The sequence below is a fragment of the Anolis carolinensis genome, chromosome 4 (assembly GCF_035594765.1).
Source record: "Anolis carolinensis isolate JA03-04 chromosome 4, rAnoCar3.1.pri, whole genome shotgun sequence".
NCBI lineage: Eukaryota > Metazoa > Chordata > Lepidosauria > Squamata > Dactyloidae > Anolis > Anolis carolinensis.
In genome coordinates, this window is record NC_085844.1 from 242,844,075 (window position 1) to 242,988,253 (window position 144,179).

At 41.1% G+C, this 144,179-nt stretch overlaps 1 long non-coding RNA gene across 1 annotated transcript; it reads right to left on the reverse strand.

Moving 5' to 3' along the window:
- Positions 1-35,024: 35,024 nt before the first annotated feature.
- On the reverse strand, positions 35,025-117,125 carry LOC134298537 (uncharacterized). Its single transcript, XR_010005651.1, has 2 exons — positions 116,228-117,125; positions 35,025-37,197 (listed from the first exon to the last, which is right to left on the reverse strand). It is a non-coding gene; the product is annotated as an uncharacterized LOC134298537 (long non-coding RNA).
- Positions 117,126-144,179: the final 27,054 nt, after the last annotated feature.

Here is a 144,179-nt window from a genome sequence, read left to right on the forward strand (position 1 = left end):
CTTCTGGTGTGAGAGAACTGACCGTCTTCAAGGACGTTGCCCAGGGGACACCTGGATGTTTTTGATGTTTTTATCATCCTTGTGGGAGGCTTCTCTCATGTCTCTGCATGGAGCTGGAGCTGATAGAGGGAGCTCATCTGTGCTCTCTACATATAACCCGGTGGTGCTGGAAAAGTAAAATGAACCCACAGAATACTAGCTGGTACTGGGCATTTGCTATCAACCAGAATCCTTTGGCTTCCTTACACCAACATAATAATCAATTGCACTGGCAAACATAACTTTCTGGTATATCGCAACAGTGGTGGGATATGGGGTATAAGTCATTACAGAAAGTTCCTAAGAAGTCTGGACCCAGTAGAACAACTTTCTCAACCAAATTTCACTCCTGTCCCACTCTGGTCCCCATTGTTTCAGTGCCAATAGATATTTTATCCCTGCTGCCACTACCCATGTTGAAAATGCCATTTACACTAATATAATTATGCCAGTTATGGGATCATAGCCTCAATGGAATGCCACCTCTGCATATATTTTTTTGGTTATAGCAGACACATTCCCTTTTCGCCTCTACAAGAGCCATCAAATCAGCTTCAACTTATGGGGTCGCGCTGTGGCGCAGGCTGGTGAGCAGCCTGCTGCAATAAATCACTCTGACCATGAGGTCATGAGTTCAAGGCCAGCCCGTGGTGTGGTGAGCACCCGTCAATTAAAAAAATAAAAAATAGCCCCTGCTCGTTGCTGACCTAGCAACCCAAAAAATACTTGCATCTATCAAGTAGGAAATAAGGTACCACTTATAAAGTGGAGAGGCAAATTTAACTAATTTACAACATTGGAATGAGGAAGTGCCATCACAGTGGATGATGAAGCAGCTGCTCCCCCCTGTGGCCAGAATCGAACATCCCCTCAGGAGAAGGTTAAATTGCCTCTGCTTCTGTCTCTGTCTCAGTTCTATGTGTATATGGGCATTGAATGTTTGCCCTATATGTATATAATGTGATCCACCCTGAGTCCCCTTTAGGGTGAGAAGGGCAGAATATAAATACTGTAAATAAATAAATAAATTATGGTAATCCTATGAATGAGAGACCCCTAAGTCCCCCTATTATCAAGCATCCTGCTCAGGTCCTGAAGTCTCAGAGCAGTGGCTTCCTTGATTGAGTAGCAGTTCGAAAACATGAAATGTGAGTAGATCAATAAGTCCGGCGGGAAGGTAACGGCACTCCATGAAGTCATGCCGGCCACATGGCCTTGGAGGTGTCTACGGATAATGCCGGCTCTTCGGCTTAGAAATGGAGATGAGCACCAACCCCCAGAGTCAGACATGACTGGACTTAATGTCAGGGGAAACCTTTACCTTTTTTTTAACCATCTATTTGGAATTCAGTCTCTTTTCCTAATGCTTTCCACCTTACCAAATATTATTGTCTTTTCTAGTGAGTCCTGTCTTCCCATGATACAACCTCAGTTCGGTCATCTTGGTTTCTAGAGAGAAAGTCGACCTTAACCAATGCTCTCCCTTCCCCTAAACAAGGCACGAGAAGCTACTTTTCTGACTTTCTTGGGGAGTTGTGTAGCTGTTAGGAATGGCTATTGCAATGACATGGTGATTCTTGGGAGAATTTTGGTACTTATTTAACAATAACAAGAAAATAGTATTGTGATGACTCATGGGCCATGTAGTCCCGTTCCCAGCACTGTTGAGACAGATGAAGAGGAAAACTTAGGTTTCCCACCGTTTCAGCCAGAATTGGAGCTTTTTCAGCCAGAATTGGAGCCCTTGCACCTGCAGGAGATTTGCCTTCCAGAAGTCTGCCAAACAAGCCTTGAGCCGAAATCTCCCCCATTTTCTCGCCGCGATTATTATAAACAACAGAAAGGCGCTCAAGAGGCGTCTCGCAGGAGCGCTAGGATTGCTGCCAGGCATTCAGCTGATTAAGCCTGCTTCCCATGGGAAACTTTAGGGAGTCGTGCATCTGGACACAGAGAATGGCTTTCGGTTCTGGTTCCCCAGAGAATTGTTCTTTGGCGGGAAAACGAGACCCTATTTAGGTGTTTTGCCCACGTAGGAATCTTGCGGAGTCAATTCGTCAGCTTCGGGAGTAGGTTGTGTGTGGACTACGCTACTCCCGCGTCCTCTGCTCCCGTTTCCAGCCTTGCCTTGCTTCCCAGGACCTTGCCTTGCTCCACGGACCTTGCCTTGCCTTGCCTTCCGGACCTCGCCATGAATTTACCACGGATCCTGTTCTTGCTCCTCGTTTCTTGTTGCCTTGAATTAAGCCTAGTGTTCCAAGAATCACGTTTACTTCCTAGCCTTGCTTAAGTTTCATGGACTAAAGGACCTTGTCATCTCCCCTCACTTTGCTTGGCAAAGTGAGTGTTTCGGTTACTGGATTACAACTTTGGACCTTAATATTTCATATTGGACATTGTTTCTTTGGACTAATTTTGACCTTTCCTGAAAGGTCTACTTCTGGACTATTTTCTACACTTGTTTTTATTAACTTTATATACTCCTACAATAAAGATATTAGATAGATTCTGGCCTCTGTGTATGGTTATTGGTGCTCTGCAGCCTGGGTCCTGACAAGTATCCAGAACCATGGCTCTCTTCCAAGCCCCATGCTCCCCACCTCAGCCTTGGCACTGACTTTGCCAAGCAATCTCACTCACAGGCAATAATACTTCCATCGGTCTCCTTCTCTCTCTCTTTTTTAAAAAGACGGTGACACTCAGTGAGGATTTCAAGGCAGGTAGTGATTGGTTTTTACATTGCAGCAGTAACCCTGCCATGCAACATACGATTAAAAATGTGACAGGCGCATGATATACAGGCCCATTAGCGAGGGCATGAAAGGCACCGGGTGAAGGCTGAAGGCACTTGAACCACCTGAGAAATGCATTTATAGCCCAGTTAAACACACCCCGGAGTGTCATAATGCTGTAGTAATATGGAAGGTTCCCCTTCCATTTTAATTAGATTTTGGGATCGGTTGCAGGGATGGGGATATGATAGGGTAAATGCATCTTTCTAGTGTAATTAGAGTTTGTTGAAGAGGTGTTTTTTTATATATTTTTAATCTATTTTGGGCACTTATTAGTCCCATTTTTGAACGTAGGGTAACTTGCATGTATTTTGTGTTCTTAATAGATTTGTATTTGGATGAAGGTCCTAAGAAATCCTTATAAATTGCTGATGATGCTCCAGAGTTCAGCATCTTTATAAGTGCAGGTTCAAAAAATACAAATGGATTCCACAGAAATATTTGGGGAGGGCATTTTTTACAATGTCAGATCCAAGTTCTTCCTCAAAGTTCATCAAAGTTACTTTTGATGACCTATGTTTAATTGCTAGCCACATCAAGAGTAGACATATTGTCTCTACTGACTATATATGTGTTGTCTTACAGGTCAGTAGTTGATTTTGTGGACCCACTCCAGTTCTGATTGAGCAATAAGGTTTAGGTCTAGAGCCTAAATCCAATAGTTAATCTTAACCAGAGAAGGCCTATTGAGTCAATGAAATTTACATAAGCATTGATCCATTATCATTGAACAATTGATTCACTGTGCCTAACTGATGAAGATATTGGATTTAGTCCTTGGACTCAAACTCCTAGATTTCCCCTGCCACCATGGTGAGATGAATTTGGGGAAATTGCCCAAAATAGTAACTTTTTTCCAATTGTATCCCTCATTCATCATCCTGCTTCCAAGCAAAGCTAGACAGATGCCTCTGGGAAGCTCAAAAGTAGACCGTGAGAGCAAGAAATCATGTTCCATTGATCTTTTTAAAAAGAGTAATCTGATTCTGCTCCTCACAGATTAAAAGAAACATAGAAAAAGGCACAACCTGTGATCAGATATTTGTACAATTCTGGGCTTGTGATAAATCATGTGAAAGAAACAAAAGTGTTCTGCCAAATCTACACACTGCAAAAATGCTAATGTTTGTAAACATTTATAAAACACACACAAATATGCTCTATCCAATGAATTGTATCCCCCACAGAGGTATCAATTCGAAGATGATCATATCAAATATATATTTAGATTTCCCCCCTGAACAAATAATTTCACAGAGGAGGGAAAAGGAAGAAATTGATAGATATGTTCAGTTCTGAAGCCCCAAAGCTACCTCAGTTCATTGTATTTTATATTTTATCATTTTAAAACTTCACTTATTAAGTGCCTTGAGGAAATGTTGCTTCTGAATAAGATATAATGTACTTTGAATGCTTATGTGAATGAATGAACACGGGGCTGAAAGCCTTCAAACCAGACTTCCTACATCTAGTGCCCTCGAGATAGCTTGGTTTCCAATGTTCAATGTCATTGTTAAGAACAGGCTTAAAATGCCTGCAGTGTTCAAGAACGAAGTGGGGATTCTTGCACATTCATGTGCATTCATGGTTTGGATATTTCAGACTGTTTTTTCACTCTCTTTTGCTCTATGGTCCACCTTATCCTTTGTGTCAAATGGCCTGCATTTCCATTCACTCTGCTCTTTCTGTCTTTGGCCTGGCATCTTCCTTTAAGTTCACTAATCTCCTGTTTCTTTGTTGGTGGGGGGTGATTCCCATGGCAGTTTGGCTGGTAGGCATACCCAGTCAATTTTAAACTGTGAATTTTCAAGTTAAATTCTGTGTCTGCTGAATCTTAATCTTTGTTCAGTGCATTTTAATATGAGCAGAAATGTGTTTCAATATATGCATTTTACTGAATGTTCTTATGATGATGTGTTTTAATTATTTTGCGCCCTGCCTCAGGGCATGAAGCTAAGCAGGGAAGAAATAAAAATTATTGTTGTTATCATCATCATCATCATCATCATCATCATCATCATCATCATCATCATCATCGTTGTCATCACTACACCGACTCATGAAGCTGGAAGAAACCCAAGGCCATCTAGTCCAATGTTTTGGTGTGCCAATAGACACAACAAATGCACTCCTGGGTTGCTTTGAGTTTTTCAGGCTATATGGCCATGTTCTAGAAGCATTCTCTCCTGATGTTTCACCCACATCTATGGCAGGCATCCTCAGAGATTGTGAGGTCTGTTGGAAATTAGGCAAGTGGGGTTTATATATCTGTGAAAAGTCCAGGTTGAGAGAAAGAACTCTTGTCTATTTGAAGCAAGTGTGAATGTTGCAATTGGCCACCTTGAATAGCATTTAATGGACTTACAGATTCAATGCATTCCTGTTTTCCAAGCCCTGTTTAAAAACCTTTAATGATTTTAGACAACTTCTTCTGGACATATTCTATCTTCTCAATATCCTTCTTGAACCTTAGTATGCAGAATTATGTGCTGTATTCCCATTGAGATCAACCTGGTAAACCCGATTTAACGTTTAGTTTAAATGTTAAAGGGACATGTCAAGGTGATCCTCTTATGGAGTTCAGCACTTTGGACAGCATCTTGAAAGTTAATATTAAAACCTGTTAAGAGCTTCACCAACACTCTGATCAGCAGAAAAGCGCTTTCCATTGGATATTTTTTAAAATAAAATAAAAAAACAGAACATCCAGCAGGAATTTCACTCAGCTTTGGACCTGTGTACATGAATCAAATAATGTTCTGCAACTATAAAAGTCAGATGCAGCATCACATACACAGGAAATGACAGCCAAGCCGTTCTATTTATCTTATTTAATGAGCACATATGCCCTCAACAGGACTCTTTCCAGAACTCCTGGGTGAAAGGGACAGTTGTTCAGGGGAGGTCATTGTGTTCATTTCCATAAATAGCTCTTTCCTCTGATGGAGGGGGGAGACCCAAAAGTCAAGTGATATTGTGAACAATTGGAGGACAAAGTGTGCATCTGTGTCCTCTACCCTTAATGATCCATCCAAGGATGACAGCCAGCAAGGGCATTCCGTGCAAGCGTTCGCAATGCCAACACTCTCCAGTGCGGAGGGGTCACTTGGTTCCATCAGACAACAAAGAGCCTGACTAATTTTTCATGTCATTGTTCACGTTGGGATTTTAATGTCTTTCAGAACTTTAGGGGGAAATTCCTAGAGCTATAAGGCCTACAAATTGACCAGAATTCACTTAGGGACATGAGCATACTTGAGTCATGGCACACATATGGGGCCAAAAAGTCACCACTGTGCAAGAAATTGAGTTGCACAGAGCGCTTGCTCACCTGGACTTTGTCTTTGCAAGTTGTGCATGTGCTTTGTGGTTACCCTCCCTAAAGAAATAAAGCTGGCCCCCTACCTCCTCTCTTTCAAAAAACAACTGAAGACCTATTTATGCTCACTAGCATATGAAGAGGAGGAGGATTAGATAAAGAGAGATCACTACCGGGCCCTTGGCTGAGAACTATATCGTATTTGGACCTTCCTAGTCCATGCCAGCCCAATGGTCATCCTTTGACCACATAACCAACCCACACCGTAAACTCTAGTTGGCTGTTGTAAATTAATGTGGATGTTTGTTTGGAATTGATGTTTTTATATAATTGTTTGACTACATGTAGTTTAATTTATTGATGTTAGGTTTAATTTACTGATGTTAGACTTTAAATTGAGGTTAGGTTTTAATGTTTATTTTTGTATGCGGGGTTTCTCTGGGATTTTTATGTCAGTATTTGTTTGTTTACGGAGGCATTGAATGTTTGCCATTGTATGTTGGAATACACCCTGAGTCCCCTTGGAGAGATAGGACGAAATACAAATAAAGTTATTATTATTTTATTGTATGACACAGCAAACAAGATAGATATGCTGGATTTCATATCACAAAATCACAAGTCGAACACTTCCCAAGTGTCTAGGACTGTGTGATGTATTTTCGGATGATGCGTGCAGATCCCAGTAGGGTGGCCCGTTGAAGTTGGCAGATCGTAATTTTGTCAATGCCTATTGTTTCCAAATGCCGGCTGAGATCTTTTGGCACGGCACCCAGTGTGCCCATCACCTGCACTGGCTTCTGCCAGAGTCTTTGAAGTTCCATCTTGAGGTCCTGATAGCGGCTGAGTTTTTCCTGTTGTTTTTCGTCAATGCGACTGTCACCTGGGATGGCAACATCAATGATCCAAACCTTTTTCTTTTCCACAACTGTGATGTCTGGTGTGTTGTGTTCCAGAACTTTGTCAGTCTGGATTCGGAAGTCCCACAGTATCTTTGCATGCTCATTTTCCAGTACTTTTGCAGGTTTGTGATCCCACCAGTTCTTTCCTGCTGGGAGGTGGTACTTGAGGCATAAGTTCCAATGAATCATTTGGGCCACATAGTTGTGCCTCTGTTTGTAGTCTGTCTGTGCGATTTTCTTACAGCAGCTGAGGATATGATCAATGGTTTCGTCAGCTTCCTTGCACAGTCTGCATTTTGGGTCATCAGCTGATTTTTCGATCTTGGCCTGAATTGCATTTGTTCTGATGGCTTGCTCCTGGGCTGCAAGGATCAGGCCTTCTGTCTCCTTCTTCAGTGTCCCATTTGTGAGCCATAGCCAGGTCTTCTCCTTATCAGCTTTTCCTTCAATTTTGTCAAGGAACTTTCCATGCAATGTTTTGCTGTGCCAGCTGTCAGCTCTAGTTTGTAGTGCGGTTTTCTTGTACTGTTTTTTGTCTGCTGTGCTTTGAGGAGTTTCTGATTTTTGACAGCTTCTTCACTTTGCTTTACATATTCTGCCAGGGCATGTTCTTCTTCTTTGACTGCTTGTATTATTATTTTTATTATTGTTATTATTATTATTATTATTATTATTATTATTATTATTATATGCATCTTAAGCTTTGCATTATTGTTCTTTATCTTATACATTGTGGTTGTGCATCATGCATTTTATGTTGTGTTTGCCCATTGCGTTTTGCTTTGCATTTGTGCATATATTGCGCATTGCAGAATGGCACCCAGCCTTTAGAGAGCCAGTATGGTGTAGTAGTTTGAGCACTGGATTATCGCACTCAAGACCAGGGTTCAAATACCAATTTAGCCATAGAAACTCACTGGGTGGTCTTGGGCAAGTCATGGTCTTTCAACCACAGAGAAAGGCAAAGGAAAAACCCCTCTGAAGCAATCTTGCTGGGAAAACCCTATAATAGATTCATCTTCGTCACCATTCATTCAAAATGACTAGAAGGCACACAACAGCACACTACACACAATCCAGCCAATGTGGCTTTTCTTCATCAGAGTTGTATTGTACTACCAAGGCATATTTCCACATGTGGGTATTTATGATACACTACAGAGAACTTAGATTCAGGCCATTGTTTCTACAGTAGCTTTTCGTATATACAATAGAGTGGCTGAGCCTAATCTAGCCTGTTCTAATCCCAGCTGGTACAAATTTCTTGAATCAGTGGGGCTTCAATGTGTAGGCTCACCAAGGATGCATCTACAGTGCACTGCAGAATTAATGCAGTTTTACTTCACTTTAACTTGCATGGGTCAATATAATGGAATCATGGGAGTTGTAGTTTTGCAATATTTTGTATTTCTTCAGGGTTGGCATGTCAGGCCCTGAGATTTTAGGAAAAGCAAAAATCTTCAGGGGAAAAAAGAGAGATTCATTTCAAGTGCTCAATTGTAAATGAAAGTTAAAAGTGATTCTTTTTTTACATCAGCAGATGGCCGGGGAAAAAAGGTTGTTAGATAACATTCAAGGATGCTTGGGTATATAACTGGGATGCAGGAAATGGTGCTGTCAGAAAACTCTTAGGAAATCCACATAAACGGGAGGAGGTCAAGATCCTTATTTGAGCCCCAAGGGACTAACATTTCAATTTCAAAATCTTTTTAACACTATTATCCCATCAATAATTTCCAGAATCCAAAATGTAAGGTCTGTTGCTGAAGGATGTTGTTCAAAGAAATGACTCACTAAGGGAGAGCCTGATTTGTTGTTTCTTACATTGCAATGGTATTCCCTTACGTGTTTCTTGAGAAGTCTTTTTTTTTCCAGTGGTTATCTAACAGCCCCTTTTCCTCTGACCATTCTCTGACATCAAATAACTGTTAGCCTTTGTTCACTTTGTTTCTTTTTGTACAGCAAATGGTCTGTAGTTTCTGAAGTTACATTTCAAAGACATGGAGATACAGGCCATAGGCAGTGTACAAAATGTAATGAACTGTAATAAGGATTTCAGATAATGTTGCATTATATATTGTTTTCTTATGTACTTACATGTTCTCTCTTTCTATGATGTTATACAGCTCTTGAGAACTTACACAGCCCAAAACCTATTGGGCTTTTATACCAGTATAATCATGTATCAATTGAGCATCCTGAGACTCATTTCTGGTTTCATCTTCCTGAGATTTTAGGGGCCAAACCTGAGACCTTGGGTTGATCCCCTATTGTTATCACTGCTTGTGCTGGGAGGATCTTTATAATGCAATTAAGCATTAAACAATTTATTGTCATTTCCAACTTATGACAAGCTTAAAGTGGTTTCTTTTTGTTTTTAGCCAAGAGTATGCAACTTACCCAAAATGACCCAGTTGATTTCCCTGGCCATAATGGAAATCAACCCCAGCTCTCAAAACTCCTAGTTCACTCAGATCACTATACCATGCTGGCTCTCTCGTGATACATTAAGTATTAGGTTTTTAAAATTTCTTTTAAATTATAAAGTCATACAGTTAACAATGTGTTACAATACAAAGCTTCTCTAAAACAATGTAGATGACTATTTACAGTTTTTGTAACTATGTCACAAAATCAGTTTGTACTTCCCTTTACATTATAGATCATTAGTTTCCACTTGAATCAACCCCTCCAACCCTAACCTTAGCCCTAACCCCCACCTGGGTCAGCTTATATCAATATACTGATATAATTGTTTGGATGGCCTGGTTCAAAATACTGTACCTATGATTTCCTTCTGTTTTGTTGATTAAATAATACCATTTCATATTCCAGTCTTGTTTTAAATAATTATTTCAATATGTATTTTTCCTTTAATTGATAAAGTCATTAATTAAATATTTGGAGAGGTAAGACCACCAGGTTTCCAGATCCCACCTTGTTTCGTCTTTCCAACCTCAAGTGATTGCGGTGTGTATGACAGATATCATAAATTTTAGTATTTCTGTCCATTCTTTATTCCTCTTCTTTACCTCTATTGTGAAGAACAGAAATCCAGTGTAATTTTTGCCCTATTATTTCCTCTATTACTTCTCTGATTGTGTTGTAATATTTTTGGATTTCAATACAATCCCATCACATATGTGAAAATGTACCAATCTCCCCTATTAAGGGCCCATGATGGTGCAGTGGGTTAAACCGCTAGAACTTGCTGACCACAAGATCGGCAGTTCAAAATAATGGAACGGGATGAGCTCCCATTGTTAACCCCAGCTTTGCCAACCTAAAAGCTTGAGAACATGCAAATGTGAGTAGATCAATAGCGGGAAGGTAATGGTGCTCCATGCAGTTATGCCAGCCACAAGACCTTGGAGGTGTCTACGATCAATGCCCACTCTTTGACTTAGAAATGGAGATGAGCACTTACCTCTAGAGTTGGACTCAACTAGACTTAATATCAAGGGAAACCTTTACCTTTACTTTACCAATCTCCCCACACTTATGCCAACATTTACTAGAGATGTTTCTCATAATGCGTGCCAATTGTAAGGGGGTTCTATACCATTTTGTAATCATTTTCCATTGTGTTTCTTTGATCCTTAGGTGTTCAATTTTTTGGGTTTTGTCAATCCAAAGCCTGACTAAGTTCTTGTTAAAGTTTATGTCTTGTTTCCAAGCCTCTACTAAGGTGTGTCTCCAAAGTCCTAGTCCACTCTGACCACTATACCATGTTGGCTCTCTCGTGATACATTAAGTATTAGTTAAGCATCAACCACACTTATTTAGAGCATGCCATTCAAATAATGGATATCCGTGGAACAAATGAGAAAATATTGCTCTGGTAAAAATTAAGATTCCCAAGATCAATACTGACAGGAAAAAAAAACCCCACACATTTCCTAGATCTGTCCTGAACATATTTACAAGAATTCTTCCAAACCACATGGGAATTTCAAAGAGCATTCTGCCTTGAATAAAAATCAGACTAGTAGTAATAGCAGGATTTGCCTGTAGCAAAGGGACAGGAGGGACGAATGTCTATCTATCTGTCTGTCTGTTTGTCTGTCTGCCTGTTTATTATCTTTCTGTCTAGAGCTGACCTTCCACATTTGTGGATTTAACTCTTGAAGATTTTATTTTCTGTGGATTTACTTAATACATTCTCCCTAGGAGTCTATGGTCAATGTCTGCCAGAGTTGACTTAAACTGAAGGACCTAGAGATTTCTTTGGGGTAGGAGACTACCCTAGACATCTATAAGTCCTTTGGTATGATTCTATGGTCAACTTCCAGTTGAATGTTAACCCTAATTTTGGACTGGGGGACCTAGAGATTCCTAGAGAATTGTTCCCTCAGGTTAAAAAAGATACTTTTTAAAATTCATGCATTTCTACTCTCATGGTGGGTCCTGTGCCTTTAACCATTGTGAAAGTGGGTGTCTCTCTCTCTCTCTCTTTATCATCCACCCAGATATATACAGATACACATGGACACAGGGAGAAAGCCAATATGGCATAATGTTCTCGGACTGGACTAGGATCCAAGGTTCAAATACACACTCAGCCATGAAGACCCACTAAGTGATCTGAGGCAAGTCATAGGTAAAGATAAAGGTTTCCCCTGGCGTTAAGTCCAGTCGTGTCCGACTCTGGGGGTTGGTGCTCGGCTCAGTTTCTAAGCCGAAGAGCCAGCGTTGTCCGTAGACACCTCCAAGCTCATGTGGCCGGCATGACTGCATGGATCGCTGTTACCTTCCCGTCTGAGCGGTACCTATTGATTTACTCACATTTGCATGTTTTTGAAATGCTAGGTTGGCAGAAGCTGGAGCTAACAGTGGGTGCTCACTCCGCTCCCCAGATTTGAACCTGGGACCCTTCGGTCTGCAAGTTCAGCAGCTCAACGCTTTAACACACTGAGCCACTGGAGGCAAGTCATATGCTTTGCCTAAATCTTTCCAAGAAAACGCTGTGATAGGTTTGCATTAGTCAAAAATAACTTGAATGCACACAATAATACAGTAGAGTCTCACTTATCCAACACTCACTTATCCAACGTTCTGGATTATCCAAGGCATTTTTGTAGTCAATGTTCTCAATACATGGGTGCTAAATTCGTAAATACAGTAATTACTACATAGCATTACTGCGTATTGAACTACTTTTTCTGTCAAATTTGTTGTATAACATGATCTTTTGCTGCTTAATTTGTAAAATCATGACGTAATTTGATGTTTAATAGGCTTTTCCTTAATCCCTCCTTATTATCCAACATATTCTCTTATCCAACATTCTGCCGGCCCATTTATGTTGGATAAGTGAGACTCTATTGTATAGACATATAGATTTAGATATTGTCAATGACACTGCGTGGATACTGGGGCCAATTTTATCCTTACCTAGATTATCATCCATGTCAAAGGAATAGCATACCTTCCAACTGTCCAGATTTAGCAGGGACTGTCCCACTTAAAGATCTGCAGTCCCACTTCTTCACTTGCTGAAAACAGAGTCCAAAGTGCATAAAGAGTTCTCACTCGGTTAGCTCAACGATGGGGAGAGGAGGAGTTTTTTCTCTTCCCAGGGTAGACTAAGGCAAAAGCAAACAGATGCAGTCTTTTGTAGTTCTTCTTCACTAATACCCTTTGCTATTGTGACCACACACTGATGTTGTTTGGTTTTCATCTCTTGGAGGCCATGGGATAAAACTTGGAGCCATGGGACTGTTTAGGCTTGTCTCCACTGGATGGTTCTACTTCAGGCCAGAGAAGAGAGTGCTTTAATCTGCAAAGCATTTAACAAGCAAGGTTAACCTGCGACAGAACTGTGTTGGGCATTGGAGGAGACTGCATCCTGGGGTTAGCAAGCATCCTGAAGTGCTGAAATGGACTCCCAGCTATTTAATGCAAAAGATGCACCCACCCCTCGGAAATCTAGCCCTGATAACTCTGGTCTTTTCTTCCCTCTTTTCTCTGCTCAACTGTGTCTTCAGGGAACGGAGGGGTCGGGAGAATGCGTCTTTCAAGGCTACTGAGCCTCTGATGTTTATTGACTAAGATCTTGTCACAAGAGCACATTCCCTGACGGAAAGAACGGAAAGAGAACTGTGAGTGAAACAGAAATGCACATTCTGGGGAAGAGAAAGTAATGTCATTCCATCTCATTATTCAATAAATAGCCTTCTTTTTCCCCACCTTCCCAAAAAGGGGCTTGCAAGTATAAAATACTGTATAACTGAAAACAAATGCAATTAAAAAGAAATTTAAAATACATCAGTTAAAAGAAAAAAACTCCACTTCCTCAGCAGTGATGACTTAAATGCAAAATGTTTGTCTGAATAAAAAGTTGTATTTCCCATGCATTTATAAAACACTCAGCCCTCCACATTTGCAGGTATAACATTGTGAATTTGATTATTTACAGACTTGAATAATATAGTCTCTCTCGAGATCTCTAGGTTCTGTGGAACAATTCTGATCACCTTCCAGCTGAAATTGACTCTAGAGGCAAATTGGTGGACATAGAGACAGAGAGACCACGTAGAATCAAATCCATAAAGCAGATTTTGTCTACTATTGCAAGGGTCCAGTGCCTCATGAAACAGAGAACACATTGTATTATAAATATATGTCATTGATGAGAGTCCCTTATCTATTGGAGACCACATGTTTATTTTAGTGGCCCATGCGGTGCTGTTGTTACATTGTTGTTCGGATGTCTCATCTGTCCATCATAATGTATTAAATGTGCAAATCTACTCACAATACGAAATATAATATCAATTAAAATATATATTAAAAAATCTGTCCATCATACCCTCCAGAACTTTACAGATGAAAATCAGGAAATATGTGACCAAGTAATATCACAAGGAAGTGATTGGGCAGTGCTCAGTTGCAGTTCTACAGCCTAGGAATGTAACTCTTCACTAAAGTGTGTCTACACTGCAGAAGTAGTGCATTTTGACACCACTTTAAATGCCATGGGTCAATGCTAATGAATTGTGGGAATTATTGCCTTCTCTGCCAAAGTGTGCTAGTGCTTCACCAAACCACAAACCCACAGAATCCATAGCACTGAGCCAAAGCAGTTCAAGTGGTGTTAAACTGCTTTACTTTACAGTGTAGGTGCAGCCCAGGTTTTTCCTGAAAGTTAATTGAATAATTTGAATAATTTCAGCAATTTTGTTTCCACTGCAAGAAAGTCTTAAAAAATCATGTGAATTTTTTGAAGGCTATTTGCAATTTTAGATTATTTTTTTTGTGAAATTTTGTTTGTGGTTGTTTTGCATTTACTGTGCAGAAAGCAGCATCTTCTACTTAGAAAACAGTATTTCAGTCAACAAATATTAATTTCTGAACAGAACATGCTGTTTTGTGCAAATCTACCTTTTGTGATAGAATAAATCCCCAATTATAGCATTTTCTACACAGGAAATTGTATTTTCTGTGCAGTAATGGATATTTCTACATGGAAATATTGTTTCTTATATAGAATATTAATTTTCCCGTGTACAAAATGCTGTTTTCTGTACAAAGCAACCACAGGTGAAATTTGTACACAATGAGTCCCAGACTGTGAAAATTCTCATCAGACCAGGATTCTTCTTTTCAGCATATTTTGGAGAAATATTTCTGAGTATTATGCTGTAGCAACACAAAAAACAAATAAAACATAGCTTGCTTAGATTCAAGGCGCAACACACCTTCCAACATTTTACAGACAAAACCAGGGCACATGTGACTGACTGACAATTGAATGTGGTCAAGTTATAACGGTTATTAGTGAGGAAGAATACACCAGCTAGGAAAGGCTGCAGCAGTTTGTTTTTATGACTAGGCAAGGTTTCTCTCCCTCTTCTTCAGTATACTTAGGCAAGCAAAATGAAATGCAGAGATATAGGATGGGTGAAACCTGGCTTGAAAACAGTTCATGTGAAAGGGATCTAGGAGTCTTTGTAGATCACAAGCAACATGAGTCAATGGTGTTATGTGTCAATTTAAAAAGCCAATGTGGCTCTAAGCTGCACCAATAGGAGTATAGTGTCAAGATCGAGGGCAGTCATAGTCCCACTCTATTTTGTTTTTGATAGGCTTCATCTGGAATACTGTCTCCAGTTCTGGACACCACAATTCAAGAAGGATATTGACAAGGTGGAATGGGTCCACAGGAAGTTTGGAAACCAAGTTCTATGAGAAACAGCTTAGGGAGTTGGATATTATGTTTAACTTGGAGAAGAGAAGGCTGAGACGGGACATAATGACAATGTTGTAGTATCTAAAAGGATGTCACATTGAGGAGCTCGCAAACTTGTTTTCTGCTGCTCTGGAGACCAGCACATGGAGCAATGTATTCAAATTGCAGAGTTGGGGGAAAACATTCCACCTAAACATTATGAAGAACTTCCTGACAATAAGGGCTGTTTGGCAGTTGAATATGTTGCTTCGGAGCATGATGGAGACTCTCTCTCTGGAAGGTTTTAATTAGAGACTGGATGGCCATCTGTTGGGTGTGCTTTGATTCTGTGTTTCTAAATGGCAGGGGTTGGAGTGGATGGCCCTTGTGGTCTCTCCAACTCTATGATTTTATTATTCTCTTCTCCATATTGAATTAATTGAATGTAGACCTATTTTGCACTTTGAATGGTTTGCAACTGAGGACAAAGAGTCAAAGTAGATAGAAACTGGGATGTTTTCAAAGTGCCTAAAATGTGGAATTGATGAGGATTAATCAGGATTGTCCATGCCAAATTGGGACAGTTTGGGAATTTGGCCAATTTTGAATTTCTCCCAAATCACCTATCAGATGTGGTGTCTTCTAAAAATGACGGTGATGGCTCTGCTTATTATTCTGTAAAGATGTTCCTGCTCCAAGCTGCAGAAAGAAAAATATTTTAAAGCAGTTGGGAGCAGCCATGGAAGGAGGAAGGTATATTCTTCACCATTTTAATGTTTCATGCGGGGAAAAAGATGCTCCATCAGGGAGTGTTTGAGGATACATTTGGATTCTGTTAAGATTTATTCAGAGCAGCCACAGAGAGTGTAAACTGTATCAAAGAGCTATTGTACGTTGAGATGAAAAACTGTGCCATGTTAGCAACTCTGGGAATAGATTTATTCTCTGAAAGAAAGAAATGTTTCCATACACAGAAGATCAGGATGAGTCTCGCAATCCTCTATGTCTCTATTGGGCTGCAATGTGATGATTGCATTGCATTATTGGAGGATTTGTAAGATTCTACACCAATGCATAGACTACATCTTCTTTTCTTCAGGAGTATATGATATATCCAGATTGGCTCTCAAGGGTGAGTGAAGTGGCTACTTTGGTGGGCATTGAGTATTTGTTATAATTGATTACTTTTGAAAGTAACTTCCCAATCCCTGCTATTCAAAAGTAATATTAGTTATAGAATGCAGCTCTTTTGTCTCTCTCAATCTCCCTCTCTCAAACACTGTGTTAAAATTGGGATATACTTTGCCGTACACAAAAGAGAAAGGAGCAGGAAGGAGGAGAAGCACCAGAAAGTGGAAAAAAGATGAAAGAGAGATATAATTCTTCAAACTGTACTCAGAAATAATTATTTATTGATCGATGTGAATTGCCTGACATGGTTTGATTTTTTTGAAAAATATCTTCAGCAGCAAAGAACATTGCCTGCTATCTCTTTCCATATAGCAGCCCAAACGGCTTATGCAAGATTATTTCTCTAAAGAATATTCTTGTTCTCTAGCTGGTTTACTAGGCCAAGACATAGCGCAAAGGACGTATTTTATCACAGCCCATTGGATTATTTGCATAGGTCAATATCTCATTATTTTAAAACATCAGTCTGAGGTTTTGGGTGCTCCAACATAAAAATGAGGATATGGAAAGTTCTCCTGATAAATTTAGTGCCTTACAAACGTATCAGATACATTACATGAATGGGGAACCTCTATGGGTACATTTATAATGTAGAATCAATGCAGCTTGGCCTCACTTTAAATGTCATGGCCCAATGCTATGGAATCATGAAAGTTGTAGTTTTGTAAGGTGTTTTGCTTTCTCTGCCAAAGAGTGCAGTAGTGCCTCACCGAACAACAAATCCTAGGATTCATTGGCAGTCATGGCCGCTAAAATGCTGTCAAACTGCATTACTTTGGTAGTGTAGATAGATGCAGCCAAAATTAGGTTTAATGTGACAACTTTAAGATGTAAAAACATAACAAAACCTCATGAATTTTTCAAAACTCTGTTGTTAGTTTAATAATATCAGCAGGAATTCAGCCCCCGGTGGCGTAGTGGGCTAAACCTTTGTGAAGGTAGTACTGATGACTTGAAAGTTGGGTTGCTGACTTGAAGGTTGCTGGTTTGAATCCAACCTGGGGATAGCTCAGATGAGCTCCCTCTATCAGCTCCAGCTCCATGCAGGGATATGAGAGAAGGATGATAAAAACATCAAAACTTCTGGGCATCCCTTGGCAACGTCCTTGCAGATGGCCAATTCTTTCACACCAAAAGCAACTTGCAGTTTCTCAAGTTGCTCCTGATATGAAAAAAGCAGGAATTCAGCTGATGTTATGCTAAGCAAAATAAGATAGCCAGTAACTCCCCAAACACACAAAGATACAGTCTCAGCTTGAGGAACTGGGTATTCAGTCATGTTCAGCTCATGGCCAGAAAGAGATGGAGCTTCTGGGTTGGAAGGGGGAAGACGAGGAAGAGTTGTTGACATCTCAGACTCCAGTGTCCTGGTTATGAACATGGCAAGGAAGTGACTCTTTTTCTTTTCTATGAGTCTCTCAACTCCCAGGTACTGATTCATGTCCCTAGCAAGGAGAGTCTCAATTATCTATTGTCTGGCTTTTTAACTGTTTTTAAAATGTCCTAGTTTCCCTCTTCTTTGTCTCCCATTTTTCCCTTTTGTCCTTAGCTGACTTTAGTTTTTGCAAACTGAATTCGAAGTGCAAAACAATTTGCAGTCAGCTACCTCAGCAGTGGGGAGAGGAGAGGAGGACTATAGAACCAATATGGTGCATTGGTTTGAATTTTGGACTAGGAATGTGGGAGAGTAGGGTTCAAATTCCTTCTCAGCCATGGAGAGCCATTGAGTGACCTATGGCAAGACACGTTCTCACAGTTGAAGGGAATGACAAATGTTATCTTAATATATCTTGTAAATAAACCTAGTAGGTGGTCACTATAAGTTGGAGTCCACTTAAAGGTACATAAGAACAAAAGATAGGCAATTACAATATCAGGTGCTGGACATAATGAAACTGCATTATACAGGGTGTTTGAAAAAGAACTCCCTAGTTTTAATGTATTTTTACTTAAAACTAGGAAGTTCTTTTTCAAACACCCTGTATGAGTCTACGCTGAACATACAATGCTGTTCCAACTTGCATTATATGGCAGTGTAGATCCAGCCTTTGTCGAGAGCAAATAATTGCATTCTTTTCTGTTCTACCCCACTTGTTATTGTTGTTTTCAATATGTGTGTGTTGGAGGGGAGTTGGTTGGAGACATTCAACATCTCTTGTAAGCAGTACAGTATGCCTTGTGCTGGGACATCTATTAAGCTTTCCTGAAAGGTTTCATGTTGTTTCCATTTCTTCTCAAGTACGTCAGGTCAAATGGAAAACAAGAGACACCCAATGTCTGTGCTGTTCCCCGCTTAATGAAGTTTTTCTTCTCTCTTCCCCCAGACTTGCTTGGTTGGCAACAAGTCAGGGCAAGACAACAAACGTAGACATTCAATGTTGTTCAAACTGTGTCAATTTTTTTTCATGGGGTTTCTCCTTGCTGGCCTGTGCTTGTGTGTTTGGAGGAGGCGGAGGAGACCAAATGATGAAGGCGGAGAACTTGCAGAAAACCTTTCATGGCGATGTGCCCATGGAGCCCTGGCATGCTTCCAAATCAATCTCCTCCTCTATCCATTCCTTTCTTCGCTCTCCCTACTTTCCATGGGCATAAGACCCTGCCAATCCCTTGTACACACATACATGTGTATACACACATACACACACACACACGGCCTTCCCATTGCAATGCAAGTGTTGGAGCTAGTGCACGTGGAGGCCATGCGGACGGCTCTCCAACAACTTTGCTCACAAGTGGCCCTCTCTACTCAATGCTTGTCACCTCCAGTCTTCCTTTCTGCTTCTCAGAGATCTGGACAGGTTCCAGCACTTTTAATAGCTAATTCAATCACCCCCTGCACTTTCCCTCCCCTTCCTCCCCTTTTGTTGAGGATTGCTAAGCCTTGAACTGATTTTATTGACTTCGTCCTGCCAAAAGGAAGAAGTGGTGCCAAGGGGTCGCCAGAACGCCTGCCGAACTCCACCAGCCGCATATAGAGATGCCGTTGTGCAGTTTTACGAGGGACTTTTCCCAGTGGCCTAGCCACAATAGAGGAAGTGTGTGCTCTCTGCACCAGACAGTTGTGTGTGCCTCCACTTTCCTCCCTTTCCTTCCCCACTCCCCTCCCGCCACCTTGGCTTGGGCTCTCTTTTATCTTGTTGGCTTCCGTGTCATACTTTTCTCTTTATAAATTGCACAGGGAAGGATTTGAAGGTCAAGTGAGGTAACCTCTTTACCCCCCACCCCCTGGCGTTTGCTGGCTAAGCCATGCGTGCAGTGGAAGGCCATAGCCAGCAGGAGCAGCAGAGACACAGCAGAGATGGATGGCTCTGAGAGGCAGCCGTACCAGATCACGTGGTAATAATAATAAACTTTATTTACACCCCGCCACCATCTCCCCAACAGAGACTCGGGGCGGCTTACATGGGGCCATGCCCAGAATGATACAATATAACAGAATATAAGTAGAACAACAAATCATAACACATTAAACAATACAATAAATGATAATATACACTACATTAAGCAAAATCAAAAGAACAATAAAACAAGGGCGGGCCACATGAACACTAAGATTAAAACTCGGGTGAGAAAGGAAATAAGAGTAACAACCAGGGTCAGAGAACCAGAGAACAGGGTCATAAAGTAGTGGTGCAGTCTGTTTTAGCTGAATTCTGACATTGGCAGATATACTGTGGCTGGCACATGTTTCCCAGGTTATGAGACTGATTCTCCCATATGAATCAGACCATGTTTTGAGCTTTTCTAGAGCGGCTGTTGCCTCTGTTCTATCACTCTCAGAGGCATATTTAGAGAGAACACAGGAAAGGGCCTTCTCTGTGGCTGCTCCCAAAATCTGCCATTCCTTTCTCAGGGAGACTAGACAAGCACGCTCTTACCATGTTTCCCCAAAAATAAGACAGTGCTTATATTAATTTTTGCTCCCAAAGATGCACTAGGTCTTATTTTCAGGGGATGTCTTATTTTTCCATAAAGAATTCACATTTATTGTTGAACAAAAAAATGAACATTTATTATATACTGTACAGTAGTTGTCATCACAAACCAGCATAACCAGACAAACTGAATCCTATCAATTTATATATTTATTTATTTACAGTATTTATATTCCGCCCTTCTCACCCCGAAGGGGACTCAGGGCGGATCAGATTACACATATAGACAAACATTCAATGCCTTTCAACATAGAACAAAGACAAACAAACATAGGCTCCAAGCGGCCTTGAACTCATGACCTCCTGGTCAGAGTGATTCATTGCAGTTAATTGCAGCTGGCTTGCTCTCCTGCCTGGGCCACAGCCCGGGCCTATCAAGAATTTCTTGTTACTACCATTATTTCCATGTACAACACTCTATGGTACGGACATTTACTGATCCTGCATGCTCTGGTGTTCTGTTTGGCGGGCATGCTTCCAAACAAAAACTTCACTAGGTCTTACTTTCGGGGGAGGCCTTATATTTAGCAATTCAGCAAAACCTCTACTAGGTCTTATTTTTGGGGGATGTCTTATTTTAGGGGAGACAGGATACTATTTTTCCACAGACAAATAAAAACTTTTTTCTGCAGGTCTTTGAGAACTGATATTTTAGGGTAAATAGATCTTCTATAACTGTTTCTTAAACTGTGAGTTCCAACCCCAAATGGGATCCACTTAGCTCAATGTTGGGGTCCCAAAAATTGATAACAGTAAAAGTTTTCTGAATGTCACCTAGTGGTTTTTTTTAGACATGTACATGAATCTGAGGTGCCGTGTTTACAGTGGATTTTGGAGACAATGCTTCAGTTGTGCTTCATAAAAAAGAAAGCCAGCCTGTTTAGCAAGCCTTGCAAATCTGATTTGTTATCAGTAAATGTTTGATTTTTATACCTGTATTTTATATACCTGGGTTCACATACACATTTCTCAGGCCAAAAGGGGTCCTGAGTGAAAAGGTTTAAGAAGCTCTGCTCTGTAATGTGCTGGACTTTATTTGCCCCTTTTCTTGTTGCTGTTTTATAGTTTATAGCTACAATTCTGTATTGCAGTTATGGCTATGTAACTTAAAGTAATGGGTGTGTAACTGCCCTGTATTCCGTATATGTTCATGGTCGTGGCACACATATTGCCAAAATCTAAAGTGACTTTCTAAACCTAACACCCAGCAGCCACATCAAGCAATGGTAGTCTGTTCAGCTGGAGATTGTATCACAGGAAGTCAACATTTCCAGCCGCTACCCTCCAATGAGATCCTGCTTCTGATTGTCACAATCTTGTTCATTGGCAGGATATCTATTCTGATTATGAAGAAGGCAGCAGTGTTATGGCAGGAAGTGTTAGGGCTTTCTGTTTTCTATTTCTTAATATTTCTGTCTTCTATGTTTACATACTGCTTTTATATTCCTTTGTTTTAGACTAGAAATGATTTCTTTCTTCTTCTTTTTTTAACATAATTGTAGCTTTTTTTGTATTAGCTAACATTGGAAGAAGTCAATAACAAAAGGTATGTTTTTAAAAGGTCCCTACTCTATATTTATTCTCCCTCCCTATTTCTTAGGTCTTATCAATAAAAATTATATTAAAAATATTGTGTATAAAATTACCTTTAGCTTATAAAGTGTACATGAAACATAAATGAATTTCATGCTTAGATATGGGTCCCATCTAAAAGACATCTCATTATGTATATGCAAATATTCCAAAATATGAAAAGAAGCTGAAATTCAAAATACTTCAGGCCCAAGCATTTCAGATAGGTGATACCCAACCTGTATGTTAAGAAAGATTTGGTTGGAAGACAAAAAAGTGAGACTTTTAATAAGTACCTATCATTCTGTTTCAAGGTTGAATGTTAGCAAAGAGACTTGGAACGGTGTTGTTCACTATACAACAAATTCTGCAAAATGATTCACCCTGAAGGTTCATTTCCTTCATGTCTGAGTAATTGGATACTTTGGACATCCTGCTGCCGCCGCAGGTGAGATAATAGCCAGTTATCGCAAAGTACCAAAGCTCGTGTTAGTGCTTGTGGACTATTCTGGTCTTGCTAAATAGAGCACAATGGATTAAAGCTCCCTCCCATACTTACTGCTTTGAATTTGTACTCCTTCCAGCGAGGCTGGGAGCCTGACAAAGGGACATCTGAGGCAACTGACGACTGTGAGGTGTTCACACTCTTCCGTTGCTGGACTGAGGCAGCAAAGGATACCAAACATCCTCAGAAGGAATGCAGATCTATTTTCACGTATTAAGTCCACCAGGAAAGCATTTTGCAAAGCTTTATACCTGTACAATCAATTCCAGGTGCAAATATAATTCACTGTTTAAACTGGAATATTTTCAGCTCAGTGGAGCATGAGTTGAAATACATGTGTGTGCGCATAGCGTACACATACACAAATTTGCTGTAATCCTCTTGATTCTTATGCACATGTAATTTCTCTTCAGGAGGCAGTTTGCCATTTCTGTCTGATGTGGAACCTCCATATTCAATTCAAGATTGCAGGCGCAAAATTATACATATGGGGTCACTGTGCATTGCATGTTGTTTGGCATTGCTCTGAATGTACACAATCATGCATTACTACTGACGTGCAGAGCCACACATTGCTATGCATACCCATGGCCTTACATTGCTACACTCATATATTGTGCATAGTTACACCTTGGGGATTGGAGTGCATGTTTGTTTGCATAATGTCACAATTCACAAGCAGTGTTGCAGATGTGATGCCTAACTCAATGAGTGTAAAATTACACTCCATTTTGTAAATGTAGTATCTTAACTACTATCTCTAATATAATACATTCTACTCAAGGTAGTGGTCCCTATAAAAGCCCCTTATAGCTAGCTACAAGAGAGTCCCTTTGTTCAGACTTGTTTTCTGAGAACAAGGGAGAGGGCCTTTTCAGTGGCTGCTCTTGGACTTTGGACCTCCCTCCTTGAAAGTCTAGACTAGCTCCTTCCTTGCTGTTCTTCTGCCAACAGAAATAAAATCAACCCTATTCCATTAGGCCAGTAGTTCTCAGCCTGTGGATCATCAGATGTTTTGTCCTTCACCTCACAGAAATCCTAACGGTTGGTAAACTGGCTGGGAATTCTGGGAGTTGTAGGCCAAAACACCTGGGGACCCACAGGTTGAGAACCACTGCATTAGGCTGTTTGTCATGGGCTTTTACTGTTATGTAGTACTGTTCTGTTGTTTTTTAAATGAATTGTAAATAGTTTTAACTCTATAGATTGCTCAATTGCTTTTAATTAACTTGGATATTTATATTTGTACTGATGTTTCCTATGTATTTAAAATTTGTGCTGTTTTTAATAAGTTTGTAAGCCACCTTGAATCCCATTTTTGGGAAAAATGAGATATAACTTAATGATGGTGGTGGTGATTATGATGATGGTTTTGAAATCTAGAGTAACAGATCCATAACTGCTCCATAATCAACAACGCTACATAGTCACGATTGTGGTACTATTGCCACAAATGAAAGTGTCCTCCCCAGCCCACCTTAATAGCCATCAGGTGCATTGATTGTCAGAGGTTTCTTTCACTGTCAATCAGGACATAAGGAGGATGAACAAGGCAATCTGAAGTAGTACGCCATCATAATTCCTCATAATAGTGTTAGTCTTTCGAATGGCATGAGGATGCTGGAAGTATCATCTTCTTTGCACCGCAATCAGCAGCTGATCAAACCTTCTTTGCTCAATGTGACTGCTGGCTATCAAGGTGGACTTGGGGAGAGGAGTCAGGAGATTTTACTTAACTTAGTAGCCAGTGAAGGATAACAGCAAAAAATCTTAACAGCAGTAGTTATATGTTACCTCTTATCAGTATGCCTTATGATACCAGTTGTTGGGAAATGTGAGCAAGAAGATGTTATCATACTCAGGTACTGCTTAAGAGCTTTCCAGAGGCAATTGAGTGGCCATTGCTGGAATAGAAAGCTGGACCCAGCTGGCCTTTGTCCTTGGCCAACATGGCTCTTCCTGTGCTTGATGTAAACAGTCAAAGTGTCCCATCGACCTGATCGCAGAATGTTTGTGATCCATTCTAATCTCATTAGACTTGTTAATGATTGAAGCATCTTATTTGCATGCTGCATGCCTAATGGAAATAAGAACACGAGGATAATGCTGCAGTGGCCCTAATAATTGATTGCTACAAAACGTGTTTGTGCTGTCTTTGTTCTGCTCAAAGCCTGGTGTCATAAGCCTGGTAGGATAACACTGGAAGGTAAATGTAACACAGCTGAAGTACTGCATGTAAATCTCCACACACAGTGGACAATGACAACATTATGCAAGCCTTCTGGTGAATGGAAATATCACAAAGCTAAATCACAATTGAAGGAGTTCCACCATCAATTTCATTACTGAGAAATAGCTATGCATTGGTCAAGAATGCGCCTATGCAACAACACTGACTACACAACTCTACTACATGAACTGAATGCATGCATTGTGCACTTTTACAGGGGATTATATGCATGTTTAAGATGCCAATAAGAAGAGAAGGTGAATAATTTATTTTTGGGGGTTTGGCTTCTTAGGATTTTCCAGCCAGAATGGTTGGTCAATGCCCAAGGAAAAGGATGGTGCAAAAGCAAATCTGGAAGTTCTAGAGAACAATAGCTTTTGATGGAAACATGCCAAGGTGTATGTTGTATCTGAGGACCTTATGTAAACCCTTGACATTCTGACCTTTGTTATTCTCATTGCTGTCATTGCTTTTTCACATAATAAAGTAACATCATTTTATTGTCTTCTGTCCTTTGGGGTAGTTCCATGGGTCAGGTCTAGAGGAAGTTTATTGCATATGGAAAAATAAAAGCAGAACACAAGATGTGCTTTCTTGTCATATTTGGAGACTTTTCGCTTTTGTACACACAGTCATCCCAGCTACCGTGTTTCCCCGAAAATAAGACCTCCCCAAAGAATAAGACCTAGCAGGGGTTTGGGGGGATTGCCAAATATAAGGCCTCCCCTGAAAGTAAGACCTAGCAACTAAGGCTGCAGCAGAGTTCCATTGGGAAGCATGGCTGCAGGGCTAAAGCAGCACTCATACACACACCGGAGGGAGGGAGGGAGAGAAAGTGCTTGCTTTTTGTGCCTCCCTCCCTGCCTTGCCTCGCCTTGCCTGTCCCCCAGCCGCAGCTTGAAAAACCTTCCGTGGCTGCTGCTGCGCTGCCATTTCTTCCTTCGGAGACAAGGCCATGCTGGCCATGCTCCCTTGCTTCCCAGAGGCTTCTGATTGGCTCCTGGAGCCAGGGCAAGGGAGGGTGGGAGGGAAGGAAGAGGGCTTTCGTCCTGCTGCTTCTGCTCCTTAAAGGTACAGGACGCATTGGGATTCTCCTCTCATCCTTATTCCTATCCTATGCCATGAAACTGATTATTTTATACTATTATTCTATTACCATATTATTATCATCATATTCTGTTACTATTATTATATCCCATTATTATATTATCCTATTAATATATTTTAAATCATTATATTATATTTTTCTATTATTATTATTATTATATCATTATATTATTATTCTATTATTATTCTATTATATTTTCATATTATTATATTATTATTCTGTTATTATTAAATTCCATTTTATATTACCCTATTAATATATTTTATATCATTATATTCTATACTATTATTCTATTATATTATCATATTATTATTTTATTATTATTAGCATATTCTGTTATTATTATTATATTCCATTTTATATTATCCTATTAATATATTTTATATCATTCTATTCCATTCTATTATTCTATTATATTATCTTATTATTATTATATTATTATTATGCTATTCTGTTATTATATCCCATTATTATATTATCCGATTAATACCATATTATTATCATATTCTGTTATTATTATATCCTATATTATATTATCTCATTAATATATTGTATATCATTATATTATTATTATATTATCATATTATTATTATAGTATATTATATTATTCATCATTCATGACTACATTGAAACTAGAATAGAGAGAAATCAGCGTGGAAACCTTGTGAAACCTAAATTGCAAGAGGTACCATAGATTGTTGTACATGTAAATAATGGTAGTAACAAGAAATTCTTGATAGGATTCATAGTTTGTCTGGTTATGCTGATTTGTGATGACAACTACTTTACAGTATATAATAAATGTTCATTTTGTTGTTCAACAATAAATGTGAGCTCTTCTTCATGGAAAAATAAGACATCCCCTGAAAATAAGACCTAGTGCATCTTTGGGAGCAAAAATTAATATAAGACCCTGTCTTATTTTCGGGGAAACAGGGTAGTAGCCATTGATCTATCTTCCATTAACTACTACAGTTCTTTTAAAATATGTTGGACCTTGCGGCTGTGGATTCTGTCAGTTGGCCAGTCATGTGTGGAGAATAGGAAAGAAATGTGTTAGGTTTGCATTTTAAAATGAACCAAGCTAATTCACACTTTGAAAGCTAATATGTAAAGCAGGCCCCAAGTATCCTTCAGTTTTTGAACGTTGAATTATAAAGCTATTTCTGGTACTTAAAAATGGATGCAAAAGTATATGCATACATCAGGGAAAATTGCTTACCAGTCCATAAATTGGAGGAAATGTAATACAAAAAAAGGCGTGCTTTGGAGAAGGTTATATTTTGCAAGAATGTGTTGGGGAAAGAGAGATATAAATAAAGATGATTTGTTGTTGCTTTTATTGTTATTTTCAGTAACTTTTCAGCTTTATTGCTTTCACACAAAGTCATAGTAAAAAATAACAAAAATCACAGTGCAATAAAATATTACATACAATACAATAAAACACGATAACATTTCCGTAATAAGTTAGAGCACATCATATCCTTACACAGAATGCTAAAACAATATATTAAAATAATAAAGGAATAACGTCATCATATAGACTTAACTAAAAGTTACAAATGCAAACTCTGGCTTGAGGAGGGTATTAAATAATGTTTAAATCATTAAGTGTATTTCATTCATATCCTACCTTTCTCCCAAGCAATGAGGTTTACAGCCGTTTAACAATGCAATACAATTAAGAAAATATCAAGTATCAATTTGAAAGGTTTTTTTAAAAAAAATCTACACAAATTCTATTGTTATTAAGAAAATTCATGCAAAAATGTGTACAAATGTTTATGTGTATGAAAATGTACATGCAAACTAATAGCAAGATATAGAATGGAAGAAACGTGTACAGTCAGTCCTCTATATCCATGGATTCTGCATCAATAGACTCATCCAGCCATGAATTGAAAATATTGTTTAAAAACACAAAAAGCAAACATTGTTTTTGCCATTTTATATAAGGGACACCATTTTACAATGCCATTATGTATAATGGGACATGAATGGTCATGGATTTTGATATCCATAGAGGGTTCTGGAGCCAAGCCCCAAAAGATACTGAGGGCTCACTATTTTGAGAGAAGGAGGAAGTTGCAAATATAATGAAAAATGAAATAGATTTTTCTGTTGCTGGTAGACCAGGCCCTCCTTTTTCCTCTGTCCTTAGCCAACAACATATCAAACCAGGCTTTGTATCTTTTCTTAAGAAGACCTGAACACCAGGACCCGCTGTCTACAATGATTTTACAAGTAACCTCCTCTCTCAGCAATCTCTCTGATGGATTGACAAAGCCTCGGACATATGCAAGGTCAACAGATTGTCTGATTATCCTTAGTGGTGCCCTCAACTGATCCTGACTAATAGCATGAAGCAAATACCAGATACATGAAATGCCCAGTATATGTGCCACCGGTGTAGTAATGCAAGAATGAACACACACAAAAAGTCCCTGCGTTCTGCAAGATATGCAATCCGCTCCATTTTTACCCCGAATGCTTTCTGTGGACAGTTACTTATATGAGCAATTCTATGGACTCCAGTGAGTGAGGCTACAACTGATGTTTCTTGGTGGTCTTTTTTAAAGCCACTTTTCTAATTTTCTTTTCGGAATGGTGTGTTTACTCCTGGTTTTACTGAAGATACCATAGCATTGCTGCCAAAATAGACCCAACTTTTGCAGGTCGTTGATGTAAAATTAATATGAAAACCTGGACCAAATTCAGTGACCTGCTGATTTTGGAGTCACTGGCTGATACTGCTCTTCTCCAAACCCAGAGCATAAGGTGGCTAGTGGCAATTCTAAATAATTATAAATGAATAAACCAAACCCATTACTGTATGTGTTATAATGACTTCCAGGCATCCACTGTCTTTGTAATACGAGGATTATCCAGAAAGTAGATTACATTTTGAAATTAAAAATGAACAAAGTATAGGAGAAAACATTTACCATATGCAGTTGAAACCCACACCCAAATACCACTTCTCAACATAGTCGCTATTCAAATCTAGACACTTATTATAGCGATGAATGAGCTTGGCAACTCCTTCACCACAAAACTCTGCCGCATGCATCCTCAACCAGCCGGTCACCCCTCCCACAGCTGCGCATGAAGATTTTTTGGATCTTTTGTCCAAAAAGGTAAAAACTTCCAAGCTTCATGCATGACAGATTCAATTGTGCAGCTTCCTCATCATGAGCAATTAAATATAAAAAGGTAAAGGTTTCCCCTGACGTTAAGTCCAGTTGTGACTGACTCTGGGGGTTGGTGCTCATCTCCATTTCTAAGCCGAAGAGCTCCAGGTCATGTGGCTGGCATGACTGCATGGAGTGCCGTTACCTTCCCGCCCGGAGTGGTACCTATTGATCTACTCACATTTGCATGTTTTCGAACTGCTAGGTTGGCAGGAGCTGGGACTAGCAGCGGGTGCTCATTCCGCTCCCGGGATTTGAACCTGGGACCTTTTGGTCCGCAAGTTCAGCAGCTCAGCACTTTAACACACTGTGCCACCAGGGGTCCCCAATTAAATATATAAGGCAATATTCTCCCCAGAACTTGGTAAAATTGCTTGATGGCTTAAAAATATTTTAAAATGTAAATCTTGATTTTGCCAATTTATATGATTGACACCATATTACTGTGCAATTGTATATAATGGGACTTGAACATCCATGGATTTTGGTATCCACAGAGGGTCCAAGGACCAAACCCCAACAAATACTACAGGCCCACTGGATATATTAAGAGTGCAGAATGGAGGAAAGTAAATTTCCTAAAAATGCAGGTAGACATCTTTGGAGAGATTGGCCAGAACCTGGGAACATTTGTCTTCATAAATGGATTTATGCCTGCAGGAATTAGGATTGGGTAGTTTATATCCAGTTAATGGCTGCTGTTAGGTTATTACATAGAGAAACCGGAAAAATGACTGATGCACATTTTGATTGATACACATTTGGTCCCACTGTGCATCGGGACATGGGCTAAGGAGTTGACATCTTTAAAATTCAGTAATAGGATTTCTTAGCACCTCTTCTACATAAGTGAGTATACATAAAGTTACATAATGTACACATGATAGAGAATTCTGTCCATTGTCATTCAAATAGTCTGAAGTCATGTCATATAGGATTATATTGCTCATAACCGACACTTTGAGTTAACTAGTTAATCTAGTAAATCTTCAATGCCCGTGAACCATGACCAGAAATGCTGATTGGAATGTATTTTCTTTCTCTTCTCCAAGAAATAGGCTGCTTTTGTTCTTCTTTTGATGTTTAACTGGATTTGCTGTGCTGCAGAAATAAACCCTGAGACAGCAGCCATGATTTGAAAAACAAACAGCCTCACACAAAGATTCTCAGTCCAGGAGAAACCCATTTCCCAAGGCCTCCGTTGAGTTTGCCTTTGCACTGCAGGATGGAAAGTGTGCCTGTAGGTATAATGTGTGCGTGAGTGTGTAAGAAAATATTGTCCCTCCCCATGTTCCTCCTTTGTTAGCTGCCTTGTATATACGTTGGACTTTGCGAATCATATCATGCGGAGGAATGCATTGCCTTGCAAAACCAAAGCTGATGTGTCAAAACCGAAATCCTTTGAGATCTCAGCTCCTTGCCAAATTCATTAAGATTATTATAGGAAGCCACCTTCTGCAAGGTCAGATTATTTGTCTGATTTAGTACTACCTAATTTGACAGACAATGGCTTTTCAGTCACCGGTAGAATGTGAAGGTTTGCAACTCCAGAGGATAGGATTGAGTCTAATGGTTTTAAGCTACAGGAAGATAGATTTAAGTTGAATATTGAGGGCATTGGTTATGGAGGACCCTGGGTTTAATGAGAATTTTGAGAAGGACTTTCTTTTGAACTCTATGCAAATAAATCTGGGATCCACTGAGATGTATGGTCAAAATTCTCAATAAATCTGACATTTCTATGCAGTTTTGTTGTTGTTCTGTGTCTTCACATCATTTCTAACATATAATGATCCTAAGGTCATTGTGGTTTCCTTGGCAAGATTTTATCAGAAGGGGGATGCCACTGGCTTTTTCTGTGGCTTTTACCCAGGTTTCCATAGCTGAGTGAAGATTTGAACTGTGATCTCATAGAGTCTTAGGTCTCATCCACACTGCCAAATAAACTCTAGATTATTTGCTTTGAACTGGATTATATTAGTCTACACTGCCATATGATACAGTTCAAAGCAGATAATCTGGAGCTTATAAGAGGTGTATATGGATCCTTCCAGAGTGTAAAATGTTTTTTAAATATCATATTAGGATCAATTTAAATATCAATAAATGATGTTTTCCCCTTGAGGTCGAATAGAAATTGACTTCCTGCATTCAACCTAATCTGACCTGCAGCAGACAAGCTGGAAAGTTTCCAGAGGAGGGCGACTAAAATGATTAATGGTCTGGAGAACAAGCCCTATGAGGAGCGGCTTAAAGAGCTGGGCATGTTTAGCCTGCAAAAGAGAAGGCTGAGAGGAGACATGATAGCCATGTACAAATATGTGAGGGGAAGTCATAGGGAGGAGGGAGCAAGCTTGTTTTTTGCTGCCATGCAGACTAGTACGCAATGGGACAATGGCTTCAAACTCCAGGAAAGGGGATTCCAACTGAACATCAGGAAGAACTTCCTCACTGTGAGGGCTGTTCGGCAGTGGAACTCTCTCCCCCGGACTGTGGTGGAGGCTCCTTCCTTGGAGGTTTTTAAGCAGAGGCTGGATGGCCCTCTGTTGGGGGTGCTTTGAATGAGATTTCCTGCTTCTTGCAGGGGGTTGGACTAGATGGCCCATGAGGTCTCTTCCAACTCTACTATTCTATGATTCTATGAGCAGGGAGTTCCACAGATCCAGAAAGAAGCCCTGCTGAACCAATCAATAAATGAAATGTGTGTTCCAACAGGAGCTTATAACATGTTTCCTTTTTGCCTCCCTCCCTATCCCAACAATGTAACTAATCTATATATATAAAAGAGTGATGGCATCACGGCGACCCACAAAACAACAAAACTACAGGCCCCCCAACCTCGAAATTTGACAACACAACCCATCATCCACGCCTCTAGGTTGATACAACAAAAAGAAAAGAAAAATAAAGTCCTAATTAGAGAGAGAGGAATAATTGCTTTTATCCAATTGCTGCCAGTTAGAAGGCTAAGCTCGTCCAACTTGGTCTCCTAGCAACCCAATAAAAAATAATAAAAAACACTAAAAAATTGATACAATAAAATACTATAATAACAGAAAATAACTAAAAATAATACAAGAAAATAATAAAATATAATAAATAAAAATATAACTTACAATAAAATTAATTAAAAAATGCAAATAACGTCAAATAAAAATCACACAACAATTTTTAACCAATACCACCACCATTTTGCCACAGCAACGCGTGGCTGGGCACAGCTAGTCTCTAATAAAAGTAGCATTTTATTTTTTTTAAAAAGATTGTTCTAGTTAGAGTCCATTCATTGAGCAAGGGCTGGACCCAATGGCTTCTGGGGCCTCATCCATCTCCAAGACTGAATCCATGCATGCTGAATCCATGGATATGAAGGGCCAGCTACACAGAAAGTGGTGGTGGGGTCTATTTCTCCAGACATTTCTGAAAAGAGGCTAGACTGGAGATCATAGACTGAGCAGGGGTTGAACTCAATGGTCTACAAGGCCCCATCAATCTCCAAGAGTGAATTCTTCGATGCAGGATCCATGGATAGGGAGGACCAACTATATCCAGAGTGGTGATAAGATCTGTTTCTCTGAACGTCTCCAAAAGGAGTCTAGGCGGGTTTGCTCTAGGAGTTCATGCTTTGAACAGAGTTTGAACCCGATGGCTTACACGGACCTTTCCATCTTTATCATTTACGGTTCAATGACTCTATGAATAAACTCTTAAAGACAGAAGAGAGCGGATTCTCTACCCCAGTAACTTCAATGGTTGACTGTCCCTATAGAATCAGCACACAGAGAGGTGCAAACGCAAAGCCATGGGCAAGCCATGCCTTCAATAACATATTTCCTACGATTCTCTAAGCCTATGGATTACTGGCTTGGGCCTTTGCAAAAAAAAAAAAAAAAGTTGCTAGGCAACCAGCCAGGGGTTGCTATGGCATTTTTGAGTAGAGCAGCTGGGCCAATCGCAGCTAACGGTGAGCTAGTGGAGGCATAAAACCTCTAAATTTAATGTCAGTGCAGACAGGAAGGGAAGCTGTTGAGGCATGTACTGATGCTGATGGTGCACTTGCTAAATGCGGACAACGTGGCCCCCGTGATTAGGACCAGCACACTAATGAATATTCATTGGGCTGATTAAAGCAAAGTCAATTAGCTACTTGACTGCTTGGGGTTTTATTTATTTATTTATTACTTTATTTTTTTTTCTTGCATCCCAAACTCGATTATATTCTTCTTTGCATTTAACTATTTGGGGACCAAGGAAGCTCTGTGCTTTACCTTCCTCGCCTTTGCTGGTGATGATGGGCAATTCCTCTTTTATGATTTTTTTTTACACATTCGATTCCAGCTTTTATAGCTTTCTTTTTATTCCATTAGTAAATACAGCTCTTATATAGGGTTACTGTCTTCTGTATCAGTTAATAGCAAGCTGAAAAGATTGTGGTTTTCTGTTTCAACAAGAACAAGGAGGTTCACATTCCTGATTATTGCATATTTATTGAGCAAACATATAAACAAACAAAAAGCTTCCTGATAATGTATAACAGAAGCTGTATCTCTTTTAAATTCCACATCATCTTTGAATTCCTTAAAATATAAAGGTAAAACAGAGCTTTCTTTTTAAGGCAAACCAACCATATTTTAAAAGTATTTTTTTGTAACCATGTGGTATAGTTCTATTGCACCCACAAAAATGATATTACATTTAGGTTAAATAATAAAATTGCCCTGCTAAAAAAGTGTAATTCCTGACATTTAAAGCAATATATATACATTGATAAACACACCTATACGCACACACACATATGTATATGTCTGAGCTTGTATATATATTGTACCCCAGTGCCAGCCTTGGGGAGATGCGGACAAGAAAGAAACAAAAATATTATTTTTATTATTGCTATCAAACAGATGTTCTATTCAGCCATGTGTTTTCCTCAATCTTTTTCATGGCTTAATCTGCAAATTCTTATAATTTAATCTAAATCAAGGATTCTTTTTTTAAATGACATCACTATCCAAATGCAAAGACACAGACAAGAGACAATGCTATCAGTATTTTTTTTCCCTTGGGTGAGGGATATTAATAGCTGTTATTAATATAAACAAGAGAGTATGTTGGATTTTTTAAAACACCCTTTTGTATAACAATTAGCTCTTTGTCTTTAAACAGCTTGTGGATGAAAACACGACATAAAATTGCTAAATGTCACAACAAAAATTGTGTGTGCACGCCTGTCTATGTGTGCATACGGCTCATAATGCTAATGTTCCATTAGTACATTGGTAAATACAGTCACGATGGAAAAAAATAGTAAACAAATACTTGTTTACTTTCTTTATTCCCTGCCTCCTGCCTCCTGGTTGGCTGAAACCACAGATAAAGGTGAATTACAGCTGAAGGTGAATAAGAAATTTAACCCATTTAGAGGGGAAATGTGCATAGGAGAAGAAGGGAGGGGGAAAAAAAAAAAAAGAGAGAGAGAGAGAGAGAGAGAGAGAGAGAGAGAGAAGGAAAATTGGGAAGCGTAGGAAAGAGAGAGGGAGGGAGAACCGGGGACGAGATAAATGTGACAGCAGAGAGAGCGTGAACGCACATAGTGTTAACCTCTTTTTCGTATGTTAAAAATATGGAGGTGTTAGGTGTTAAAATTATATCCCTCGCCCCTCTCTGCATAAAAGTAAATGTTGACATTCACGGATTGAAGGATGACAACCAGAGAGGAATGTTGCAAACGCCTGAAAATAGCTATATTCCCCAGTTTGGGTACCACACGCCTGTAATTGCTGACAATCATGTTTAAATGCTTTATCAACCCAAAGTTTTCCGTCACTGCATTTTGGGGCCTTTTAAGAAATCTGTCTGGGTATTGTCAACATTTATATGTGAACGTCAACGTTTACCAAATGTTGGACATTAAGTATAATACACACATATACACAATATATTTCGCATTCGAAAATGCAGAAGCCTCCTATTTATTTCCCTCCAGGACGGCTTCTTGCGTTTAGATAGAACTGCTCGACAATAAAAAAGGACGAAAGGCTGAAATAAGTGACATTTTGTTACAAAACATGGATAGAGAGGGCGGAGGTTTTTTATATATATATAACACATCCATATATATTCACACACATAAAAAAGAACACTAAACAAAAAAATGAGAGTTAATCTTAATTCTCATGAATGTTATACTCCAGAAGAATTTACAGTCTCTTTCTTGAAAACAGCACCATAGGATTATCTTTGTTCTTTTCCATTGGATTTAAAAGAATCTCACGATAGGTTTTAAAATGGCTGATGTTGTGCCCACCATGATAATGTTGAGGCAAATGGAGGAAAAGGGAAGAAGAAAAGAAGGACACTGCAGTTATCAGCCAAGCCTGTTTCCGATCAGCGCACATTATTTCACATTTTGGATATTCAACCTATTTTAATCATTGTCAGCTGCCCTAGCACATTCCAGTTTGAGGGAAAGGCAGACTATAAGTGAAGCATTCATAATAAGAGCAAGAATAAGAAAAACAACAAAAAAAGTCACAAAAGCAATGACTCCAGATAGGTGTTCTATAGAAGAAGGATCTGACCAACAGATTTACTGACAAACAGATTGAATATCCCTTATTCACAATTATTGGATCAGAAGTGTTTCAGGTTTTGGATATTTTCCTTGTTTGGGGGGTATCTGTATTTGCATATACATATCTAATAAGATATCTTGGAGATGGGACCCAAATCGTAACACAGAATTCATTTATATTTCATATACACCTTATTCACATAGCCTGAAGGTAATTTTATACAATATTTTAAATAGTGTTGTGCATGGAACAAAGCATGTGTTCAGTGAACCAGCAGAAAGGAAAGGTGTGACTATCTCAGACACTGTTTATGGAATTTCCCCCCGGTTTTGGGGATATCTGTATTTGCACCTACATACATAAGGAATGATCTTAGAGATGGAACCCTAGTCTAAATATGGAATTCAGTCAGTCAGTAGCCTTTATTTCAGTCAACAAACCATTGGCTAGAGTGATGTGACAGTACAATGATGAAATACAACATTTGAGTAGTTTATAACATTGCATTTAGCTTATGGTTAATCACAAGAATCTCCATTCTCTATTGGTTATTTGACTATCGTTATAATTTAAAGCAAAAACTGATTACAGATTAGTAAAACATCACCTAGATCAGTGATGGCCAACTTATGACATGCGTGTCAGCACTGACATGCCTAGCCATTTTTGCTGACACACTGCTGCCTGCAGATTGATTGGATGACTATGTCTTTTGTGGCCAAATTTGGTGTGATTTGGTCCAGTGGTTTTGTTGTTTACTCCATGGGAATTATGCACATTACATATAATTTCTATTATTATTCTATTATTATTGTAGTATATTATCATCTTATTATTATTATATTATTATTATATTATTCATTGCTCATGACTACATTGAAACTAGAATAGAGAGAAATCAGCATGGAAACTGCAAGAGGTACCATAGATTGTTGTACATGGAAATAATGGTAGTAAATAGTTTTTGATTTATTGAATACAGTTATATATTACAATTATATATTTTTGTTATTTAAACTATACATATTGCAAAATTATGGTTTTTTTCTCAAAGTGACACACTACCCAAGTCATGCTAGGTTTTTTGGTGAATTTTGACACACCAAGCACAAAAGGTTGCCCATCATTGACCTAGATACTCTTTGTTACATTCTCAACACTTACAGATTTTTCTGTAAGTGGAATTCATTTATGTTTCAAATACAACTTGTGCATTTAGCCTGAAAATAATTTTCTACAATATTTTAAATACTTTTTTGAATGAAACAAGGTTTGTGTACATTAAACTATCAGAAAAGGAAAGGTGTCACTATCTCAGCCGTCCATGTCTTTGATTTTGGAGTATTTTAGATTTCAGAATTCTGGACGAAGGATGCTCAGCTTGTACGAAGGTATCTCACAAGCTTTGTATATTCTAAAATAGAGAATAAACAAACAAGCCACACGTTTTATTGGAAACAGCCGTTATCTATGACCAAATCATGGATTTTCCCCAGCTTTGCGGGGAACATGATGTCACGGCATTGCGCTTGGTGGGGAAAACTGACAACGTCAAATCGAGCGTGTCTTGATCTTGCATCGAACCTTTTCCTCCAGGCCAAGGGTGCAAGCCGAATCTAGGTCATGGATGCAGACGGCGCTTGGCTGGAGATCTTCCGATTGCAGCGAAGGCTGTTAAAGGGGAAAAGCCCAGTCAGACAAAGAGGGAGGCTTCGGAGTCACTTGGACATGGGAGGCCACGGCATTAACATGGAGGGGTGGCGCAGGGTCAGGATTAAGACGCATTAACGATTTCATGCAAAAGAAGCTCTCCTCAGCACCTGCCGGCTTTCTCAGCCCCTTTGCTGCATGAGCATCAAACAGTCCTATAGCAGGCAAGGTTGGATTTATCTTTGGTACATATATATTTCCAAATATTCATCTTCCTGGGAAGGCCATTTTTCTCCATGATGTCACTCTCAAATTATTCCTTCGCCCCATGAACACCTTCTCTTAATATTCCAATAACTACCAAGCTTAAAGAGAATTGTTCCAAAGATAATAATAATAACAATAATAATAATAAAATACAGCATATCTATTTTGTTTGCTGTGTCATAAAATAATAATAATAATAATAATAAAAATAATAATAATAATAATAATAATAATAATTATTATTATTATTATTATTATTATTATTATTATTTTTGTATGCCACCTCCATCTCTCCAACGGGGACTCGGAGCAGCTCACACGGGGACAAGCCCAATACAAATCACATAACATCATAAAATCAAATAGTTTCAAAATGAGGGCAATAGCGTTCTCCCCCCTCCCCCCAGTGACATCAAAAATCACCTCTATTCGTAAAATACACCTTCTTTCCACCTTTGCCTCTAATAAACATGTCTAGCAGGCCTTGTTTGTGTATTTTGTTTTAATTGCATTTCAAGCATTTAATATTTTTTTGCAAATTTTATAAGAAATTAAAAATGGAAGCATAGAATTTGTTTCCTCCTAAGAAGGAATAAATTATTCCTGCCTTTTATATCATTGATATCCTGCCTTTCTCTGATGATACTTCATAATATGCTTAAAGAACAGCTACAGATAAAACTACAATGAGTTATATTATGACATAGTTATAAATGGATTATCATATTAAAACAATCTCAGCAATAAAACCATTTAAACTATATAAAATTGAATTGAAAGATGTGAGAAAAAAGAAAAAAATCTTATCAAAAAAAACTTCTAGGCAAAGAGGAGAACATTAATTTCCAAAGGTTCAGCATTGATTTCTGATCTCAAATACCCACCTTATTCAATGTATTGAATTACAGCTCTTTATCTATCTACATGGCAGAAAAACCTGCTGAACAATGTGAAGCTGACTTCTGAGTAGACATTTACAGGATCTCCCTTTTAGATTCAGTTCTGAATTCCCTTCCTTCTGGTTGCTTAATTTGATGTCTTGAGTTGTTATTGAAAGTGACTCTCAGTTGAATATCTCCAATATATTTTATATTCCCACAGTTTTCAGTAAGGGGGTTTAAGGTTCCAGAGTCATCTCACACATAAGTACACAAATAAAAAATAAAACCCCAGTTCTTAGCAAGGACTGAATCTCATCTTCCTTCTCTCAGTACAGAGGTGCAAACATATCACGAAAAAGTGATGCAATCTACAATGTGATAATCACCTTGCTCTAGAGGTATGTGGAAGCCCAAACACAGCCATGTCTTGTTTTTTGTTTGTTTGTTTGTTTTATGGTAAAAGAGGGAAAACGTTTCAGTCTGACCAGAGCTTGAAAACAAAACAGTCTTTTTATAACCTACTTTTTTAAAAATGTGATATTCCACTTTTCTCCATATAGAACCAAAGCGGCTCACATTACATCACAAACACACTTAAAAAGCATTAAACACAATCCACAAACATTAATGACCTTATCACACACACCCATGCCATTTTGCCTACAAGCGGGGTGAAACTGCAGGTGCACGGGGAGACTCTATTGCCCTCCATACTGCCCAGACCACACCTGGAATACTGTGTCCAATTCTGAGCACCGCAATTGAAGGGAGATGTTGACAAGCGGGAATGTGTCCAGAGGAGGGCAACTAAAATGATCAAGGGTCTGGAGAACAAGCCCTATGAGGAGCGGCTTAAAGAACTAGGCATGTTTAGCCTGCAGAAGAGAAGGCTGAGAGGAGACATGATAGCCATGTACAAATATGTGAGGGGAAGTCATAGGGAGGAGGGAGCAAGCTTGTTTTCTGCTGCCCTGGAGACTAGGATGCAGAACAATAGCTTCAAATTACAGGAAAGGAGATTTCACCTGAACATCAGGAAGAACTTCATGACTGTGAGAGCTATTCAGCAGTGGAACTCTCTGCCCCGGACTGTGGTGGAGGCTCCTTCTTTGGAGGCTTTTAAGCAGAGGCTGGATGGCCATCTGTTGGGGGTGCTTTGAATGCGATTTCCTGCTTCTTGGCAGGGGGTTGGACTGGATGGCCCATGAGGTCTCTTCCAACTCTACTATGATTCTATGACTGGCAAGGATCTTAGGACGCTTAAATTGGTAAGTATGACAAGGTCCTATTAAAACCTATTTGTTGCATTGCCCTAAACCAGCTAAAAGGCTGTTGAAATAGAATCATAGAATTGTAGAATCATGGACCTGGAAGAGACCAAGAGGGCCATTCAGTCCAACCCCTTTTCATGCAGGAACACATAATCAAAAACACACAACAGATGACTATCCAGCCTCTGCCTAAAAAACTCCAGAGAAGGAGAGTCCACCAGACTCCCAAGCAGTGGACTTTTCCCATGAAATCTGAATCCATTGATCTGTGTCCTAGGACCTCTTGACATAGGGGCTTTTTGGACCCTTTTCCCATTTCTGGACAGGGCCTGTTGAGCATCATCAGAGGACTCTGGCTTGGCTCCATCCACATGTCTCCCAAAGTGGAGCCTTGCAAGATGCTTCCTCTACCACCACACAGAGAAAAGGCCACCTGCATTTTCCTCTCCTTTTCCCATATGATGGGGGAAATGGGGAATGGGGCACCACGCCTTGTCCCGTTCCCACCATATGATAGGGAAGTAGGGAGGGAGGGAGGGTGCATAGGGTGCCATGAGGAACCCTGAATGCTTGCCATTTTGCCAACAACTGCTGGCAAAACAGCATGAAGTGTGAAGATTTATTATTTTATTTATTTATTTACAACATTTATACCCCGCCCTTCTCACCCGAGGGGACTCAGAGTGAAGAGGTCCAGAGTCTCTAGAGCAGCAAAAAAACAAGCTCAACACTTCTTCAATATGACATCCTTTCAAACATTTAAACATGGCTATCAAGTCCCTTCTCAGCCTTCTTTTATCCACACTTAACATACCCAGCTCCCTCAGTCATTCAGTCATAGGGCTTGGTTTCCAAACCTTTGATAGATAAAAAGAAAGTCTTGCCAGCAAACAGAGAGCAGAGAGGGGCCAACTGAATATATATTGGCAGAGAGTTTCATAGTCTAGAATTAGCCCTTTCTGGTCCTCACCAGAAAGCATAAGCCACATTAAGCTATGTACTGTATATGCTCGAGTATAAGCCTACCGGTAGTTTTTCAGCCCTTTTTAGAGCTGAAAAAGCTCCCCTCAGCTTATACTCGAGTGAGGGTCCTGGCCAGCTTCTATTCAGGTCAGCTTATACTTCAGTATATAGGTATTCAGGGTTGGACAGTCTTATCTTATTAAAGTCTTATTATTATCTTAAATTAAAGTTTTATATAAATATTCAAAAACATTTAACCTACTGATGCCTCAAATAATGCAATTTTATTAATATCTATTTTATTTTTGAAATTGACCCATAACTGCTGCATTTCCCACCCTTGTCTTATACTCGAGTCAATAGGTTTTCCCAGTTTTTGTGGTAAAATTAGGTGCCTCAGCTTATATTCGGGTTGGCTTATACTTGAGTATATACGGTAATTCAGAATACTGAATTTTGCCTGGAAATTGACAAGTATCCAGTGTAACTGAACCAGTGCTAAAATTATATGCTCCCCATACCAGCCCTAGATTGCAATCTAGCCTTAATGTTTGGAAGTTTCCAAACAATTTCTAGGATAAGTCCTACTCAGGGTGCATTTACACTGCAAAATTGATGCAATTTCATACCACTTTCACAGCCATAACTCAATGCTTCCATAGCAATCTGCATTAATTCCACAGGATAGATATACCCTTAGAATGCATTATCAAAATGGGATATAATCAAGGCATGTGTTCCTACAACTCCCAGAATGCACCAGCCAATATTAGCATTGGCCATGCTGGCTAGGATCGTCTAATAATTGCTTGCTAAAAAGGTAGCTTTTTCAGGGTTTGCCTTTCTGCATGGATTGAGATAAAATCCACTTGGAATTTCTCCCATGCAATATTCACTCAAAGGAAAAGGTCATGCAAAATAACAGGGAAATGTGCATAAAGAACATTCATGTCAAGAAAAAACACTTTTAGAGGAATCTTTTTTCTTCGTAAGATTATCCCTTGTGTGTACAAAAATGTTTGCCTTTTCTGTGACAAGATGATGTCAAATGAAACTTAACACAATGGTTGGAATAGGAAAGGCCATAATAATATAGCTTACAACTGACTATCCAGGCGCCAGTGAACCTGACTGTTGGTCAGAGGATCTCAGTTCCCCTGGCCCACTTTCTGGATATACTGGATATACAGATATGGGATTCCCAAGGAGTGAAAGCCACTGTATGTTTGCCCTGCCACTTAGGAGTGACTGTCCCTTGGTTTTGACATGAACCCTTAAGAGGACTTCCAATCTGGGTACAATTACCTCAAAGACCCCATCTCTCTCCAAAGTGGGTGGATGTCCATGCCAAAAGCACTGAGGTCATAATGAAATCAAGATACAGTACGTATGATGCAAAAGCCACCAAATCAAATTATCACCTTGAATAATTGCTAATTGCCAAAGAGCTAAACTGAAGAAGGGTTTGTGAGAAGAAGCTCAGAATCTGGTTGACTGCTAGCATGCTTGAGGAGTTTTTTCAATATTACCAGTAGAAGTGAATCTTCCCTGGAACCCTGTTAGTCTACCTGCATCTCTCTGAAAGATAGCAGGTTTGTGAGGGCTTCTGCTAGAAAGAAAGTTGGCAAATTAAGTGAATGATATCTAGCACATAGGTACCACTGTGGATGACAGATGGGTTTGCAAGCTAGAAAAGATTGGATCTTAATGTGTTTATAATATTCAGTTACAGTTGACTCCATAGAATCCAGAAAGAGGCACATTAACATTTGAGTGATGTGGTCCAGGTGAGGGGAATGTGTGGCTCTCCAGAGATTGTTGAACTGCAGTTCCCATCAACTCTAGTCTGCGTAGGTAGTGGGAAGGAGTGATGGGGGGCCAGTCTCAAGTGACAACATGTCCAACCCTGATGTAGACATAAGAATCCTTTGAAGAGGCTGTTCATGACATTTACTTTGTCTGCTAAAGCTTCTAATTCCTTTACATGCCCACACAAAGCAACAAAAATGTCAACAACAGCACTGAAAACATGCTCAAAGGGGCTAATCACCATGCAAAGGCAGAAGGCTTGGAGCGGAGAAGGAGGAGGGAAATGAAGGAAAGAGGAGGAGGAGAAAGAAGAGAAGATGGAAAAGAGAAGGAACAAGCAGAAGAAGAATTGAGGTCATGTAAGACACACTTTGGTTTCTAGATGTCGAATGTCCGAGGATGGTAAATCTGCTCTAGGATTTAATCAGTTCAGACCGAAAATCAGAGTAAATCCATTGTCTCATTGAACGCCACCAACTGCTCCTGGATCCCAGCTATTTGAAAAAGTACATTGAACATTGTGGGATCAAACAATGTCAGAACTGAAAAAATGACTCAATACCAGAGGAAAAAATAGCCAGAGAAGGAGGCAGTAAGTGTGTTATCAAAATATACAAACTATATTCTAACAGAAAGATCTCCTTAAGGCATGCCTTCCCCAAAGAGAATTAGTATCAGTGATCTCCGCTGGCTGTTCATTGCAGAAAGAGAGGGAGCAATAACAGGAAAAGAGCAGAGAATATGAAAGAGAAAATGGAACAGTACACCATTGCAAGAGAAAAGAACACAACAGAGATACAGTAAAGCTGAGATACTGGGGAAGATGCTTCAAGAATGGATTCATCAAAATGTTAGCAACAACATTGCGATCTAACTGCAACGTAGTTTTCAATGTAAGGAAGCTCTCCATAAGAGTAAACTGACGGATATGAAGAACAGTGAAAATAAGAGTGGCTGAAGGTTGACTGAGGTAGAAATGGTCAATATTGGTGGATCTCGAGGCCAGGTTCACCCTACTCAAGAAGGCACAAGAGGAAACAGTAGTGGTAATAAATTCTAGTTGTAGAAACTGCATTTTAAATGAAAATATATGAAAATAAGATGGGGACATGTCTTGTTTTAGAGGACCGTTGTGCTTCCTCTAAAACAAGACATGTCCTCATCTTATGTTCATATATTTTCATTTAAAATGCAGTTTCTACAACGAGATAAGGACCAGGCCTTAAATCCAATAAGCTTGAAGGATCAGCTAAGAGTGGAAAGTATATTTGAAAGTATTTGTCAATTTGTTGGAAAACAGATTTCACAAATATCAGGAAAGCATGGCAAGGAGAATCTTCACAGTGTGTGCAAATAAATGCACATGGGTTAGTTGTGCAGAAAACAGTATTTTCTGCACATTAAACAGTATTACCTGTGCAGAAAAATGGGATTTCTCTGCACAGAAAAGTGGTTTCCTGCTTTAAAAATGCAGGTTTCTATTCAGAAAGCTACAAAACCTGAGACCAGGAGTTATGATGTCACAAGGACAGATGCCACATTGGTTGTGCATTCACTTTAGTGTTCAATTATACACTGCCTTTCAAGACAAAGAGATGTGTAGCAGAATCAAGGCAGAACTCTGCATGGGGAGTTTAAACCTATGCAGCTTATGTTAAATTTGTGGTATGTAGTTTCAGATTCCAGTCATTTTTTACATGACAGTAGGTACACCCAGATAAGACTACACTGAATGGTCTTCCCTTGGTTCTCCTCCTTTGTATGCCATGGAGGAACACTTTTAATTAAAAATAATGAGACCAGAGAGAGTTTAAACCTCCACCACTCACATCCATGAACCCAATATAGGCCAGGGCTATCTATGTTTTTTATTATTGCTGTTATTTGTTGTGTGTCTTCAAGTCATTTCCATCAAAGATGAATCTATTGCAAAGTTTTCTGAGGCTGAGAATGAGTGAGTTGCCCAAAGTCACACAGTGAGCTTTCGTGGCTGAACAGGGAATTGACCCCTGGTTTCTAGAGTCATAGGGGGCATCTACACTGTAGAGTTAATGTCACTTGATATCATTTTAACCACCATGACTCAGTGCTATGGAATCATGGGAGTTTGGTTTTGCAAGGTCTTTAGCCTTCTCTGGCAAAGGATGCTGGTCTTCTACCAAACTACAGCTCCCAAGATTCGATAGCATTCGGCCATGCCAATTAAAATGGTGTCAAGCTGCATTAATTCTGCAGTGTAGATATATGTTTGTAGTCCAATATTCAAACCACTACAATATGCTGGTTTACTACACTGTAAACAGAAGCCGATAGGATCTTAAACAGTATGCTCTATATTTAAGATAATGCATGGTTTGCTGTTTGCAGTAGGTCTGCTGTGCTGCAAATTTCAAAGATGCTACTAACCATTCTAACAAGATAAACATTCCCAGACCTTAATTTAACATAGTTTATAGTCTGCTTCTCAACAAAATTATTTATCCATTGCAAACACATAAAGTGGCTAATGCATAATGCTTTTTAAAAATAATAATTTTTTTTTTTGCTTTATTACTTTGTATCTGAAAGACCCAAAGGCACCAGATCTTTTCTGTTCTTGGAAACTAATCAGAGTCAGTCCTGGTTAGTACTAAGATGGGAGAGTGCCAATGAAGACCAAGTGCTGTAGGCTCTATTTTACAAGAAGGAGCTGGCAAAATCAAATCTGAGTATTCCTTGCCTTAGAAAACCCTTTGAAATTCATGAGGTCACCATAAGTCAAGAGGCAACTTGAAGGCACACACACAGAGAGACACACAAGCATTTTGTGCCCCCCCCCCCCGCCGCCATATCCATTCCTCCAAAGAAAACGAATAATTTATTTTTAAACCACCTGCAGAATGAGCAGAGGGAGTGTGCAGCCTTCAACGACAAAAATTATATTTACCTCTGAGCGGGTTTTTGATTGCCAATTGTTATTATACTGCAGCTTTAGTTTGTTTTGTGTTTCTTTTCACAAACCACTTAAACAGTCAGAAGAGAAATAGGAAAGCGCTCCACTTACTGTTTCATCTGGCGGTGTACCTTGAATGTGTTTATATTCCTAAAGCGAGTTTGTCAGCACCTGCTGCCTGCCGCTATGAAAATTTGGGAGATGCATCATGTCTAAAATAAGATAAATCATCTTGGTGGGTTTTTTTAAGCAGCACAGAAAGGGCTACCCAATTTGCTTTGAATTGCAGTACTGAAGAGATCGCAAGAGTCCTAGTGTAGTCTGTTGGTACGGGAAATGTTACAGCTAAAGGTTGGAAGTAATTCAATAGAAATAACAAGTTACAGTAGAGTCTCACTTATCCAATGTTCTGGATTATCCAACACATTTTTGTAGTCAATGTTTTCAATACATCGTGATATTTTGGTGCTAAATTCGTAAATACAGTAATTGCTACATAGCATTACTACGTATTGAACTACTTTTTCTGTCAAACATGATGTTTTGGTGCTTAATTTGTAAAATCATAATGTAATTTGATGTTTAAAAGGCTTTTCCTTAATCCCTCCTTATTATCCAACATATTCGCTTATCCAACGTTCTGCCGGCCCGTTTATGTTGGATAAGCGAGACTCTACTGTATTTGTAAATAATTGCTCTCCCCAGCAACAAAGATGTATTTTAATTGCATTACTATTGGAACATCATGCGGGATAATATCACTCCATTTGCAGTGTGATAGTAACTTTTATTTATTTATTTGCCCCCGCCTTTCTCATTCTGAAGGGGACTCAGGACGGCCTTACAACAGGCAACAATTCGATGCCATACACATATACATCCAGAAAATAAACAAATATAATTAAAATCCAGCAGTTAAATGTCAATTATTAAAACATCAATTAAAATCATACAATCCAAATCATAATCCAGGGCCATTCCATTTGACAATCACATTAATTCATGGTCATTTATTGCACTGATCCCATTACTGATCAAATGTTTGGCCCCAAAGCCATGTCTTAAGTTTTTTCCTAAAGGTCAGAAGAGAAGGGGCTGATCTAATTTTGCTGGGAAGAGAGTTCCATAGATGAGGAGCCACTACTGAGAAGGCCCTGTCTCTCGTCCCCACCAGTCACGTCTGGGAAGGAGGTGGGACTGAGAGCAGGGCCACCCTGGAAAATCTTAACCTCAGAGGTGGATTATAGTTTTGAGGTGCGATCTTACTCAAGCCCCTTCTACGCTGCCATATCTGCTTTGAACTGTATTATATGGCAGTGTAGACTCATATAATCCAGTTCAAAGCAGATGATCTAGGATCAAATAGTGGATAACATGGCAGTGTAGATCCAGTCTCAATGACACGGGGGGCACATTCCACATTTCCAGGGCTACCTAATGCTCAGTTATGAGAGCTGTAGTTCCAACAAGGTAGATAGGAAGAGATCAGTGGCCTGCAGCATTAATTCAGAATTTTACGAAACAACTAATACAGTAATTGGAGTTATTATTATTTATTTATTTCGTGTCAGGAGCAACCGGAGTTGCTTCTGGAGTGAGAGAATTGGCCTTCTGCAAGGACGTTGCCCAGGGGACGCCCGGATGTTTTGTGGGAGGCTTCTCTCATGTCCCCGCATGGAGCTGGAGCTGATAGAGGGAGCTCATCCATGCTCTCCCCGGGTGGGATTTGAACCTGGCAGCTTTCAGGTCAGCAACCCAACCTTCAAGTCACAAGGCTTTTATCCCCTAGACCATTGAGAAATGAGTATGAAAAGATCTATTTTTTTTAAAAAAAATCAGTTAATAACTTTGATTATGGCTGCAACTAGTCACTTCTAGAAAAACTGGCTACATCATCTCTTACAGCAGAAGAATACACACACACACACACTGCCCTCCTCCCTGCTTTCCTTTCTTTCTCTCTCTCCCTCCCCTCATACCTTTTCCCCTTTCCTTTCTCTTCCTTCCTTTCTTTTTCCTTCTTTCCCCTCCCTTTCCTTTCTATCCTTTCTTTTCCGTCCTTTCTCCTTTCCTCTCATATATGTGACCATTCTTTCCCAATGACATCACAGAGGGCCACTTCACCTAGCAACAGTTTTTGTGATACAGACAGACAAGCAGACAGACATACTTTGACTTTTATATAGTTTGAGTTTGTTTCCAAAAGGTACCAAATCCAAAAGAATTGTTGAGTAGAATATTATATAGAGACCAAAATTATCAAAATACAGTGTTCCCTCACTACTTCGCGGTTCACTTTTCACGGATTTGCTGTTTCGTGGTTTGTCAATAAACTCTAAAAGACTATTATAAATCATAAAAAATTACAATTTACAGTCTAAGGAAGGGAGGAAGGAGAAGCCAAAGGGAGAGAAAAAGAGCCCAAGCGGCAACGGGAGGAGAAGGAGGCGATTTATCAACATACGATTGGTTGATAAAGACTTAAAATAGTGTATAACTACTAAAATAATGTATAAATATTAAAATAAATATAGTGTCTCTATGCGGATTTTCACTTATTGCAGGTGGTCCTGGAACCTAACCCCGGCGATAAGTGAGGGAACACTGTATACCCGATTATTTTGACACAGGGCTTGGAAAATGTATTTTATGGCAAAAGAATGCATAGCACTTTTTTATTCCTGTGAAATTTGATGAGATGGATTTGATACCTAATGGAAACAAACTACACACACACAAATATGAACAAACCCACACACATATACTCAGCCCTCCACATTTGTGGGTTAGAGTTTTGTATCAGTTCCTAAGATAACAGTAGGGTATATATAGGGCCGGGCTGTGGCGCAGCTGGCTAGTAACCAGCTGCAATAAATCACTACTGACCGAGAGGTCATGAATTCGGAGCCCGGGTCGGGTTAAGCCCCTGAACATTAAATAGCCCGGCTTGCTGTTGACCTATGCAGCCCCGAAAGACAGTTGCATCTGTCAATTAGGGAAATTTAGGTACGCTTTATGCGGGAGGCTAATTTAACTAATTTACAACATCATAAAACTGCCAGCAATACACGTAGAAAGGAATGAGGAAGTACAGACACTAGTGGACAGTGAAGCAACAGCTCCCCCTGTTTGCTGGAATCGTGAAGCTGGAAAAAAAATGTTAAATGCCTCTATGTCTGTCTTTATATGTTGTTTGTCTGTTGGCATTGAATGTTTGCCATATATGTGTTCATTGTAATCCGCCCTGAGTCCCCTTCGGGGTGAGAAGGGCGGAATATAAATACTGTAAATAAATAAATAAATAATATGTAAATGTAATTAATGTTGTTGACATCATCATCATCATCATCATCATCATCATCATGCTGCTGAACTGCGGAGACCATGGAAGAAGAGAGGTTGGGGAGGAAACAGAGAGCAGAAGACACTGGAGAAAGAAATAAAGATGTGATCAGCCAGCTGATGGATGTGACCTTCAGTGATTTCATTAGAGACGGAAGAAAGGTAGGAAAACATTAATGAAAAGGCATAAGCCAACTCCTTACATCTTTTAATTCTTTCCAAATCAGTCTCCTCTTAACATTCAAAAACACCAGCTAAAGAGTCTCTCATCAAGGTAAGAGGGACCGGCTTCCTGTCTTGCAGAGCCCTGTAATCTGAGCACTGATTTCCAAAAGGAAACATCCAGTACCAAAGGAGGGGCATGAGTTGTACCCTGAGACTGTTTACGCAATCAGTTATCCTGGGATAACCAATCAGGAACCCATATGCAGTGGAAGCACATCATGCAGGTTATTCATGGAAGGATTTCTTACTCTCTGGCATCTCATGTTTCCTGGTAGAGCAGCAGGGATAATGAGTACATAGGGAGACAGCATGATTTGACTGCAATAAGCCAACTCAGTTTTATGTTCAACCGTCTGGACAGGAAATCAGAGTTGGGAGGAAAGGAAAGAGAAAGTTAAAGAGAAGGAACGGGGATTTTTAAAACCAGTGATCAGGCTCTTCAATATTGCACAGATCAATAAAAGATTTTATTGATGGAGAACACTCAGGATAGGAGATGCTCAAGAAGTTTAATTTTTTTCCTCAGTTACTGGGAAGTGTGATATATATATATATGTCTCCTGCCAACCTAGCAGTTCAAAAACATGCCAATGTGAGTAGATCAATAGGCACCGCTCCGTCGGGAAGGTAACAGCGCTCCATGCAGTCATGCCGGCCACATGACCTTGGAGGTGTCTACGGACAATGCTAGCTCTTCGTCTTAGAAATGGAGATGAGCACCAAGCCCCAGAGTCAGACATGACTGGACTTAATGTCAGGGGAAATCCTTTACCATATATATATATATATATATATATATATATATATATATAGAGAGAGAGAGAGAGAGAGAGAGAGAGAGAGAGAGACAGACAGACAGACAGACAGACAGACAGACAGACTGACATATAGACATATAGACATACATCATGCTGTATATATACATGTTCAACTACATAAATAATTTTAGGACTACAACTTCCAAAATCTGGACTCTGGCTATAAATCAGTATCGAGATTCCATTACATTCAGAAGAGAGTGTGTGATTCCCATTCATTATTTTCCTTTTGAAATGTAACTCAGTTGTGCACTTATTGCTCAACAAAAGTAACTCATTGTAGACAGCCTTGATTCATTATTTCCCATCTCTGGTTTCTTACAGCACTGAGAAAACGGAATGCCAATGCTAGGTGCTGCATTGCTTTTTAAAGGCAGTCCAGGCAGTAATATAATGACCAAAACGTAATGCACAGCAGTGAGTGGCATTGCGTATAGTATGTTACATCCAAGCCTTGGTATGCTGCTAAATAGGTCAATGGTCTCATTTGGTATATGGCAAATTCCTATGTTTCCGGCTTGTTCTTCCTGATGACGTGGAGGGGATTCTTGGGTCTGTGAGGGCGACCACTTGTGCTCTGGATCCTTGTCCCTCTTGGCTGGTTAAGCAGGCCAAAGAGGGGTTGTTGGATTGGTTTGTGGCTGTTATAAATGCCTCCTTGGGTCAGGGGTCAGTTCCATCCTGCTTTAAGCAGGCGTAGTAAAACCATTACTAAAAAAGACCTCTTTAGACCCATCTGTATGTAACAACTACAGACCAATTTCCAACCTCCCATTTTTGGGCAAGGTTCTGGAGCGGGTGGTTGCCACGCAGCTCCAGGAGTTCCTCGATGACACTGATTTTCTGGACCGCTCACAGTCTGGCTTCAGGCCTGGGCACAGTACTGAGACGGCTTTGGTCGCCTTAGTGGATGACCTCCGCAGGGAACTGGACAGGGGGAGTGTGACCCTGCTGGTTCTCTTGGACATCTCAGCGGCTTTCGATACCATCGACCATGGTATCCTTCTGGGGAGGCTCTCTGGGATGGGGCCCGGTGGCACGGTTCTGCTGTGGCTCCAGTCCTTCCTGGAGGGCCGTTCCTAGTTGGTGAAGCTGGGGGACACCTGCTCGGACCCCTGGCCTTTGACCTGTGGGGTCCCGCAAGGGTCTATTCTATCCCCCATGCTATTCAACATCTACATGAAACCGCTGGGAGAGGTCATCCGGAGTTTTGGAGGGCGTTGCCATCTCTACGCAGATGACACGCAAATCCACTACTCGTTCCCATCTGACTCCAAGGAAGCCCCTCGGATGCTGAACCAGTGCCTGGCCGCTGTGGCGGACTGGATGAGGAGGAACAAGCTGAGGATCAATCCTGACAAGACAGAGGCCCTCCTGGTCAGTCGCGCGTCGGATCGGGGTATTGGGTGGCAACCTGTGCTGGACGGGGTCGCACTCCCCCTGAAATCACAGGTCCGCAGTTTGGGGGTCCTCCTGGACTCAGCGCTGACGCTTGAGGCGCAGGTGTCAGCGGTGGCCGGGAGGGCCTTCTCACAACTCAAGCTTGTGCGCCAACTGCGACCATACCTCGTGAAGTCTGACTTGACTATGGTGGTGCATGCCTTAGTTACCTCTAGACTGGATTACTGTAATGCGCTCTATGTGGGGCTTCCCTTGAAGACGGCCCGGAAACTACAATTGGTCCAGCGCTCGGCTGCCAGGTTAATTACGGGGGCGAGTTACAGGGAGAGATCCACTCCCCTGTTCAAGGAGCTCCACTGGCTGCCTTTTATTTTCCGGTCCCAATTCAAGGTGTATACTATCACATATAAAGCCCTAAACGGTTTGGGACCCACCTACCTTCGTGACCGTATCTCCTATCACAAGCCTACACGATCCCTTCGTTCATCAGGGGAAGCTCTCCTGTCCCCACTCCCGATATCCCAGACCCACCTTGTGGGAACAAGGGGGAGGGCCTTTTCTGCTGTGGCCCCCCGATTGTGGAATTCTCTGCCCGCGGAGATTAGGCAAGCCCCCACACTAGCAGCCTTCAAGAAAGACTTGAAAACATGGCTCTTTCGCTGCGCTTTTGGAGAGTAACCATTTTATATTTCTTTTCCGTTGCTCCCCCTAATATCTATCCTCCAGAATACCCCACTCCCTTATGACCCTGTTCGCTGTGGTTTTTATTTTTATGTCTTTCTCACCCCGAGTTTTAACTTAATGTTCATGTGGTCTGCCCTTGTTTTTATTGTCTCCTTGTTTTATTTTGTAATGGATATTATTTACTGTATTGCTTATTGTATTGTGTTGTGCTGTTCTTTTATATGCTGTTTACATTGTATTGTTTTGGGCCGTTGGGGAGATGGTGGCGGGGTATAAATAAAGTATTATTATTATTATTATTATTATTATTATTATTATTATTATTATTATTATTTCCAGTCAAATGATTTGTCCACTGTGGATTTCAGACAAAATTTTCTCTCTAGGTATCCTCTGCTATTGTGTGCTTTAAATTAGAGATACCAAGGAAGAACAAACCAATGTGAAGAGGAACACTGTATGGAAAGCAATGAATATGTCTACCCTATTGCCATCTACACTAAGCTATGGCTCATTTCTTAAAGATGCTACTGCGGTGTTCCAAGGAACGCAATCTGGATAATGCCACCAAAGGAAAGATGTTCCCTTCTAGAAATCCTCATTTTCAAGCTGCTAAGGAGAGAACAATTCCACCAGAAGCCATGTCTTAGCCAGAAAACATAACATCACTGTGAGTGAGTGAGTGTGTGTGCATACGTGTATCTATATCCTCTGTGTTTGCTCAGTGAGACAGAAACAATGCTGGGCTGCAGCACAATGCACCATATAAAGGAAGCATCAATTAACAAGAACACATGGATATAGTATTTAATTAACTGATGGGATCCAAAGCTACTGTATGATGTCATGGAAACCTTGGAATGTTGCAATGCAACCCTGCAAGCGCCAGCTGGAAATGTCGTCAGGCATCTTGTTGGTGAATTTACGATGGTGTAAGCAATCACAAATCACTCTGCTACTTTTTCCATGCTTCTGGAACATGGCCATACAGCCTGGAAAACTCACAGAAACCCACTCTGTTACTTTGTTTTTGTATCTCTATGCCCCCGCCGCACACCAAAAAAAAAGTTTAAGCAGCATAGCCCTTCCTAACATGACCATTTCCATGGGATTGGCAAGTGTTGAGAGCAATAGGGATATGTTCTGCTATTTTTCTGTAGCTGGATGGACTACAAGGATGCCCTCTACTATGACCTCTTAAGGACTTTGCAGGTCCCTGCAGATGCCTCTTGGAGCATGTCCAGAAACAGGACAAGAATTGGTGGCACCACAACTGATCCTTCCTCCTCTATACACAAACTAACAACATAGAGCTACTTGTGATAAACATATTGTACTGCTATAAATGTCATTTTTGGTGTGTAACCCTGAAATAACGTAATTCTGAAGATGTCACTATATATAAATGTGTCTCCTAACGCAGCATTTCAACCCATCATTGTTGCCACTGTTAAGATGATGCGCTTCCACACAAGACTAAAATCAGTGCCAATGTGGCGCAAAATTAGGTGCAGGTTTCAGTCCCCACTGCCCAACAAAAACCCGGGCTTTCCGGGGTGGGTGGGTAGCTAGCTACATGCCATCCCGATTAAAATCGGGAGGCATTAAGCCACCCCGAAGCCCTCCAATTTCCCCTTAAAAGTTAATTAAAAGGTACCTGGCTGCCATAACTTTCCTCTTCAGGTTCTGCTGGAGCAAGCAAATGATGCCTGAGGAGGTGAGAGGGGCAAGGAGGAAAATTTCTCCTCCACCCTTCTTCTCGCGTGTCATTTTCCCGTGCCAGGAGGATGTGAGGAAGGAAGTTATGTTCCTCAAGTACCTTTCCATTAACTTTTAGGGGCTAAATTGGGGACTTGGGAGAGAGGTGGACACCACCCTACATCTTTGGGCTCCAGGAGGCCAAAAGGCATGGGATGACAGTGGAGACTCACCATTGGGTAGTCCTAGGACTACCTGGAAGTAAGTCTCCACAAGCCCATACCCTATTATATGTGAGCCTTTCAGGAAGGCTCGGATCTAATGGGGCTCCAAATTAATTCATTTTTACCAGTGATGTCCAAAAAGTTTTTAGGCCTGTCTAGGTGGGCCCTAAAATATCAGATTCCACTGGTACAGAATGGGGAATATATGGCTCAGCACTACATACATGGGGTTATTTTTTTAAACATAGGTTGAACATGTTGCACCAAAGAAAGCAAATGCTATCTTAGCCTGCATTAAGATAAGCATAGTTTCCAAGACAAAGAAGTAATGGCCCGAATTGGTTAGAATTCAGCTAAAGTACTGCATTCAGTTTTGAGTGCCTCGTTTTAAGAAGAATCTAGACAGGTTGGCACAGGTTCCAAGGAAGGCAATAAGAATGATAAGAGGTATGGATAACAAAAGGTTGAAGATGTTGGGCATGGTCAGCTTGGTGAAGAGAAGACATGATTACAGAGTAGAGGTGACAGGCTTATTCTCTGCTGCTCCAGGGAGTAGGATTCATTTGTTTGTACAATATTCCCACTGCATGCAAAAATTAATGCTATGTAACCCAGAACCAGCATTGTGTAGTGGTTTGGATAGTTTTGAGCTCGAGATCATGGCTTTGAAGACTATCACTAGAGCTCCCCGGCAGAGCATTCTTTGGGTGCATCTACCATGTAGAATTAATGCAGTTTGGTACCACTATTACTGCCATGGTTCACTGCTATGGAAAAATGGAAGTTGTGGTCTGGTAATGCACCAGCACTCCTTGGCAGATAAGGCTAAAAATTGGAAAAACCACAACTCCCGGGATTCCACAGCATTGAGTCATGCCAATTAAAGTGGCATCTAACTACATTCATTCTACACTTTGAGTCATGCATCAAAAATAGAAATACCAGGATTCCATCAGAAAGAGTCACAGAATGAGGTGAAACTGTTATATAACTGTGCAGTGCAGACACTCTGTGGACATTTTCTGACAGGATAATGTTTTCATACAAAGTTACTGTACCGAGGCAGATAGCATATCATTCTCCAAAGAACGGGGGGCCAAAATGTATTGATGCCAGCAAACTGCAAGAATGAGCAGCTGTAAATGCTGGGGCCCTGTGCTAAGAGCTTCTTGTCTCTGTTTATACATAAATTAATTTATGGATTTTTCCTGACAAGACTACAGCTCCCTCCCTGAGGGACCTCTGCTGATACATTACCTGTGAAAGAGGATCACAATTTATTAGGCGACACACAGAACCAGGGATAGTTGTGGATTGGAATATTATTTTCTTTTTTTAAAAAAATGCATTACATTACAGAGGGAATGACATATGGGGAGAGTTAAATTACACAGTTATAATTATTTTGAGTTCAGGTGGCATCATAAACGATCCATTCTGGATTCATTCTTAGTGTTTATGATGTCGCAGGAGCAATGCAATTAACACTATAGGTGTCTGGGGTCAGGCCGGGCCATCCTTCCTCCACTTTAATTCTTCCTGGCATGACCCCAGGTGGAGAAATGTCAGAGAACTGCCATCAAATTAAGAAGGCCCTTGTCTCCAATGGGATGAGGGACCAAAGGGTTAGTGACACAGCTTGGGAAAGTCACTTTTTTGGACTACAGCTCCCATGATCCCCTTTGGAAAGCTGGCTGGGAATCCGGCTGACCAGCAGCCAGACTTGGGTGGCAATGTTTCACTTTATCTGCTACTGCTTTTAATATATATTAAAGGAGACTTTAAATATGCAATTGTCTGTGCTGTATTATCAGTGGCTATTCTATATTCTGCATAACAATCTCGCAATTCCTGTTGCTATAACCAAGACCCTAAGTTAGGTCCAGTTCATTAAACATCTGCTTCTACCTAATCATGGCTTTTAACAAGGAGATCTCTCCTTGCTCCTTTACTTAATGGGGCATCTGCTTCTTGGCTCTGTTTTGTTTAATGAGTCTCTTCCTCTTTACTCAGTCATCCCATTCCTGGATGAACCTTTTAATTATTTAGTCCCCTGCTAAGAGGGGGAAGGGTTTGGCCTTATTTATTTACCTCTTTATTTAGTGTTTGGCTTCCCCTAAGCAGTATTTTCAACCATCAAAACAGTACCATTGCAATATTGTATCTGAATGATTACAAGAGTGAAATCAGCAAGGAAGGGATTGTGTTGTCAAAGGCTTTTATGGGTGGAATCACTGGTTTGCTGTGGGTTTTCTGGGCTATATGGCTATGTTCCAGAAGCATTATCTCCGGACCTTACACCCACATCTATAATAATAATATAATAATACTTTATTTATATACCGCCCTATCACCCGGATGGGACTCAGAGCGGTTTACAGTCATAAAAACAACACAAACATTACATAACAACATAATAACACATTATTAAACAAAGTAAAATGATACAATTATAACAATAAATAACACTTACATGACCATATCAAAAGGACGGGAACCATAAACCCAATATATTAAAATGTATCATTTTAGGCTAGGGAAATCTTGTGCAATATATTCAGGCCCAGAAATCGGAAGTATTCCAGTGTAATTACTCAACAACCTGCCAACACCACCAGGTCTTCAGTTCCTTACAGAAATTGGACAATGTAGGGGCCGGGCTGTGGCACAGGCTGTTGAGCAACCAGCTGCAGCCAGCTGCAATGAATCATTCTGACCAGAAGGTCATGAGTTCGAGGCCAGCTCGGAGCCCCGTGTTTGTCTTGTCTTTGTTCTATGTTAAGGCATTGAATGTTTGCCTTATATGTGTAATGTGATCCGCCCTGAGTGATCCTGAGGCCACCTTCAGGGTGAGAAGGATGGAATATAAATACTGTAAAATAATAAATAAATAAATAAATAAATAAATAAATAAATAAATAGGGGATTGCCTGATCTCTTTTGGCAGTGCATTCCAGAGCCGGGGGGGCCACTGCCAAGAAGGCTCATTCCCTCGTCCCCACCAGCCACACTTGAGACGGTGGTGGGAGTGCGAGAAGAGCCTCCCCGGATGATCTCAAGGTCCGCACTGGCTCATAGGAGGAGATGCAATCACGGAGATAGGTAGGGCCCGAGCCGTATAGGGCTTTATAGGTCAAAACCTGCACCTTGAATTGGGCCCGGCAGTTTATCGGCAGCCAGTGGAGCTGCTTTAATAGGGGCATTGTGTGCTCCCTATAGCCAGTAGGCATTCTCAGAGGTTGTAAGATCTGTTGGAAACTAGAAAAGTGAGGTTTATATATCTGTGAAAAGAAAGATCTCTTGTCTGTTGGAGGCAGGTGCGAATGTTGCAATTGGCCACCTTGGCTAGCATTAAATAGCTTTGCAGCTTCAAAGCCTGGCTGCTTCCTGCCTGGACAAATCCTTTGTTGGGGTGGGGCGGGGGGGGGGGGAGAGAGAAACAAAGCAAAGCAAGCAAAAATGCTGCTACCAAGTGACAGAACAGGAAGCTGCTAAATAAAGAGGTAGAAAGCACATTAAAAAGAAAAGGCTGAGAAACCTTTCTCCATAGAAAGTCCAGAAATACAGGCAGTTGTGTTGCTTTCAAACAAGCAGAGGCAGGTTCTTTTTTTGGGGGGGGGGAAAGGTATAGGGTTTCATCAGCTCAAGACCAAGCAACTTCCAAATACTTTCAATTACAACAGAGTTAGCTCGTAATAGTGCAGTGTTGCTGGGAAAATTGGTTTCCTCTCTGGATGCTGGAAGGATTGTAACTAAACTCAGAAGCAAATGGGGAGTCAAAGTGTGGTTGTGACAGATGATATACTGCTACCTTTCACGACACATGAGCCCTATCTCAGAAAGGCTAAACTGGCACTTCCCGCACTATCATTCCAGAAGGAGGCAACAGCATTTTATTTTTCCCAGCAGACTTTCAAGAATTGCTTCCAGGAGAAGCAGATCTTTTATAATATGTTAGACTTTCATTTGTTGTTGTTGTTTTTAATAGTTTATGTTTTAAACTGGTTCTAATTGCGTAATAAGTTAATTGCCTTTGTAAGCCACGAATTGCAACTATGTTAGTTTTAACTGTTGCAAGTTGCCTTGAATTCCAAACAGGAAAAGATAAATATAACTAAATTGTGTAAAAATAACATTGACCAGAATTCTATATCACCTGTTTCTGTTTGTATATGCCTTCAAGTCACCTGTTGACGTATCGTGATCCCATGAATTTCATTGGGTTTTATTAGACAAGGAAATACTCAGAGATGGTTTTGCTAGTTTCTTCTTCTGAAATGTAGTCTACATTACCAGGTATTCATTGGTGGTCTTTTATCTTAGCTTCCAAGATCAGATGGGAACTGGTGTCTTTAGGCCCTGCTGTATCACCTAATTTGCTACATAACCACCACTTAGTTACATAGTTAATAGCATCGCCCAGCTGAACCTTCCTTAACTACCAGGTAGCAGCTGCTGTGATCAATGGGGGTCTGTTGCCCTTTCTATTGGGAAACTGCTGACTGATGTTCACATTCCCCCCCCCCACAAACACAAATGGGTGATCTCTCATGTGACAAGCAGAAAGAGAGTCCCTGTCACAATTTCTCCTTCCAACAAATTGCTCATGCAAGAGAAGATGGGAACATCACCAGCTGCTTTCAGATTGATAGAGGAAGAGACCCTGTGGCTTGCAGTGGCTGCAGCCCCATAGGTGAGGATTAAGGACTTTTGTGATCTTAGGTATTTCCCAAACAAGTGGAAATCCCGTCGCTAGGTTACACATTCATAACTACCTTAGAAAATCCCTTCAAGTCATCCTATCATCAGTAGACCTGCTCAAATCTTGCAAATTCAGGATAATGGCTTCCCTGATTAGTCAATCCATCTAGAATGCAGTTTTCCATCTTTCCTGCTGCCGTCCACTTAACCAGGCATTATCTTCTTTCCTCGTGAGTCATCTCTTCTCATGATATGATGTGATATACAGTGTGTGTGAATGATATAATGGCCTTGCATGCATAAACTAAATTACATAGTTTCACATTGTAATTTCATGACATAATATTTCTATTTCCAGGCCTCTGTTGCTCACTGGTGGAGTGACTAATTCACTGTAGCCCCAAGAGCTGTGGGCACTGATGCACATCAGGACACTCCCCAATCCAGACACTTGCTAAGAAAGACTGGAACACAAAGGAGTGTTCTATGTGCTTGATATATTTTGGAGCACTCTTGTTTCGGCCTGGATATTCATTATAACAATTAATTAACATCAGTTTGTTGCACTTCTGCCACACAGCTGCAGGTTTGTAAGGCTATGAAACATAAACCAGGATGCAGAATCTCAAGCAATAAGTTTTAAAATTTTTAAGCTTGCCTTGAGTCCCAAACTGGTGAAAAGGTGGGATGGTGATGATGATGATGATGATGATGATGATGATGACAATGCCCAGTCTGCTGTCCAAAAGCATTAGCTTGGTAGTCATTATTTGATTTTATTGTATAACTGAACATGATTTGATTCTCTTCCAAATCCTATGATTCGGGGAAGGGGAGATTCAAGATAACTAGAAGCAAATGTTACATTATTTTACAATCAGCACATGTCCTTACTTGGGACAAATTATTTGGCGCCAAATGCTGTGGACAGGCTTGTGGTATATGTGTGTTTCCCAAGTTCAGAATATTTAACGTCACATAAAGAGAAAATACAATTCCTTAAATTAATTGTGGCACGTCCTCTCTGCTATCAGCAACAAAGCTCATTCGCTCAATATACCCAAGCAAAGTAAGGGAGCAATGAAATGGAGAACGATTTTTGGTGTTTCAAGAGAAAGCAGTAAGTTAACCAATGAAAATTTTAAAAACTTCAGTTTTCAATGAAGAAGATAGTTTTTGGTATTCATAAACAAAACTTGAAAAAGTTACTTTTTGACTTGCAGTTCCCCACAAAACCAACATGGCCCTAGGGAACTGGCCTGTGGGAGTTATAGTACAAACATTTAACTTCTCCAAGGTCTAGTGCTATGCCAACAAGCTCATTTCATTACAACTTTTCTGTCATTCCAATCACAAGAAGATGTAAAATCTTAATGGAGTAATAGGTGCCACAATTCTACACCATACTCTGCATTCAATTACTTTACAAATCCATGGCTACATTGCAGAAAGACAACAAAACCCTGTTAATGAATTGTGAAGATGTGCTTAGGGCATTTTGCGATGAGCCTTGGGCACTTCGGATTCACACTGGATCCTCCCATTGGATGCTGGTATTGCCTAGCAATTTCTAGGTGAATACAAATGTTACAAAACTTTTCAATTCATAGTATGGGGCCATCTTGCATTTTGCTTGAATCAACCCTGTCATTTGGACGTCAAAATGAATCTAGATGACTAGTTTCTGACATCTACACAACAAGAACAGTGTCCATATAGCAATTTTTAAATATCTGGAGGGATGTCATACAAAATATGTTTGTTTGTTTGTTTGCTGTTCCAGAAATTAGAACATGAACCAATGGATTCAAGTTATAAGAAAAGGGATTCCACCTAAACATTAGGGTGAAAAACTCCTTTTTGATGGCAAGAATTGTTCAATACTGGAATGAACTGCTCAGAGAGTAATGGACTCTCTTCCTTTTAAGGTTCTTAAACAGAGGTAAGATCAGGGATGAGCAAACTTCAGCTCTCCAGGTGTTTTGGACTTCAACTCCCATAATTCCTAGCAGCCTACTGGCTGGGTCGAGGTTTGCCCATGCCTGAGTTAGATGGACATCCTTCAAGAGTGGTTTGGGAGTATATTCCTGCTTGTCAGAAGATTGAATTTGATCAGGCCTGCACAACCTGTGGTCCTCCAGACGTTTGGGACTCCAGCTGCCAGAAGCCCTAACCAGCTTGTCTAATGTTAGGAATTCTGGCAGTGGGAGTCCCAAACACCAAAAGGACCATAGGTTGTTCAGGCCCAAATTAGAGGTTCATGTAATCTCTTCTAGTTTTCTAGGATTGTATGATTCTCTATTCACTCACAGCATTTGCCTCCTTGAGTCATTCAACTGAATTCCAGACTTGTAAAAGCCGTGGGTGGGAGAGAAGTTCACCAAGCAGCATCTGAGGAAGCAGAAAAGGGGTCTTTTTTCATCACCTGACAGCTGCCTACTTCAGAAGCAATTTCCCATGGTATAATTTCACTCCAGAAACCCCAGGGATCCATTACCGCAGTTTGAAGATGTCCCTCTACCTCTGTTTAAAGTTGACACCAGGGCTGGTTGCTCTGCTCATCTTTGGCTATGGCTGCCTTGTACTCCTTTGAGGAAATGCTTTGGACTGACAAAGTAACTGCTGACAGCGTGGATACTGACTTCATTTTAGTTTTGTTTTACATTTTCTGTGCATACGTTTTGATCCCAAAATCTTTTCGAGGGACTTTAAAAAATTACTCTTTATATAGCAATGCATAATTTTTCTGGATTTATTTTTGTCCATAATTCTTTCCGCTCCACAAATATGAATTCCTTTGTAATGGGTCCCCTATCTAGGTCAGCCTTGCAGTTCTGACCACTCACTTTGCCCTTTTGTCCTTAAGATCCCTCCATGGATTTGGTAATCAGTATTCAAGGTGAACATGTCACTGTTCAGAGCTGCATAAATTACATCCAACACCAACCACATTGGCATCCCATGCAGCTGCCTTTGATCAATGTGGTGAGCTCCAAAGTCAAAGTTCCCAAGCCAAGAGGTGAAGATCTCCTGTTTAAAGTACTATTCAAGACTGGCACTTTCTCTTCAACTTCATTCTTTGGCCATGCAGAATGAAAATATCAAATTGTTGTGTCCGTGGTGTGTTTGCCTGCACTATGCCCAACTGTTCTACTAATGATGCAGTACCAGAATATATTTCTAATTTGAACAGAGGACATTGCATTTTTGATGAGCTGAACAGGGTTTAAAGGGGTTTGAATGTTCAAGGTTTGCAGTTAAACATCAAGAAACCCAAGATCATGGCAACTACACCCATTGATAACTGGCAAATAGAGGGAGAAAACGTGGAGGCAGTGGCAGACTTTGTATTTCTAGGTGCAAAGATCACTGCAGATGCAGACTGCAGCCATGAAATCAGAAGACATTTACTTCTTGGGAGGAGAGCAATGGCCAACCTTGACAAAATAGTGAAGAGCAGAGACATCACACTGGCAATGAAGGTCCACATAGTCAAAGCAATGGTATTCCCCATAGTAACCTATGGATGCGAGAGCTGGACCATAAGGAAGGCTGAGCGAAGGAAGAGAGATGTTTTTGAACTGTGGTGCTGGAGGAAAATCCTGAGAGTGCCTTGGACCACAAGAAGATCCAACCAGTCCATCCTCCAGGAAATAATGCTCACTGGAGGGAAGGATATTAGAGGCAAAGCTGAAGTATTTTGGCCACATCATGAGGAGACAGGAAAGCTTGGAAAAGATCATGATGCTGGGGAAAATGGAAGGAAAAAGGAAGAGAGGCCGACCAAGGGTAAGATGGAGGGACGGTATCCTTGAAGTGACTGGGTTGACCTTGAAGGAACTGGGGGCGGTGACGGCCGACAGGGAGCTCTGATGTGGACTGGTCCATGAGGTCACGAAGAGTCAGAGACAACTAAACGACTGAGCAGCAGCAATGTTCAAGGTGATGTACACCAGCCCTTTCCAGCAGGGCACCCTCTAGATGGGTTTGGATTACAGCTACCATAATCCTCCGTCAGTATGATGACTCTGGGATCATGGGAGTCCATTGATTGTAAAGGATACCACATTTGGGGAAAGAAGTGTACAGTATGACCTCGATATCCACTGAGGACGTGCTCTAAGAGCTCCCATTGATACCTGACACAGCAGGTAATAATGAATGCTACATTGTGACAGTTCTTGGGCTCACAGCACATCATAAAATCTCACTATAGAGAATCTGGAGATGCTCACAAACATATTCATTTGTGGGTCTCTTTAGGTCCTCCACTGCTCTTTTATGGAATGCTTGGGCTGGAAGCATACAATAGAATTGCACTGGAGGACCTAAAGTGGCCCACAAAAACTTCTCCAGTGAAGATTTTTGTAGCATGAGTAAATGAATCTTTGGTATTGGGTCCATGGATAAGAAGGCCATAATGTATACATTCATCCCACAGTCACCTCTGGTCAAAAAGTTGTGAAATGTTTTCTGAATTGTTGGGGAAACTGGCAAACCCTGTTTATCCAAAGTTAATGGTGGTAGGAGAAGGACACTGGCCTATATCAACCAAAGTTCTGCCAGAAAACAGTTGACCTTTTTTGGTCATGTACATCTGGGCAACCCTTACTCTTGGAGAAAAGTGGGTGCTGCCCACCTAATCTTCAACATTCTCTCTCCTAACAGAACTCCAAAGTTAAGGTGACTCCATCTCATGGTTTTCTTTTATTGGCAAGAATTAGTTCAAGCTTTTCCTTTGGCATTCTCTAAAGTTGAGAGAGAATAACAATTTCAGAGAGATACAAGGAACAAAATGGATGGGCGTCATGTGGCTTTGTGATGTTGTTAGACTACAACTCCCAGCATTCTTTGCCGTTGGTTATACTGTTTATGACTGCTAGAACTGCAGTCATATTACATTCAGAGCCCCCCCCCCCCAATTATGATTTCTGGACTAATGCCAGTTTCTGGTCACAGCAAACCTGATCTGCTGAACAATTTGCTGAGTGTTTCAGGACCTCATCACATTGATGAAGTTCCCCATGCTGATTCGTCAGCCTCCCTGGCAAATCAGCAGGGCAGTTGAGCAATCCCAGGGTCCCACACCCTAGCTGGTCCGCAACAATGCTTCCCCATCCCATGTGGGGAAGCATTGCTGCAAAGCTTTACCCCACGGTAACCCCATCTTTCTTAATGGAACATGTGGAAGCTATTGTATTGCCAGCACATCCTCCTAAAACGCTGCTGCCCAAGTTGAACAACAGAGCCCCATCAGAAGTGAGACTATGTCATGTGATGGGCAGCTTGGGGATCTGTCACTCAACTGGGGCAGGAGCATCCTGAGATGCTAAAAGTGCCACATGTGATGAGATCCTAAGTCAATGCTCATGAAAATTCCATTGATTCAATGGGTCTGCTTTTAGTATACTTAGGGCTCACAAGTATACTTAGGCTTTACAATGTCAGATGATAACAAAATCAATAAAATGGACCTTATCTAATGAACCCTTGGCTTCACTTTTTATGCCCCACCTTGTGCACCCCCACTCCTGGTGAGCCTCCATCACTGCTATCGTCTTCTTTCCTGAAAACTGGCAGCTTTCATTTTTACAGTTACAAAAATAGGGTCAGAGAACCTAAACTTCCTGAAACAACCAGATTCCATATGAACTTGGTAGTTGAGCATACCCTCTAACTGTTCCCAACTTGCTATAAAACATCCTGGGTTAACCACTTTTTAAAGCTGCTTTAGATTCATAACAGAGGGAGAGAATAGAAAGAGGTGGCATCTCACTATTTCCAATACATTCAGGCAAAAGCAAACTGCTGCTGCTTCTCCTAGCTTACCTGTTCTTCTCCATTAATAACTTTTGCCATCTTGGCCATACTCTAATGTTGTTTGGACACATATGCCCTGGTGTTCATCTATGAAATGTTTGAGGTTGGCCAAGCAGAGCCAGGTCTGGTTAGCAGTGTTAATGTGGGATTTGTGTATTGGTCGTGTTTAAATGAAATTTGTGTCTTTCCTGTATTGCATACTGATTGCATCATCCAGAGTGTGACATAGTCTAGAAAGAGTTAAGTACTGAGAAGCTTTGATGACCTTGATGTGTGACTGGGAGTGTCCAGACACAAGTGTATATGCATTACTGATTGCATCAGTTCTTTTCAGTTCTGTGTTGAGTCGAGTGCTGTCTGCTCAGAGTGAGAGACAAGTCCTTTGTTCATCTGCAAGTCTGTTTGTCTTGATTATTACTGCTTACAGTAAAACTTTGTATATAGTTTTACTAACGTCTCTGGGTGTCACTTCGTTCTGCGTTCCACTGACTCCATCCAACTGCTGCTGCTCTGCGTAATTACTCTGACAAGCAGTTGGATGGAAAACTACCAAAAATACAAAATGCTATACTAAGCTATGTTTCAGAGGAAGATAATGGCATAGGAAACCCCTGTGAAGTTCATGAAGTCTCCATTGCTTGACTTTGTATGTGTGCATATGCAACCTGAAGACGCATATGAACACATACAAAAAGTAATGTTCTGAAATCTCTCCGCTTCCGGCACCAATATAAAAAAAGGAATTCCCCAAAGCTCCTGCAACTATGGGAGAGATGATTCACCGATACCCTTCCGAATACAATGAGCAAGATCCAGTCTTCGTCAGCATTGTCGGTGCCACTGTTCAACAAAGTAACATCCCTCTCTGGATAAAGCCGGAAAATGTTATCCTTCGGCGATAGGAATCCTTCGGGGAAGCCCTATTCACATTCTTTCTAAAGCTCTCTTAATTGTTCCAGTTGCTGGAAAATTTTAAACAGGTTCCCCCCTCCTCCCTAGTTGCTTTGCCAAGTTGCACTAAGCCCCCTTTGTCAAGCAAATGTGCCAACCAAAGGCACAGCAAGATAAGAGCAGCTGAGGGAATTGCTTGAACTCATTTGCCTGGAGATGGTTCCACTTGCGAGGCTCATGCGCTTGCTGGCATTCCATGCGACTGCTGCGAGCGGGTTTTTTGGCACAAGGCTCCGTGGGTTCAACAAGCCCTTCTTTCACCCATCTCTCAGCAGCCACTTGCAAGTACAAAACACAGGGCTCCGGGAATCAGGAACACCCCCAACAAAACATCTTAAGAGCTTTCCTGCTCTCCAGATTGCTGCTTTTTGGCAGGAAAAGACCTGCTGGTACTGTAACTATTGCCACCTCTATTCCAGTTTAAGGGGAAGCAGCTATAATTAATATTAATTATTCATTTAAAATCGTTGCATTTTTCATTACTGTTATTTAATTTATATCTCGCCTTTCTCTTTGCATGGTATTCAAGGCAGCTTGCAGCTAATCAAAATAAGAGTACAATAGGCCCAACACTTCCATGGGGCTTAGGAGTACGGGGTCCTTGCAAAAGTGGGGAAATGTGAACTTTCCAAACTGGAAGAACATGAGTCTAGGGCAGGTATGGGCAAACTTGGGCCCTCCAGGTGTTTTGGACTTCAACTCCCACAATTCCTAACAGCCTCAGGCCCAGGTGGGATTCGAACCTGGCAACCTTCAGGTCAGCAACGCAACCTTCAAGTCACAAGGCTTTTATCCCCTAGGCCACCGGAAGCTCCTTAGTAATTGTGTGTATGAAATAAATTTGTGTATATTCAGCCACAGAAGCAAAAGTATCACTACCTCAGCAGCCCATGTGAACATGTTGGATTTTGGAGAATCTCATATTTTAGAATTCCAGGTAAGAGATGCTCAATCTGTAATGATGATACAGATGCAACACACCCCAAATTAAAAAAAAAAATCCTCTGTGATGGACTGTTATCCCTCATGTCTGTAAACAGGACACTTGCTGGTAGAAATAAAGTAGAGAGGGGGCGAAACTCATTTCCAGTTTGGAATTCCTTAGTCTGGGAGCTGCCACGAAAAAAGCTCCATTCATTCCTCACCAAACATGCCTGTGATGGTGGCTGGATAGAGAGAAAGCCCTTTCCTGAAGATCTTAAAAATCAAGCAGGCTCCTATTGGGAGGTATGATCTTTCTGGAAGTCTGAGCTCAGCCATACACAATTATAATTAATACAATTGGCCAACATCTTACAAATGTTTTAAATTGTCATAGGTCCAGCCTACATCTGTATATGTGTAAGCTGAGGTTGTCGTACTTTGGACATATCGTGAGAAAAAAACACATGATTTGAAGCATCATTGTAATTAGACAATAATGACAGCTCTGGCTATTTTGTGCACATTAAGTGCATTGTAGGTATATCAATACAGTATCTGTGAGCTGGGCTTACAAAATATTTTTGTGGTTATCTCCTACATCATTTTTGTTTTAAAATAATATATATCTGGTGAAACACTGCACAAAAATTGTAAAGGCATACTGATGCCACAGATTGCATGTTCATGTGAGAGAAGAGGCTATGAAGATTGTAAGCACTACTATTGGTAGGGTCTGCTATACCAGACAGAGATCATGGTGTTTCTGATGTTTCTGTTTTTGTTGTTGTTGTTGTTGTTGTTGTTGTTGTTGTTTTTTCATGTCAGGAGCAACTTGAGAAACTGTAAGTCGCTTCTGGTATGACAGAATTGGCTGTCTGCAAGAATGTTGCCCAGGAGACTCCTGGATGTTTTGATGTTTTACCTTCCTTGTGGGAGGCTTCTCTCATGTCCCCACATGGAGCTAGAGCTGATAGAGGGAGCTCATCTGTGCTCTCCCTTGAACCAGCAACCTTCAGATCAGCAACCTAACCTTCAAGTCATCAGTCCTGCCAGCACAAGGGTTTAACCACTGCGCCACCTGTATGGTTGAGAAAGTTGGGCACTGAAGAAAGATGATAGGTAGAAAATCAGTTCATCTGAAATGAGGTGCTGAAGAAATTATTTATATTTACAGATACCATGGATTGCTGAAAAAAAGGGTCTCAGAGCAAATCAAGCCCAAATACAATAATAAGGATGACTAAATCGAGGCAGTCATACCTTGGATATATCATGAGATGACATTATTCACTGAAAAAACACTAATGCTTGGAAGGCAGTAAAAAAGAAGATCCCACTGCAGTTGGATAGACTCAGTTAAGGATGTCACTGCCCTGAGTTTGTAAGATCTGAGTCAATATCTTGGATGCTTAGATGTCTCTTATTTATAGGGTCACCATAAGCCAGAGTCAGCTTGAAGGCTAATAACAAAAGACTTCCCTTTTGCACCTGCAAACCCATCCACCAATCCACTGCCTTTTGGACTCTCAGGTCCATGTTTGTAATGTTGTAGAAGGTTGATCCCCAGTGAATATCTTCTAATCTTTTCTCTCTCTTTCTTCTTCCTTTAAAGCATCACCAGCTCTTGGTAAATGCTTACCGAGGTAGACAGATTGGGACATCTTTGATGATGGGCTGACTTGTTTAATATTCAGGTTTCAAAGCGCCGCGTGTTTCTCTGCATTTTGACAAGGCGCTGGGGTGGCCTATTTGCAGTGAGCATTTTTAAGCGCAATGGGGAGTTGCATATTGTTTTCCGAAAAGATGCTAAAAATAAAGCACCCGCTCGGTTTTAATCACTCCACTGGGATGCAGTGATTGTCTTTTGTTGTTGTTGTTGTTGTTGTTCTGTTTGTTGTGTGTTTTCATTGGGCTTTGTTCTTTCTTCCACTCGCACTGCCTCGCCTTCATGACATGTGCCTTGTGCCAGGATGCTATGGAAAGAGGGTGGGGGGCTTGTGCGCAGGGGTCTAAAGAGAAATTCTCTCTCATCTCACTCGCCAGAGTTGTTTATTATTAAGACAAGGTTTTGCAATCATTTTACAAGAGGGATGCATCAATGGAGTTTCACCTTCATTTCGGATTCAGCTGTCAATTCCAAGCCCTAATCGGGATGTGAAATCCCCTTAGCCTACTCTGAAGTATGCTTATCTCCTCCCTGCAAATGCAGACTGTCGGGAGAGTCATCCGGGCTCAGCCGGGAGACTATGGGTTGGTTCAGACACACGGACATGCTTGCTTATCACTCAGCGACTGCTGCATCAAACCGTGCAGAGTGTGGACAAGCCATCATGGAGTGCAGAGAGAACATTCAGATCATTCTGAGAACAATGCTTTGCAAGGGAGTTAAATCACACACAGAGAGATGTGTCGAGGATTACCAAGACTTGGGCTGATCAAGTGATGTACATGCATGACAGTTGTAGGTTTGCATGACAAAGCAGCCCAGCCAAATGAAAAAGAGCAAGAGGAAGCCCTCCTTCATCGAAGCTTTCAAATCATCCTTGAATCTGAACATACGGCATTTAGCAAAGTATACCGTAGGAATGTGTCGCACCTAACACAGTGTTCTTTTTCCGCCCTTGAGCATCACAATGTCTTGCAATGCACCTCATGTGTTTTGTTTACAAACTGAGTAGATGAGGAGCAGGGAAAAGGTTGAGCATGTAAAAAGGTGGCTGAGAACAGCTAGGTTTTGACTCATTAGTTATGTTGGTTTCCTTCCACCTGTGCTGGTGTAAAGGAGAGAAATCAATCTCCTAACACATCTCGTTTTCAATTAAAAATCATAACAAATTTGGTGCATCCAGGTCACAGCTTTCAATGCAGGAAGCTATTACAAACAGGCTAGATTTGCAATTCAGTTTGCTTAATGAACACGAATGACTGTAAAACCTGCACTTGATCAGTCACTTGAAGAGATCCGTGGGAAGAGAAACAAAATGCCAAGATTTTCATTTCAACTTTCTGTTTGTTCCTTCAGCCATCCTCGCCTGTAAGACAGGCAAGAAACTGAGAGAAACTAAAGTATCCATGGAGTCAAATGTGGGACTTCCAACCACATAAAAAAAACTAGTGCATTTCGCAAATGGGAAATATGTATCATCCCTGATCTGAATTTCGGGCTGGGAGATCAAGCCGCTATCTGAAGGCTTGCCTTGGAGGACACGTGTCCTGAATTATCTATAATCTACCATTAACTCCAGAGAGGAAACAAAATAGGATGAATATTTCCCCTTCAGTAGAAAATCAGGATGTGCATGGCTACCATTGCATTAAGATTCTTTTTCTTCCTTAGGAAAGAAAATTTACAATATCCGTGCTCATTCAGTGACGGTGTGCGTTTGACCACACATGCAAAATTCACTGCTATATGTGAGATAAATCATGCATCGAAATTCCATTCAAGCTGTAAAATGGGCTACAAATGCAATCAAGAATAAGAAGAAGATTCTACATTAAGTTTGTGTAACATCAACTTCCGCATGCAGAATTGTGGCCTGCAACTCTTGGCTTGAATAGCACCGTTACACAATAGCATTCTTGGATGGTATGTAACTGTTTGTGCCTTCAATGTACCACTTGACTCACTGGGATTGCACATGTAGCAATTGTCAGTACACAATTAGTTGTACAATATTTTTCAGGAGAGGGCGTAGCAGCATAGTCACTGTTTAAACACATGAGTCTAGATTTGTACTACAAAAGTGTGATGTAAGATTGGGCTCAAGAGTTCATTTATACTATGTGGTTATAAAAGGTGGATATGACTAACTGATTTAAATGTTATCATTATATCATGCCTCCAGTGGTGCAATGGGTTAAATCCTTGTGCCAACAGGACATATGACTTGAAGGTTGGGTTGCTGACCTGAAGGTTGCTGGTTCAAATCCAACCTGGGAAGAGTGCGGATGAGCTCCCTCTATCAGCTCCAGATCCATGTGGGGACATGAAAGAAGTCTCCCACAAGGATGGTAAAAATATCAAAAAAATCTGGGCGTCCCTTCGGCAACATCCTTGCAGATGGCCAATTCTCTCACATCAGAAGTAACTTGCAGTTTCTCAAGTCACTCCTGACACGAAAAAAAAATATGCTGGAAAACATAAAGATTTCTAGAAATAATACTTCTTTAGACATTTTAGGTCCTCCAGCATGATTCTATGGTCAAGTTTCTGGAAGCTGGCCATAGAATTGAGCTAGAGGATGTGCACAAGGCATGGGCAAGCTTCGGCCCTCCAGGTATTTTGGACTTAAACTCCCACAATTCCTAACAGCCGGTGTTTTGAAATCCAAAACACCTAGAGGGCTGAAGTTTGTCCATGCCTGACCTAGACATTCTGATAGAGGTGTTATCTCAGGTTAAAAAAATTGTTCATGGTTTTCACATTTTCATACACCACTAACCCCAGCAAACATGGATGGCCTACTTTACTTTGGTATGGAGCTTTGAATTATCTCATAGAAAATATAGTGCTATCGTTCAGATGAATCTGAAGTATGTGATCAAACTGTAAATCCAAAGGCAATATATGATAGTGGCTGTATCCACACTACAGATTTATAGAAGTTTGACAATACATGTCAATACATGAGGTTTTGTGAGATAATTACCATTCTCTGTCAGAGAGCTCTGATGCCAACCTACAAATCCCACTAGCCCATACATTGATAGAGTAGAGTCAAATTGCTATTATTTTGATGTGTGGATGAGATTAAGAAAAGTTAGTGGTATCAAACTGTTATAATTCTGCAGCATAAACACACTCCAAGCCTGTGAAAGAAAGGGAGTTTGCTGTGGATCTCAAAAAGAGACAAAGGTAGAAAATTGAAAGGCTGGTCAGTTGAATGGGTAGGCAGCCTCAGAGATGGAAGAGCTAAGGGAAATCGAGTCCCAAAGGCAAGGGAGGTGAATGGAGAGGAATAGAGAAGTCAGCTGCAGGCTGACAGATAAGGACTTCAATCAATCAGTAGTTTATTGTCTTGACCGTAGGTCATCACAGAATAGATAGGGACTTGGATGAAGGATGGGCTGAGAGGACAGAGCACTTTGGGGAAGCGCAATGGATGGACTGACAATGTGGCACTGAGTTAAGTAAAGGCAGATTATCCTGAAGGGCTGGAGCATGGCCTTTGTGGTACTTCTGTGGTTTTGGTTGTGTTACAGACACCTGTAAGACAATATGGGCACTTCCTTTGATGAGAGCTGCAAACGATGGAGGCTGCTAAATATTCAGAAATGCAGGCTGGCCTGAACATGGAGGATAAGCCTGTCAACAGCTCCCAGTCGTGATGGCAATATATTACTTCAGAGGGAGCACGCTTGGTTGGGAACATGAGTGGGAAGATGCCCTTTATCCCGTGCTTGTGGGCTTCCAAGAGGCATCTTGCTAGCAACTGTGGGAACAGGATGTTGAACTAGCTAAGCCTTGGGTCCGCTCCAGCAGCATAGCTCTTTTTATTATCTGACAGTATGGTGCCCATTATCTGGTGCCATGTCACTCCGTTCTGATCCACATCTTCTATGCTTCCCCTTCACACACAGAGAAAGACAGATAGACAGAATGTACATTAGTTGCACCCAATCAGGCAAAATCAAATTATTTTACCATTTTTCTCCTGGATTTAAAACAATCATTGAAAATTGTACAGCTTTAGGAAATTAGTTGCAATTCGGGACTTAATTCTTTGTTCCAAAAATGCATGCAGACATTTTTGCATATGTCCAAAATGCAGCAATTTTTCTTCTTATTTTTTATCTTAATTTTTTATTGAACAGTTTGTTAGCTTGTATACAGGTGGTAATTGTACATTGGATGTTTATGGTATTTATGTACTTAACACAAGCAGTCAGACAAATAACAAGGAAAGCGAACAAACATCAACAAACAAAGGAAAAGATTAACAGTAAACATGGGGTTAGGAAGATGGAGCATTTCATGGCCTAAGAGCCCTTATTTTGAATGAAGGCAGTGCTCCCTAATAGGAGATGTTAAGCATTTTCTGTCAAATAATATTTTCTGTGCAGAAAAGTTGTTTTCTGTGCAAATTTTTTTTCCCTATTAGGTAAAAGTCTTTCTAAATTGCTGCTGCCTGGGAATCAAAATGAGCATCAATAATAAAAAAAACAAAGGTTTAAAACATAAGCTCAAATACTCAGCTGCTTTTCTAAGAATCTCCCATTGACTACTGTCAGTTTGATTTCTATGCTGAAAGGTAGGTTCTCTCAGGTTAGCAGAAATGAGACATAACCTGTACTTGGCAACATTACTTTTTTTACTATTACTACTACTAATACCACTAATATTATGGCGCTCCATGCAGTCATGCCGGCCACATGACCTTGGAGGTGTCTACAGACAACGCCGGCTCTTCGGCTTAGAAATGAAGATGAGCACCAACCCCCAGAATCAGACATGACTGGACTTAACGTCAGGGGAAACCTTTACCTTTACTACTACTACTACTAATAATAATAATAATAATAATAATAATAATTTATTTGTACCCTGCCCTATCTTCCCCGAGGGGACTCAGGTCCACACAATTCCCAGAATCATTTGGCCAGAAATGCCAGCTGAGGGATTATGGTAACTTTCCAATTTTTGACTGTGATCTTGATGGTCAAGAGATGAACATGGCCTTTTCCTACTTGGTCTTATAGGAAATGGACCTGTGTTAGATGATGTGTAGTGATGCAAATCTTGGACTAGGGCTATAGGAGACTTGGGGCACTTCCACACAGCTGTATAAAGTCCACATTGAACTGAATTATATGGCACTGTGGACTACGATAACTCAGTTCAAAGCAGATATTGTGGATTATCAGCCTTGATATTCAGGCTTATAGGGCTGCATGGAAGGGTCCTTAGGGGAAGGCAATGTTTTCTGAGTAATTGTTGTGAAGAAAACATTATGCTAGGGTTACAATAAGTCAGGAGTCAATTTGTAGGCACATAGCAAGAACAAGGGTTAGGGGTTCTCTGTGTAACATTTCCTTTCAATGGCAAAAGCCATTATATGATCATTCAAACCAGTCTGAATAACCCAAATGGAGAATACAGGGTGACTTTGGCCTTGCCCTGTTAACCAGTAGAGCATAACCCCCAACATTTCATAGCTGCAAACTTTGACATAGGTGGCCAGGCAACATCCAAGTGAGCCCAATATGACAAAAGTTCTTGATAGGGAAGATCATGCAAAACTAGGGAACTTTGAGTGGTTTGCTTTTGCCTGAGCCTACACAGGAAAGGGCCAGATGCTGCCCTTTTCATTCCTTTACTGCCTGCTAAACTAAGTGAGCACAAAGGCCTTTTGCACTTTGAACTCAGGTGGCTGCCTTTGAAATAAGCTGAAGTCAAAAGGAGAAAGTGGGAGGAGCAGCTGAAAATGTGGGTAGACAGAGGATTAATAAGAATTGGTCTTGCTAAATCAGAAATGTGATGTGCAGTTGATTCCATATCACAATGAGGTGGAAAATCTGTTCTGATTCTGAATCTGAACAAATCAATTCATCAAAGGAGCTCTGTACCTTTAAAACTCAGGCTAAAACAGAGAGCAGATTAACTGCCATGGAAGTCACCATCCACCCCAGTGCCATCCCTTCTCCTGTGACCAGCTAGTCCACCAGCCACCTGGTACCTTCCATCCCCTCCCAAATTTACAGGTATCCCTTTGAGCTGCAAGGTGGTGGCCTGCCAGGAACAGTAGGTTCCAAAATACAGCCTGTGTTTTCCATTTTTTTTTTTAAAAAAAAAGATGGTAATAATTTCTCCAGCAAGCTGTAGCACAGAAAGTGCCAAGAAATCCTCCTTGCCACGAGAAACACATTCCCCAGAATTTTGCAGTGAATGGAAGCAGATCAGATTTGTTTTAATGCACACCATTTTGAAGAAAGCGAGGAAAAAAAGACAAGGCAGGTGTTAGCTATCCTTGCATGTCATTGACAACAATCCATGCATTAAGCCACCGCTTTGTTCTGAATTTTATTTTCAAATGCACTGGAGTTATTCCCCAAATGCTTTTTTTCCTGGATTGTGTGCTTGGAAAGTGTCTGCTCTGGATGAGCCCTTAGGGGATCATGGCTCCTTCAAGGGTACGCTTCCCCCAACATGCTCTTGTTCTCTGGCCTGGGAGACGCGGTGCTCCATCACTCCTCCTCCCCCCAGTTGCCAACCCCGATCCCAAGGCCTCCTTTGCTTTGCAGCAGCAATAGATTAGCAAGAGAGCTTATGACCTGCCATCTGCCGTGGCTGCAAAGTCCCCTGATCTCTGAGCAGCATTGCTGAGGATTGTGGAAGGATTTCAGCAGCAGGGGAGGGAGATGCAGAGCTACCTTTAAACCTGACATTCCTTTCTTGCTTTGTCTGGTTCACGATTGAGATACATTTTCCTTGGCATACAAGCTTTGTCTTGGTATCAGTAATTGGGAGTCTTTGCAGTCCTGTTCTTGGATCAATCCAAACTAGCAAAATAATACCATATTCTGCTCCAGATCCAGCCCATTTAGCACAATACCTGCCGTATATGCTCATGTACAAGTTAGGTTAAGGTCTTGTTAGAATGGTCAGTAAAAGGGTGAAGGTATTCCCCTGATGTTAAGTCCAGTTGTGCCCAACCCTAGGGCTTGGCGCTCATCTCAATTTCTAAGCTGAAGAGCTGGCATTGTCCATAGACACCTCCAAGGTCGTGTGGCCGGTATGACTGCATGGAGCATCATTACCTTCCCGCCGGAGCGGTACCTATTGATCTACTCACATTTGCATGTTTTCAAACTGCTAGGTTGGCAGAAGCCGGGGCTAATAGCAGGAGCTCACCCCACTCCCCGGATTCAAACATAGCAATCTTTTGGTCAGCAAGTTCAGCAGCTCAGCAGTTTAACTCACTGTGCCACCAGGGGCAATCATGTACAAGTTAGCCTGATGTATATGTTATGAGCAGATTTTAGGTCCTAATTAATGGATTTTTATATGACCCATGGATAAGTCATTCCATGGAGAAAGGAAAATATCGACAACTTTTATGGGGCCAGCTGCCTCTTGCTGCCACCATTGCCATCTTCCTGCCCAGGATTTGAAAAAGGCCCAAAGTAGCACCAAATCAGAGAGAGTGGGGGGGGGGGTGTTGCTTTTAGGTTCTCCAAGGATGGACTAAGGTTGTGCCTTTCACTACTCAACATAGAGTATGGGATGTTTCCTTTTCTGATAAGAGTTAAGGTATAGTACTCACATTGGCCTGTGGACATGCTGACCCAGGTTTGGGGGGAGGGGGGTTATTATTTTGCTAAAAATCTAGACTTATTCATGAGTATTTATGGTACACCTATTTATTTATTTATTGCATTTATATACTGCTTTTATCACCCCAAAATGGTTCAAAGCATAATCAATGGCAAAATTCAATGCCTCACATACCGTGTTTCCCCGAAAATAAGACAGGGTCTTATATTAATTTTTGCTCCCAAAGATGCACTAGGTCTTATTTTCAGGGGATGTCTTATTTTTCCATGAAGAAGAGCTCACATTTATAACAACAAAATGAACATTTATTATATACTGTAAAGTAGTTGTCATCACAAACCAGCATAACCAGACAAACTATGAATCCTATCAAGAATTTCTTGTTACTACCATTATTTACATGTACAACAATCTATGGTACCTCTTGCAGTTTAGGTTTCACAAGGTTTCCACGCTGATTTCTCTCTATTCTAGTTTCAATGTAGTCATGAATGATGAATAATATAATATACTATAATAATAATATGATAATATAATAATAATAATATAATGATATACAATATATTAATGAGATAATATAATAATAGGATATAAAATAACAGAATATGATAATAATGTGGTATTAATAGGATAATATAATAATGGGATATAATAACAGAATAGCATAATAATAATATAATAATAGGATAATAGAATAGAATAATAGAATGGAATAGAATGATATAAAATATATTAATAGGATAATATAAAATGGAATATAATAATAAAACAGAATATGCTAATAATAATAAAATAATAATATGATAATATAATAGAATAATAGTATAGAATATAATGATATAAAATATATTAATAGGATAATATAAAATGGAATATAATAATAACAGAATAATAATATAATAATATGAAAATATAATAGAATAATAATATAATGATATAATAATAATAATAATAATAATAATAATAATAATAATAGAAAATATAATATCATGATATAAAATATATTAATAGGATAATATAATAATGGGATATAATAATAGTAACAGATATGATGATAATAATATGGTAATAGAATAATAGTATAAAATAATAAGTTTCATGGCATAGGATAGGAATAAGGATGAGAGGAGAATCCCTATGCGTCCTGTACCTTGAAGAAACAGAAAGAGCAGGACGAGTGGAAAGCCCTCTTCCTTCCCTCCCACCCTCCCTTGCCCTGGCTCCAGGAGCCAATCAGAAGCCTCGGGGGCGAAGGGTGCATGGCCAGGACGGAGACGGAAGGAAGAAACGGCAGCGCAGCAGCAGCAGCCACGGAGGCTGGGGGACAGGTAAGGCAAGGACAGCAAGCACTTTCTCTCCCTCCCTCCCTCCCTCCGGTGTGTATGAATGAGTGCTGCTTCTGCCCTGCAGCCATGCTTCCCAATGGAACTCTGCTGCAGCCTTAGTTGCTAGGTCTTACTTTCAGGGGAGGCCTTATATTTGGCAATCCCCCCAAACCCCTGCTAAGTCTTATTCTTTGGGGAGGTCTTATTTTAGGGGAAACACGGTATGTAAACAATATCAAATACCAAACAAGAAAATATAGCAATAAGATAAAAACCATTAAAATTATAAAACTGTGATACAAAACCAAACATTTATACCTTGCATCAGTCCTAGGTATCTTTCCATATCTCTGTCAACTGTCAAAAGCCTGCTTGAACAACCAGGTCTTTACATGTTTCCTAAATGCTAGGAAGGAGGGGGCCGATCTGATCTCACTGAGGAGGGAGTTCCACAGTCGAGGAGCCACCACCGAGAAGGCCTGTCTTTCATGCCCACCAATTGCACCTGTGACAGCCGCAGGACCAAGAGCAGGACCTCCCCAGCTGAACTTAATGCTCTAACTGGCTCATAAAGGGAGATGCGTTCGGATAGGTAAGCTGAACCGGAACCATTTAGAGTTTTTGAGGCCAAAGCCAGCACTTTGAATTGTGCTCGGTAGCAGATTGACAACCAGTGGAGCTGACATAACATGGGGACTTTGTGTTCCCTGTATACCACTCCAATAAGAAACCTGACTGCCGCCCATTGGACTACTTGAAGCTTCTGAATAGTCTTCAAAGACAACCCCATGGAGAACATGTTCCAGTAGTCTATTCAAGATGTAACCAGAGCATGGACTCCTCTGGACAAATCTGACTTCCCAAGGTACAGGCACAACTGGTGCGCAAGTTTTAATTGTGCAAAAACTCCCTTGGCCACCACCAAGACCTGGAGTCCAAGGCTCAGCAATAAATCCAGGAGAACTCCTAAGCTGTGAAGCTGTGTTTTCAGGGGGAGTGTAACCCCATTCAGGAACATTGTATTGATATAAAGTCCTAACAGAATTCCAGCCGGATGTTAGTGAAGAACCTTAAGATGCATAATGAAATAGGGATTGAGGTGGGGGTGGGGGGAGAGAAAGAATCAGAGTTGGATGGGGCACTATGGGCCATCAAGTACAACCCCCTGTTCAATGCCTGATCACCACCTATGGCATCCCCAGTAGGTAGCTGTTAGACTTCTTTAGGAAAAGATCCAGAAAAGGAGACCTCACCATCTCTCCAAGCCATTGGTCTGTAGCAATGGTTCTCAACCTGTGGGTCTCCAGATATTTTGGCCTTCAACTCCCAGAAAGCCTAACAGCTGGTCAACTGGCTGGGATTTCTGGGAGTTGTAGGCCAAAACACCTGGGGACCCACAAGTTGAGAACCACTGTTCTATGGCCAAACTGCTCTCACTGTTGAGAAATTCCTTCTAATGGTCATTTGAAATCTATCCTTTAACTTTCAATTATTACACCTAATTCTATTATCTGCGGCAACAACCTTCTCTTTGTGCCAGCTCTTGAGCTATTAAAAAGTACAAATGACACCCCCAATCTTCTCTTTACAAAGCTCCTTCAACCTCTCCTCATAAGTTTTGTTCTTCAGACCTCTTATCATCCTTGTCTGTCTGTGAACTCACTATGACTTGACCAGGATGCCAAGACTAAGGACGTGGCTTGACCACAACCATGTCACATGTCAGAAAATGGTTGACACCAGCTAAGACCAATTGGAAGCTAGTATGTTGGATGTCAGAACAGAATCCAAATTATGATGTAGAACTTTAAGGAGCCTTCCTTCCTATTGGAAATCCAGACATGGCTTGTTTACTTTGTGAGAAATGTATGAAATTTGCAGACAGTCCCTCAAAGAAGTGAATTTTATCTCCTGTCATACAGAAAAATAAGTGCAGGGGCGTTATTACCACACATCCTTCTTTCTTAGTTTTTAAAATATAAGGATTTTATTTTTTAGACATGGAAGACAGTTGAAGGAATAGTAGTCTCTTGTGCAGGAGTTCAGATTGGGATGCAGGTATTTTTGTGTAAGAGCAGCTTTTTCATTCACATTTAACCCATAGATTCCTTGTAGACCATCATTCTTAATATGAAGGATAAATACAAAAAGAGAATTTTAACTGGTCTTCAAGAGACAAGTATTGTCTTTCCTAGTGGGAGTCAATCTAGGCACCAAGCAGTGCCTAGCCCTGGCAGATTTTGATGATTATGTATGAGAGAGAAGGCAAGCACAATACATATGCAATTGGAAAGTCATTTTTGCTTAGAGCTGAAACAAGAAATTTTGCAGCTGAAATGGCGAAAGAAGAGACCGGTTTATCAGCAACAGTTATTCCCAGCGGTGGCTCTTACTCGGGGCACAGAGTGTGACAGCATCCATCACTTTGGGAAAACGCAGGGTGTTGCAATAAGACAGGGTTATGATTGCAGGTTTACTTGCAATGTCTCTCCAGACTGACACTGAGTACAGTATGGATGCCTATGTTGGTACAGTGAAGTAGAAGTGAATATAGGAGCCAGGCATGCTATTGAGGGATTGGCTGGATTACTGTCCATTAGTAAGAACCTGCCCATTTTAAATGTCACATCTTTCTTCCCTAATCTGTCAGTCAGTGGAGACTAAAATGCTAGGATTTGCCTCTATGGGAGAAGATGGAGGAATAAGAATGAGCAAATATGGTCAACTGGACACTTTGGCTTTTGGGATTCCAAGGTCTGCCCTTAGAAACCACTATCCCATAAACCAACCAGGGGGCCAAGGAACTGGATTATATCTAAATAGAGTATTGTCAGTGAATCAGTTGGATTGACTGTTCAGCAATTGAGTCAATGAGTTTACTTTAATATGGACTAAGTGAAAAGGTTTCAGCCAGGTATTCATTTGATTGAAGGGAAGGAATATCAAGGCTGTAGGGATCAGAGGTGACATTCAACTGTGAGCATCTAAGACCCTTTCTACACCCCTCCAGATTATCAGCTTTAAACTGGATTATATGGCAGTGTAAACACATATAATCCAGTTCAAAGCAGATAATGCGGATTATATTTTATATTGTGTTGTAAGATGCCCCCAGTTCCCTCGGGGAGAGGGGCACTATATAAATAAAACATTATTATTATCATTATTATTATTTGTTTTGATAATTTGGATTATATGGCAGTGAAGAAGGGGCCTAAGGAGCATGAATTTGGAAGAAACAGCACTAGACTGGTGAGGCAGTTCTGGAAGCTTAGCTAAACATAAAAGTGATTGCTTTCCTCTGTGATATGTATGTATGAAGCAAAGGAAATTCAAAAAGATGCAATTTTGGCACATGGTAGTTTCATTTAGCTACTAGTTATGGATAAAACTTTCCGTCTCAAATTTCACCTACTATGTACAAACCCATCAACATTTAATGATTTTGCTCCATGTACAAAAAAAGTGCATCCAAACAACTCTCTTTCAATGGAATTGTTGGAATGGTTGGACTGAACAAAGTCAGCATTGTGGAGACTAGAAGAGGGAATGGAATCTCACAGAATAGAATCCTAGAAATGTTGAGTTGAAAGATACCATGCAGAAATACACAATCAAAACACTCCTGGAAGATGGACACCTAGCCTCTGCTTTAAAACCTTCAGAGGAAATAACTCCACCACACACCAAGGCAGCACACTATCAAACAGCTCTAACCATCAGGAAGTTGTTGTATGTCTTTCGGGCTGTGTGGCCATGTTCCAGAAGCATTCTCTCCTGACGTTTCGCCCACATCTATGGCAGGCATCCTCAGAGGTTGTGAGGTATGGATAAACTAAGTCAGGAAAGGAAAGAATATATATCTGTGTAGAGTCCAAGGTGTGGCAAGAGTTCTTTGTCACTGGGAGCCAGCATTAATGTTTCAGTTAATCACCCTCACACTAATCAAACAAAACTTCCCAGAAGACATCACAGCCCTGTTTCACCATTGCCTCACCACTAGCTACTTTCAGTGGGACACTGGATTCTATGAACAGAAGGATGGAGTGGCCATGGGGAGCCCTCTCAGCCCAGTAGTAGCAAATTTCTATATGGAATACTTTGAAAAACAGGCCCTAGAAACAGCACCAAAAAAGCCAACTGTTTGGTTCAGATACGTAGATGACACCTTCACAATTTGGAGCCATGGAGAGGAAGAACTCAGCAAGTTCCTGGACCATCTTAACAGCATCCACCCAAACATCCAATTCACCATGGAAAAAGAAAAGGAAGGAAAACTGCCATTTCTAGATGTTCTGGTCATCCGCAAACCCAATCAACAATTGGGCCACACAGTTTACAGAAAACCTACACATACAGATAGATACCTTCATAAAAACTCCAACCATCACCCAAGTCAAAAAAGGAGCACAATCAAAGCCCTGACAGACCGTGCACAAAGAATCTGCGAACCTCACCTCCTCCAAGGTGAACTCAACCACCTAAACTGGGCTCTACAGGCCAATGGATACTCCACCACAGACATCAGAAGAGCTGCAAGGCCAAAAACAAGCCATGAGAGTCAAGACAAAGATCCACCCAGAGGAAAGGTGTTCTTACCATACATCAAGGGAACTACTGACCGCATAGGGAAGCTGATGAAGAAGCACAACCTACAAACTATCTACAGACCCACGAAGAAAATCCAACAAATGCTACGGTCAGCGAAGGACAAGAGGGATCCTCTCTCTTCTGCAGGAGTCTACCGGATACCATGCAGCTGTGGACAAGTCTACATAGGGACCACCAAACGCAGCGCCCAAACAAGAGTCAAAGAACATGAAAGGCACTGCAGACTAATTCAACCAGAGAAATCAGCCATAGCAGAGCATTTGATGAACCAGCCTGGACACAGAATACTATTTGAGAACACAAAAATGCTGGACCATTCTAACAACTATCATGTCAGACTACACAGAGAAGCCATTGAAATCCACAAGCATGTGGACAACTTCAACAGAAAGGAAGAAACCATGAAAATGAACAAAATCTGGCTACCAGTATTACAAAACTCCAAAATCAAAACAGTAGATGGGAACCAACACAATGAGGACTTGACTGAACAAAGGATGCCCCCAGGCAAGGGACAAAACATTTCCAGTGCCAATTAGGGTGATTAACTGAAACATTAATGCTGGCTCCCAGTGACAAAGAACTCTTGCCACACCTTGGACTCTACACAGATATATATTCTTTCCTTTCCTGACTTAGTTTATCCATACCTCACAACCTCTGAGGATGCCTGCCATAGATGTGGGCGAAACGTCAGGAGAGAATGCTTCTGGAACATGGCCACACAGCCCGAAAGACATACAACAACCCTGTGATTCTGGCCATGAAAGCCTTCGACAACACATCAGGAAGTTCTTCGTAATGTTTAGGTGGAATCTCTCTCTCCTTTCCCGCAATTTGAATCCATGGCTTTGTGAACTAATCTCTAGAACAGCAAGAGAAACAAGCTTTCCCCCTCCTCAATGTGACAAATATTTCGAATACTTAAGCATGATTATCATGTCTTCTCTCAGCCTTCTTTTCTTCAGGCTGAACACTCCCAGCTCCCTAAACTGTTCCTCATTCTAAGGGTTGACTTCTAGATCTTTGATCATTTTGGTTGCTTTTCTCTGGACACTTTCTAGCTTGTTGATATCCTTCTTGAATTACTTTGCCCAGAAGTGGACACAAGGTTATTCCAGATGAGGTCTGACCAAAGCAGAGGGGTATTATTATTTCCATCATGACACGATACTCTTATAGCTGCAACCTAGAATCACATTGTCTTTTTATTGTTCTTCTTGTAGGGCTTTGTCCTTCCCTGTAGGCTCAGAGAAAGCAAACTCCTGCAGCCCCTCATACCTTGAATGTTCTTATTCAATAAGCATTTTTTGCCATCTTGACCACAAACATGTCCCAGTTTCCATTTCCAAAATATTGGAGGGCATACATGTGTCCCTGTCTCTTCTGTTTCCTGTCGGAAAATATAATTCCCCTATTCATTTAATCATTTTATTACGCTTTCCCTGAAATCCATTTATTCTCTCCTGATTTCATTTTTATTGGGCATTCCTCTCATAGAAATGACTCCCTAGTTTTTGTCTATGATTCACCAAAGCCTTTGAGATGTATTGCACCTATAAATAGCCTCTTACCCACCGGGACAAATGGAGAGGTCATTTTCATTGCCTTAAGTAAATCCAAGCTGATGTGAAAAATAAAAACAAGACTGGAAAAGTTGGAGATCCCAATTATATATCCCTACAGACACAAAACATTTTGGAAATATATACACAAAAACCATTTTCTCTGAACTTCAAAGAGTAACCTTTTCATATTGGAAATTTGTGGTCCAAAAAGTTAAGGTTTCCAAGCTCCAGAAGCAACGCTAGACCTCTTCTAGAAGAAAATGCTCTCTCTTCCTTATGCTAAATGAAAAGGGAAATAATTAACCAGGTTAGCATTTCTGGATAGAAGTTATATATCCATTTTGTGTCCCCAAAGATTCACAAGGGGACTGATGAATTTATATGAGGCTTATAATTCCTCTTGGAGGAAAAACAATGCAACACAACTCAAAGCCTCCTTGGATTTGCAGGGAGAGTCCTGATTCACCCTCTGCCTCTCCACTTTTCCAGGTCTGTTTAAAATGTCCCAGTTTATTTCTGCCACATCTCTTTCTACTATTTATCCTCACCTTACTTCAGTTGCTGCAAACTGAATTCAAAGTGTTAAAGTAGTCTGAACTCAATTCAGCTGAGAGAAGATAGAATTTTGCCCTTCCCAGTAATCTCAGACAAAAGCAAACTGCTGCAGCCTCTTCTACGTAGCTTGTGTGTTTTTGCTCATTAATAACCTTTGACAACCCTGATATTCCTCGACCATGTGTGCTCCAGTTTTCACTGTGAAACTTAAAAATAAATTGGCAGGCATAGCCATGTTAAGAATACATCAAAATCCACAGTATATATTGCTCAATATCTGTACTAATTTCATAATTGGGGAAGCAGAATTCCAACAGTGTAGACATTGCACAAGCTTCTGCCCACTAGTATGTAATATTTGTCAGTGCTTTCAGCGTGTGTTTTGCATTCCCCATTGTGCAATGAAACAATGAGCAGGAAGATTAGCAAGAATACTTACAACTGGTTGCACAATGCAGATGTGTAGAGTGGCTCAACCACAACTACATGAGTGTAAATTTAAACTACACAAACATGATACTCAACTTCTGTTATTGAGAAGAGGAGGGATAGAATCCTCCCTTCTCCGAAAATCCAGTCCTGGCATTTGCAGTTAACCGGTAATAAGGGTGACCTGAATTCTAAGGCACTGACCATTGAGTTGATTTTTCAACTGTCCGCAAAACCACGCAGGGACACCTTAGAAGCTGGGGTTTTGTGCCACTATGAGGCTCCGGCATGTTCTTTAATCGCACCTGCTGAAGCGTCTCTGGCCTTGCCAAAGAAAGGCTGGCAACAAGACCTTGCATCTGGCTTTCTGGCAGTGAGAATATTTTATTTGGCACGGAGCCAGTACAATCCATCTCTTTCTGAAAATAGCATGCGATTATTATTACATTTTTTATATATATAAAAGAAAAAATGAGGAATATTTTTCTGTTTTGTTAACACCAACGTTTCCAGCACAGCCTGCAAATTATGACAGAAATCAAAAGCCAGATTACCTCTGATTCTACCTAAATCAAAAATAATGGTCCTGAAATGCAGAATGAAAACAAAAGGTGAACACAATAAACAGAAAAATAAGTGGATGGAAGTGCAAAGTAAGAGGGGAGAGAGGAACATGACTTAGAATAATAGAAAGATAGAGTTAGAAGGGGCCCTACAGAATACTTAAGAACTCCAACTAGACCAGGAGAAGGCAATTGTAGAAGATGAGGAGGCCACACTGCCCCACCAAAAGTACCAGAATTGCTCCACCTCCAAACAACAAATTTGTACGTCATTTTGACCCTTCCCAACATGAGGCTCCATAAGTGGTAGAGATAATTTTGGGGTATTTTGACACCTCTTCCCCCCAAAATGGCTGCATGTCATAACCCACACACTGCCTTTTTCCAAAGTACAAATACGACTTGAAGACTAACTGAAAATCTCCACATTCTTGCTCAGAAGGGAGGATAAGGAGGTGATTATACATAACTGTTTGGTGCAAAAGAGAAATGTAAATATTTATTCTCCTACTGCAAAGGTTGGACTGCTCACCACTGTAGGAAAAGGGTAGCAAAAGAAAAACCTGCAAACCATGGATGTATCTCTCCATCTGGGAAGAGGCACCATCCAAACTATTGTGAATAGAGCAATTTCCTTTTATTGCTTTCAGTGAATTATAGGAACAAGATTTCTCTGAAACAAACATCAGCGGATCTTGATGCAGACACAAAAGACCTTTTTTAAAAGGATATATATATTGCATTGCTCAAGCCAACCAAGAATTGGTTGGAGTGCCCTTCATCAGCCGAGCAAGCACCAAAGTCTGTCACTCCAGGCTACCGCAACGAGTGTAAAAGCAAAGACAGCACACAAAAGTAAATCAGCCAGTGATTACATGACGGGAGGGGAAAATGATGACCTTGTTATGAAAACCACTGAAGATAAAAATAGATTCTGTCAGGAAATGCAGTTACACTGTATAGCCTCTGAAAGAGAGGAGAAGAAAAATACCAACGGACTGAAAATATGTCAGCATTAAGTACAATAAAATTAAGCCTTTGATTTTTTGTTTAAGCTAACAAAATCTAACAGCTGCTGTCAAACCGGAAGCTCCAAAAAAGGCCAAGAAAAGACACACATAGAACTAGAACTGGGAAAGTTTAATCCTCTTTTTTTGGGGGGACGATGACATTAACGATCTCATCACACTCACCAAATTCAGATGCTTCCAGCCTGTTTTGGGGATGGATCCCCACCCCAGCCATCACATGATGTCATGTGACTTCTGGGGTGAAAGCATCCTTGGATGTTTCCCTTATAACACGGGAGGCTTCCCATGTTGTGCTGGCTCCAATGGAGCAACCATGGATTCTCCCCAGAAAGGCAACACTTGCCATGTGTGATCGGGAAAGTGTTGCAGAGAGGGAGTTGTGTGCAGGGTAATGGATTCGCTCCACTGTTCTGTTGTGACTCAGCTGGAGCCTCAGAGTGACTCTGATGGGGATTATGGGATTCAGGTTCAAGATGATGGGATTCAGGTTCAAGATGACTCTCATAAAAATTATGGGATTCAGGTTCAGAGTGTTCCTGCTGTGGAAGATGAGGAACAGGGAGGCTTTCCCATGGCAGGGAATGGTGTTGATGATACTGAAGCTAGCCAGGTGCAAATTGACTCAGGAAGGGAGGACAGCTCCCAGTCTGATACTATGTAGACAGACGCTAACGAGCTGTCTGGCCTTGACAAAACGGAATCTTTAGATCAAGCTGACCGTTTGGAATTCAGTGTTAGAATAGTAAACAAGAGGGAGGTCAGAGGCCAAAGAAATGCTTTCATGCCATGCAAAAGGTATTAAAAGAGTGTGCTGAGAGGGAAATCTTCATCAAAGCAACTTCTCATTTGAGTGAAGAAGCAAGCTCTCGCTTTCCTGGATCATCTTGCAGCCTTTGTGTGTTCATGTTCATGGGACTTTGTCATGCATTAACGGGACCTTGTTTTATGCCTAATGTTTTCTTGGATTATTCTTTATAGCCTTGTTTTGCAACAATCTTTTGGAACTTTACTTTTGTTTTTGAAGAACTATTTATTTCCTATTTCCTAATAAACTACAAAAGACTTCAACCTGTGTGCAGCCTGGTGTATTTAGTAAGGTGAAGCTAATCTGAGGTACGACATGTTCATCACTTTCTTCCACAAAGCCAGGCAAAGCAGGACACTTCGCCTGGCCTTTGTGATAAGGTCAAGAATCATAATGTTGGAAGAGACTTCTAGGGCCATCCAGCCCAACCCCTTTCTGCCATGCAGAAAGACACAATCCAAGTACACCTGATAGATGATCATCTGTTTAAACCAGGGAAAGAACCTCCATCACATCCTGAGGCAGCATATTTCACTGTCAGCTCTTGCTATCAAGAAGTTCTTCCTAACATTCAGGTGGAATCCCGTTTCCTGCATTTTAATCCATTGTGCTGTGGAGCATCAGAAACAACCAGACCCATGCCTCCCAACAGCATCTTGTCCTGCCTTCCAGAACAGAAGAAAAGAAATCTGTTCCATCTCTTGCCTGTCTGATATTAAAAGACTACTATTATGTTCCTCTTTTATTAGCTCCTCTCCAGGCTAGTCATACTCAGATCTTTTGACTGTTCCTTGTAGGACTGAGTTTCCAGCCCTCTCTTCAGTCTGATTGTACACTCTTTAATTGTCATAACTCCATCTTAAGGAAACCTGGGTTTTGTTATTCTCTTACAATTTTTTTCTCAGTGATCTCTCATTCAGAGGAGTGCACTGGAGAATTCTAAATTTATTTCCAAACTCCAGGTTCCAGAAATAGATAATGATTATGGTAGTGCAGCATGGACACAGAGGAGAATGTGACTTCCCATATTTATTTGTTTGTTTGTCTGTTTGTTTACAGTATATTCCACCCTTCTCACCCCCAAAGCGGACTCAGGGCGGATCACAATATACACATACAAGTCAAACATTCAATGCCATATGAACATAGAGACAGAGACAGAGAAAGACACAGAGGCAATTTAACCTTCTCCAGCTTCCAGCTTCCTGAGGGTCTCCTCGATTCCGGCCACAAGGGGAGAAGCTGCTTCATCATCCACTGTGACACCGACTTCCCTCTACAATGACCATAACAAGATATACATATTTGGATTTCTCTCTGCCTGTGTCACTAGTCAGAACCATTACTGAACCATTTTTTCTCTTTTTCTCCCTGGTAAATTCCCAAAGAGTTGATTCTTGGGATTTATTTCTCTCTCTCTTTCTCTGGTGATTCTACCACCCACGCCCTTTTTTCCATGACCAAGTTATTAGGTTGAGAAATGAATGTCCAAGGCTCTCTGCATTTTCAAGTTCAGAGTTTTATTTTAGATCATATTAATCTGAAAGCAGAAACTAATTTTGAAAAATCTGCTCGTGGTGCAGAAAAGGAAACGCTTAACTGTCCTGGGCTGTATCCTACACTGCTAGATTTGTCGGAGGGTAATGTAACTAAAACCACATATTAAAAAATAGGATAAGGAAGGATTCCGGAATTTGATTAAAGTGCTGGAATCTGAAGCTATTCATGGAGAATGTGCATTAAGATCTCTCCATGTGTAATAATAGTTGATGGTAACCATTATATAATTTTGACTGTGTGATATAATGCTCTCTAGAAATGATTGCAAATATATCCCCCTGGGAAGCAGGAGGCTGGCTTATATTGAGTCAAACCAGTGGGCTATCTAGCTCAATATTATCTTCAATAAGGGTATGCATGGAAAGTATGTCCCACAAGCCCATTCCTTCTACCATATTGAAGTGTGTCAGCTTCATGTGGTCCCCAACACTATTCTCAGATATGGGCCATTGGTTTCATAAAGTTGAAATCCAAATCACCTGGAGGGCCAAAGTTTGCCCATGCCTGGGATAACCCTATGCACTTCAAGTATGTGAACCATCACTGAGCTTTACAATCCTTCCACAAAAGACATATTTTGACACACAAAACTGCCAGAGATTCGATTATTTGAAAAGCTTGGAATCTAAAAGAATTTCAGATGACATTCTATTTATTAACCAAATCCTTTGTTGTTAGGACCCAGCAAAAGGAAGAATTAACATTGTTGGAAAGGGGTCTTCTGAAAACATAGGAATACGAGTCCCCTTAGGGGTGAGAAGGGTGGGATATAAATACCATAAATAAATAAATAGATAGATAGATAGATAGATAGATAGATAGATAGATAGATAGATAGATAGATGATAGATAGATAGATAGATAGATAGATAGATAGATAGATAGATAGATAGAAAGTTAAAGGTTTTCCCTGACGTTAAGTCCAGTCATGTCTGACTCTGGGGGTTGGTGCTCATCTCCATTTCTAAGCCGAAGAGCCGGCGTTGTCCGTAGACACCTCCAAGGTCATGTGGCCGGCATGACTGCATGGAGCGCCGTTACCTTCCCATCGGAGCAGTACCTATTGATCTACTCACATTTGCATGTTTTCGAACTGCTAGGTTGGCAGGAGCTGGAGCTAATAGCGGGCGCTCAGCTGCTCCTGGGATTTGAACCTGGGACCTTTGGGTCTGCAAGTTCAGCAGCTCAGCGCTTTAACGCACTTCACCACCGGGGCTCCTAGATAGATAGATAGATAGATATGTTAATGTAATTTTTTTAGAGAAGAGTCTTGATGATTTTCTGCCAACCTACCAGTTTTAAAACATGAAAATGTGAGTAGATCAACAGGTACCGCTCCAGCGGGAAGGTAACGGCACTCCATGCAGTCATGCCAGCCATATGACCTTGGAGGTGTCTAAAAACAACGCCGGCTCTTCAACTTAGAAATGGACACGACTAGTCAGACACGACTAGACTTAATGTCAGGGGAAAACCTTTACCTTCTTACCTTGATGTTTTAGAGCAGGGGTCCCCAAACTAAGGCCCGGGGGCCGGATGCGGCCTTCCAAGGTCATTTACCTGGCCCCCGCCCTCAGTTTTATAATATAATATTTTTATATTAGTTTTAATAATATAATATATTGTATATACATATAATATTGATAATAATCTTATGTTATACAATATAATACTAATAGTAATACCATATAATAATATTAATTATATGATATATATTACATATTATATAATAGTACAGTGGTATAGTTCAATATAGTAATATATAATGCTAATATTGTGTTATGCTAATAATATAATATATTGTATGTACATACAGCTGCTCTGAGTCCCCTTCGGGGTGAGAAGGGTGGGATATAAATGTAGTAAATAAATGCAGTAAATAAATAATTAATTTAAGACTTGGGCTCGGCCAAAGTCTGACATGACTTGAAGGCAACAACAACAACAATCCTAATTAACTTGACTATCTCATTGGCCAGTAGCAGGCCCACACTTTCCATTGAAATCCTAATAGGTTTATGTTGGTTAAAATTGTTTTCATTTTTAAATATTGTATCCTTTCGTTGTTGTTGTTGTTTCACTACAAATAAGACATGTGCAGTATGCATAGGAATTTGTTTGTATTATTTTTCAAATGATAATTCGACCCCTCAACAGTCTGAAGGCTTGTGGACCGGCCCTCTGCTTAAAAAGTTTGGGGACCCCTGTTTTAGAGCTTCAAAAGATGAGATTAAAGGGTTAATTTTTCAGATTTTTTTTTTAGATTCATTTAATGAGCACTTAAAGCTTCCAGACCTTTTACCATTTTGGTTGGCCTTCTCTGAAAATGTCAATATCCTTCTTAAATTGTGGTGCCCGGAACTAGTGGATCTGACCACAGCAGAATAGAGTGTAACTATTACTTCCTTCAATCTGGACACTATGCGGCTTTTGATACAGCCTAGAATTGCACAGGCTTTTTAGCTGCTGCATGACACTTTTGACTCATGTTCAGTTTGTGGTCTACTAACGTTCCTAGATCCTTTTCATATGGATCGATTTCAAGTCAAGCATCACCCATCCTATGTCTTGCATTTCATTTTTCTGCCTTAGTACTATGCATTTCTCCCTGTTGAAATTCATTTTGTTAGCTTTGGCCCAGCTCGCTAAACTGTCATGGTCATTTTGGATTCCCCTTAACACCTGCTTCTGCTGTTCGTAGCAAGGCTGGAAGAAAGAAAATGGCCACAGTTTCTCCTGTCTCTTTCTCTGTGTTCTTAGAAAACAGGCAACATGCTGAGCAGAAGAAAAGACCTTTAAGCAGCAGCCTTTAAACAAGAGAGAGCTCTTCCTAGGGAGATGAGGCCTCGCAACACAGCTAGCTCAATATTTTTATTAGTGCTGCGAGCAGATTATTCATATTTGTTAGGCAGATGGCTGGTTAAAGAATGGGAATTTTTTTGTTAAAGACAGAAATGGAAACTTGCATATATTTGTAGCATGGCTTTTTTTCTGAAAATGAAAAAAATCTGTGTGTGTGTGTTCCATAGATACTTCATCGCAGAAGGTTACAGGATGAAGGCTAATAAGCTGAAGGTAAATCCAGACAAAACAGAGGAACTCTTTGTCAGTTGGAAAGCAGACCAAGCCTGTACTGAATGGGGTCACACTCCCCCTGAAGACACAGGTTGACAGTCTGTGCGTGATCCTGGACTCATCTCTGACCCTGGAAACCCAGGTGTCGGCGGTGGCAAGGAGCACCTTTGAACAATGAAAACTTGTGCGCCAGCTGTGCCCATACCTTGAGACACCAGATCTGGACATGGTAGTCCATGCCCTGGTTGCTTCCCATTTGGACTACTGCAACGCTCTCTATGTGGGGCTGTCTTTGAAGATAGTTCAGAAGCTGCAACTAGTACAGAGATCGTTGGCTAGATTGCTAACTGGAGCGCCGTACTGTGAGAGGATGACTCCCATGCTGCGGCACCTTCATTGGCTGCTGATTTGCTTCCAGGCTAAATACAAAGTACTGGTCGTTACCTATAAAGCCCTAAATGGTTCAGGCCCAGACTATTTTCAAAACCTTATCTCCACATATAAACAGGCCAGAGCTTTACAAGGAACTAAAACCTGCTCCTTTTCTCCTCACCTTCAAAAAACTGCTGAAGACTCACCTGTGCACTTTTGTGTATGGAGAGAAGGAAGACTAACAGGCCTGGCTTACACCCTTGCCTAGATATGTTAAATCTTGTCAAGAGACTGGAGTTGACTTCAGCTTATCGGTTGCTTAATATCACGTCATCTTTTATAAGGTTTTAGCTATTGTTCTTAGATGCTTTTATTTAGTCTTAAATTTATATTAAGTGTTATGTTTGTAGGGGTCATTTAAGTTTTCATTGTAGATTATTTTGTATTTTATTAAGCTTAAAATTAGGTTGCTTTTATATTGCTTGATATGGTCTGTCCTGAGGTTTATCATACATACAGGTCGGGCGGTGGTGCAGGCTGGTTAGCAGCTAGCTGCAACAAATCACTCTGACCAAGAGGTCATGAGTTCAAGGCCAGCCTGTGCCTGTGTCTGACTCTGTCTCTGTTCTATGTTATGGCATTGAATGTTTGCCTTATATGTGTGCAATGTAATCCGCCCTGAGTCCCCTTCGGGGTGAGAAAGGCGGAATATAAATACTGTAAATAAATAAATAAATAAATAAATAAATAAATAAATAAATAAATGTTAGAAACCGCCCTGAGTCCCTTCAGGGAGATAGAGCAGTCTATAAATAAAGTGTTGTTGCTGTTGTTGTTGTTGTTGTTGTTGTTGTTAGTCAGGAGATGCCTTTCTTTACTGAAGCAAGAGGGATCTCTGTGCTTGTATGCAGATACATTGGGCCCTCCACATTTGCTGGGGATAGGGATGGAAGCCAGCCACAACTGTGCAAATAAAAAAACACTATTGTTTTTAATCTACGAGATCACCTATCACCTCCCCTTTCTGCCATTTTTTCTCCAAGATGAACATACTCAGCTCCCTAAGCCATTCCTCATAAGGTGTGGCTACTGAACCTTTGATCATTTTAGTTGCCCTTCTCTGGACACCTTCATACAGGAATCAATTAGTAAAGACAGAATGTTTTGACCTGTCAATGGAAGGAGAGCCAAGATGGGGACATCCTGGTCTCTATAGGGAAGGTAAAAGCAGCCATCAAGAAGGCCCTCTTCTCTATTCCCATCATACAAGCCTGAGAAGTTGGTGGGACAGAGGGAAGGGTCTCTCCAGGGTTCATAAAGAGAGATACAATCTTCAAATAACCTGGACCCAAGCTATATAGGGCATTATAAGGTCATTTGCATGGGGACCTGAGGTTCTAGGGGCTTTATGTTAGAATAAGCAAGGGTTATATCATCATATCTGCATTTTCTGACATAAGAAGCTATCCAATACTGAACTAATATTGTGGAAAAGGTTCCTTTACTAAAGCTCAAGGCTCAAGGCTGATTCACCGCTTTGCCAAAATGGAAGTCCCCAGCCAGGGCTGGAAGATCAGCTATTGGATGAAGCACCGCATGGCATTGTTTCAGTCTCCGCTGATGCTAATATGGCAATTGCAGCTGTTCTGCCCATGATTAAATGAGCCCTTATTGAGCATTTACTCTGTTGAACTGGCCTTGCCTCCCCCTTATTAATCATTCATTAGGTCTCTTCCCATTCAAGTCCCACTATTCTGCCACATCATTCATATAAAAAGAAAAATGATCATGGAGGTTATTTGAGGCCGAGGGTTCAGATTGTTTGTTTGTTCCTTGTCAGAAAGGGAAAAAAGTGGGGAGGGGGATAGTTTAGTGACTGGGGTCTGATATACAGTAATGAAAGAAATGACTCCAAAGGTTATTGCAGAGAAGATGACTGTGTTGAAAAGGTAAAATAAATGCATGGGTTGCTAAACCTGATGTAAACACAGAAGCTTAAACAGATTTGTATGGTATCTGTTAACCTTTTGAGGACCAACAGGAAGGAAACTGCAGCCACAGTTTTATTCTGGTTCTCAAAAGTAGGCTCCAGGATTTATACTTTTCACTGCAAATACAAACACACAGTACATTGGGATCAAGGAACTGCTTTAGGCCCTCAGATTTGCATTATCTTAAAAATTTGCTGCTTGGGAAGTGAAGAGAAGTCCCAACCAATCAAGCTTAACTCTAAGTTAAATGTGCCATGGAGGATGTTGTGTGCTTTCTTACATAATGGGGATTGGTTCAGATAGCCAACTATGTGAATCTGTTGAGCTGTTCAAGTGAGACATTTTGACATCAATGTTCTAATTGAATTTTGGGAATCTGAAGGATTGGCATCAGCATAATTTTTAAAGTGGTATGTTGCCCCCTTTTTATAACACTGGAAACGACCATTTTGACTTTATGATAAAGTCAATACCATCAGACAAAGAGGTGTTATATTTATGGAACCCTTGTGCCTACAGTTGGAGCTTTGCACATAAATCCAAGGAAAGATACAAAGGAGCATACATCTTCTCAGCCTCTCAGTCAGTAACCCTGTTCAGGCTATAACTGAAAATCAGATTCAATCTTACATTTGCATCTGAGCATCTCTGTATCAGTTTTCAATATATCATATCCTGCTATAAAAACAAAGGCTCTCCTGTGCACATGTGCACATAGGACACTGCATGGGAATGGGGATCAGGAGGACATATGTAACTCTTTGGCCTGCATTTGGGATCCATCCACATCACAGATATGTCCCTTGGCCAGGGCAGTGGCAGCTGGTGGATACATTATGGTGCAATGAATCCACGGTTGTTTCATGGCTCAACTGCCTACAGCTACTCCAGGATGCATGGGAGATCTCCTAGAGCTAACCCTCTGTCAAAAATTGGACCCAGGACCTTGATGGCTCCCAAGTGGCCTGGCACAGCTGAAGGATGAGAATCTGTAAAATTGAAAATTGATATGCCACCCTAATTGGAAATAAACCAAAAAATACCACCCTTTAGAGGATCCACTATGATGCAGTGCTTTGAGCGTTAGTCCAAGACTCCATGAGTTGTTTTTCACTCAGCCATGAAAACCAGCTCATGATTGAGCCTGGGCAGGTCACACTTTCTCAGCATCAGGGGAAGGCAATGGCAAACCTCCTCAGAACCAATCTTGCCAAGAAAACCTCAGAATCGTAAGACCTGGAAGCACATGGCAATGCAACAACCCCTTACAGGGTTCAAAGTACAGAGGAAAGCAGTGGAATGGAACACAGTTTGTTGGAAAAGCTGGGCAGAGAGACAGTTTCCTAAAATGCCAGTCAGACCACAACCTCCATGTTTCAGAACCCCCATAACCACGAGAACCACATTTTTGTTTCACAACCATGCCAAGGGAAAATGGACTCTACAAATTTGCTAGACTTCGCCATATGCTTCCCGCAGAGGTTGCCATAGAGTTGTCTTGCAGAATGTAGCAAATTCCTACAGAAGATACCCCTCTTGGGATCTGTAAGGTACTTCAATGCTATTCAATAATGGGACCCGATATCAGGTAATTTAATGGCATTTGGTCATATTGTGGTTTCAGGGAAGTGTGGTCCAACCGGGAATGCATCCTCTGCATATACAAGGGTTTTACTATATATGGCATTTTTAAATGATGACATTCTCATACAATTTTGCATTTACATTTATTTCTAGGTTAAATATATTCCTGAAAGGTATCAATGATCATAGTTAAGCCAAAAATATGAAATGTACCGGATTATTTTATCTGAAGGGTCCAATAAATTTTGCATTAATGGACGGGATGATTTCCTTACTTTCTTGGTGGGTATTTTCACCTGGCAGACTTCCTTGAGAGCAATGGCTTCTGACTCAAGGCACCTGCATGATTTCAGCCCTTTAGACTTCACAGTGACAGATTTACAGGCCACATTTGTTTCCCTTCACACCATGCAGCAACCAGCCCTCCATGTACCCAATGCCTTTTCAAAAGCCACTTGGTGAGATACTTCAGTGATTGTGACATAATAACCTCCTTTCCACAGGCACCCCCAAACTTGTGCCACCACCCCATCTTTCATTTTTCAGAAGCACAAGCAAGAAATGTCTCTGAAACTGACAACCTCTATATCAACGCTCTTGAGAAAATTATAATGAGAACGTAATTACTAGGGTGAATCAGACAACAAGAAAGAAACTCTCAACTTCACCACTCGTTCCATACTGTATGTTACAGACCCACCTCCTTGGGTCTATTTTTAGATCAATACATGCCACAACTGTAGGTAGCTATTCAATTCACTCTAATAAGCAGTTTTAAAGGCCTTAAAAGCTACACTCATAAAAGCCTGGGGAGGTAGAAAATCCCAATCTAGAGACATTATAGAACTGGGTGGGTTGCACCTTTCTCAGGAAAGGCTTATAACTTTTATCACAAACATGGGGTATGCCCTAGGAATCCATTGGTTGGATATATAAGCTAGCAAGCCAGTTTATCTGCATTTTTATTAACCTGTGTTACATTCCTGGTGGCAAGAAGCAAGGCCTTTACAGCTGTAGCTCCGAGGAGGTGGGGTGACCTTCATGAACAGTGATAGGAAGGCAGCTCATTCCATACGTTGCGTTTTGCTGGAAGAGATAATCTGCATGAACAATATTTTGGAAATGGTTGAAAAATATGTACTGCATCTACGTTGCAGAATGAATGCAGTTTGATGCTTCTGTTCCATAGCTCAATGTTATGGAGTCATGGAAGTTGTTTATTTTTGAGGTCTTTAATCATCTTTACGAGATGAAGAGCCACCGCAGTGGTACAGCAAATGCTTTACATTAAACAAACCTTAGGTTGCTTCCCCAGCATCTCCAAATCCAAGGGGAGAAATTCCTCCATGAGATCCTAGACGAGGCCTACAGTCAGTGTAGATCAGCGGTTTATTTACAGTATTTATATTTATATTCCGCCCTTCTCACCCCGAAGGGGACTCAGGGCGGATCACATTGCACATATAAGGCAAACATTCAATGCCTTAACATAGAACAGAGACGGAGACAGATGCAGGCAGGGGCGGGCCTCGAACTCATGACTTCTTGGTCAGAGTGATTTGTTGCAGCTGACTGCTAATCAGCCTGCGACACAGCCCGGTTCTCAACCTTTGTCCCTCCAGATGTTTTGGACTTCAGGTCCAATAATCCTTCACTCTTAGTCATGCTGGCTGTAGCCTTTGAAAGCTGAAATCCAAAACATCTGCAAGACCAAGGGTGGAGAACTACTGATGCAGCTGATACTAAGCTAAATGAACCACCAGCAACTTCAAATTAAACACATGGAAGAACCAAGGAGGAATGGAGGGAAATGTGGAAAGCCAAAAGTGTGTTCATCTCTTTTGTGGATTGCGAAATTTTCATGTTTCAGTATAAAAAGGAAAGGAGAGAAAGAACCACATGGTACTTTAAGACTCACTGGTTGATTTTAGCATGAAAGCACATTCAAAAATAAATGGGTGAGTCTTAAAGGTTCCCATTCTGTTTAAACCATTTCATTGTTCTCCTGTCCCAGCAAGGCAGAAGACATCTTATAATTCACTAAGGTGAACATAGTCCTGCCAGGTGTTTGATAACCCCATGATCTTTTAAGAACCAGGCAAGAAGCAGAATCGGGTTTATTGATCCCCTTCGAGGCCGCCCTTCAAGGCTGGCGTGAGCTCTGTTCAGCTTGGTGGGACACAATCTGAGCTAGACTTTATTACAGGCTTAGAGTTTGGGATTCTTCCTTCACCTTTTCTTTGTTCAGATTTAAGCCTCTGGTTCTGGTCTCAGATATGCCAATTGCTAAATCAATTCAAGACAATTTTCTTCTCCTTTTTTGATAATCAATGTTTCAGTGATTTGTTGCAGGCATGAAGCCCATACTAAGATGGTTCATTTTATGATACAGCCAGTAAACAGATGCCTCCTGATGGCTACTTTTGAACCAGATAACTAGGTTAGGCTTTGTCAAATTTCTGGAAGAGTATCTGAATTGCACTCTTACAGCAATCTGATACCACTTTAGTGTCCAAGGGCTCTCTGTCTTACAAAATTTTGGGATCTATAGTTTGGTGAGAAATCCAAGATACTATGCTATATAGCTCTACTGCACTTACCTAGACTACTGCATTAGAGCTTTCTAATAGGGAAAAATCAAAATCCTTCAACAAACTACAAATTGCAGAATATCAAAGGATGGTGTTGGAATGAAAAAAAATGTTCAAAATATTTTTTAAAATCTAAAATCATTTTTTCAGGGTGTTATGAAACACAGTGGATCCTGAATTGATGAGAACCACTGCGATTTGTGCCTTATTCTGCATTTATTTGTTTTTTGTAGCGAACAGAATTTTCGGTGCAGAAAATAGAAAGAAAATGTTCAAAATTACTCGTTTGGACAAGAAGCTTACTTTAAAAATGCATCACTAGGGGTGCATCTACATTGTAGAATTAATGCAGTTTGATGCCACTTTAACTGTCATGGCTCAATGCTCAATGCACTCTTTGGCAACTCCCATTATCCCATAGCATTGTGTGTAGATGCAGCCTTGGAATTAAACTGCTGTGAAATTGCTACAACTATGTTGTGCAGATACCCTGAAGTTCTCCTACCTATTCTGCTCCTATGCAACATCTTACTGGTTCTTCTTTACGCTCACAATGCCTTGGCCCTAATTCTAAATTATTTTGATATTAATGTTCCATTTTGGCAGCCCTGGATAAAATGTTTTAATCAACTGTTTTAACAGCTTTTTAAATTCACAATTAACACCTTGAAGACTTAATTCCTAGGGAAATACATGCAGATTTGTGATGGCTGCTTTCTAGGAAAAATACCAAGACTGTTAAAATAAAATCCAAACCAGGTTGCTGTGAGCATGGCCATGGCCCAAAAAACTCACAGCAACCCAGTGATTCCAGCCACGAAAACCCTCGACAACAAAATCCAAACCATTTCTGGCTAATGTGCTGCAGTTCTTTTAAAGACTTGGAGCAAAAGGTTCAAATTACAGGAAAGGAGATTCCACCTGAACATTAGGAAGAACTTCTTGTCTGTTAGAACTGTTTATCAATGGAACTCTCTGCCTCGGAGTGTAGTGGAGGCTCCTTCTTTGGAGGCTGTTAAGCAGAGGCTGGATGGCCATCTGTCAAGGGTACTTTGAATATGCTTTTCTTGCATGGCAGGGGGTTGGACTAGATGACCCATATGGTCTTTTCCAACTCTATGATTCTAACACGTATTGACCTATCTTACAACATTTTTGTGTGCTTACCAGTTGTTTCCAACTTATGGTAACCCTGTTATGGAGTTTCCCTCGCAAGATTTGTTCAGAAGATTTTGCATTTGCCTCCCTTTGAGGCTGAGAGGGAGTGACTTGTCCAAAATCACTCAATGGGTTCCCATGGCTAAGCATAAATGGAAACCTTGATCTCCAGAGTCCTACTATGACACCATACTTGTTTTCCTAATATCAGGGTTATCAGCATACCTTATAAGTTTTGTCCCCTGCATCATTGCATCCATACAATGGGTTGCCATAGATGTAAGTACTAATGCTAACCCAAATGACTATTCTGATCAATAATGATGGTACTTCTGCCTTCATGGTCCTACACAGCTGTAGCATCTATTGGACTGAAAGTGTTTTCTCATCCATAAGAAGTGAATGATTGACCATATAAAATAACTGAGTAGCATTTGATGATTTATCCTTGGGGTTATACTCAACACCAATGATGGGTTATTTCTAGCTAAGGCCAATGCAATTCTGCAGGAAAGTGGGTTTCAAACCCGTGATGTTCCCAGAAGCCATGCAAGAGAGAAGAAGAGGATTATTGTATTCTCATCACCTCCCACTATATGAAGTGACTTCCAAAATAAATAAGGGGTCAGAGAGAAGGGGGGAATTAGGTGTCAAAAAGGTTAACTTCCTCATTGGATTTTGTTTTAATTTTTACACAATCAATTTTAATGCTCCTCCGGCTTTGGGAAAGCTTGCCTTTTAAAAGCCAAAACCCAGGCAGCAGTGCTTGACCTGATGGTGCCCTTCCGAGCAATAAAGTCAAAAAACAGTTTATTTAACTTCCCCAACATCACATCCGCACGTACAGCTGGGCCCGCACCTTTGCCACTTATGTCGGCTTCAATCGATCGGCTCTTTCCTAACCTTTCCAAGCTTTTATATCATCAAGATAGGAAAGGGCAGTTAACATGTAATAACCACCCGTGTGCCATTTTTCTGTCAATGTGGAATCATACAATCTTTGGACCAAATCCTTCAAAAATGACAGCTTATTTCTGGAGACACTTCCCCTGTTTATGTCCAATAATGTTTTCCGCCTTGCTTGTAGAACCATATAATTCATTTCTATTTATTTTATTTTACAGACAAACCCACTATAAATATCTAATAGAGATTGGAAAAGTTACTTTTTCCAACTGCAGCTCCCCAAATGACGAGTAGGAATTGGTTGTTCCTTGACTTTGGGACAATAAATCTACAACGGGTTTTCATTTGAACTTCAACGGAGAGACAAAAATGTTGAAACTGTTTGTGAATCGGGTTCATCACTGTGTTGTTGGTGTGTACCTTCAAGTTGTTTCCACCTTGTCATAGGATTCTCCAGGGCTGAGAGTGTGTAACTCACCCAAGATCTAATCCGCTGCCATGCAGGAAAAGACCATCAAAGCATCCCAGACAGATGGCCATCCAGCCTTTGCTTAAAAACTTCTAGAAGAAGACTCCACCATACTCCAAGACAGCATATTCCACTGCCATACAGCTCTAACTATCAGGAAGTTCTTCCTAATGTTTAGGTGGAATCTTTTCTCATGCAATTTGATCCATTGCTCCATGTCCTAGTCTGCAAAGCAGCAGAAAACAAGCTGCCCCCCTCCTCAATGCGACATCCTTTCAAATATTTAATCATGGCTTTTGTGTCCACTACCAACCTCCCCTTCCCAAAGCTAAATATACCCAGCTCCCTAAGCCACTCTTTACTGGGCTTGACTTCCAGACATTTGACTATTTTGGCCATCCTTATCTGGACATATTCTAGCTTTTCAATATCCTCCTTAAATTGTGTTGACCAAAACTGGTGGTCACAGCATTCCAGGTGAGGTCTGACCAAAGCAGAATAGAGTAGAATTATGCCTTTCCTTTATCTTGTCTTTTTTATTCACTGTACTACAAACAAGGAAGCTGCAGGCCATAACTTGAGAATCTCTCAGGGAAATAATACAATCTCTATAGGGCTGCCTTTGGAAACTATTCCAATCAGTTCAAAAAACTGTGGCTAAATTGCTGACCCTTATATGATTTATATGCCCACCAGCCATACTATGTGAGGATTGTGGAAGTGTTTGCTCAACAATGTAATTCTGCTAGTGTTGTGCTTTTGTATGGAATTGCTGTTTATTTCGTGTACTGTAGTTTCATTCATTTTGTCTCATTTTTCGTATTTGTTCCCGCTAATGAAAATGGGGAGCCAATACAAATAGAATTTTCATCTGGCTTACGAAAAAAAACGAAAAATTTTGGACCATTGGCTGCCATGGGAGGGCTCTCCCCCCCCCCCCCCCCCCCCGCTCGGTTTTTGGGCTAGAGGGGTGAAAATCACCACACACGGAGGACATTTCAACCCATTTAAAATGTTCGTGTCTTCCTCAGAGTATTATTGTTATTAATAATAATATTATTATTATTAACACCCATTGGCACACATCAGCTGTCATAGGGAAGTAATCCTTTCTCAGTCTCAGCTTAGGGTCCCCGAGTAACTATTTTTATTAATAAAAAGGTAAAGGTTTCCCCTGACATTAAATCCAGTCATGTCTGACTCTCCATTTCTAAGCCGAAGAGCCGGCGTTGTCCATGGACACCTCCAAGGTCATGTGGCTGGCATGACTGCATGGAGCGCCGTTACCTTCCTGCCGGAGCGGTACCTATTGATCTACTCACATTTTGCATGTTTTCGAACTGCTAGGTTGGCAGAAGCTGGAGCTAACAGTGGCCACTCACATCGCTCCTGGGGTTTGAACCTGGGACCTTTCGGTCTCCAGCTCAGCTACGTCGCCACCGGGGCTCCTTATTTTTCTTAATATGAATATGAATATTATTAAGACCCATTGGTACACATCCGATGTAATGGGGAGGTAAGGCACTCCTCTCCCAGACTCAGCCTAGGGTCCCAGAGTAACTATAGTTATTAATATGAATGGCCATCCAGGAAGAGGAGGAGGAAGAGGACAAGCGGCGGGGCAGCATAGTCCCCAAGCTAGGCTTACATTTGGTACACATCAGCTGTAATGGGAAAACAGCCCTCTGTCAGTACCTGCTTATTGTTATGGGGCGAAATGAAAGGAAAACTAAAGCAAGCATGATGACTGTACAGCTTTCATTTTTGTCTCGCCTCTCGTTACCTACAAATATGTTGTCATTCGTTTTGTGTACACAAACGGTCCAAATGAAATGATAGCACGAAGGAAATGAAGGGAAAATTTCGCGCACATCTCTAAATTCTGGGTCATTCTGCCATCTGAGGGCTAAGTGCAAAAGTGGAATTTCAAAGTCAGTCCCTGTTTTACTATCTGATTGTTTAGATTTAAGCCAACTTTTTTTCTAACAGAAGATACCATCAAAGAGAGGACTACCTTCTGTAGGATAGAACATGTGCAATAAAAAGCACAGGTTAGGCATCATGTGGTCCTCCAAATGTTCTTGCACAAAAAGTCCCCAAAGCTCCAACCAATAAGTTCAATGATGCAGAATGCTAGGAAGTGCTATCCAACTTTTTGAAGGGTGCATGATTCCATCCCTTAGCCTGTTGTTTAAGCCCGTGTCCTAAATGTACATTACTGGTGCTTTTCTGTCTGAGAGTCCTGAGATTAAAAAGTTTAACATATGTCTCAATTTTGGGCCATTTTCTTTGCACATTTTCCCTTTCAAAGTGCAAGCAGGGATACAGTGATGATACACCAAAACAGACCTATTAATGCAGAGGGAACACATTTCTTTACCATTGCCCATCCCTTCCATGCGGCAAAAAAGAGAAACTGACATTTGGTGATGTGGTACTTATTCAGTGCAAATAATTCCCTTGCACTTAAGTTTGTTTTGGATCAGATTAGGGAGTGGTGGCATGAGAATTGTTTCCGCTATCGCATTCCGCGGTTGCCCTGGGAAAGGCATTCAGAGGAGAACAATGAGGGTGGGAAAGACACACATTGCTAATTTAAGAACCGCTGCCCGATCTTGTGTGGCATAAGCCGTTAGACACCTTTGCTCATGAAACTGCGCTATTGTTGGAGCTCATCTGTATTTTTGGAACTGTGACATTTTGCGAGACCATAGAGGAGGAACTTGCAACAAACACTTGCAAAGTGCAATTATTTAGATTTAAAATCTTAGTTACTGAGGTAAACCATGAATGGTGGCTGATTCCTGAAAGGATGCCTGCAGTGGGGCATTGCTCACAGCTCAACATTAAAAACATTTCAAATTCTTCTACTGGAAAATCCCTAATTCTGTGCTTGTTCTTGTGAGGTAATAACAAGAGATGGCACCAAGTAGAAGAAAATAATGAGTTTACAACATACTAGGACATGTTGGGGGTGCCAAATGATGCTGACCCTCAATGCTGGTCCTGAGAGCTTGTCTTGGCACATACATAAGCTCTTTCTAAGGTAAAGGTAAAGGTTTTCCCCTAGTCAGGTCTGACTCTGGGGGTTGGTACTCATCTCTATTTTAAGCTGAAGAGCCAGCGTTGTCCATAGACACCTCCAAGGTCACCTCCAAAGCCAAGCATGGCTGCATGGAGAGCCCTTACCTTCTGGCCAGAGCAATATTTATTGATCTACTCACATTTGGATGTTTTCCAACTGCTAGGTTGGCAGAAGCTGGAGCTAACTATGGGAGCTCACCCTGCTCCCCGGATTAGAACCACCAACCTTTTGGTCAGCAAGTTCAGCAGCTCAGCAGTTTAACCCACTGGGCCACTGGGGGGTTGTTGTTGTGTGCCTTCAAGTCGTTTCTTTTGACAGTCTTAAGGTGTACCTATCAGGCTTTTTCAGTCAAGGGCAGAATTTGTTCAGTGAGGGAGACTTCTGAGGCTGAGAGAGTATGACTTGCTCAAGTCAGCCCATAGGTTTCCATGACTGAGTGGGGATTTGAGCCCTGATCTCCCAGATTCCTAGTCCAACACCCAAACCACTATACCACATTGGCTCTCACCTATTTTATACAACTGTTCTAAGGATTCTTGCAAAATCTATCTCAAAAATCTGTAACTACTTTAGCATACTACCTAATACAAATAGTGTAAATCCATCATCATGTAATTGCATCAGTGCTGTTCTACACCACCCTTCTGCTGAGTAACAACATTCTGCAAACAATTGTGTTTTCACCAGTGTGTCTGCTTATTGTCCCATTGACCAATGTGGAACAAAATAGTTCCTGTTTCTGAAATTCCAATAAAGAAAGAAGATAGTTGGATGCACTGTTAAATATCTATATAGCAGCACCATCCAAGAATGTGCAATTGTATGGCTGAAATTCTGATGGTGGCCATTCCATCTGTAGGCACTGGATACCTGCTTCTTTATTTCTGTCAACAGTACATGTCAAAGTCTTAGTATATTACAAGCTGAACATACATCAACAATGACAGCTTAAAAAGCTGCTGCAATTCTAGGCTGCATCAATAGTGTTTAGATCAAGGGAAATCATACTCCGACTCTATTCTGCTTTGGTCAGAGCTCATCTGGAATACTGTGTCCAGTTCTGGGCAACAAAGTTCAGGAAGGATGTTGACAAATTAAGACGTGCCCAGAGGAAAGTGATCAAAATGCCAAAAGGTCTGGAAACCATGCCTTATGAGGAGTGACTAAGGGAGCTGGATATGTTTAGCCTGGAGAAGAGAAGGTTAAGAGATGACATGCTTAAATGTTTGGAAGGATATTATATCAAAGAGAGAACAAGCTTATTTTCCACTGTTCCAGAGAATGGGACACAAAGGAATGGACCCAAACTATAGGAAAAACAAACATTAGGAAAAGCTTTCTGATGGTAAGAACTGTATGACAGGGAAATATGCCTTGGGGTGTCTTTTTCTTTGGAAGTTTTTAAGCAGAGGCTGGATGGCAATCAGCCGGGAGTGCTTTGATTGATTTCTGCATAGAAGAAAAGGGTTGGACTTGATGGTCTCTTCCAACTCTAAAACTCCATGCATTCATCATGCAACATGACTCTTGTGTAAGTGGCAACATGGCACAAGAATGGAATGCACAACTATATGTGAAATGAAATGCACAATATTCAGGGGAAGTACAGTGAAAGTGCAGACAAAGGAAAACTACTGCCAATTTTAAAAGAGCAGATGGATGTACATCAGCTGAGAATGCGCATCTGCATGTGTGATGGCACCACATACACATTTCCACATCTGTGATGCCAAACTGAATGCAGACATTATACATTAGGCAAAACTGTGCAACAGCTTACATAGGGGGACATATACATGGGTAAAACACTAACAGGATTCCAGCCATAGTTATGCCACCACAAATCTCAATTTCAATAGCCCTTGTCGCCAGAATGACACCAGACGTAGCCTTTATTTTATAAGTAAACTTTTCCTTTCTAGAATTCAGTGAACTGAGCAGGCTCTGCAGTGCTGGGATCAAAAATTAGGGAGTGTGAAACTCAGCAATCTTCGACAACAGCCTGATTTTTCTGGTAACTGCATTTTTCAAGCTAAAATGACGACAACAATACTAACTAGAGAGTGTGCATTTCTGATGTTTCATATAAATGAATTAAATATCAGAATTTAAACTGCACCAGTTTGGTTCTGTTTTCATTTTTTTATGCAATCAATTCCAAGAGAACAAATAGGCATGCATGAAGATGAGTTTTGTTTCTTTACTTTGGCCAAGCTTGGCTATGGCATTCTGGGAATTGGAGTGTCAAAATATAATTTTTCCAAGCTCTGGTGAGAAACTGTCATGGCAGATTATTACATTTTGGGGAGAAATATTGGGTTTGGCAGGTACAGTGTAGTATCTGCTGAGGTTTGATTCCCTCTGTAGATACCAAAATCCATGGAAGCTCAAGTCCCATTATATATAGTCACATAGTAAAATGCTGTCTTTTATATTAAATGTCAAAATTAAGGTTTACTGGGGATCAGAAATATTTTCAAGGCATGGATATCTGAATCCATGAAACCAGAATCCATGGATACAGAGGGCTGCCTGTATGTGCTTTGTTTCCAACTGTTATAAAATGAAAAAAGGCACAAAATAGAGCTTTAAAATCTCTCCCTTCCTTAGGTCATTTGCAGGATTCGCTGGTGTCTCTGCTTTTGTTTTTTAAGAGGACTCAGATCTCTGGGGTGTCTTCAAGAAGCTCTATTTAAAGGGAGGCAGATGCTGCATGTGAAGGAGCTTTAATCTCAGAGGCTGTGCGATGTCAGCCCTTGCTTTGTGTGGCTGGTTTCTGGCTCCCTTGGACACCCGGGACGGCTTCCCATGTGCTTTGCTAAAACTACAGGGAGAGTTGATGGGGACAACTGAGAATCACATGAGCTCTAGCTCAGCTGCTGACCTTCACATCAGCCCAAAGAAGAAGAAGGGACTGCAAAAGGAAAAACACAAGAGAAAATGGGGGGGACTGCAAAATGAAAGGCAGTAGGAAGATATGAAGTTATGCCCTCTCTAAGGCTAAGTTGGAGAGGTGGCATCTCCTAAACGAATAATCTGGCAAAATTGGGCCACCATGGCTACAATCTAGTTGGGCTTCCTTGGGTATTATCAATCAGAGGTGTACTAAATATTCAAACACTATGAAACATTACCAAAACACTTGCCACTGAGTCCTTCCAGAAATAATAAACACTACCTGCACTTTGTCCTTCTTTGGAATAAACAAAGCTACGCACTTGGAGGTGACGTCAAGAATGCATTGTACTTGTAAGAGTATTTGTTTGATGTTTAAATACTAATGGATGAAAAAAGTAATTTTCCCTTCCTTGGCAAGGACATGGAAGTTGGCAAAATGAATAACAATTCCCCAGTCAATGTTGTTTTTAATGTGCCTGTTGTCATTGTTGTTGTTCTTGTCAAGATGGCTTTGACTTATGGCAAACCTGTGAATGAGAGACCTCTAAAACACCCTGTCCTCAACAGCCCTGCATCCCACAAATGTACGATCTGGTTTTCTCAATTCAGTTTATCTACCTATGACTTCCAACTCTGCTCAGTCATAAAAGAGCTGTGTGGCCTTGTGAAAGTCACACTGTCCTAGCCTCAAGGTAATGTTAAATATCTTCTGAACAAACCTTGTTAAGGAAACACAATAGTTTGGAAATGACTTGAAGGTTCACAGGCATGGGCAAACTTCAGCCCTCCAGGTGTTTTGAACTTCAGCTTCCACAATTACACAGTTTTGGGAGTTGAAGTCCAAAATACCTGGAAGACTTCAGTCTTTCTCTCTTTAATAGACATTATTGTATTTTCATTATTGTATTTTCCCAGGTTCAAACCCCCGGAGCGGCGTGAGCGGCCGCTGTTAGCTCCAGCTCCTGCCAACCTAGCAGTTCGAAAACATGCCAATGTGAGTAGATCAATAGGTACCGCTCCGGCAGGAAGGTAACGGCGCTCCATGCAATCATGCCGGCCACATGACCACACCAACCCCCAGAGTCGGCCATAGCTGGACTTAACGTCAGGGGAAACCTTTACCTTTACCTATTGTATTTTCTATCATCATGTCATCTCATGATATATCTTAACTACAGCAGCCTAAATTTAGTCATCTTAGCTACTAGTGAGAGCTGGTGATTTTCATGTTGGAGGACATAAAAGATTCCTTGATGAGATACCTTTCTAATATAGTGCTGTGCAAACACTATTGAAATCAAGGGGAGATACACGTATCCAAGAAACCCCTTGAACATCTAATGAAATGCGCTGCAGGCCATGAAAGCTCATGCTATAATATATTTCAAGTGCCACAGGTCCCTTTGTTCTCATTGATGACCATGCAACAAACACTTGAAATTAATGGGATTTCAGTAGCACATCAATACTGCTGGGGGAAGGGAGTATCCTCACAGCCACCATCTTTGGAAAATACTTAAGAAGCCATGTTCTATAGGAAAAGTGAAACACATTTCGTGTGAATCCATGGCACAGGAATTATTTCACCATACCATGGAGTGAACATAGATTCATAGAATCATAGAGTTGGAAGAAAGCACATGGGCCATCTAGTCCAATGCTAATTTTGCTATGCAGGAAAAGCACAAAGTACCACGACAGATGGACATCCAGGCTCTGTTTAAAGCCTCAAAAGAAGGAGTTTGCACCACTCTCCGAGGCAGAGAGTTCCACTGCTGAAGAACTCCTACAGCAAGAAGTTCTTCTGAATGTTCAGATGAACCTCCTTTCCTGTCATTTGGACCCTCGAGTCCTAATTTCCAAGGCAACAGAAAACAAACCTGCTCCCTCTTCCTTATGACACCCTTTCACATATTTATACATGGCTATCATGTCTGCTCTCAACCTTCTCTTCTGTAAGCTAAACAGACCCAGTTCTTTAAGACACTCCTCAGAGGGATTCATGGATCCTTTTGATCCTCCTCTGGACACCTTCCAGTTTAGAGTCAATATCTCTTTTGAACTGTGGACAGAATATTCCAGGTGAGGGCTGACTTCTCTCAATCTAGACATTAGACTCCTTTTGATGCAGCCCAACATCTCATTGGTTTTTTAGCTGCTGCATCATGTTGATGGATCATGTTTAACTTGTTGTTCACTAAGACCCCAAGATTTTTTTCACTTGGACTTTTGTTGAGCCAAGCATCACCCATCCTGTATCTCTGCATTTCATTTTTTTCTTAGTAAATCTAATATCTTACATTTCTCCTTGTTGAAATTCATTTTATTAGTTTTAACCCAGCTCTCTAATCTTTAATCTGTTTTGAATTCTAACATCCTGACAAATTGCAAATACTTCTGATAGCACAATTCTGTATGTGTTAATTGTACTCATTTATTCAGAATTAATCCTTATTCAATACGGCACTACTTACTACTACCTAGTACTGTATTGAATGAGGATTAATTCTGGATAAATGAGCATAGGGTTGCATAACAGCCACCATGGTGCAGTTGTTTGAGCATTGGACTACAACTGCAGAGGCAAGGTTCAAATTCCTGCTCCGCTCCAGAAACCTGGTGGGTGACCTTGGGCAAGCCACACTCTCTCAACCTCAGAGGAAGGCAAAACTAACCCCTCTCTGGACAAATCTTGCCAAGAAACCTCATGAGAGGTTCCCCCTAGGATTAAAGGTAAAAGTTTCCCCTGACATTAAGTCCAGTCATGTCTGACTCTGAGGGTTGGTGCTCATCTCCATTTCTAAGCCAAAGAGCAGGCGTTGTCCGTAGACACCTCCAAGGTCATGTGGCCGGCATGACTGCATGGAGCGCCGTTGCCTTCCCGCCGGAGTGGTACCTATTGATCTACTCACATTGGCATGTTTTCGAACTGCTAGGTTGGCAGAAGCTGGAGCAACAGTGGCCGCTCATTCCATTCCCGGGATTTGAACCTGGGACCTTTCGGTCTGCAAGTTCAGCAGCTCAGCGCTTTAACACACTTCGCCACTGGGGTTCCTTCCCCCTAGGATTACTATGTCAGAAACAACTTGAAATCACACAAGAAAAAAAGCTAAAGAAGACATATTGAAAGCATTGGGAGGAATATCTTCCATCCAATAGATCTACTCCAATTGAAACAAACAACAGTATTCAGGCAAAGATTTGTAAGTAAAACAAGACAAAGGGATTATTTGGGGTGGTTAAGGACATTTCAGGTGAGGACATTTCCTTGCAGGAAGACCCAATCAGAGGATATTGAACACAAATATCCTCAGATAATTTGTTTCTTGTCCTATATCCAGTTCCTTGGAAGTAAACTGCTTTCCAGCCAAGATGATATGCCTGCATTTTGCAGCTCTGAGGTCAATCATAATTAATATCGAAAGGAACTAGGACTCACTATATTTTTAAAAAATAACTAATTATTTTGGAGGCTGGGGATAATGTTCTCCCCCTGCAAAGAGCTTCCTTACCCCAAGCATACATGTCCTCCACCAGCCTCCTTGCCATACTCACCACCTTCAGACCTTCCTCCTCTAACAAGCCACTGGGGGGAAAACGGCAGAGGACACCAAACTAAGACAGACAGACAGACAAATAGGCAAGCAAGCAGACATAGATTATGAGCAGATGAGAGAAAGAGATAGAGATAGGTGGGTAGGTGATTAAAGAGATGAAACTGAGACACAGTCAGGTAGGTAAGTAGGTTGAAATGATGATGGGTGCCAGAGTAGGAGGAAGAAGATTGGTTGGAATGTGATATAGATGAGCATTGTTACATAGAGAAGGAAATAGACAGGTAGATAGAGAAGAGGAGAAAGAGGAAGAAGGTAGGTAGGTAAAATGGTGGGTGGGTAATTGTGAAAGAGAGAGAGAGAGAGAGATCAGTTGCACTACTTGCTCACAAGAGAGATTACTTTGATGCCAGGGAAACTGGAATGGAAAATTAAAGTACCACTTCCTTTGCCCACCTTCTCAAGAATGAATCATTGCACACCCATTTATTTATTTTTACTCCTACCTTGCTTGATCGCACTGGGTCCCTACCCCAGAGTCTCATAGTACCAAAGCATTTTCCATTTGGTTGCTTATGGTCTGTTGCTCTGGACTCATTCTTAGGTACCAAAAAGTATTGGCTCAGAGGTCTCTGCATTTATCTCATTGAGATCCCACCTTTCTCCCAACACGGGAGATATAAGATTGCTGGAGGAAGGAGGGGTTGGTTTTCTCTGGAGGCAATCCATCTGTTATTTCCTTCAATTTCAGAATTTCTCCCCAATAAAAGCCTATGAGTAAATATTTTCATGCAAGAGGGAAATGCAGTCATGGGTGAGGCTATTTTTGGAGGACGCAGGGAGGGAGAAATAGGGCATGGAGATTTCATTCTTATTTTATTCCTCCACCAAAGAGAAGCCATCAATCTTTATAAGACCAGCAGAACTTCGATGCAAAGTAGAAAAGGAAGAGGAAAAATGGAAATCTATGATGTCTGGAAAGAGAAGTCATATTTTTGTATGTGTCAATAACTAAATATACATTTTCAAGTACACGTACCCTTTCTTTTGGAGGAGTGGAGATGCTAATAAAAAGGACAAGGTTTTCAGAAATAAACTATTCAACCCTTCCCTTCCTTTCTCCAAATATCACATTCTTCTTCCTCTCCTCCTCCTCCTCTTCTTCTTCCCTCCTTTTGTTTTAGAAAGATGCCCCTCGGGAATTGTCAACCTATTTTATTCCAAACTTGGCCCCTTCTGTATAGCTTTCCAAAGGACTAAAAGGTTGTCATTAAAACTACCCAACAACCTCCCCCACATATGAAATAAGGGCTATCACGTAGCAAAGATTTTCCAAGTGTGACTTCTTCACCCCACCCACCCAATTTCCCCCCATTGCTGTTTTTTAGGCTGCTGTGTCAAATTTCTTAAGTCATTCTTAATTTAACCAGTGGCTGGATGGACCTCTGTCAGGAGTGCCTTGATTGTGTTTTCCTGCATTCCATGATCTCTCAGTAGCTATTGGCTCATGAATTAGGATATTTAAAACCAATGTTTCTGGGAAGGCCAAGAGCTCAAACCCTGTTTCCATCCTAAATATCTTGGTGTAACCTTAGATCGAACACTAACATTTAGGAAATACTGTATGGATACCAAGCATAAAGTTGCTGCACGCAATAACATCCTGCAGAAACTTACTGGCAATGCATGGGGTGCAGATCTGTTAGATCCCAGCCAGCCATGGCACCAGGGCCTGCAGTGTTTCAGGACTTGCACTTTGACACAGATAATGCTGAGAATTATACTGACATTTCACCATCCACGGAGGGGCCTTTGCAGCTGCAGGTGCCCGAAGATATTGGCTCTGGAGACTTGCTAATTGGGGAAGATTTTCTATTCCTCCCTCACAGATAGAGCCAGATGTTGCAGAGATGCCTTGGAATGGGGTTTTTAATCGTAGAGATTTTGTAACCAGGGAGAGAAGTGAAAAACAAGGGGTCTGTTGGAGCCAGAGACTGGCAAATTGATGGGATAATGGTTAGTGTTCCCATGGGGAAGTTTTGGGATTTTGTACTCCCTAATTTGTGAACAGTTCGGAATCTGTTAAAAGTGTTTCACTGACTAGATTTTCTTGCAGTGTCAACGTAGCACTTCTTTGAGAGAGGTTCTCCATCTCCAGCTCTTGTTTGTTTCCAAGCCAAGTTTATCCAGTTGGGCCGTGCCATACCGTGACTCTCGAGTGGACCTTGACTTTACTCCAGTTGTTTCCTTGTTCCTGATTCAAGTTTGTCTCAGTTTTGACAACCTTGCTACCTTGATTGCTACGAAGTATTTCCAGTGGATTGAACTCTGTTTCTGCCAGTCTTGTTTCTCTGTTTCAACTCATGGACCCTTTGATTTCTTTGGAGAGCTATCGAGTTCTCATTGTGGATTATAATTTTGGACCTTTTCCTTTACCCATTTGGAACTACCATTGACTTTCTAAAAAGAACTATTCCTTACTCAGACTCTATACCTAATTTCCTTTGGCTATATAATTGCTTTAATAAAGATATAGTGTGTTATATTGGCTCTTGTCTGGTTTTCGAGTGCTCATGCTGCCTTGGGGTGCAACAAGATCCAAAATTAATAAGAACATAAGCCCTGGCCTTGTTTTAGCTGCTGAGTATGCTCGTTCTGTTTGGCACAAGTTTGCCTAGGCAAAGCAGGTGAACATAGCACTGAACGAAACATGCAGAATAATCACAGGATGCCTTGAACCTACACCTGTTGATAAACTCTACAAGTTAGCTGCCATTGCCCCCACCCCGATAAGATAATAAGATTGAACACTGTGAAAACCACTCACTGCATGGCTATCAACCTCCTTTTAGTAGATTAAAATCAAGGAAAAACTTCATGAGAACCGCCACTCCTCTTAATGTTCCTCCAGCAACAGCAAGAGAATTCCTCTGGGCAGCTACACCAGGCAATCCCAACAGGATGGCCCACCACAAGGGTCTTTCTTCCTCCAGGGGCAAACCAAGAATGGGCAACTTGGAAGTTCCTGAACAGACTCAGAAGTGGAGTGGGCAGATCAAAAGACAGCCTGGCAAGATGGCACGACCTAGAAGAACCCTCCGCCTTGTGAGACTGTGGAACAGAACAAACAACTCTGCATCTGTATGCTTGCCCACAATGCCCTGCCTCATGCACAGAGAAAGAATGAGAATCATAGAGTTGGAAGAAACCTCATGGACCATCTAGTCCAAACCACAGTCAGAAGCAGGAAATCTCATTCAAAGCACCTCGACAGATGGCCATCCAGCCTCTGCTTAAAAGCCTCCAAAGAAGGAGCCTCCACCACAGTCCGGGGCAGAGAGTTCCACTGCCAAACAGCCCTCACAGTGAGGAAGTTCTTCCTGATGTTCAGGTAGAATCTCCTTTCCTGTAGTTTGAAACCATTGTTCCGTGTCCTAGTCTCCAGGGGAGCAGAAAACAAGCCTGCTCCTTCCTCCTTATGACTTCCCCTCACAAATTTATACATGACCATTATGTCTCCTTTCTGACTTCTCTTCTGCAGGCTTAAAATGCCCAGTTCTTTAAGCCGCTCCTCACAGGGCTTGTTTTTGTTTAAAGCTATAGACAATGCAGTCACTGTTGCCCGCTTTTGGTCTAAAACTATTTAGCTGCTTATGATCCCTTTATTTTATCAGTTTTAAACTTATTTATCATGCAGTGCTTTTGACACAAAATAAATAAAACGGATTCAGATTCACTGAGGATCCTTTCTGAACAGGTAAATGTGAAAGGGGAAGAAACTTCTGTTGTTTTCCAACATAATAGTAACAGCAATATTTATTGTTATTAATCATTATTAGTGAAACAAAAAGAGTGCAGAAACACAAGCAAGAAGAAGCCCATGTTGTGGATTGTTTCTGCTATAAATCCACTTCTCAATGTCATACTGGAAAAATACCAGGGACAGACAGACAGCTTGCCTTGTGTTTTCTTAAACCTACAGACACGTGTACACCAAAGCCTTCTTGCATGTGTTACTCTGTATCGCTGTCAGTTAGGAGAGCATTTTATATAAACGTGTAAATGCATTTTGCTCCAGACACATTGGAAAGGAAGGGGCTTGATCTCACTTCACAGTTCACAAAAAAAGGAAGGGAGGATGTGAAGAAGGGGAGAAGTAAAGACTTTTCCCTCTCTTTTCCACTGTCTTTTAACCTATTTTCATTGGGAAGAATCAAGGGCATCAAAGGGAATTTCAGATATTCCCTTCTTACAAATAATAGAAATGCTTGATTGCTTTGAATTGGAATAAACAAATCAAAACCCAACCCAAACCCAGTCTAACCACACAGTCGCTTAATGGGTTGATGGACAAAAGGCCTAATTCTGGATTCAGCTTAACTGGTTCAAGGACAGTCTTAATTGGTTGGGTCTGACTAGGTTATGGATAGCAATCTCAGTTTGGAATAAATTTGTCCAGAATGTGGACTTAGCTTAAATAGACAGCAGCTTAACTTCATCATAGGCAACAATCCTGATTTTGCTTCATTTTTTGTAAGCTACTTTGAGTCCAAAATTTTGTGGAGGAAGGAATTAATATTGAAGTGGAAAGAGAAGGAAAAAGAGGAAATTTCCAATTGTTTTTTTAAATTATGTTGTTTTCATTAATTTTATATGTAAGTCACCTTAGATCCTACTTCAGAAGAAAGATGGCATATGAATAAAAATAAATAAGAAATAGAGGAGGAGGAGGACAAGGAGGAGGAGGAGGAATTTTAATTGCTTTTTTTTAAAAAAAATTATTGTTTGACCAATTTTATATGTAAACTGCCTTGTTTGTCACTTCAAGAAAAAGGCAACATATTAATAAAATAAATAATAAATAGAAGAACAAAGAGGGAGTAGGAAGGCAAGCAGGTCAAAGAAGGAGAATTACAATTTAAAAAACAGATATTGTATTGTTTTAACAAATTTTGTATGTGAGCCACCTTGGGTCAACTTCAGGAGAGAGGCAGAATGCAGATACAATAAATAATAAATATGAAGAGGAGGAGGCAGTGTCACGGATGGTTAATTTTTTTTAGCAAGCCCTGTAATGACATGACAGAGCTATAATACCTCACCATTGCTTTTTCTTTCTTGCTTCCTCTTCGTTTAAATGCTTCCACCAGTTCTGGTCATACATGTCTCACTGTTATTTGGAGAGCATCAAAACCTGTCTAGCCTCAAATAACCAAGGGATAGGCACACTCGCCATGGACAAAGATGCATCTGCCATGATGTAGGAAGGAGGGAGAAGATGAGAACCTAAATTCTATTTCGGTCCAGACTCGAGGAGACTCATTGAACCCATCCAAACCATCCATGCGTTGACTCATCATTCAGAAATGATTATATGGGTCTACTCAAGTTGGAGCTAACCAACCCAAGAGGCCAGCCCAGCATCTGGAGTCAACTGCAGAAACTTTGTAGATGAAAGCTGGACAATCTCAGAAGAATGGTAGTGTGTGATAGATGGTCAGATCCTAGAATCATACAATCATGGAATCATAGAATCATAGAACTGGGGGAGACCTCATGGGCATCCAGTCCAAACCGCAGTCAGAAGCAGGAAATCTCATTCAAAGCACCCCAGACAGATGACCATCCAGCCTCTGCTTAAAAGCCTGCAAAGAAGGAGCCTCCACCACACTCCTTCCTTTAGTTCTTCCTAAAGTTCAGGTGGAATCTCCTTTCCTGTAGTTTGAAGCCAATGTTCCCCGTCCTAGTCTCAAAAGCAGCAGAAAACAAAGCTTGCCTTAAGGATGACTCATGTGTAAAATCCAGAAGCCCTCTTAAACTTTAAGAAACCCAACATTCTTGGCTAAGCACCAATTTGCTCATTTGATTGAGTTATTTTGCCCCCAGTGGTTAACAATGGGTTGCTCCTATTTCAAAACAGTGCTGGCTTCCAACCAGCTCATAGCCATGTTTACTCAAAAGCAACCCTACTTGAGGATTCTGGATGAATGGATTTTAATCTTGGACATTCTTAAAATTTTATATAATGTGACTTTATTTTGTAATGGTATCTGTTTTATATGAACTGTTGTTTTGTAGATTGTTTTATATGAATTGTTGTTTTTACATTGTTTTTAGGCATTGAATTTTTGCCTATTTACTGTAAGCCTCTTTGAGTCTCCTCGGAGAGAAAGGCAGGGTAAAAGTGATGTAAATAAATAAATAAATAAATAAATAAACCCTACTGATCCCAGGGATGTTGAATCCTTACTGTTTGGCTTTAGGATCCCAGTTGAAATTGCTTGCCTCTTACCCTTTTTCCTATAATTAAGTATAAATTGCTTTGTGAGTTTTCTGGGCTGTCTGGCCATGTCCCAGAAGGATTCTCTCCTGACGTTTCGCCCACATCTATGGCAGGCATCCTCAGAGGTTGTGAAGTCTGTTGGAAACTAAGCAAGGGAGGTTTATATCTCTGTGAAAGGTCCAGGGTGGGAGAAAGGGCTCTTGTCTGTTGGAGGCAGGTGTAAATGTTGTAATTATAAATTATATTAATATATTTAAAATATGTAATATTTCAACAAAACTTACAAAACCAGGCAGCATCTGGAGAAGGTTTTTGAGTAGACTTAGGGCAAGTAGGAAAAGGAAAGAAAATACAAAAGAGGGGGAAGGAAGCAAGAAAAGCCAACTCCCGTTGCAAGCCAACTTTTCTGAACAGAACTTTTTAAAAAATTGAAATATCTCCAACACTTACCTGCTCTTTCGAAGAAGTGGCTTTCTCCTTGGCAGGATGAAGCAAAGAAGAGAAAAGCACTCTTTTAAAAGTTTCCCTCAGTTGACTAGGGCTGTTCATCCTCCCCCTCCTTTTTCTTTTTCTTCTTCTTTTTTCCCCAAAAGAGCTAATTGATGAAATAAAGTTAAAGAGGAGGAGACAGCCAGTCCTTCTTCTTTGGGGCCTGCTTTGGGGGTTGAGTTGGGGGTGGGAGAAGAAGAGAAGGAGGGGGGGGAGAGTTAAAGAGTCCGGTTTTCTGCCCACCGCTTTGACCCGTCAGGGCTTTCAGACCTGATTAACATTTTGTTTTTGTCCAGATTAAAAAGTGGGGCCCCCTTGCTATAGAAATCACGGCCTTCTGTCCTTATTGTATAGGACAGGCCTTCTCTGGGGGGCCCCTTTGGATTGTCAGCTATTAACAATTCCCCCCTTTTGTGGAGGTGTTTCCCTTTCTCTGGGTGAGCATTGTTGAGGGCCCTTCAGGCTCAGCCCTTCAAGAAAGTGTTTGCAAAGTTATATCTTTCCGCCAGCAGCTCCAAAGGCAGCCAGAGAACTGTAGTTAGGAAAATATTATTGGGGCTTTAATCCAATTCAAACTACCAGCCTGTATATATATGTATATTTGAAAGAAACAAATATATTTCCCTCATTTTCTGGGGCAAAACACATCTGCAGTCCCGACAGTGTTTAGACTTAATTCTTTTCTTATAATTCCTAAACCATTAAATCTGTTATTGAACTGTCTATTGGATATACATCCTTGTTCAGCAAAACAGCCTGCGAATATACAGCTATGGATAAAAAAGTCTGGCATTTATATCTGTTTGGGGGAGAAATAAATTAAAAAGTGTAGCTTTGAAATTTCCCAATAAATAATATTGCAAGCAATGGCATTCACCCACGGAAGTATATGAATAGATAAACAACCATGGTGATTAGTGTATGTGTGTTTTTTTGTATGTACACAGAGAATTTGCAATATATTTTTCACACAATGTATTGCATATAAACAATCAGAGGAGTGCTATGAGTTTGTACTAATATTAAAACTAATATTAACTTGGACTTATATCCTATTTTTAATATCCATATATATGCACATACATATATATACACACTCAGTGACACATATATATACATTACATATACAGTAGAGTCTCACTTATCCAACAATCACTTATCCAAGCCTCTGGATAATCCAAGCAATTTTTGTAGTCAATGTTTTCAATATATCGTGATATTTTGGTGCTAAATTCGTAAATACAGTAATTGCAACATAACATTACTGTGTATTGAACTACTTTTTCTGTCAAATTTGTTGTATAACATGAAGTTTTGGTGCTTAATTTGTAAAATCATAACCTAATTTGATATTTAATAGGCTTTTCCTGAATCTCTCCTTATTATCCAAGATATTCGCTTATCCAAGCTTCTGTCAGCCCATTTAGCTTGGATAAGTGAGACTCTACTGTATATTATTCACACAATGTATTGCATATAAGCAATCAGAGGAGTGCTATGAGTTTGTGCTAATATTAATACTAATATTAACTTGGACTTACATCCTGTTTTTAATATCCATATATATACACATACATATATACATACATACATATATATACACACACCGCGACACACACATATACATTACATATACATCAATAAACGTGACAACATGTGCACAGACTTTGATATTCCAAGCATTACCTTTTATAAATATACATATCCATTCCCCTAGATCGATGGAGGAATGCATGAAGACATACTTATAATCATCTATGTATACATGTAAATATGTGCTCTTATATATATACAAGAATGAATTTACACAATCCATGTAAATGCGTTTGCTGTGATATATTTTAGAATAAAGTGACCAACCCAGGCTTCAAATACAAACATGCATATAAGAAGCATTTATATCCTATTTTATTTCTAATGCATATAATCCCCACTTGTCATCAAATAAGATCCAGGATTTTGAAATACATGTACACAAACTTACATTTAATTTATCTAAGGGGAAGATACACCTTCGGGGTTTAAGTATATTATCTTAAAGGGACTGTTATTTTTTCTTTTCATCCTTTTCCTTTTTATGCTCTAAGCTGGTCTTCAGACTGAATTTCTTATTCTGGCTGGGGTAGGTTATTAGTGAGTGTGTGTCCCATTGTAACCACTGAATTTGCAAGGTCTTCTTTTTTGAAACACACACACACACATGCACACACCAAGCCCCCCACCTTCTGTGAAGGAAAGAGGGCAGCGCCTGACCCTTGCTCCCTGGAGGAGAGCTTTCTCGGGAACCCCACTGTGCAAAGATGGACCTTCAACATCAACTCTGAAATTGGTGTGATTTGCCTGGGAAACTGGCAGTCGCTGGCCAACTGGCCTTGACAAGATGAGAAGGGCAGCATCTCTAGCAACGCTTCATAATGGGCCATGCAGGCAGAGGAAGAAAACAAACATGGCTCTGGCCTTCTGGAGTCTGGCTTGCTTCCTGTTTTTGACTCCTTTGCAACTGAGATGGAGGAGGGATCAAGGCGATGGGGGTGCAAGTGGAGTCCCCGTTGCCTGACCTCCATTGTCTCCCTCCTGCTCTCAGTGGAAGAAGAGGACGAGATATTATTACTACTACTACTATCATCATCATCTATCACCATCATCTTACTTTCACAATCTACCAGGTAGATTTCAAAGAGTTGTTGTATGTTTTCCGGGCTGTATGGCCATGTTCCAGAAGCATTCTCTCCTGACATTTTGCCCACATCTATGGCAGGCATCCTCAGATGTTGTGAGGTATGGAGAAACTAAGGAAGGAAGGTTTATATATCTGTGGAAATAAGAACTCTTGTCTGTTGGAGGCCAATGTGAATGTTGTAATTAGTCACCTTCACAGCCCGGGCTGTGGCGCAGGCTGGAGAGCAAGCCAGCTGCAACCAGCTGCAATGAATCACTCTGACCAGGAGGTCATGAGTTTGAGGCCGCTCGGAGCCTATGTTTGTCTTGTCTTTGTTCTATGTTAAAAGGCATTGAATGTTTGCCTATATGTGTAATGTGATCCGCCATGAGTCCCCTTCGGGGTGAGAAGGGCGGAATATAAATGCTGTAAATAAATAAATTAGTATTAAATGGCCTTCCAAGCTTCACTTCCTGGCCTGGGGGAATCCTTTGTTCAGAGTCGTTAGCTGCCCCTGATTGATTCCTGTCTCGAATTCTTTTGTTTGCAGAGTGCTGCTCCTTATTTACTGTTCTGATTTTGGAGTTTTTTTTAATATTGGTAGCCAGATTTTGTTCATTTTCATGGTTTCCTCCTTTCTATTGAAGTTGTCCACATGCTTGTGGATTTCAATGGCTCCTCATCCACAAGCATGTGGACAACCTTCCTTGCTTAGTTTCTCCATACCTCACAACCTCTGAGGATGCCTGCCATAGATGTGGGAGAAACGTCAGGAGAGAATACTTCTGGAACATGGCCATACAGCCCGGAAAATATACAACAACCCTGTGATCCTGGCCATGAAAGCCTTCAACAACAGATTTCAAAGATATGGCCTTATTAATCTGGAATATCACTATGCAATGCGATCTTGTACCACCTTTGAAATTAACTATGAGAAGTTAGTAGCATAAGCTTTCATAGATTCAGGGTATGTCTACACTGTAGGGTTATTGAAGTTTGATATCACTTTAGCTATAGCTCACTGCTATAGAAACCTAGGAGTTGTAGTTTGATGAGGCAACTGCACACTTTGACAGAGAATTCTACAAAGAACCTACAAACATTAGACCATACATTTATTGTTGCTGGTGATGGTGACAACAGATATGTATCTTGGCAAAGAGGCAAAGCCAGCGTGGTTCCTTAATAATAATAATAACTTCATTTTTATACTCTGTCACCTTCTCCCCGAAGCAACTCAGATTACATATAGGACAGTAAGTCCAATAGACATAAAAGCAAACAATCCATTAAAATGAAACTACCACTAAAATAAAATAAAATAAAATAAAATAAGACATTGTAAATACAATAATCTGTATACAACAATTAAGCATAAGAGAAAACAACAGCATTGAGGCTCCATCAGACGTTCTGCGAAAAATCAATGAACATACAATAGAGTCTTACTTATCCAACATAAACGGGCCAGCAGAACGTTGGATAAGCAAGAATGTTGGATAATAAGGAGGGATTAAAGAAAAGCTTATTAAATGTCAAATTACATCATAAATTACATTATGAAATTAAGCACCAAAACATCATGTTTTACAACAAATCAACAGAAAAAGCAGTTCAATACACAGTAACGTTATGTAGTAATTACTGTATTTATGAATTTAGCACAAAACACTGCAATGTATTGAAAACATTGACTATAAAACATTAGCTACTAACAAATTGACTACAAATAAAGATAGAATTGCATAAATGAACTTGCAGTAACAACATTGTCAGAAGTTAAATCTGTAAAAAGTTCAGTCCTTGCTGCCCAGAGAAACAGCTGTGGATCAGACAAGAGACAGATTACGTTGGATAATCCAGAACGTTGGATAAGCGAAGGTTGGATAAGCGAGACTCTACTGTAGTTATAAAATAAATGTGACCAAGCTATAAAAGGGTTGGGCATGGGATAGTGCAAAACAACATATGATAGGGTCAGGGAAATGGATAAGGTGCAGAGAACAGAATACGATCTGGAGACCTAGGGACTGGGGATTTATGACTAGGGACTAATCGTTCTCAAATGCCTGCTGGAACAGATGGAGAGGTGCACACATGGACAGAAAAGGGAAGAAAAATTGAAATCCATAGTGGCAAAACTGAAAACAAAGTAAAGGTTCATTACTTTGTTCCCACCTCCAGTCCTCCACATCTCTTGTTGGCACCTAGATGTTGCTTGTCCCCTGATTTAGGGCTGCCTATCCCTCTTGGGACATCAACAGGAGAGACACTGGGAGATAAAAATATCAGATGTAAGGAAAAGAGTCCCTCCTTGTTTTCACAGCTAAGGCTAGAATCCTATTCAGGTTGAGAATGTAAACTAAAGCAAACAAGAAGCACAACCCTTCCAGGACCCATGTGGGAAGTTCTTCCTAATGTTTAGGTGGGATCTCATTCCCTGCAATTTGAATCCATTGTGTTCTGTATCTAGAGCAGCAAAAATGTGCATGCTCCTTCCTCAACAGGACATATTTTCAAAATATTTAAACATGGCTATCATGTCATCTCTTAATCTTCTCTTCTCCAAGCCAAACAGACCCAGTTCCTTAAGATACTCCACATAGGGCTTGGATTCCAAACCTTTGATCATTTTGCTCGCCTTTCTCTGGACACCTTCCAGCTTGTCCATATCCTTCTTGAATTGTAGTGCCTAGAACTGGACATAAGGTTCTTCCAGATGACATCTGACCAAAGCAGAATTGTTCCGTCCCCCAGGACGATGGTTTGCCTTACTTATTGGTCGTTTGTTTGTTTTCCCTCCTTTGCATTTTGTTTCAGCCTCTGGCTGCAAAGCCCAGGAAAGGTGGCTTGAAGTCTGCAAGAGCTGGCTGCAGTTTTCTTTGCAATGATTGGTCAAAGAGTGCAACATCTTAGGACCGCCCTTTTTACCAGGGTCTAGTCTCCATTTTGGAGTTTCATTCTGGCTATAGTCTTCCAACGTGCTGGAGCTGTGCAAGGCTAACTGGGACAAATCATCCTCAAAACCAGGCCAATCTAAGCCTATCCAAATTAGATAAGTATTGAATTATATTGATCTGGAATAGGAAATCTAGTTATAGGAGCAGGGTTATTCTGTCGCTTCTAGAACTAATCTTTGCTGTAAAGATAGGGAAGGAAAGAGTTTCTCCTTCTAATATAGGCAGCGTGATTAGGGTATAGTGGTTTTATAATCACCTTTGCTTTCTGGAACCAGGGATAGTTCTGTACCTAAAACCTATAGAAATTTGTTTCATTTTCTGCAACTTTAAGATCTGTGCCAGGTTTACAACCTTGTATGAATAAACATCCTTTTTTGAAGTTCAATATCTATAGGACAGCTTATAGGGATTTGCAGTTCGCCCGGATAAAGGACAGCACGTTTCAGTTTTATAGTTTTTTATTGTCCGGCGGACGGCACAGTTTTGAGGTCGATCAGCGGTTTTCCGCTTCAGCTAGCTTGCACGGCCATAGAGACTTTGATTTTGTGGTCTGTTGCAGTGAAGCTTGCTGCCATTCCTTCAGCCTCTGCAGTATCCTGCTCTTCAGCTGCGGCTGTTTCTGCAATTGCACGGCTGTGCAAAACCCAGCAATCTACCCCGAGCTCCTTCGGTGGCAGGTATCGAGCCACGGAGCTCCAGCAGCAGTCTTTGGGCTCACACAGAGGTGGTGAGTCCAGAAGCACCAGGCCGGGACCCAGATAAGCCTGGCAACTCCAAAAGAAAGTTCTGGCTGAGTCTTCACAGTGGCTAGGATCTCGGCCGGGACAGTCGCCCGGCGGTGGTGACCTGCCTCATGGTCCGGCGGTGGTGACCTGCCTCATCATCCTGCGGTGGTGACCTGCCTCATTGACCTGCGGCGGTGACCTGTCTCATCATCCTGCGGTGGTGACCTGCCTCATTGACCTGCGGTGGTGACCTGCCTCATTGACCTGCGGTGGTGACCTGTCTCATCATCCTGCGGTGGTGACCTGTCTCATTGACCTGCGGTGGTGACCTGTCTCATCGTCCTGCGGTGGTGACCTCCCTTCACAGCGGGGAGGAGGCGTCTCTTCTCTCCTCCTTTCCAAAGCCAGCCTCGGTGCTCCTTCGGCGGCAGGCCTCGAGCCGCAGAGCACGAGGTGCTTGAAAATTTGGCGAAGTCGCCATTTTGGCAGTTTACGTCACTCGGGCAAGGGAGGTATCAAGTGGCAAGTTGCTGTCAGTTGGCATTTTGCAGCTTGCCCACTAAAATCTGGCGCCAAAGGTCACAATCTTTGTAAAGTATAGTTACTTAGTGATATATATTGCTATGGTTAAGTGTTGTGCATTGTATTATATATTGCATTTGCTTTTATTGTAAATTTACTTGCTGGTATGTTGTATTTGCTTTTGTTGTAAATTTACTTGCTATTAAGAATACATAATGTCTATGCAATTTCAAGATGATACAGATGGTATACCTCCTTCTGAGGCTGAAAGTAGGAATGAAAGGCCCCAAAGGATAAAGCACCCTTCAGCCAAGATGCTAGCCCATCTAATAGGTGAAAAGGAGCTCCTCCATGTGAGGTTAGGTTCGGCATGGGAGCGAATTGTAACATTGATGGACAGAATTGAGAGCTTGGGTATTACAAGGGTGCCATCCATATTACAGACCGACCTTGAAGAGACCTTCGGTCTCTGGAGGGGTTTGGTGTCTAAGATAGTCCAGGTCCTCGAGCGCATTAACGCCAAGGATTCAGAGTTAGAAATAGTGAGTGTCTTAGCTGACACTAATGAGAAAGAAAATAAGGTGAGGGCAATTCTAGATGCCTTGGAATTTAGTTCTCCACCTGTTAATCTAAGGTCTGAGCCAAAAGGAAATCAGTCTTCCTTATGCAGCCATGAGACCAATCTTTTAAAATCACCTGCTGTGGCACTTAGTCTTAAGTCCAACCGCTCTAGCCAGGTATCTAAGCTAAGGGAGTGTGCATCATCTAAACATAGCCACTCTAGCAAGTCTTCTGCTGCTGGGAGTGCCATCTCTTCCCTAGCTGCCTTGCACATTAAGGAGGCTGCACGTCTGGAGCTAAAGAGCAAGGTAGCGGGGGCGGAAGCTGATGCTAAGGCAGCTGATCTCACCCTTCCCTTTAAAGAAGAAGAGCAACGACTGCAAATAGAACAGGCCCGTAGACAAAGCGAACTGCAAATAGAACAGGCCCGTAGACAAAGCGAAATGCAAATAGAACAGGCCCGTAGACAAAGTGAAATGCAAATGGAACAGGCCCAAAGGCAAGGTGAAATAGAAATGCTTAGAATAAGGATGGATGCTACTGCCAAAAAGGTAAGGGCTGAGACTTTGGCCAAGGCCCTAATTGAGCCACTCACAGAAGAAAATGTAAGTCAGTTGCCGAAGCAGGACCCTTCTTCCAAGGTGCTTGTGCATCTTAATAGCTTAAACAGCCAGTTTTCGGATGAGGAACAGGAAGACTTCTCTCCTTACCCAGAGCAGGGCCCCAAAGTCACTTTTGAGTTTCCTGCAGAGCAGAGCGTCATAGCGGGGAGCTCACCCTTGCCCGAGCTACCTGTGCCTCCTGCTAAATCCCTAGGTCAGTCAATCAGGGCCTCAAGGCCAAGTGCTAGTTGGCCCTTACAGACAGCTGCACAGGGAGCCACCGATTCGTCAGTGGTCGATGTCATCCCTCCAAGAGGCCAAAGGTTGACGCAAGGTGCACGGTGGGAGTCCACTCCACAACAGCAAACTCCTCAATTGTTCCCTTCGACGCCAGAGTCCCAGCTTGTCTCCATCATCAGAAGCCCCAGAAGAGATCTTAAGGACAAGGGTGTCGAAAAGTTTTCGGACAAGCCTGAGGAATTTCTTCTCTGGAAGGCCACCTTCCAGAGAGCAATCAGAGACTTAAAGTTATTGCCTGAGGAAGAACTGACTCTTCTGGCTGCATGGTTGGGCCCAGCCTCATCCTCACAAGTTAAGAAGATCTACGCAGCCCACGTAGCCGATCCCGACAAAGCCCTGGAAAAGGCCTGGGCCAGGTTGCAGCAGAGGTATGGGGCCAGCACAGAGATTGAAGCATCTCTTATGGACAAGCTCCAAAGGTTCCCAGCTTTGAAACTCAAAGACTTCAAACTCTTGTGGGACCTCAGCGATCTCCTTACGGAATTAGAGTCGGCCAAGGAGAATCCAGAACTGCCCGGTTTGAAGTGCCTCGATCAGCACCTGTCCCAGAGGCAGATCTTGACCAAGCTGCCCTTCACTTTGCAAGAACGCTGGGGACAGGAGGTCTTCAACTACAAGGAGGCCCACTCCCAGGCATACCCTCCATTTTCTCATTTGGTCCAGTTCATCACCAGGGCGGCCAGAGAAAGGAATGATCCGCAGACGGGCCTCCCCACCTTATACCAAGGGACTCAGCCAGAGAAGGCACCTGAAGTGGACAAGAAACCACCTAGAGAGGCCAATAGACCTGTCAGCGTAAAGGCAGTCGAAACTCAACACAAGACTGATGAACCCAGGTCGGAGGTAAAAGAGGTGCTCTGCCCCATTCACCAAAAGCCTCACAGTTTGGCCAACTGCCGGGAATTTGGCAAGAAGCCTTATAAAGAAAGACAACAGATTGTACAGAAGCTGGGCATATGTTTTAAGTGCTGTGGAGCAACTCCTCACTTTGCATCCAACTGCAAAGAGGACGTCAAATGCGCAAGGTGTAACAGCCTTAAGCATTGCACCGCGATGCACAACTCTGACGCTGTCTCCCGCGCCAAAGGGGACACGTCTTCCAAAGAAGGGTCATCTACTGAAGCCACCAACGTGCAGACCGCATCACGGATGCAGGAGGATGCTCCATCGGTCGCCTGTACTGAACTATGCTCTGACGTGCACCAGTTCAGAGTCTGCCATCCCATCTGCCTAGCAGATGTATATCCAGCCAGAAGACCTTGGCTTAAAAAGAGACTTTACGTGGCTTTGGATTCACAAAGCGACGCCTCCCTGGCGACTCCAGAGTTTTTCCAACTGTTTGACATAAAAACCCAGACGGTCGACTACACCATGTCCACCTGTGTAGGGAAGAAGAAGTTGCAGGGTCGCATAGCATCCGGCTTTGTTGTCTCCTCTTGTGACCAGAAGAGACTGTTCGAGTTACCAGACCTCATTGAGTGTTCCTCTATTCCCCGGAACAAAAGGCAGATTGTCACCAGAGAAGTCGTGGAAGCCCATCCTCACTTGCGAAAGCTGAAGAACGCCTTACCTGCTTTCCGTCCAGATGTGGACATTGCCCTTCTACTTGGTGCGGACTGCCCGAACTTGTTCTATGTGAACGACCAAGTTAAGGGACCTCCAGGGGCGCCCATTGCTCAGCTGCTACCACTAGGCTGGACAGTTACAGGCCCGGTGTGCATAAATAGGATGCACCCTCCATCGTCGGTGGGCACTCGTCATGCGCACGTGCTTCAAGGCAGTCGCCCCACACTAATGCATAGCTGTTTGAGTCATGTCTCGGTCTATTGTCAGGGGATAACACCAGAGTATTCTTCCATCTTTGAAGTCTCCGAAAGGGATGAAACTACAGCGCTTTCCAAAGATGAACAGAGGTTTTTAGAGATCATGAACTCTCAAGTTTCCCGGAGTCCAGAGGGAAGTTGGATAGCCCCTCTGCCTTTTAAAGCAGAAAAACCCACTTTGCCAAACAACAGGCATGTGGCAGAAAATAGACTCTGGTCACTGAAGAAGAAGATGCAGAAAGACCCCAAGGTAAAAGAGCAAATCGTTGGCTTTATGGAAGACATGTTCCAAAGTAACTACGCCGAAGTCAATTTTCCATCAGCCTTTTCTCCCACCGATAATACAGAATTGCCCGAGTCCGTTCCAGAGGTGAAAGTTTGCAAGATGACCACAGAAATCAAGATGGGCCAAAGATCTTGCCTGGAACGACACCATTTTGAACGTTTTTCGGAATGGCACAGTCTTCTTAGAGCAGTTGCTAGGCTTATACATCGCTTAGTCTGCAAAGATAGTCAGCCTTTGCAAGTTCAGGACATGTTGAAGGCTAAGGGAGTAATATTCAGGTCAATTCAGAGGCATGAGTTTAGTCTAGAAATAGCCAGGTTAGAACAAGGGCTTGACACCCCCAGCCGGAGTTTCTTGCGTGAGTTAAACCCATTTCTAGACAAGGAGGGCATTTTAAGAGTGGGAGGGAGGTTAGCTAAGGCTAAACTCAAAGTGTGTACAAAGAACCCCATCATTGTACCCCCCAATAGCCATATTGCTTTGTTGTTGGTTCGTCACTACCATGAGAAAATCCATCATCAGGGTAGAACTCTAACTGAGGCAGCCCTTAGAAATGAAGGTCTGTGGGTGGTAAATGCTAAAAGTTTGGTCAGCAGTGTTATTTTTAAGTGTGTCAAATGTCGGCGACTCAGACGTAACTGTCAGAGTCAGCTGATGGCTGAGTTACTTCAGGACAGGACTTTGACAGACCCCCCCTTTTCCCATGTGGGAATCGATGTGTTTGGTCCTTGGGAGGTTGTCACTAGGAAAACCAGGGGTGGTGTTGTAAATAACAAAAGATGTGCGGTTTTGTTTACTTGTTTGTCAAAACGAACTGTCTATATAGAGGTTGCAGAGGGAATGGACACTTCATCATTCATAAACGCATTGAAAAGGTTCATAGCCCTCAGAGGGCCAATTAAGTCAATTCGGTCGGACTGTGGCACCAATTTTGTAGGTGCGACCAAAGAACTCAATTGTGTGTCTAGGTTTGGGAGAGACCCAAAGGTTCAGAACTTTACGAATACTGAACAAATTATGTGGACTTTCAATGTTCCTCACGCCTCCCACATGGATGGTGTTTGGGAGAGGATGATTGGTATTAGTCGCAAAATCCTTAATGCCATGCTTTTGAGTCATAGGTCATTGACGCATGATGTTTTGGTGACACTTATGGCGGAAGTTACCGCAATTATCAACAACCGGCCGCTGGTTCCCCTTACCAGTGACCCTGAGAACTTACAACCACTGACTCCTGCACTTATTTTGACACAAAAGGTGCCAGGATGGAAGGACATCATGTTGCCAGTTCCGGACGGAACTCACCGTGCCCTGTGGAAACAGGTGCAGTCCTTGGCCAACCACTTTTGGAAAAGGTGGAAAGCTGAGTACTTAAGCCAGCTTCAAGCTAGAAGAATCTGGCAAAGCCCACAGGACAACATTGAGGTTAACAACGTTGTGTTGTTAAAGGACAAAGACTTGCCCCGCCATGCATGGCCCATGGGCATTGTATTAAAGACCTTTCCTTGCCCGGATGGTAAGGTCAGGAAAGTTCAATTAAAGACTTGCAACAGAGACAAAGTGTCCATTTTGGACAGACCAATTAGTGACCTCGTGTTGCTTATTGGAGATGTTTAAAGTTCTAGTGTTTGTATTGTCATATGTGCAAAGGTGTTTGTATGTTTTTGAGTGGTAAATTCCCACATCCTGGGAATTTAAGCGGGGAGTGTTCCGTCCCCCAGGACGATGGTTTGCCTTACTTATTGGTCGTTTGTTTGTTTTCCCTCCTTTGCATTTTGTTTCAGCCTCTGGCTGCAAAGCCCAGGAAAGGTGGCTTGAAGTCTGCAAGAGCTGGCTGCAGTTTTCTTTGCAATGATTGGTCAAAGAGTGCAACATCTTAGGACCGCCCTTTTTACCAGGGTCTAGTCTCCATTTTGGAGTTTCATTCTGGCTATAGTCTTCCAACGTGCTGGAGCTGTGCAAGGCTAACTGGGACAAATCATCCTCAAAACCAGGCCAATCTAAGCCTATCCAAATTAGATAAGTATTGAATTATATTGATCTGGAATAGGAAATCTAGTTATAGGAGCAGGGTTATTCTGTCGCTTCTAGAACTAATCTTTGCTGTAAAGATAGGGAAGGAAAGAGTTTCTCCTTCTAATATAGGCAGCGTGATTAGGGTATAGTGGTTTTATAATCACCTTTGCTTTCTGGAACCAGGGATAGTTCTGTACCTAAAACCTATAGAAATTTGTTTCATTTTCTGCAACTTTAAGATCTGTGCCAGGTTTACAACCTTGTATGAATAAACATCCTTTTTTGAAGTTATCCAGACTCAGTCGTTCAATATCTATAGGACAGCTTATAGGGATTTGCAGTTCGCCCGGATAAAGGACAGCACGTTTCAGTTTTATAGTTTTTTATTGTCCGGCGGACGGCACAAGAATAGAGTGGGAATATGACTTCCCTAGAGCAAGACGCTACTATTGATATCTACAAGTTATTTCTAGCTGGTGATAGCCCTAAAGAAACTCTATTACAGGATTCTCTTGCAAGGAATTTCCTTTATTTCCCTTTGAAGTTGAAAGAGTGTGACTTGTCCATAGGGACCCAGTGAGTTTCCATGGCCAAGCAAGGGTTCAAAGACTGCTCTACAGAGCCATAGCCCAATGCTCAAACCACTACACCATACTGGCAAATACATTTTTGTCTGTACAGTATTGAATAAAATTCAGCCACCTAGCATTTACAGTTTTCCTTCTCCAAACAAGCAGCAGTTAGAATTTTTTTTAAAAATAGCCCTCTTTCCCAATCTTGTATTTGAGCCATGCTAGTCAACAAAACATGTAGTCAAGAAAATGGAGGGAAAGTTTCAATAGGCAAACTGATCCATAGAAGCAAGAGTCAACTCTTACATTAAACAGCATTCTTTTTAGAGATAAAAAAAGGTCAAGACGAATAGAAGAATAAATATTTAAACGTTTACTATACCTTGGCTCAGACATTAACTAAAATTGAGCATGTAGTCCACAAACTAAATAGACTAAACCTTGGAGGAATTAGGATCCTCAAGTATAAAGATATATAATTCAATACCAAAATCAGAACCAACCATTTCTATGCTGGTCCATGAAGACAGTTAATAGGGGAAAAATCAAAACATTTGAAATGTGCTGCTGAAGAAAGATCTATAGATATCATGGTCTGCAAAGGAGACAAATAAATGGGTCCTGGAGCAAATCAAGCCTGAATTCTCCTTTGAAGCAAATGACTAAAGCAAGCCTGCCATATTTTGGAAATATCATGAGACAAAGTGAGTCAATGGAAAAGACAGTAATGCTTCTTTCTCTGTATCTGATTAGTCTTGATGAGAGCTTAGAAAAACGTAGTTTGGACCACATCTCTCAGAATCCGTTACCCAACTTATGACAGCATGATTCTTTTTTTAAAATCCTTTCAGGGGTTTTTAATTATTATTTTAAAATTAATGCACTTATAACTATAGAAATGCTTTAAGAAGGAAGAAGAAAAATGACAGAAAATGAAAATCTAATAAACTAAGAATTCCACAACACCGGTCACACACACAAAAGGAAAAGATGGAAAAATGTTTTCCAGTCTAGCTTTTAGCATTTATGAATGCATAGTTACAGTATTCTTGCCTTTATTTTCAAAATTGCAACATATTTGCTTCTTTCAATGGCTCATTTTTTCGAATGATCAAAACCAAAAATATCTCCTTTTTAAATCTCCCATTGGCGAGGATGAAAAGGCACAGAGTCACTTGCTTGAGGCTTGATTGCCAAGGACAGGGCTTTCTTTGCAGTGGCTCCCTGGATCTGAAATGCGCTTTTGGGAGAACTCAAGAATGCTTCGTCCTTTTCAAGCTTCCAGAGGGAAGCTAAACCTGTATTATTTTTGCATTGCCTTTGAGACTGCTCTGATTGTTTTTGTGCGGTTTTTAAACAATTACGTCTGAAGAAATTATTGTCGTCTCCTTTTTTTTCTTTTCTTTTTCTTTTTGGTCTTTATGCCTATCTGGTGGACACTAATAAATGGGGTTGTTGTATGTCTTTCGGGCTGTGTGGCCATGTTCCAGAAGCATTCTCTCCTGACGTTAAATGCTTTAGATAAAATCAGGCAGACAGAAAAACAGATTTCAGGGTATAGCTTTCTATATCTTGCCATACCAGCTGGGTGATTCTGGGAGCTGCCATCCTTTTAAAAATTACTTTTCCAAACTCTGCCCTAAATAGAGAGAAAAGGAGGATTAGCAGCACTCTTACATTTATCTCTCTCTTCCCTCCCTTCTTTGTTCCCTCCCTTCTGATTTCCCCTCTTTCCTCTTTCCTTGCCACTGGAATGTAGACTGCAAATTGCTTAGGTTTTCCCTCCTAAAGTCCTGCGTATGTATATCGATGGCTAAATGAAGAATTTAGAAAGTGGCTTCAATTTAAAATCATGCTCCCCATCATCATCATTATCATCAACATTAGTGGAGTAAAATTAAGATGTGTTGTCAAAGGCTTTCATGACCGGGATCACAGGGTTGTTGTATGTCTTTCAGGCTGTGTGGCCATGTTCCAGAAGTATTCTCTCCTGATGTTTCGCCCACATCTATGGCAGGCATCCTCAGAGGTTGTGAGGTATGGAGAAACTAGGCAAGGAAAGGAAAATATATATATAACCCTGGACTCTCCGCATATATATTTTTTTTTTCCTTGCCTTGCCTAGTTTCTCCATACCTCACAACCTCTGAGGATGCCTGCCATAGATGTGGGCGAAACGTCAGGAGAGAATACTTCTGGAACATGGCCACACAGTCCGAAAGATATACAACAATCCTAAAATTAAGAGGTTGCAGGCTGCTATTAATGGAGGGTTTTGCCTGCAGAAGGCAATGTATTAAGGTAAAGGTTTTCCCCTGACATCAAGTCTAGTCGTGTCTTACTCTGGGGGGTTGGTGCTCATCTCCATTTCTAAGCCAAAAAGCCAGCATTGTCCGTAGACACCTCCAAAGTCATGTGGCTGGCATGACTGCATAGAGTGCTGTTATCTTCCCGCCGAAGAGGTACGTATTGATCTACTCACATTGGCATGTTTTCGAACTGCTAGTTTGGCAGAAGCTGGAGCTAACAACGGGAGCTCACCCTGCTCCCTGGATTCAAATGACCAACCTTTTGGTCAGCAAGTTCAGCAGTTCTGTGATTTAACCCACTGTGCCACCAGGGGCAATGTATATGTATCTGTATATGCTTTCAAGTTGCCTATCAATTTATGGCGACCCTATAGATTTTGGTGGGTTTTCTTAAGTGAGGAATACTCAGAGGTGGTTTTGCCAGTTTCTTTCTCTGAAATATAGACCCCAGGACTCTATAGTCATTGTATGCCTCCCATCCAAGTGCTAACCAGGGTTGAGACCTCTTAGCTTCCTAGATCAGATAGGCTCTGGTACCTAAAAAGATAGGATCTGGTGCCTTAAAAGCAGCTATGGTCTAAGTGAAACTAGAACAAGGACTGAACATTTTCAGCAACTTGGTCACTTAAATTGGTCCAGGTATACGCTCGTTCTGTGCAATAATGTTTTTACAGACTGTCATGTTTAAATGTATTGTATGTTAACTGCCCTGAGTCCCTCTGGGGAGAGAGGGCAGCCTAGAAATAAACTATTATTATTATTATTATTATTATTATTATTATTATTATTATTATTATTATTATTATTTTATTATGACACAGCAAACAAGGTAGATATGCTGGATTTCATATTACAAAATCACAAGTCGAACACTTCCCAAGTGTCTAGGACTGTGTGATGTATTTTCGGATGATGCGTGCAGATCCCAGTAGGGTGGCCTTTTGCAGTTGACGGATCGTAATTTTGTCAATGCCTATTGTTTCCAATTGCCGGCTGAAATCTTTTGGCACCCAATATGCCGATCACCACTGGGACCACCTTTACTGGTTTCTGCCAGAGTCTTTGAAGTTCAATCTTGAGGTCCTGATAGCGGCTGAGTTTTTCCTGTTGTTTTTTGTCAATGTGACTGTCACCTGGGATGGCAACATCAATGATCCAAACCTTTTTCTTTTCCACAACTGTGATGTCTGGTGTGTTGTTGTTGTTGTTGTTGTTGTTGTTGTTATTATTATTATTATTATTATTATTATTATTATTATTTATTGAAGGTAGTGGGAGAGGGCAACATTAAAGTCCACTTTGAAAAATGGAGGACATAGAACAGGAACTCCCACAATTCCTAACATCTGGTAGGCTGTTAGGGATTCTGGGATATGAAGTCCAAAACACCTGCAGGGTCGAAATTTGCCCATGCCTGGCATAGAATGAAGATTGGCACATATATTTCAATGTTCATATCAAATGTCTTTGCCCCTCCCAGTATCTTCATGTTTCAAAGTGGGCACTGATATCATTCATTCTGATCTGAGAAACATTCACAGAATTGAACTGATGGCTCCTCTAAGACTCCTGTAAACCGTGCAAAGCTGTTCAGATCTGCAAAATGTATTCAGTTGCTCTCTTCTTTTTTGACAAGTCTTCAAAATCCTACGCCCTTGGAAGGAGGGTTTTATTTAAATAAAGAAAACCTGACAAACTTCGACTGGTGCTAGATAATCGGCTTAATCCATATTTCACAATTTGTCATTTGCTAATTCCCAGCTAGGAGAGAAGCAGGCTCTGATACGGGCATTCACCGCAAGTTTGAAGCTTGAAGCCAAGGAGGAGCAAATGCAAAACAGAGATTTGCAGATTAGAGATTGAAGATCTGCTCATAGCAAGTCTGAGAGTGACAAGTAGGGTGCTGTGGATTCCTCCCTTGGTGAAATAAATGCTCTCAGCATACTTCTTTTCTCTCACTTCTTTTCCTCAGTAAAACTCATGTCTTCTGAGAACATGGAAAATCCATCCAACTTGGGTTGGCCTTGCAATGTGTGCCCCTGAAGGACGTTGCTTCTAGTGGGTGAACTTTCCGATAAGATCTTCTGATCTTCCAGTTGAATTCAGATATCCATTCTTTTATAGACTGGGGCAGCGTTTTAAAGCGCTGAGCTGCTGAACTTGTGGACTAAAAGGTTGCAGGTTTGAATCCAGGGAGCGGAGTGAGCACCTACTGTTAGCCCCAGATTCTCCCAACCTAGCAGTTCAAAAACATGCAAACATGAGTAGATCAATAGGTACTACTCCTATTGGCGGGAAGGTAATGGCACTCCATGCAGTCATGCTGGCCACGTGACCTTGGAGGTATCTACGGACAATGCCGGCTCTTTGGCTTAGAAATGGAGATGAGCACCAACCACCAGAGTCGGACATGCCTGGACTTAATGTCACAGGAAAACTTTTACCTTTACCTACATATAGACTGGAAGAGACCCTGGACTAGATGACCTTTAAGGTACTTCCCAATTCTCTGATTCCCTGATTCTGTTATACCAGTTATACAAAGTGAGTGGTGAAATTCTCATTATTTGACAGATTGAGACAGTTCATTATACCCCAGAGATCCAGCAATTACTTTTTCTAGGGCACAGAATTTAGCCCTTCTGAGTGAGCCCAGGCAAAAGCAAATCGCTTCTGTATCTTCTAGCTTATGTGTATTCGCTCATTAATGAACTTTACCAGTTGGGCTGTCATCTGATGTGGCTTGGCCAGATATTTTCATCTGAGAAGTGTGAAAATACTTCCACTTTTATTTGACCAGAATACATTTATACCATTTCATTTAACCCTAATGCATTTGAGCTCCAACAGAACCTGCAGAAGCATTAGAGTGAAATTGCCCTTTGGTAAAAGAAAAGGGGAGTCTAAATTGAATCTAAACCTTTCTCTTGCTATAAAGCCAAAGAATTCTTGATAAGTAGGATAAGTACTTAATGATGTTGGCATAATATTATATGCTGATTCACCATCCATTTCCTCTTCCTAGTTCGACCTAGAAAGTCATATTCTATGGCAAAGAGCCACAGTTAACTAAGTTGTCCCTCACATGTGGTTTCATTGTGGAGATGTGCTTACCTACAGAAAACAAGATGAATGTCCAATCATATAGCACACGACCTGCACACAATTTTCATGCAAGTGTTTTGCAAAAGTTCCACTCCATACTAACCTGAAATCATTTATATGAGAGTTCAACACTCATTTCCTCTTTCCAGAGCATCGTTGGAATTAACATTCTGTGGTGAAGGAATCCAGAAAATGACCAGCACTTCAGCAAATTGCGATTTCTAGGACGGCTTGGTGCAAGCCATTGACAATTAAAATATTTCAAATGGATAGAATGTTCTTAATACCAATTTGCTAAATGGAGACAAACCAGAACACAACCTGGTCTAGAATTTGTTCCACTGTATTTGCTGACGAAATGTGCAGTTATTTCAGGTTCTTGCATACTGATTAGATTTAGGGTGAAATGAAGCTGTGTTACGTGTGTGCTTGCTGTAGCTTTTTATAATACCAAACACATAAGGATTAATAAAAAGTAATGCATTTAATTTTAGCTACTCAGCTTAATAAACCTTGCCTCACACAGAAGGATGGGTTTCTCTAGCTGTGCCAAAAAGCAAGGAGAAAACATCAAGAGACAACTGAATAAATATGGTCACGAGTTTGTATTCGGTCTTGTGCCACCTTGCTTGTATGAAATCAGGTCAGGAGAAGAAAGGTGAGAGAACAGAAAAAAACCCAAATTGCATGCTATAGAAGTCACTGAGTCTGGGAAGGTTGTTTTTGCACTATGTTTCCCATAATCCCCTGACTATTTCTTCCTCTTAGCTGTTTAATACAAAGGCTTGAACCTGAGACATTCTGCATGCAAAACATGCACTCTTTCACTAAGCTACGATCCTGCATAAGCTGCTTGTACTTTAGGGAAACCTCAATTCCACTTTGATCATATTGCTTGCACTTGAACAACTTGCTTTTCAAAAGATTTCAAGAGTTTGTATTTCAGATTTTTAGGGAGTGGCAAAAAGGGGGATGGATAGAGGGATGGGAAGGGAGCCTTCAAACTACAGCAAGGAGTGGGCAACAATGGTGGGACTGTGATTCCCATCAGCTTGGGATAACATTGTCAATGGTCAGCAATACTGGGAGTTCTAATCCAACAACATCTGGAAGGCCTTGCTTTGCCACTCCCTATGGCAGAAGCAGAGTTCATGTAAGAGTGGGGCTGGTAGTTGTTCTTGTCCTTTTCCTCCTCTTCTCTGTTTTCCCATCTTGTAAATGATCATGCATATCCAGTGAGACACCTACGACATTTCAGTTCTGGGAGACATTCAGAATGGTTGGATTTAGATGCCCTCAGAGTACCTTTCATCTTTGTTAATTTTAAGCCACCTTGCAGAAAGCTAATCGAGAACTGTCCTAAATCACCCCATGTGCTCAAAACAAAATGTGCTCAGATAGAACTTTTGATCTGAATCCTGTTGGCTTGCTGCAGTTCAACGCAATACAAATGTTCATGTTTCCTTCTCCTCTTCCAAATATATTAAGTGTGTAAGGCTGAATGCATAGGTCAATGCAAAAACAGCAGATACGCTCCTTCTGACTGGTATACTGCCTTCTCTGAGCCTCGAAGCAAGCTTTCTTGGTTTCCAGACCTATCCTGAAAAACCAAGAACGGCCATGTGCTGAAGTAACACAATATGACAACTTTTGATGCTGTTGTGATCACTTGCATTAGTAATACATGATTGTAGATATCTCTTACGTTCTTTGCTGCAAATGGAATTAATAGAAAATATTTTGTATGTTGGAGGTAGAAGGGAAAGAGCAATTGTTTTGTTGTTGTGTGCCTTCAAGTCCTTTCTGAATTATGGTGACCCTAAGGTGAACCATGACATAGTTTTCTGGGCTGAGAGTGTGTGACTAGCCCCAAAGTTTTCATGACTTATGGTTCCCATTATTTACTTGTTCCTTAAGTTCTGGGTGGACAATTCTGTAGTTGTTTGCATGTGTAAACAAGAAGCTGGATGCAATCTGAAGCCAGAATCCACCAGAGAGTTCTCCTCTCCAAGGCCCCATTGAGGAGCACTGCGTCCCATGCTGTTTCATGCATGGCGAACTCTTCTTTGCCACAATGGAGGCTGTCGCAGGAGGCCTTCCCTGTGGATTGTGCTCAGATGTCAGGGCCCAGCCTAAGTGGAAGGCCTCTCAGGACATCCGAGGAGGAGGAGGAGGAGGAGGAGGAGGAGGTTGCAGCCATGACCTTTTCTCCATCTCCTCCCAACGCCTGGGTGGCTATTCATATGGTAATGGGAGCTGTGGAGTAGCCCGAAAGGAGGCAAAATGATTAAGGGGGTTAGGGCAACTGACCTCATATAAATCCATAATTTCATCTGCCGTTGTGCAGAAATGAATTCATTTCTCGTGTCTGGAGCAAAAACATCTGGTGCCCATTGTCTGTTTAAGTTGGGGGTTTTTAATGTTCTCTTGAGCAAATGAGGAAAGCAACCTATTAAAGGAAGACAGAGCTGCCAATATTTCTCAATTTTTTCCCCTCTTTTTCTCCCCTCTTTTGCAAGAAACAAGCAATTTGATCCAGGCGCTTCTTTGTTCATTTCTTTGAAGGCATCTCCATTCCAGGCCATGGAAACACCTTAGGCCCAAAGTGGGACATGCCGGTTCTTTCATTTCAACCTCTTCAAAATTCAAAAGTTAAGGGGGAAAGAAGGTGCAGGGAAGGCAATCTGTGTGTGTATATGAGAGAGAGAGCGTGTGTGTGTGTGTGGTGGAGGTTTGGAGAGGTGGGGGAAGGAAAGAAGGAAGGAAGGGTGCTGAGAAAAGTGGAAGGAGAACAAGGCATTCCTTGAAGCCTGGTGACTGGGAAGGAGGTGCTGAGCTGTGAGCTGGTAGCTATTGTGTGGTGGTAAGACAGGGAGGTGAGGGGGGGGGAGAAGGGGCTGTGACCCCCCTCCCCTCCCCTCGGCTCCTTTTTCCTTCTCCCTTGGTGTGGATTTGCTGACCAGAGACCGTTAGGAGCGGGCAGCATGAATGCCATTGAATGGAGATGCGTTTCAAAGGGGCCACCTCCTTTCTTAAGGCACTGTGAGGCCAGGCACTCAAAACCTTGGGAACAGTTGGCTGGCAAAGAAGTCCTCCTTTTTTACGCACAGAAAGAGAGAGAGAAAGAGAGAGAGAAAGAAAGGGGAAGACTCTGGAAACCGGGGAGAGAGGGGTGGACCCTGGAAGGTGAGTGATGGGGGACGGGGGCAGGAGAGCTGGGAGTTGCATGGCTGCAAAATAGGGGGTTTTATTGCTGCACAATATTAACCATCCTCAACAGCAGCCACTAAAAAGGCCAAGGAGGAGAGGGAAAGAAAGGGAGCAAAGCAGAAATATTGCTGAGGAAGAAAAGATTGCAGCATCCTTCAGCCCTATTTTTTTCCACGTGGATTTTATGCTTCCCTTTCTTTCCAAGTTATATTCCATTTTGGATATCTAAAGGATTGATGGGTTGCATTAATTGTTTTATATACAGCGCAGGTGTGTGTATATGTGTGTATGAGAGAGAGATATATGAAGTCTAAGTAAAATTTAAGCATGAACGAATGTAGTTTATGTTGCGATCTATGGGGACTGTATATGAAAACATGTGCTAGCTCCTGAATAGTTTTTTTCTCCTTCTCTTTGCATATAATAGATAGATGAGATAGATAGCTAAGATATGCACCCAGAGAGTATTCCAGTTAGAAACCACCAAGTTTGAGACTAAGAAACCAAAATGTCTAACTTAAACACTGTCGTTTCCACGTGGATTGTATGCATCCCTTTCTTTCCAGGTTGTGTTCCACTTAGGATATCTAAAGGATTGATGAGTTGTATTAATTGTTTTATATACAGCGCAGGTGTGTACACATGTGTGCATTATATATATATTGCAGCATCCTTCAGTCCTATTTTTTTTCAAGTGGATTTTATGCTTCCTTTTCTTTCCCAGTTGTATTCCATTATCTAAAGGCTTGATGGGTTGCATTAATTGTTTTATATACAGCGCAGGTGTGTACATATGTGTGCTATATCTATATCTATATCTATATCTATATCCATATATATATCCATATATATATATATATATATATATATATATATATATATATATATATATATACTGTGTGTGTGTATGTGTGTGTATTATATATATATATATATCTATACATGAAGTCTAAGTAAAATTTAAGCAGGAACTAATATAGTTTATGTATATTGTGATATATAGGGACTGTGAAGACATGTGCTGGCTCCTGAATATTTTTTTCTCCTTGTCTTTGCACATGATAGGTAGATGAGATAGATAGATAGATAGATAGATAGATAGATAGATAGATAGATAGATAGATATGCACCTAGAGAGTTTTCCAGTTAGAAACCACCAAGTTTGAGACTAAGTAAATCAAAATGTCTAATATTTTAACTTGAACAATGCTGTGAATGGCTCCATGAACTAATATAGTTTATGTATATTGTGGTATTTAGGGACTGTGAAGACATGTGCTGGCTCCTGAATAGATTTTTTTCTCCTTCTCTTTGCACATGATAGGTAGATGAGATAGTTAGTTAGTTAGTTAGTTAGTTAGATAGATAGATAGATAGATAGATAGATAGATAGATAGATAGATAGATAGATAGATAGATGAGATATGCACCCAGGGAGTATTCCAATTAGAAACCACCAAGTTTGAGACTAAGTAAATCAAATTGTCTAATCTTTAACTTGAACAATGCTGTGAATGGCTCCATGAACTAATGCAGTTTATGTCTCTTGCGATATATGGGGACTGTGAAGACATGTGCTTGCTCCTGAATATATTTTTTCTCCTTCTCTTTGCACATGATAGATAGATGAGATAGTTAGATAGGCGCCCAGAGAGTTTTCCAGTTAGAAACCACCAAGTTTGAGACTAAGAATCCCAAATGTCTAATCCTTAACTTGAACAATGCTATGAATGGCTGTGTGAATACAACAAGGGGTTCAAGAAGAAAGATGTGCTCCTTTTCAGCCCGAATCTTCAGAATGTAAAGCAGAAGCTCTTCTTCATTTTGTCTAAAATCATATCTTTCTTCACTCCTTGGATGGGGAGAGTTTATTTGCTCCCTTTCTATATGTTTGTGTGTGTCGGAGGTAGGGGTGCTGGGTGTTGCGCCTGGTGTGTGTGTGTGTGTGTTCCCAGTGGCGGGTTTCTTTCTCTGGGGCGCCGCTGATGCGGGGATTTGTCCTCTCCTCTGGATTTGAATGGGCCGGTCCTTTGCAGGAAGGGCAGAAATTCGCACGTTGAGGATCCCTTTGTCTGAGGAGCAGCGGGTGGTGGGTTGGGTTGGGTTGGGGGGAAGGAGAGGGGAGCGACAGAAAAGAAAGAAAGAAAGAAAGAAAGAAAGAAAGAAAGAAAGAAAGAAAGAAAGAAAGAAAGAAAGAAAGAAAGAAAGAAAGAAGGAAAGAGAAAGAAAGAAAACGGTCTTCAGATCAATTGGCTCCCCTTATTCTTTCTAAGAGAAAGAAAATAGTTACTTTAATGCATTCTTGGCCTCGAAGCAGAGAAAGAGATGAAACTGGAAAGACGCAGAGAGAGGTTGTTGTTGTTGTTTGGGGGGTGGTGGCTTTATTTATATTTATATTTATTTTGGCACCTTTGAGAGAAAAATGGAATCGTGGGTTGGGACACAAAATGAAGCCCTTTGCACTCGATGTGTCTCTGGTCTATCAGCATTTATCTCCTTGCCACCATTCATTTTCTCAGGGTTTTTTTTTAAAAAAAAAAAAATCATCCTCCAAAAAAAACATCATCTCGACAAAGGATTCCGCCAGGCAGGAATCAGCCAGGCCTCGAAGCTGCCAGGCTTTTCAATGCTAATCAAGGTGATTAATTGCAACATTCACACTTGCCTCCAAAAGACAAGACTTCTTTCTCCCACCCTGGACATCATTCCACAGATATATGTGTGTGTATATATATATATATATATATACCCCACTTCCTTAGTTTCCAACAGACCTCACAACCTCTGAGGATGCCTGCCATAGATGTGGGCGAAACGTCAGGAGAGAATGCTTCTGGAGCATGGCTATACAGCCTGGAAGACTCCTAATTCCTCAAACCACTAGCCTAACAAATGAAATCCCAAAGGCAGGTGGGTGTTTTCCCCTCCGACTCCACGAAACAACCACATAACAAGGCCTGCTTTGGATTCTCCCTCCATCCTCCGTTTCCTCTGAACTGCCCTATTCACCACCTGCTTTAAGCCGAATTTACCCAAGGCCACAGGTTCGGCTTAAAGCACCTCCGTACCTAAATCGCTCCCCTCTGAAGCTAAGAGCAGCCAATACCAGGCCAGGTTCTAGGTTTGGTTGGTTGAGTTGCTTTAGTTTCAGACCAACCTGCTTGAGAGCCACCCAAGATTCAACCACCTCGGCCTAAAACTAATCCCTTTCATTTCCCTGCCACATCTATGGCAGGGAAATGAAAGGCACTGCAGACTCACTCAACCAGATAAATCAGCCCTTGCAGAGCCCTTGAGAAACCAACCTGGGCACAGCAGATTATTTGAGAACACAGAAATGCTGGGCCACTCTCACAACTACCATGTCAGACTACACAGAGAAACCACTGAAATCCACAAGCAAGTGGACAATTTCAACAGATAGGAGGAAAACATGGAAATGAACAAAATCTGGCTACCAGTATTTTTTTTAAAAAAAATCAAGACAGTAAATAAAGAACAACATTAAAAAAACAGGGAATTCCAGACAGGAAACAATTAGGGGCAGTTAACACCCTCCAACAAAGGATTCCCCCAGGAAGGAATCAGCCTGGCTTTGAAGCTAATCAAGGTGATTAATTGCAAACATTCACACTGGCCTCCAACACCTTGGACCTTCCACAGATATATAAACCTAGATATATGCCTAGTTTCCAACAGACCTCACAGCCTCTGAGGATGCCTGCCATAGATGTGGGCGCAACATCAGGAGAGAATGCTTCTGGAACATGGCCATACAGCCTGGAAAACTCACAGCAACCCAGTGATTCTGGCCACGAATGCCTTCGACAATACATTAATCCACTTTCTCTAATTGGGGTTCAATGGTCTCGACTAGAGAAGGTTCCCTGAAACCTTGGGGTTTTCAACAGTATCACATCTCCATTCTACCACCCAATATTAACCAGCTTGAGCAGAACCATGGGGTCTTCATGAGTTATTTTATTCATTTCTTAGATTTATACCCAGAATGGGATTGTCAAACCATGTATGTTGTAGACAGGAGGTTGGCTATGGACACAATTCAGTCAAAATTAAACCCTCCTCCATTTGATTTCATCCACTGGGTCAGGCTTATCCTTTGTCCTTGTCATTGTCTGGCCTTTTTGTTTCTGCCTCTTCTTCCTGGACAAGGTGGTAATTCAAGGAACGTTTTGCGTTACAGAACGTTCCCATAGAATCGTTACAGGTTCCTCCTCCAAGAAGAATACAGTAAAGGCCAAGAGAAAGGTAGGGGGTTAGGCCAGGCAACCTCCAGAGAAACGTAACTACCTCTCTCGTTATTATTCCTTCACATACAAAGACTAGGACTCGTTTCAGCTTCACACACACACACGTCTTTGTCATCGAGGTTGTTCCTTAAACCTGGATGGGCTTCTTCCTGTTCTTGAAAAAAGAGATTTTTTTAAAAAAAAACCTTGCAAATTGTTTGCACAGAGGAATTCCTTGTGCATGGCCTTAATTCAATAATATAAGAGGAGAGAGGAAAGAAAGAGTCCAAAATTGGGAATATTGTATTTGAGGCACTGGCTTTGCCTGGCCTAGCTGTCCAGGTCTCTAAATAGAGAGGCTGATGGAGAATGGCAGAAATACCATGGACAGCGAAGCTGCAAAGAGCAGCCAAAGAAGGGCAGAGGCAGTCGGGTTGGAGGGTGGGGGGGTATTTTCAGCACCATTTGGAGCCCCCTCTTCCTTAGACCTTTCCCAGATCCCCTTTAAAGGCAGGCCAAGCAAGAAAGTACCTCTTCCCCCCATTAGTCTCCCAACCCATCCTTTCAAAGAAAGGAGAAACTAAATAGATGGAGATCATATTGAGGTTTCAAAGACATTATTGGGGAGGGGAACATCAGCACCACAATAGTCTTCTGATACTATATTTCATTTTAAGGGGGTCTGTTGGAAAGGACATTGAATAGAAAGGGTTTTGTGTTGCAGAGTTTACTAGATTCTTCTTGTTTTAGGATTTAAGTGTCCCCCAGTTTGAAAGGTATATGGATTTCCAAGAAGAGGCTAAAGATGGCATTTGGCCAAGGAAATTATTATTATTATTATTATTATTATTATTATTATTATTATTATTATTATTTTATTTTATTTTTATACCCCGCCCCATCTCCCGGATGGGATTTACATGGGGCCAAGCCCAGGCAACAAGCAATATAAAACTCAACAATAAAAACAAATTATAAACAAATAAAATCACATATACCAATAAACAATAAGCACACTTTGATAAAAAAAAACCTGGGTTGGCTCCTAAAAGGGGTAGTGGGCCAAAAAAGGGATAGGGATTGGAAGGGATAGGGATGGAAATAAAGCAACGAGCCCACCTGGGCGAAGCTCCTTCCAGACGCATTTGATTGTTTGCTAAAGTATTTCCAAAACACTCTATTTAACTCCCTGGTTAGGTATCTTCTAAGGAGGAAAGGGCCCTAAGTACCCTCAAGACAGCCAATCCTGTATGATCTTGGAACCTAAGCAGGGTCAACCCCTGTTAGTCCTTGGAAGGGAGACTGGCATCCAGCACTATATTCAGAGCAAGGATCTGGCCAAACAACCTCCGAGTATCTCTTGCCTAAGAAAACCCAACAAAATTCATGGGGTGGTCGTAAACCGACAACAGACTTGAAGGCACATGTACACACTTATATTTTTTATCCAACTATCAACAATTCCATCATTTGAAAACCTATATCAAGCCATTGGAACCGTTCAAACAGAGCATAAGCACTAAAAAGCTGACAGTAACAAGAAGCTTTCCCCTGATCCCCAAGGTTGATGTGACCATGACCAGCATCTGCACTATAGAATTGATGTAGTTTGACACTACTTTGACTGCCTGGGCTCAGGGCTATGGAATCCTGGGTTTTGTAGTTTGGTGAGACTGCAACACTAGCACTCTTTAAGGCTAGAAGCTTTGTAAAACGATTCATATGAGTCCATAGCATTGAGCCATAGCAACTAATGTGGTGTCAAACTGCATTGATTCTGAAGTGTAGAGGCCAGTTGATCCAGAAAAGGGGAGAGAGAGTAGAACTGCAGAAGGGCTACCATCCAAAAACCCACATCTTTCTCGCCAGTTGATATATTCACTCCAATGTTGTGGAACAAAAGGTCCATCCTCTCCCATCTCAATGAAGATAGGATGTTTTGGTGTGCCTTCAAATCGTTGTCAAGGTATGGCGACCCTATGCCATTGCCCTTCTCTCAGGTTGAGAGAG